At 39.1% G+C, this 143,451-nt stretch overlaps 5 protein-coding genes and 1 long non-coding RNA gene across 9 annotated transcripts in view; 4 read left to right on the top strand and 2 right to left on the bottom strand.

Moving 5' to 3' along the window:
- Nucleotides 1–33,888, top strand: part of LOC118805306 (myosin-9-like) — a 61,313-nt gene extending 27,425 nt beyond the window's left edge. Inside the window, exons 3-41 of one of the 2 annotated variants that reach the window (XM_036566018.1) lie at nt 1–29; nt 4,700–4,727; nt 4,847–4,940; nt 6,758–6,778; nt 11,284–11,376; nt 11,475–11,538; nt 12,242–12,340; nt 12,865–13,008; nt 13,649–13,744; nt 14,153–14,424; nt 14,802–14,975; nt 16,230–16,403; nt 16,850–16,964; nt 19,867–20,054; nt 20,375–20,496; nt 20,737–20,806; nt 21,166–21,326; nt 22,035–22,143; nt 22,414–22,545; nt 22,971–23,177; nt 23,341–23,478; nt 23,593–23,716; nt 24,720–24,891; nt 25,224–25,436; nt 25,553–25,697; nt 25,896–26,102; nt 26,263–26,367; nt 26,564–26,716; nt 26,923–27,171; nt 27,396–27,608; nt 27,832–28,044; nt 28,247–28,408; nt 28,541–28,669; nt 29,297–29,385; nt 29,853–29,976; nt 30,205–30,413; nt 30,811–30,919; nt 31,348–31,520; nt 32,575–33,888. The exon at nt 1–29 is cut by the window's left edge and continues 128 nt beyond it. In XM_036566018.1, coding sequence (XP_036421911.1) covers nt 1–29; nt 4,700–4,727; nt 4,847–4,940; nt 6,758–6,778; nt 11,284–11,376; nt 11,475–11,538; nt 12,242–12,340; nt 12,865–13,008; nt 13,649–13,744; nt 14,153–14,424; nt 14,802–14,975; nt 16,230–16,403; nt 16,850–16,964; nt 19,867–20,054; nt 20,375–20,496; nt 20,737–20,806; nt 21,166–21,326; nt 22,035–22,143; nt 22,414–22,545; nt 22,971–23,177; nt 23,341–23,478; nt 23,593–23,716; nt 24,720–24,891; nt 25,224–25,436; nt 25,553–25,697; nt 25,896–26,102; nt 26,263–26,367; nt 26,564–26,716; nt 26,923–27,171; nt 27,396–27,608; nt 27,832–28,044; nt 28,247–28,408; nt 28,541–28,669; nt 29,297–29,385; nt 29,853–29,976; nt 30,205–30,413; nt 30,811–30,919; nt 31,348–31,520; nt 32,575–32,683 — 5,428 coding nt within the window. In that variant the 3' untranslated portion in view covers nt 32,684–33,888. The remainder of the gene's footprint in view (nt 30–4,699; nt 4,728–4,846; nt 4,941–6,757; nt 6,779–11,283; nt 11,377–11,474; nt 11,539–12,241; nt 12,341–12,864; nt 13,009–13,648; nt 13,745–14,152; nt 14,425–14,801; nt 14,976–16,229; nt 16,404–16,849; nt 16,965–19,866; nt 20,055–20,374; nt 20,497–20,736; nt 20,807–21,165; nt 21,327–22,034; nt 22,144–22,413; nt 22,546–22,970; nt 23,178–23,340; nt 23,479–23,592; nt 23,717–24,719; nt 24,892–25,223; nt 25,437–25,552; nt 25,698–25,895; nt 26,103–26,262; nt 26,368–26,563; nt 26,717–26,922; nt 27,172–27,395; nt 27,609–27,831; nt 28,045–28,246; nt 28,409–28,540; nt 28,670–29,296; nt 29,386–29,852; nt 29,977–30,204; nt 30,414–30,810; nt 30,920–31,347; nt 31,521–32,574) is intronic. The other variant, XM_036566019.1, reaches the window with a different exon arrangement.
- A 2,124-nt stretch (nt 33,889–36,012) lies between these two features.
- slc25a38a (solute carrier family 25 member 38a) lies at nt 36,013–48,930 on the top strand. The gene is made up of 8 exons (XM_036566017.1): nt 36,013–36,600; nt 38,911–39,014; nt 44,131–44,255; nt 44,625–44,709; nt 44,827–45,006; nt 45,650–45,818; nt 46,163–46,329; nt 47,882–48,930. Exons 2-8 carry the CDS (start codon nt 39,000–39,002, stop codon nt 48,002–48,004), a joined length of 864 nt encoding a protein of 287 aa, XP_036421910.1. The 5' UTR covers nt 36,013–36,600; nt 38,911–38,999; the 3' UTR covers nt 48,005–48,930.
- A 9,046-nt stretch (nt 48,931–57,976) lies between these two features.
- rangap1a (RAN GTPase activating protein 1a) lies at nt 57,977–76,437 on the bottom strand. The gene is made up of 16 exons (XM_036566015.1): nt 76,331–76,437; nt 71,853–71,972; nt 71,025–71,152; nt 69,582–69,641; nt 68,436–68,615; nt 68,123–68,257; nt 66,949–67,107; nt 66,360–66,473; nt 65,879–65,978; nt 65,247–65,331; nt 64,878–65,049; nt 63,524–63,640; nt 63,217–63,322; nt 62,329–62,417; nt 61,437–61,558; nt 57,977–60,042 (listed from the first exon to the last, which is right to left on the bottom strand). The coding sequence occupies exons 2-16, from the start codon at nt 71,962–71,964 to the stop codon at nt 59,961–59,963; spliced, it is 1,761 nt and encodes a 586-aa protein (XP_036421908.1). The 5' UTR covers nt 71,965–71,972; nt 76,331–76,437; the 3' UTR covers nt 57,977–59,960.
- Nucleotides 76,438–78,152: 1,715 nt separating this feature from the next.
- zc3h7ba (zinc finger CCCH-type containing 7Ba) lies at nt 78,153–105,511 on the top strand. Of its 2 annotated transcripts, none has more exons than XM_036566014.1 (23): nt 78,153–78,306; nt 79,209–79,305; nt 79,752–79,788; nt 81,160–81,357; nt 82,218–82,376; nt 83,731–83,811; nt 84,960–85,004; nt 85,082–85,118; nt 86,967–87,184; nt 89,534–89,852; nt 91,565–91,635; nt 91,813–91,912; nt 95,153–95,308; nt 96,618–96,823; nt 97,800–97,900; nt 98,090–98,265; nt 98,497–98,552; nt 99,391–99,644; nt 99,817–99,922; nt 100,589–100,697; nt 101,090–101,223; nt 102,555–102,724; nt 104,616–105,511. In XM_036566014.1, exons 2-23 carry the CDS (start codon nt 79,247–79,249, stop codon nt 104,794–104,796), a joined length of 2,973 nt encoding a protein of 990 aa, XP_036421907.1. In that variant the 5' UTR covers nt 78,153–78,306; nt 79,209–79,246; the 3' UTR covers nt 104,797–105,511. The 2 variants fall into 2 exon arrangements, with proteins under 2 accessions (XP_036421907.1, XP_036421906.1); XM_036566013.1 differs by having other exon boundaries at nt 91,810–91,912.
- Nucleotides 105,512–112,910: 7,399 nt separating this feature from the next.
- Nucleotides 112,911–137,067, top strand: tefb (TEF transcription factor, PAR bZIP family member b). Of its 2 annotated transcripts, none has more exons than XM_036566012.1 (4): nt 112,911–113,136; nt 127,798–128,244; nt 131,021–131,241; nt 136,816–137,067. In XM_036566012.1, the coding sequence occupies exons 1-4, from the start codon at nt 113,046–113,048 to the stop codon at nt 137,029–137,031; spliced, it is 975 nt and encodes a 324-aa protein (XP_036421905.1). In that variant the 5' UTR covers nt 112,911–113,045; the 3' UTR covers nt 137,032–137,067. The 2 variants fall into 2 exon arrangements, with proteins under 2 accessions (XP_036421905.1, XP_036421904.1); XM_036566011.1 differs by lacking the exon at nt 112,911–113,136 and adding an exon at nt 123,336–123,647.
- LOC118805302 lies at nt 121,137–121,958 on the bottom strand. The gene is made up of 3 exons (XR_005007045.1): nt 121,874–121,958; nt 121,704–121,761; nt 121,137–121,601 (listed from the first exon to the last, which is right to left on the bottom strand). It is a non-coding gene; the product is annotated as an uncharacterized LOC118805302 (long non-coding RNA).
- Nucleotides 137,068–143,451: the final 6,384 nt, after the last annotated feature.

Raw genomic sequence — 143,451 nt, 5'->3', positions numbered from 1 at the left:
AGATACTGCATACAGAAGCATGATGCAAGGTGAGTGTCCATATAACCATACGTGTAGTTCACACTGGGGATAGAGAGGACTCCCTTATCCACCCTCTACATATAACATATATACACCTCCAGCACCTTGTACACCCCGAAACCACACTCACTTTTGATTAATAATTTAAAATAAGTTATCAAAAAAGCAATCAGGTTCAAAGTCAAGGCAAAATTTTGACTGTTGCCCAGCCCTAGTCATAAATATAGCCCTAGATTTACACACCGATATTTCCAAAAGTTAGAAAACCACCCTTCGTTTATTCAATTTCCATCAAAACAGCTGTTAAGTGCAAATGGTTTATTTTTCAGCATCAAAAGAAAAAACAGAAAACATATATTTAGCAGAAAATTACACAGAAATCTCTGTGTAATCTCTTTTTTTCCCGTATTTGCCTTTATTGCGGCTTTTTTTGTGAGTTTCATATTCGCAGAGAATCTGCAGGGATATTTTTCCACACCTCCAAAGTTCAGTCTTAGAAGTTGGTTGTGTTTTTTACCTCTCACAAATCAAGTGCTTCTAAATGCATTCAGTGATGTTACACCTGTGGATGTTTTAAGATCGGAAACTAGCGCAGAGCTTGATTTATTTATTTTTTTTTTTTCCCTCTCTCTCAAAGATTAAAGCTTTAAGTACTGTATATTTGACAGGCAAAATAACCAATCACAGACTGTTATTTTGACATGACGTGCATCGGCAGATAAAAGTAAGCCTAAAAAATAAACACGTGCGGTAAACAAATGGGTGTGTGCCAGCAATTGTGTGAGAAATACTAAATGCTTCCCAGAAAGCTGAATAACTTTTTCAGACCTGAAAGCAAACATCTTGGCAGCTCACTCCGAAAGGTTTACTGTCAGCATGGTGTATCATGCAGGTAACTACTTGAAACTGTGTTATAAAACCCACTGCGTGGTTTGTGTTCGCACGGACATGCAGATAGCCAATCAGAATGACAGTGACAAAATCCCAGCAGTTGTTTTCAGCTTAGCTTACTGTGGCACGTACACAGGGCATCTGAGGCTGGGACTACACTACAACCATTTCCATGGTTACACTAGTAACATGTTTTGAGAAGTCCTGCACTTTTACTGGCTCCCCACTTCAGAAACAGACTGTGCCCTCATTTTACACATCTGACTGAAAGATCACTTCATTTAACACATCTGCACCCTTTAGCCCTAACGAAGCTTGTCTAAACATACACAGACATCCAAACAAGTTCAAGTGCACATTAAATCCAGATCTGATGTGATCGCAGCAGCTTTAGTCCCTTCACCCAGCCTTCATTTTGGCCATAGCAGAGCAGCAAGAGACAAAGAAGGCAATTTCTCAAAATCCCCTGCAGGCTTTAATAAGGTTCCCTTAGTCCATCTTGAAGATGTTCTAGTAAGCGAGACGCTGACCTCGATTTCCATCTCTCACGTATGCTGGTGACAGAGCCAGGAGGGAATGAGCTCTGTTTAACGCAGTGCATTTCTCTGCCTTTCTGGTTGTGCCTGTCAAACATTTGGTGACACAAAAAGAAAATTCCTGTAAAGATTTTGTTAAATGAATTATAATTTGGGAATATTTTACATCCCTCAAAACCTTTTGACCGAAAGATGGCTAAAACAGCTTAATGCTTTGATTGCTATCACAACAAGGCGGTAACACTTACAGTTTGGCATTATTCCCAAAGTAGCATTTTCACAAATAAGACCGTCAGAATTCTATACTTTTCAGTACCGACTGAATTGCTTTAACACTACTGAAAAATTATCAAAAAAAAAGTAATTGTCCTTCAGTACCAATTTGCAGTATCTAAGTAGTCAATCTTAGCATCTGTGAGCCAACAAACATGCTAGTTCTAAAATCTAGACTGCTCATTGGCTGTCTAAATTGCATTCCATATGCATGATAACATGAGAGCTTCATAAATAGTGTAGTATTTGACTATTTAGTTAAATAGTTTATCCGTTGCGGTCAGTGTATACCCACCTCCAGCACTGCACATACCCCAGAAGCCGCATCCACTTTTGGTTTGTAATTTAAAAGGATGTATAAATAAAGTGTTGTTTAAGAATTAGTATTAAAGTCAATTGTATAGATATTGTGTCAAAAGTGTTGTATAGGTATCTGTATAAAACAATTTTTGAATTATATCCATTCCCATCACAAATATTGCCAAAGATATAGTTAGTTTACACTCAGTTTCTACTTAAAATGGCCATTAAGTACAAATTATATTTTTTTTCAGGTCATAAAAAAGAAGAAAACATATATTCAGCAGAAAAACCTCAACAACTAGATAAATAACCACATTTATTTCAGTATTTAGTGTGTCTACCCTTTGCCTTATTACTACCCTTTTTAGGGAAACTTGCTTTCATTTTTTTCAAAGAAATCTGCAGGGATATTTTTCACACCTCCAAAGTTCAGTCTTAGAAGTTGGTTGCATTTTCTGCTTCTCACGAATCAAGCAATACCAAACAGATTCAGTTATGTTGGACTCTGGGGAAACTCCTGTTCTTTACTGAATTTGTCTGATCTTGGAAATATCTCCTGAAAAATGAATAGCTTTTACGCAATGGACCTTTCAAATAAAATAAAGGTTGGTTTCAGACTGGGCTCTGAATTGTCCCCAACTTTTGATGCACCCTGTTGATTCAGGCGAATGTTTGTAAATGCCTTTTTTGGGCCTCTGATCATCAGAGTAGTGTTCTTCTAGCACATTCTTGAAGAAGTTTGGATTGTTGTTATTTTCTAGAAATAGCATGCCCAAGTGAGTTCAGTTTTCTTGGGTGTGGGTGGGTTTGTGCAGCAGCGTTCACTTCCTCATTTAATAATAGCAGCAAGTTTTACGTATATAGTGCCTTTCACATACGCAAGGTCACTTGTGTGATAAAGATGTCATGGTGTGTTCAGGTCAGTATTTACCGCAGAGATGGAGATGTTCTTGGCTTTTTAGCTGCTGTGGTGAGGGTGGTGTTCTTGCATTGTGGTGCAGAGGTTAAACTGATGGTTGAAAGGCAACTTCTTTTTCCAGTCACAGGAAGCCGGATATCAGTTTCCTGTATGTGGGCCAAGCACGTCCTGTTAGCAAGACAAAACTCTGGGGCTTGTGTGCATTAGATAACGATTGTGTTCAATATAATGGGCTTTATCGAACAACACAAAACTGCACTCAGAATATTTCTTCCCTTTTATGAGTGGCTTCTGTGAAGTCGTTCAGTTACAGCACTCTTTCTAGTGAAGTTAACTGCTAATGCGGCCCACGCATTAAAGTTTACCTTACACACACAGAGTTAAAGTCAACCTGAAATCTAAACCTTGGTTGTTATGGTCAGGTTAAGTGTGATTCATCATATTATATAATTTTAAAAGACAAAATTGGAGCTGTATGAGGAAGCAATATGTCCGCCGTAATGACCATGGACTAACGTCCAGGTCTGTTTGTTTCAGAACGCCTGCTTTTCACAGTCCATTCAAATGCTGATGAATAAAATCATATCACGGTCATAATTTACCTCCCACCTGAATATTAGGGTTGTGCATTCTGAAACATTTTTGACACTCTAGTATCTGTAGAGTTCATGAATAGATATCTAGTTAGCCGCAGGTAAGGAAAAACAACGCCAAGAAAAAGACTTTGGCTAAAAATAATAAATGACTTTCAGGTGGCAGCACTGATGTTGCACAAAATACAGCAGCACGCAGAGGAACATGTTTGTCAGAGAAATGTATTCCCTTTGTTTCTAGACTTAGCTTACATCAGACAGTGTAGGTAGCTTGGTGATACAGCTGTGCTATCCTCCTTCTCAGCCACATACTTAACGCAGCATCCGTAACAACACAGCCACATTCAGCCACTCATGTTTGAGTAGCAAAGTGGCCAGTGAATTTCTAGTCAGGAGGATTGCCACTCAATGTTTTCCAGGTTTGTCAGATGCTAGAGGGCGCTCCTGAGCGAGTCCACAAAGAATGGGCTCCTATGGCGCTTTTGTGCAAATTTGTAGTTTGTAAATGCTTAATCATTTTATACTGAAAAATGCACTCGTTTCTCAACACAGAGTACATAAAGTATTTCAACACTGCTCTCATATTTATAAGTCCTTTTGAACTCCAGTTATAGGACGTTTTAACAGTGCTTCATGTACATTTATGACGTCAGTGAGCGGAAACTGCTTCACTCGGCCAATGAGCAGATCAGCTCGCCAACCAATCAGCCCTCAGTAGTTGTAATGCCAGCCCAAAACCCATTTGCTGTAGAAAAACAGAAAGGTGTTTTTTTTTTGTTTTTTTTTTAATTCATCCTTCACCTTTCCAAAACTAAAGAAGGTTAGTATTAGTTAATATATAGACTACAATAAGTGACTAGGAACTAAGTTAATGTTTTTGTTTTGTTTTGTTTTTAACCATTTAGCTCCTTTCATGGAGAACTCACTTGGAGGCACTTTTTATCATTTTGACTTTAATGGAGATTCACCACTCAAAAGCCTTAATCCATGCTTGACAAACCAGCCCAAGTCAATAAGTACTTGCTTCAGCATGTAAAATCGAAAACGAATTCCTTTTCCTGAACTGGCAAAACAGTCCTTGACCTTCTAACTGACAGTGCCTGAAAGTAGATGTTTTGCTAATGTAGTCAATTTTTTTTTTTATTTTGTTCCTCTCTGAACAGATCGTGAGGATCAGTCCATCCTGTGCACGTGAGTGTTATGACTAAACACATGCAGCGCAGCAACCACAGCTTTGTTATTTTAAAGGAGAAGCTCTGGAGGAATTCAACTCTCTCTCTGTCTCTGTCTCTCTCTTTCTCTGTTTTCAGGGGTGAGTCTGGAGCTGGAAAGACAGAAAACACCAAGAAGGTCATTCAGTATCTGGCCCATGTGGCCTCCTCTCACAAGACCAAGAAAGACCAGGTTAGATATTCTCCCTCACACTCACTCCCTCCCTCACTTTCTCACTCTATCTCTCCCTTGCTCTCTCTCTCTTCCTCTTCATTGCTTTTCTGTCACACATCAACATGCAGTCTCAGCAGTATGGCATAATTGATTGGTGAGAGTCCATTTTACTTTTCTTTTTTTTTCTTTTTAATAAAGACATTGCCTTCCTCTGTTTATCTGATGTGAGACTTTTTCCCATGTCTCTCTGGTCCCTGATGGACTATCAACAGCATAGCTGAGAAGCCTGTGTGTGTTATGCTACTGTAAATGGTTCCAGTATGTTAAAGTACACAAGAGTTAATGACCGGGGAACTCGGTCATTGCTCTCATGGGTTAGTCCTGTATGACCAGAGTAATTCAGAAGCACAACTGGACATTGTGTACATATATATGCGTGCATGTGTGTGTAACTGATCTGAGAACGGTCTGTTCCCTGAATGTCCCAGAGATACTAAAGCACCTGAAAGATTATTGAAAGTTCAGGGGGTTTTTTTCTTCTTTTTTTCTTTAATGATGTAACAGCCCCCTTTCCTCTATTTAAATTTCTTCCTTCTCCTTCTTTTTTGCTTCAGGAATGATTGCCCTACATGTTTCTCTCACACTGAGAGCTAATCACTCCCATATGTGCTCACACCACCTCCTAGACTGGCCTCCTATGGTTTTATTCTGTTGGCCTGTGAGCATGTGGGTGTTACACATACAGTCTGCATTGCATAAGCCATGCAGATCTTTACACATCATATGAAGTAAAAATGTACTTTGTATTGTTTTTTTACATTTATTTTATTACTCCTATTTATGTTTCTACTTAAGTTAATTATTTTTACATATTATTTTTGATCAGGCTGGATTTTGTATTTGGGCCAATCAAAATGCCATGGTTTCTATGGTTGGCATTATTTCCACAGTTTTAGCAAATAGGGCTGGGTATTGAAATTTGATACTTTTGTGGTATGGACTGAAATACTTTTAGCTGTCCAGGCTAAAATTCTCTTTATAGCTTCAGCATGAATGAGCAGGGCTAAAAGGTGATAGTCTGAGTAGGAGAATATATATGAACATGTTGCTTTTCATGGCATCACAAAAACAAGGAATTCAAAGCAGGCCGTTTTTGCAGCTTCGTTTTCGTATGTCAAGGTATTGTATTGGCATCAGTATCAGAAAAAAAATGGAACGACGTCCTGCCCTGGTCACAGATATAGTCACCCATATACATGTGTGATAATGTTCTCCTCAACATATAGCTGGTTATTACTGAAGTTATTGAAAAGTGTTGCCCAACATTTGATGGGTCCAGTAGATTCTGACCAACAGATGTAAACACCTTTTTGGGCCTCTAGTCACAAGAGTGCTCTTCTACCACATTCTTGTAGAGCTCCATACCCCCTACTGACTGCCTCACTGACTGCCTCAATTTCTTACTTTCTTGCTAACTTGCATACTGACTGACTTACATACTGACTGACTGCCTTACTTTCTTACTAACGTACATACTGACTGACTGACTTACTTTCTTACTAACAAACACACTGACTGACTGCCTTACTTTCTTACTAACTTACATATTGACTGACTGACTGATTTTATATACTGTGTATATTCTGTGCTACATTTTGTATCTGTATATCAAAATGCCGTGGTTTCACAGCTAAACCCATCTCAGTTGGAAAGGGGAACGCAGCTGGGGCCCGTTTACTCTCCAAACCAGAGAGGAGAGATTTGAGAGGTTTATTTATTTTTCTTTTTTATTTTATCATTTGAGTTTGAGTTTTGTTTTTTCTTTTCATCAACAGAACAGCTCGGTCCTGTCACATGTGAGTTACACACATTCTCTTCACCTCCCTCTCTCTCTCTCTCACACATACACCCACTCTCTCTTTCTCTCACTCTCACACTCTGTCTCCCTGTCTCTTTCTCTTCGCTAATGTGTGCTGTCTGGCGGGCTAGCTGGTCATATGGATCGTCACATGACCCAGGTCACAATGCAGAAAGCAAAATGCCATTCAGACAGACAAGAATGGGGAATTAATGAAGAAATCATTTTAATTGGTTTTACTTGCACAGCCTGTTCTTTAACCTGATACTGTACAAGTCAAAACGCAGGATGGGCATGCAACAAAAAAACACAAACAATGTACTAAGTTGATTTAAGGGCCTCCGTCCATCAGTAGTTTGTTAATGCTTGATTGTTATTGCAGCCTGCTTTACTAAAGCCTTTGGCACATACAGTACTGTTCAAAGGTTTGGAATCACTTGTGAGATTAATAATAACAAACAATGTTGACTAAAATAGTAAACTAGATATTATTATACTTAATTGTCCGATATTTTGATACTATTTAATTATGTATTTACAATAATTGTCTGCTAGGTAGAATTTTGATTAATTAGAACTTAATTTTTGATATTGTACAGCTTTCTCAATCATTATAGAATCATCTGCGGCTCCTTTCATTCTGGACAGCATATTAGAACCAGTTTGTATGCAACCACATTGGCTTACATGAAAACATTTGACTCCAAACTATGGACAGTGATGGATGTATAAATGCCTTTAGTGCAGCAGGCCTTCACTCTCATCAGTGTCTGTCTGAATGCATCTCTTTCCAGTCTGGTTGTCCATCTGCGGGGTTGGGTTGGGATTGATTGCTGTTGTACCTGATGGTGTGTCCACATGTGCCTGATTTATGCTTTCTCTGTGAGTGTGTCTGTTGTGTGTGCTTGCTCTGTGTGCGTGTGTGTAAGATGGCTGTGTGTGTGCGTTTGTTTCTAAAGCAAAAAAAAAAATTTCTATAAAAGAGTAGTACACTAGTGTATTATATGCAGAAGTATATTGCTGTGTTAGTAAAATTGATTGTATAGTATTTTAAGCAAACATTACAAGGTGTTTCAATCAGGGATCTCAAACTTCTGGTCCACAAAATAGGGGACACTTGGCTCATGGCCCCCAGGTACTTTGAGTTTGAGATCAATATTTGTGCAAAATCAAATTTATACAATGTTCCCCTTACCTGAAATGTAGTCAGTCAGCCAATGCTTGGAGTTCAGTTACTACTGTTTTTAGCTGTGCTAAGATACTTTTGTCCATTTTAGATAGGTAACAGTGTCATACAGTGTCAGAAACCACATAACCAAGACTATTTGAGAGTACTTAGCGGGAATTCCATGTATTTTCAAAATTTCTGCGTAATTAAATCATTATGATGCAAACAGTCATTCAAAGTGGTTTAATGCTTCATTCTAGAGAACGAGTCAGAATTGTTCACACTGGTGGTGATAGGAACCAGACGTCTGAAGCATTTAATGCTTCTAAAAGCTGTCTCAGAGAAAGCTTTTACATGAGGTTATTATATCATTGCCTGATGCCTGAGACAGTGTTTTATGATAACGTTGTAAGGCAATATAGCACCCAAATAGTACCTAGATTTACCACAATATTGTTATTATCAACATTACATATAAAAACTGAGAAGACGTAGCAGGCCCACTGGTTGTTTTTGATAGCAAATAATATGGCAATATTTGTAGACATTGTAACCCTGGCTTCTATCACCACCACTGGGAAGAAATTAGTAAGTAAAAGTTCTTTACAATGAACCATTTTAGATCAAACCACTCTGAATGACTTTGTTTACAGTTCAACAATTGAATTATGCATACATTTTGAAAAATCAGTGGAATTCAATAATGTTTTATGAGGTGAGCATGTGATAATTTAGAAGTCCATTATTTGAGGGGTTAATAGATGGGCTAAAGACTTCTCTTATTTCTTAGCTACATTAGCCTCATAGCTTCAGTACAAACTTTGACAGTGTTTGAGGTAAGGGGAAAACTGTGTAAATGTAATTTTTTGCTGATCTATCGCTTTTAAGAGTCACCATTTAGGGTGGGCATCTAAATTAAACAAAAATTTTAGTGGTTTTTTAGTGAGTTGCATTTTTATCACCAGTACTAACATCTGGTATTATTAATTCCATGATTAGTTCAGTGTTCTGTCTGTTCCACATGCTGTTCATATGAGGGTTTTGTGTTCTACAGCTGGTTTTTGGCAATATTGTAGTGTTTGCTCTCTGAACAGAAACATGATGTGATAGATGGATGTAGCAATGGGGAGAAATCACGGTCTCACTGTGTCGGTATGTGTGACCCCCACTAGGGAGAGTTTTCTGGATTTAACAAGCCTTAAAGCCTAAATGCACAGGCCAGAGGGCTGCTTCATTACACCATTAGCGAGAAATGTAATGATTTACCTTTGGATTTCCTCCAGATGAATCATTTACAGCTTTAGAGAAGTGAGTGCTAATGATTTAAGCTATCTTAAACAATGTCTGTCCCTGTTTGTAAAATGTTGAGCATCATTTGTAAAGAATGACTCACAGGGAGGTTTATGTAACTGAACTGGGTGAGCTCTAACCGCGGGACCATGCTTGTTCAGTTTAACTCGAGCAAATGCTGGTTTTAGTTCTAAGGATGGTGTAGATCCCTGTTTGTGCTGCTATTTGAAAGCATTTCCTTTGTGGTAGAACAGTATCCGCTCTGTCTCTGCAGGCTTAGGGGGTCCAGCTCCAGTCCTAGAGGGCCTCAGTCCACAATAGTTTGTTGATTTTTGTACTCAAACAAACCTGATTCAGCTTAAGCTTGTAGGGCCAGATGTGATCTTGAAACTATGATACACGTCTGTGGACAGCTGGTTAAACTTTTGCTGCTGGACTGTGCCGAAATCCGCAGCTAACAAGGGTACACCCCTTTAAAACCCACCTCCAAAAAAAACTCTTCGGAATGTCTAGAATAACAGAACTGTACGTTCTGATGTAATGTGAACTTACATACCGACTTACTTACATCCATGACAGGCTTGTTGTCCACTGGACAGTTTTGACGAGTCCAAAGTAGGGGAGCTCCCCCCTCTGCCTTCACAAAGCACTAGAATGGTTTTGAAATTTCACACTCAGTTTGTTCCCATTATAATAAGTCTATGTCGTCATCCACATTTAGCTTAAAATGTCTTATTGTTGTACTCAGATGTTCTCGTCACAAGATCACATCTGGCCCCACAAGACTACAACCCAGCAGTTAGTTACCAGGTTTAATAGGTGCTTGCACTACACCAATCAATTCGTCATCAGTTTCTATATGTTTATTATGGAGAAAAGTCAGTGCATCATTTACTTAAAAACAAAATCTCTAATATTCATATGATGAACGTGGGCAGTCGAATAGGTTGCAGTACACTGCAGGAAGTGTAGGGGGTGATATGGCTTCTGCTTCTTTTCACCTTGAAAGAAGAAATCGATTATATCACAGATTGCACTTTTGAAGGAGCAAAGTGAGAGGAAACCACAAAATGTGTAACGGTTTGATTAGTTGATTAATAGAATAGTCGTTTCTAGTCCTAGGATATTAGATTCCCAAGACAGCAGTTATTCTCCTACGCTAATAGATTTCTGAGGCAGTGGTCAGTTCCCAAGGTGCCCTGGTGGTTTCTAAGCGGACTGATTCCCAAGGCAGTACTCAGTTCCTAAGCTGATAGATTCCCAAGACAATGGTCAGTTCTTAAGCTTATAGGTTCCTAAGGCTGCAGTCAATTCCTAAGCTGCTAGATTTCCAAGGATTGATTAATCTGTTATGTTAACATTTTTAAAAATGTAACCTTAATAACTTGGCAGGGAAATCTTCAAACAGCACTTGCCTCTGGCACTTCAGGACCTTAAGAACTGGACACCCCTGTTCAAAACTAATGGTCAAAGAGTGTAGCCTACGGGCAGCTCCCACACCGCTCATGTATGCAGTATTCAGCTGTTTGTCTGTTAGTGGTAGATAGCTGTACAGATCTCTGTCATATCTACACACTATTTATTATGAGCTGCGCAAGCATCCCAGCTGAGGTAATAATCTGTCTCTGGGCAGATTTCACCTTTTACAAATTGAAAAGCTGTTCATCTTAATATGCTGAAATGTATACGTCTGAATAATTAAACTCAGTTCATTTGCATGTAATGTATACTTCAGCGGTTCTGCTGTGCATGAAGTCTTGGATCAGGTTGGGTGCTCTGTAAGGTGATGGGATTCTTGTGTCTGGGTCATTGTTTTATGGTGTCAGGACTTCTAACACTTCACTGGGATTGTGTGGATGAGGGTGTGGGTGTGTGTGAGGATGAATTGCTGCATTGTGCGTTCATGCTAATACTGTGAGACGGTAAGACACGGTAAGGCATTACGGTTCCTGTATCACTCTGTTGGATTTGCCATTTCTGAATACCACTCTGCTTTCCCTTTAGCATGCTTTGTAAGTATATGGCTCTTTGTGTGTCATTATTAGGGAGAGCTGGAGAAACAGCTGCTGCAGGCAAACCCCATCCTCGAGGCCTTCGGTAACGCCAAAACTGTCAAGAACGACAATTCCTCAAGATTTGTAAGAGTGCTATCCATTCACACGGTTGCACAGTTATTTAGCGGGACGCTTTTATTTGGTTATGTGTTTACTTAAAGTTACTCTTTCTTCTCTAACAGGGCAAATTCATCAGAATCAACTTTGATGTTAACGGTTACATTGTTGGAGCCAACATTGAGACCTGTATCCTTTCGTTGCTTTCTACTGTTTCTGTTTTTTGTTTGTTTTTAGATTTCAAAAATAATCGTCCATTCCTAAGCTAATAAATTCCAAAAGTAACAATTCATAAGCTAATACATTCCTAAGGTAATGGTCAGTCTGTAACCTAACAGATTTCTTAGTAATAGATTTGTAAGATAATGTTCAACTCCTAAGCTGATCTATTCCTAAGGAAATAGTGAATTCCTAAAAGATTCCAAAGGCAGTGGATTCCTAAGCTAGTAGATTCACAAAACTGTGGTCAGTTCTTGAGCTAATAGATTCCTAAGGCAGTGGTCAGTTCCTAAGCAAATACATTCTCAAGACAGCAGTCTGTTCCTAAGCTACTTGATTCCCAAGGCAGTAGTCGAATCCTAAACTGCTAGATTTCCAAGGTACCGGTCGGATCTTAAGCTAATTGATTCCCAAGGTAGTGGTCAGTTCCTTAAGTAATAGATTCCCATGGCTATGATTGGTTCCTAAGCTAATTAATTCCCAAGGCAGTGATCAGCCCTCTTAAAGATTTTTTTTCAACTGAACCCTCAACTTAGCCACTAGACTAAGCCATCTTAACCAAGCGAAGACTCTTTTCTTTGCCTAAAACACTGTGATCTACATAGCTGTCTGAAATGTTTTCAGAGATTGTCTCTTGCCCACATCGATTGCTCCTTAACTGCCTGACCCTTAGACCTTCTGGAGAAATCCCGTGCCATCCGCCAGGCCAGAGAAGAGAGAACCTTCCATGTTTTCTACTACATGCTCTCTGGAGCTGGAGACAAAATACGCAGTGAGTTTACTGTTGACTTTGTGTGGGCTAACATAAGACTTTTTGTTTAGATTATTGTTTTTCTTTATAGGCTAATTGATTTTGAAATTCACAAGAGTCTATTTCATGGATTCCTCCCATTAGCCTGCTAATTGAAGCAGGCGACTGGGTGTTCTTGACAGCTTCTCTGATGTGGTTAGTTAGGGCTTTAATCTAAGCAGCCTGACAGAGCAGGTCTGTTCTTAACCATAAACATGTCACTGAAAGAACTGTTTGACCTCAGAGTAGCCAATCTAGGAAGTGTTGTACACACTGACCCATTGTCCTGATGGTAAGGTACAGCTGAATGTAAACGTTTGGGCAAACTGTTTTAACGGTTCGTACAAGGCACATACATTGTAAAATAAAGTAATGACATCAATAATGAAAATAAATGACATCGCTCATGCCATTTGCAATACTTCATCAGGTTCCTGTTATGGTCAGATTTCTTTTTTTAAATCTTTATTTCTGCCTGGTTAACTGCTGTGTGTTGTGTGTTGCAGCTGAACTGTGTCTGGAGGGCTACAGTAAGTATCGCTTCCTGTCCAATGGCAACGTCACCATCCCAGGCCAGCAAGACAAAGATATGTTCACTGACACCATGGAGGCCATGCGCATCATGGGCTTCTCTCAGGAGGAGCAGATTGGTAAGCGTCACTGATCTTTATTAAGCTTTTTGCTATATCTGAGTTATTTGTATACAGTGAGGGGAACAAGTATTAAGATACTTTTGCTCAATTTTGTTCTTTAATATAATCCAGTGCATATATCCACTTAAATTTCACACACTGTAAAATATATGTATGTGTAGATTTTTAAAGTTCTGCATATGTAGCAAAAAATGTAGTAAAATGCAACTGCTGCCACTGCAACAAGTAGCAATCGTGGTGAAGGAGCTTCCTAAAGGGCAACAATTTTAAACAACACTTAGAAACAACAAGTGTAAAAAGCTACAGAGCCCTGGCCAAGACCTTGAATATCCCTGTCAGTACAATTGGTTCAGTAATGTGCATTTGGAAAGTTCATCAAAGTTTATGGTCAGGTGCAAGATTTCTCTCAGACTAATGACAAGGAAGGTAAGAGAGAAGCCAGCAGTCACTTTGTTGCAGGATGACCTGAAAGCAACAGGAGCATCAGTTATGTGGAGAATAAGAAGCAATAACTTTGTGTATTTCTTTGTTTTTCTGAGTGCTTGCGTAGGACATAGGACAATCTAATTTGAACTTAAACTTCAGAAATGGTATTATGCTTGTGCATATTTTTATATGTTCGTGTGTGTCCTTGCAGGTTTGCTGCGGGTGGTGTCCTCAGTACTGCAGCTGGGCAACATGAGCTTTAAGAAGGAGCGTCACTCTGACCAGGCCTCTATGCCTGATGACACGGGTAAGCTATCCCAAAATTCCTTTCACCTCTTCAGCTGTGTACTGCTGTAATAGTAAGCTTCTTTGGCTTCTTGAAAAGCGTCCAGGCTTGTCGGTTCCGGTTTCAGCCAGGAATTTTTGTTTCAGCACATGGCTATTATTAATTAAAGTGCTTTCTTCTTTTATGGTGCAGTGAAATAATAGAAGCCATAGAAGCCTCATGTAGTGTTGACTCTCTGTATTATATAAACATTATAGAGCATTATGGAGACCCCCCTAAATGGTTAACATTGTCAATGACTATTCAACTTTATTGACTAATTATTTCTACATTAAGGTCTGGAGGCTCTTCAGAGTTGACTTTTCTGCTAGGTTTTTTTACAACACTAATCCAGCCCCCCCCCACCCTCCCTTTAATCGTTGTCTCTAGCGGCACAGAAAGTGTGTCACCTGATGGGCATGAACGTGACCGACTTCACTCGGGCCATCCTGTCTCCGCGCATCAAGGTGGGTCGAGACTACGTTCAGAAGGCCCAGACGCAGGAGCAGGCTGAGTTTGCAGTGGAGGCTCTGGCCAAGGCCACCTATGAGAGAATGTTCCGCTGGCTTGTCATGCGCATCAACAAAGCTCTGGACAAGACCAAGCGTCAGGGGGCCTCCTTCATCGGCATCCTGGATATTGCCGGCTTCGAGATCTTTGAGGTGAAGTCAAGTTTTTGAGAGAGAAAAAGTGCTTTAAAAAAAGTATAAATCTGGCAATTGAGTGTTGCTCTGCAGTATAAAGTCATGTGCTTGTTGATTGTAACTTTCTAGTTAATGTATGAAGCTTATTCTATTATAATAACACATGACACATAATGATGTAATATACCATGCGATGCCCAGTGGAATTAATAGGGGCTGTGAGGCTTTTAAAATGAACTTTTATGTGGTTAACAGTCAGTATGATTTATAACTTTGGTGGAAAGTAAATTGTAGTGATTTGTGTTTTTGTTCTTCATTATATTCAAAGCCTTCATTTTACTGGACATTAAAACATATTTTACAACTTTTATGTCGTTTCTTCTTTGTTCCTTCAGCTGAACTCATTCGAGCAGCTGTGCATCAACTACACCAACGAGAAGCTGCAGCAGCTGTTCAACCACACCATGTTCATCCTGGAGCAGGAGGAGTACCAACGCGAAGGCATCGAGTGGAGCTTCATCGACTTCGGCCTGGATCTGCAGCCCTGCATTGACCTCATCGAGAAACCTGTGAGTGTGCATGAGAAATACATACACCTGCTCTGTGTGCAGGCTGAAGAGAGAGGCATATTTCACACAGCAACATTCTTCAGTTAAGCTGGATTACATAGATGATTGGAGAATTGAGCCCAAAGTGAGCATTACCCAAATGATGACCTGACCTCATGATACCTGACAAACTGATAAATCCCTGTTGTTGCTCATTGTTGAACTGTTTTAAAAAGTCTTAAGTCTAAAAATACATTTAAAAATGTTTTAGATATTTTAGAGATGCATTTAGAATATAAAAAATGTTTGTTTTTTTTTGTTTTTTTTTTTTTAGATTATTTTAGATGTACATTTAAAATATAAAACCTTGTAGAAAATACTCTCGCTGCATTTTTCACTTGCACTTGCAACCGACTGAAAATGAAACTATCGCAGAAACATTCTGCTTTAACAGCCACGCTGCATCAAGTTTAAAACCTCTGCTAGCAGAAACAGTGCATTCAAACTGAGAGAAAGGGGCAGCTACTGTGTGCCTTACAGCAATATGAAATCATAGTGAACTCGCATCATAAAATGGTTATTTCACACAAGCACTCCAGAAAAACAGATATCATTTCAGAGTGTACCACTATACGCCTATCAAAGATTTTACTGCATATTACTGGTAGTCACAGCATCAGGGTGGTCAATAATACTACCTCATAAGTAAGTATGTAAGCCAAAAATCTTTGTCACATTATGCACATACTAAAAATAAAGTAATTTTACTATTCATTGGCAGTCTAGTGTATCTTAAGTTGTGCAGCTGTATTATCTAGGGAAACATTTTTCCAGGAGAAAATTGAAATAATGGAGGGATGAATCATGACATCCCTAAATAAATTCTAGGATGGTTCCTAAATTGTATGTATTAAACTAGTTCAGAACGGTCTGCCTACGAAAACTACTCATCTGTCAGCAGTCCTGTGGTCAGAAACTGAGCACGGAGGAGAGCTAGAGGACCACAAAACTGATAGTCAAACACGCCTTGACAGTCATGCAGTAACAAAGCATATATCCATGCTTTTTCAACTAATCGGTTTAAATAAAATAGACGTTTGAGCTTGTTCGCTCTGTTGTGCACTTCAAATGGTATTATTTTTGCTTTGTTGAGATCTTAAAGGTACTAAAAAGCATTGAATTTGCTTTTAAAATTGTGCAGCCACTCTGTTAGTGAGGTCAGGCGGTGTATATGAATGTCGCCTAATGGTCAGTTTTGATGTCTCTCATTTCCAGGCGAGTCCCCCTGGTATCCTGGCTCTGCTGGACGAGGAGTGCTGGTTCCCCAAAGCCACAGACAAGAGCTTTGTGGAGAAGGTCTTGCAGGAGCAGGGCACACATCCCAAATTCTTCAAACCCAAAAAACTGAAGGACGAGGCTGACTTCTGCATCATCCACTACGCTGGCAAAGTAAACACTTAACCGATTCTGCAACTAATATGATTTTAAATCAATATTTACGGTTCAGTCACTACTCTTCACTAGAATATTCTAGTATGATGCTAGTAAATGAGAAATAAGTGATTTTAAGTGTGTCTATTCCTGCAGGTGTGTTAAAAGCAGCACAACATCAAGAATAAAGTTATAGTAAAATTAATATTCAGGATACATAGTCTTCAAAAACTGATGATCAAACCTTGAGATGGAGAACTATAATATTTATACTTATATTTATCATGGGTTATTTATCATTTAATTACTTCTTGTTCCCCCAAAAAACTAAATATTGAGTTAAACGTCTAAAAAACCTTTAGGTGTGGAGTAATATTTAAGCCTAAATTTACAAGCATTTGAATGTGGTATTTGTTCTTCGAAGAAACCTTTATGCTCATTTTGACCAAACCCCCCCCCCCCAGGTGGACTACAAAGCTGATGAATGGCTGATGAAGAACATGGACCCCCTGAACGATAATGTGGCGACACTGCTCAACCAGTCCACTGATAAGTTTGTGTCCGAGCTGTGGAAGGACGGTGAGTAGAGCCAGCAGCTTCACCAGTGTCAGAACACAATGAGGAGAGAAAGAGTTCTGATCAAAGCCCTTTAAAGCGATAGTTCGGTGAAGGTCTTCAGTCAGTCAGCCAAGGCACGTTTGATATCCAACGTCCTTCTGTAGTTTTGCACTGGAGCTATGTAGCTGGGAAGCTGTGGAAGCTTGCACGCCACCAATTAGCAATGTTGCTAAATCATCACACACTTTTTGATGGGGTTGAGTTGTTAAGCAAGTATATTTGAGATTATTTATGTGGTTTCTGAAACTGTATGACACACGTCTCAAAGCCTGATTTTTTTTTTCTATATTTTTTTCTGTTTTATTGGTAAAATTGTGTCAGTACTGCCAGCAGCATATATACAACAAACATGTCGTGGCTGATTGACTATATTTGCGAGGGAAATTCAGTCAATTCAAATTTTTTTTCTGAATTTTTGCTGAACTTTGTCAGACATTGAGGGAAAAGTAGCATGTTGTTCCTTCTATGCTTTAGCAGAAGTTTGGGTTAAGAGTTGAGGAGGAACAAGCTATTTTTAGAGAATATTTGGAGAATCTTTGAGAGGCTCTTATTTATTATGTTTTGTTTACTGTCCTGGGGTTTGGGGAATGTTGGGTATTAGCCAGCGGTCCTTGTTGCAGGAGCAGTGATGACATGGTTTGTTTTCCATGTTGAGTTTTCATGTTTCTCTTTTCGTTTGCTGGACCTCTGTTCTGCCCTTCCTCCGTCTATCCCTTCTTCTCACTCCTTCCGTGGACCTCTGTACCTGCCCTGTGCTCTTGTTTGTCCCCCCACCTTCTCTTCTCTTCTCTTCTCTTCTCTTGTTTCTCTTGTTTCTCTCAATCTCTCGCTTTTCTGTTTTCTTTTTCTTTCTTTCATTTTCTTTTCCGTTGGCTCTCAGAGATGCAGAGTTGTCAGAGAGCTTATTTTTATCAGCGCTTTCCTTTCCTTCATTTTGAGCCAGGTGACATCTTTCTGTTTTCACTCCTTTTTTGTTCTTTCCATCCTACATTTCACTCTCTTCCCTTCGTACCTTGACCCTGCTGCGCTCCTCTGGTTGTGCGGAGTGAGTGGAGTGACGCGTGTGTGCGTAAGTGAGCGTGTGCTTGTTTTCTCTGCTGGTGCTCATCTCTCTTCCTCTCTCCCTCTCTGTGTAATAGTGTGGTTGGGGCCCCCTGCTGTTGGTCTTTGGTACTGCAAAAATGGGTATAAACTGCATGGGTTTGGTTCTGTTATCACTCCAGATGTACACTAGATGCACAAAACACCTTAGCAACTTCACAAAACTGTACATACACACCTTACACACTTACACAACAGTAATTACATATAATTATTAATTAATGCAATTAGATCGTCAGGAGATGGACAGTTCACCTGCAGAATTGGCGTCGCTCTCTCTGGCCCTCCCTCTCCTCCATCGCTCAGCACAGCCAAGGCGGGTGTCTGTTAGCTGACATAACAGAACTGGCAATTAGAGTTCTTCAGCAAGTTGTGAGTCAAGGGACAAGCCAGTCAACATGTGAGTCAGTTTAGGGCGAGGCTAAGTCAAATGGCAAGCCAGTTAAGGGCAAGTCAGAATTGAGTTGCAAGCCAGTTAAGGGTGAGGCTGAGTCAAGTTAAAGGTCAGAGTTAATTTGCGAGTCAGATAAGGAAGAGCCAGACTCAAGACTTAGTTAGGTCTTAGTTAGGGTGAGCCTGAGTCAAGTGGCGAATCTGAGTCACAAGTCAGTTAAGGGCGAATCAGAGTCTAGTTGCAAGTCAGTTAAGGGTGAGTCCATGTCATGTGGCAAGCCATATAAGGTCGAGTCTGAGTAGAGTCAGAGTTCTGTCAGTTTAGGTAAAGTCAGAGTGAAGTTGCAAGCCAGTTAAGAGCGAGTCTGATGTATACGGCAAGTCTGTTAAGGGTGAGTCTGAGTTGAGTAGCGAGTCAGATAAGGGAGAGTCTCAGTCAAGTGGCAAGTCAGATATGGGTGAGTCTGACTGGCCAGGTAAGGGTGAGTCCAAGGCAAGTCCATGTCGAGTCGGTTGAGGCTGAGTTTGAGTTGAATCCAAGTTGCTGACTCAAATCTCCATCTCCGATAAATACACAATGAAATGTTTAAGAAAGCGATATTACATTCTGTAAATTCTGTATTATTAAATAACTGCATCTCATTATGAACATGAAAACACACACACACACGTTTGTCTTGCTATACATATGAGGACCTCCATAGGTTTCTATTGATTTTGTGTTACTGTAGCTAAATAATACTACACCTAAACCTAACCCTAAACCTAATCCAAAAGGCAATTTTTCTGCTCTTTTAGTTTTCAAATAAAAAAAGTCAATGTGGTGGAAAAAACAACACAAAAATTTCATATAATCTTATCATAGTGAGGACATGGGGTCCTCACAAGTATAGCACTACAAGAACACACACACACACTCATAAGTAATCAAGAATAAAGGAGAGCTGTTTTTTGTTTTACATACTATTCTGCCTACACATACGAAACCTGTCTTGCATATTGTGAGATTTGTATTTTTGAGTGTATATACACACACACACACACACACACACACACACACACACACACACACACACACAGTCACTGCATTGAATTGGTTCCGTTTTCTCATGTATGTCCCCTCCCTTACACACTTCACTGGCATCGTGTGACTGTCCTTTTGTTTTCTCAGACCCTCCCCTTCACCTCCGTTCACTGTGTGGTTGTGTGTTTTGTCACCAGTATTGATGAGTCTTTGTTGTTGTTTGTTGTAGCTGTTTCTAATCCCACAGGATTGTGGGTAAAAGTATGCTGCTTGTGAAGTCAGCCTGTGAGAAATCTACATAAACAGTTGTGTTCTTTTAAATGTCTCTATCTCTCTCCCTCTCAGTGGACCGTATCGTTGGGTTGGATAAGGTGGCCGGTATGTCGGAGTTGCCCGGCGCTTTTAAGACTCGTAAGGGAATGTTCAGGACTGTTGGTCAGCTCTATAAGGAGCAGCTGTCCAAACTGATGGCCACTCTCAGGAACACCAACCCCAACTTTGTGCGCTGTATCATCCCCAACCATGAGAAGAAGGTACCATAACCCTCCTTACCAGCACCAGACTTTAACACTTGCTTGCCTTTTTATATTAAATAAAAAAATAAAGGTCAGCCTTACTGCTCAGTAACTAAGAGCCTGTGAAGGTGCATTTTTCATGTTTAGCTGCTGCGGCTTATTATAGAAGCCATTGGGTTTTTTTTCTGAGTTCCATAAACATTTAAAATGTGTGGCTGTCTTATTATAGATGGGCTGATAAAAAATAGGGTTTAAAACACTTGTGCATCATCATGGAATGGACTGTATTACTGTATTACCTATTGCACTGAAATGTGTTTTTTGTCTCTCACTCTCAGGCCGGCAAGTTGGACCCTCACCTGGTTCTGGATCAGCTCAGGTGTAATGGTGTCCTGGAGGGAATCCGTATCTGCAGACAGGGCTTCCCCAACCGCATTGTCTTCCAGGAGTTCAGACAGAGGTATCTACACTAAACCTGCACCACTTCTTGTGGCCTTTTGTGACTTTTTAACGACACTTCATTTCTGGACAGCACTGCACAAATGTGCGTTTTCCCTCTCCAGTAGTTCTTTTGACTGGTGGAGGATAAACAAGGGCTAGATTTAAAACTAATTTGTCTTTGGATGTTCTGAGTTATGCATTACGATTTTTTTAATTGAATCCATGCAGCTGAAGTATCTTTCCTTTTGCTGTTTCTCAGGTACGAGATCCTCACTCCTAATGCCATCCCTAAAGGCTTCATGGATGGCAAACAGGCCTGTGTGTTGATGGTAAGAATCTAATTGTAAACTCAGACTTTTTTCTGCTCTAGGCCTTACATTAGCCATGAACACAGAGAGAGGTAGTCTAGGTTTTTCCACCCTGTTCCTAAACTTGGGATTAGACTGTTGGGTGCTCTGAGTAATTAGTCCAATTTTTAATGTTTAACATTTATTTTCAACATATTAACATTTCTGTGAAAAAAAATATATATTTTAACTGTGTTACTTTAAAAGGGGCACTGTATATCAAACCTCAAACTTGTGCTTATTATTGGCTGACACAATGATGAACCTCATGGGGTTAATAAACATGTACTCTAACAAATTTAAAAACTAATTTTCATATTCACCCACTCTCTTTCCATCAGATCAAAGCTCTGGAGCTGGACCCTAACCTGTACCGGATCGGACAGAGTAAAGTGTTCTTCCGGGCTGGAGTTCTTGCCCACCTGGAGGAGGAGCGAGACATGAAGATTACTGACGTCATCATCAGCTTCCAGGCCTGGTGCCGTGGCTACGTTGCACGCAAGTGAGTGCAATGACTTCATCATTCGTGCCAATGAAAACACAGAATGCGATTCCCAGACAGTTATGATGGTGCTTAAAGCTTTGAGGTCTACAGTTATTACTGTCACTTTGCTGTAGTATTTAATTAATGGTATAGTTATATAACAAATCTTTTGCAGAAGTCTGCACTTCTGATTATTTCCTGTGTGGCTCAGTGACAAAAATGACAAAGCAAAAATGTAACGAATGGCTTTTCTTTTCCAGAAAACAAGATTCTGCTTACAATATGCTTTGTATTTCTAAAATATTTTCATTTCTGTTTGTAAGCACAAATGTGGTATGGATTTAGAACTGATTTCAGCAGAACTTCGCTTATTTTAGTAAGCTAAGAGTGGCATAATTAAACAAAATGCAAGAATGTACATGCCATGGAGTCCTAAAAGGTTAGGTCGCGTTCTTATTCATGTTCATGTGCAATTTTTTTTTCAATTATTTATGTAATAATGAAATTCCTTTGATGTATTTTTTACTTATATTAACATTGTTTTTTTTGTCTACTCGAATTACAAAGTCTAGTTACACAATTTAATCAAAGTAAATGTTCGGCTGTACTACAGTCTGTTTGCGCCTACATTGCGCTTATGTTTTTCAAACATACCTACACACCTCCATTCGCATAGACACACCCTGCTGCACATCTCTGACTCTGTGTGTGATTATGTGCTGTCAGGGCGTTCGCTAAGAGGCAGCAGCAGCTGACGGCCATGAAGGTGATCCAGAGGAACTGCGCCGCTTATCTCAAACTCAGAAATTGGCAGTGGTGGAGACTCTTTACAAAGGTGAAGACACCAATGCACTCACTCACAGCACTCCCTCACTAGCCTAAAGAAGAATAAGCACTGACACATGCAGCCGTATAAACAGTTATTGCTGTTATTTGGCTAATTAATGCAGCTGGTTACAGATTCTTTAGCTTTGAGAAACTCAGCTGAAGTACAGTTTTGTCTCATGTTGGCAACTAAAGTTGTCTCTCTCATATATAAACTATATACATATAAAATATAATGCTTTTGCTTGGCCCCTGATGACTGTGTTTCGTCCACCTGCAGGTGAAGCCTCTGCTCCAGGTGAGCCGGCAGGAGGAGGAGATGCAGGCCAAAGAGGACGAGCTCAACAAAGTCAAAGAGAAGCAGGTGCAGGCTGAGAAACAGCTGGAAGATATGGAGGTCAAACAGCAGCAGGTAAATAGTGTACACGGTATGAGGCAAATTAAAACAGTTCAACAGACGCAACACACACACGGCATGAGAAAAGGAGACATAATCCAAACAATTCAAAGCATAAATCTCAAAGAGGAATTAAAACATGTCACACAAGCTACACAGAATTGCATTCAAAACTTGCAGGTCACCCAATGATGAAAATTATTTGATATTTGAAGCACCTGCAATGCATGTAGCAAGTCAGAGTGCTTTACAGTCAAGACAAAAAACAGAAAAAATAAATAACAGAAATGAACATGAAAAGACAAATATGTAGAACAACGTAGTACTTTAGCATAACCATATATGCACATCTACACTCCATCTTAACTGACCGGCAGCCAAACCCTGACTTCCCCTTAACTGACTCATGACTCACACGTCCACTGGTGCTCTGTGTGCAGCTGATGGCGGAGAAGCTGGCGCTGCAGGAGCAGCTGCAGGCTGAGATGGACTTGTGTGCCGAGGCAGACGAGATGAGGAACCGACTGGTGGCGAAAAAGCAGGAGCTAGAGGAGATCCTGCACGACCTTGAGGCTCGAGTGGAGGAAGAGGAGGAGAGAGCCAATCACCTTCAAACAGAGAAGAAGAAGATGCAGCAGAATATCACGGTACAGCCTGCTGTGCTCTGTACACTACAGAACAGAGAGGGGGTTATTCAGCATATCATTGTACTAGATGTAGTTTAAGTCTCCCAACTGAATAATAATAATAAAACCAGAAACTTTTTTTTTGACCGAACACACCTTTCACCCTTTTCATTTCGTCCAATAGGATCTGGAGCAGCAGCTGGATGAGGAAGAAGCAGCCCGTCAGAAGCTGCAGCTGGAGCGCGTCACTCTGGAGGCCAAACTGAAGAAGGTGGAGGAGGACGTCATGGTGCTGGATGACCAAAACAACAAACTGGCTAAGGTCAGTCATGGTGTGGTCTAACAGAACTGACAGTGTCATGGAGAACTTTAAAATGCATTTGCATAGGCATGCAGAGGCAAATATGTAAAATGGACTTTGTTTTGCGTTTAACAGGAGAAGAAGCTTTTGGAAGAAAGAGTTGCCGAGTTCACAACCAACCTGGCAGAGGAGGAGGAGAAATCCAAGAGTCTACAGAAGCTGAAGAACAAACATGAAGCCATGATCACAGATCTAGAGGGTAGGTCTCTACGGTTAGGGACCAGTACTTATTGACATCCTCATCGTTTAAGAGCTGATCTGGGTCCAGTGTTTGCCTCAGGAGATGGAATGTAATTACATACAGAATTGTTTAGAAGTCTTAGGCACATGTGTTGTTTGCTCAACCAGTATTACTATTAGAATAAAAACAAATAATATATATTGGTTTTATGTATGCAATTGTTTTTGTTTAGCCATTTCCAAACCTCTCCCTGAGAAAGCCCAGTATTGTTTGTAGTAGGTATTATCCAGTACCTAATTTGGCTAAATTAATACTTCATCAAATTAACCTCTTTCTGCAGGCTCCACTTGAGCTTGAAGAATGGCTATCAGCTCAGCTATTTAACATTAATACAATCAAATAAAAAATGTTTCCACTGTAATTCTGTTATCAGATTAACTAGGACACTGTAGTCACTCTGTATGAAATGTTGTGACTCTGAGTTGAGCTGCTAGCAATGAGGGATGACAGAGGAGGTATAAGAACCTCCTGCTGTGAAAACAACTCGCACCCTTCCACAAAGACGGCCATACCAAGATAGAACAGACAGCACCACTGTAGCTTTCTAGATATCAAAAAATTCTGCCACAATAAAATTAGCATCTAAATACAATTTAAACACAACGCTTACTGTTGTCTAAATTTAAATGTTCCATTAATGTTATAGAAGAAAAATTGCCTAGTAACTCTGGCACCTCCTCCAAAGGTGAAAATTACAGTTAATGGCTTCTCTGAAATCAGGAGTGCTGGTGATTTAGGCCAGTCACGATCGTGAAATTTTAGCTGATTAGTTTTATGAATAATTGCAATTAACAATTTTCTTTATGCAGCTACTAAGTTACAAGTCTAGAGCAGCATTTTTAACATATGGTAAAGTAAAAGTACAGATCATTACTACATCATTCACAGTCTGACATTAGATTCTTAGCTAGGTTACTTCTGTGTCTAGTTAAATGAATTGACCTCTGTGTTTGCGCACCAGACCGTCTGCGGCGGGAGGAGAAGCTGCGCCAGGAGTTGGAGAAGAACCGCAGGAAGCTGGAGGGTGACTCCACAGAGCTTCACGATCAGATCGCTGAGCTGCAGGCCCAAATCGCTGAGCTCCGTGCTCAGCTGGCCAAGAAGGAGGAGGAGCTCCAGGAGGCGCTGGCCAGGTCTGGATCACAGTTACCAAAACATCTCCATGTTAAAAGATTAGCTTGTCAGAAATGCTGAAGTAAACGCAGGAACCAATTAGCATCTTCTCAGTGGTTTTTCCTCTTGCACATTCTTTATTAATGAGGAGTATTTTCTATTATTGATCTTTGATGTTTCAATCATTCAATCTGTAATGATTGAAACCTCAGTGAGATTTTTAATGATGTCAAAAATGTTATTCATCATCTGTATTATTATACTAGGTAGATCATTTCTGCTAAGAAAAAATTACAAATGGAAAATGACTCTTTTATACTTTTTGACCTCTTTCTGACATCTATTTGTGCAGGATTGAGGAGGAAGCAGCGCAGAAGAATCTGGCCCAGAAGAAGATCCGTGAGCTGGAGGCTCAGTTGAGTGAGCTGCAGGAGGATTTGGAGCTGGAGCGGGCTGCTCGCACTAAAGCAGAGAAACACAGGCGTGACCTGGGAGAGGAGCTGGAAGCACTGAAGACTGAGCTGGAGGACACACTGGACTCCACCGCCGCCCAGCAAGAACTCAGGTAATTCAGTAGAACTGAAAAGGTGACCTGCTTGCACTGGGTTACAGCTCATTTTATTGTCCTATGTAAAAGTTTGGGCGCCCCTAAAATTAGAGTTGATTGTGTCCGTGTTTCAGGGCAAAGCGTGAGACAGAGGTGGCTCAGCTGAAGAAGACTCTGGATGAGGAAGCTAAAGTGCATGAGCAGGTGGTGCTGGAGATGAGGCAGAAACACAGTCAGGCATTCGATGAGCTCAATGAGCAACTGGAACAGGCTAAGAGGGTAAGACATACATCCATGCCTATTGGTCATTTACTGAAACAGATGAACCTTTTCCATTTATTGTAACTAACACACACATGTCCATTAATATATGCACTATTGTACCTACTTCTCGTTTGTTTGTTTGTCCTTTACTCACTCATGCTTATGCACATGTTCACAGTAGCTCTGACCCAAGTGCACTGTCTGTCCCTACAGAATAAGGTGTCTGTGGACAAGGCCAAGCAAGCTCTGGAGTCAGAGCGCAATGAGTTGCAGATCGAATTGCAGACACTGATGCAGGGGAAAGGCGAGTCTGAGCACCGCAGGAAGAAAGCTGAGGCTCAGGTGCAGGAGCTGCAGGTCAAACATGCCGAGAGTGAGAAGCAGAGAGCTGAACTGGCCGAAAAAGTGACCAAGTTGCAGGTGCGTAACTCCAGCCAACACATGCACATTCTTTTGAAGAGTCTGGTTAGTACAGACATGGATTAAGACGTCATCAGGCATAGAGCCCTGTAACACACAGGTTCATGTCCACAGGTTGTGGATGTGACTTGAACTGATGTTTTGGTTGATTTTGCTGCAGGCAGAGCTGGATAACGTGAACAGCTTGCTCAGCGAAGTAGAGGGGAAGTCCATCAAAGCAACCAAAGACTGCTCTGCCGTGGAATCACAGCTGCAGGACGTCCAGGTAGGGTCACAACAGTAAATCCAGCAGTTTTTTCTCAAATGCTTATGGTGCATGAAAGCTTGTACTGCCTGCTTGCTTTAGTGTTGTAATGGGAGAAAGATTTCAGATCATGTTTTAGTAATAATCATTTTGTCTGGTTTAATTAGTTCCGGTGAGGCTTGTTGCTGTAAGTTTCTCTCTCTGTGGTCCCGTGTAGGAGCTGCTCCAGGAGGAGACCCGTCAGAAGTTGTCTTTGGGCACGCGACTGCGGCAGCTGGAGGACGAGCAGAACAGCCTGAAAGAACAGCTGGAGGAAGAGGAGGAGGCCAAGAGGAACGTAGAGAAACAGCTGCAGGCTGCGCAGGCCCAGGTATATACATGTAACCACACACATTCACACGTGTAGATTGTTTTTATTTTACATAAGACTTCAACTTATATTACCAAAAAGGCAGTTCAGTGGTTTAATTCTGTATTTTAAGTATTTTGATAATAAAAAGAAGTGATAAAATAATAAATAATATACTGTAATTGTCTAACTTGCCTTGAGACCCTAACCTCTCTCTGTCTTTCTAGCTGGGTGAGCTGCGTAAGAAGATGGAGGCAGAGGCAGGCTGTTTGGAGAACGCAGAAGAAGGTAAGAAGCGTCTTCAGCGTGACCTGGAGGCAGTCAGTCAGCGGCTGGAGGAAAGAAACCTGGGCTACGACAAGCTGGACAAGACCAAGACCCGTTTGCAGCAGGAGCTGGACGACCTGCTGGTTGATCAGGACCACCTGCGCCAGATCGTATCCAACCTAGAGAAGAAACAGAAGAAGTTCGACCAGGTTTGTGTGATTCTGTGTGAGAACCCAAATCCTAATCCCAATTTAATTCCCAGTTTGTGCAGAAATTTCCATAAAAATTGTGTCAAAATGTAATTTCCAAAAAAATTGATTAAAGAAAATGTACAGAAATTAAAGAACAGACATGAAGCATTTCCGGGCATATACACTACGGTGGACATAGGAGGGTTAAAGTAGCTTCATGTTTTCTCTCTGTGTGAGTGTAGATGTTGGCGGAGGAGAAGTCTGTCTCAGCTCGTTATGCAGAGGAGCGTGACCGTGCCGAGGCTGAGGCTCGAGAGAAGGAGACACGGGCTCTGGCTCTGGCCCGCGAACTCGAGACCATCTCTGACATGAAGGATGAACTTGACCGAGCAAACAAGCTGCTCCGGGCTGAGATGGAGGACCTGGTCTCCTCCAAGGATGATGTTGGAAAGAGCGTAAGACTATTTTCTATGATGCCAAACATGCCTTGGCTGATTTGACTGCATTTGGGATAAGGGGAAGATGGCATGAATATGACTGTTATCTATCAGTTTGTCACTTTAACTGTTGCTTCAATTCAAAGGGTTTGAAATATCTCTCCTTTTTTTCTTCTCCCGTGTCTTTACTGTGCTCATTCCCTCCTTTATACTCTCGTTATTTTACTGCCCACTCTCTCAGGTGCATGAGCTGGAGAAGTCGAAGCGTGGGATGGAGCAGCAGCTGGAGGAGATGCGCACACAGCTGGAGGAGCTGGAGGACGAGCTACAAGCCACGGAGGACGCCAAGCTGAGGCTGGAAGTCAACATGCAGGCCATGAAGGCACAGTATGAGCGCGACCTGGCAGGAAGGGATGAGATGGGAGAGGAGAAGAAGAGGCAGCTTGTCAAACAGGTACACAGCCGCGGAAAAGCGTAGAAACCTCCAAGTAGGATCAGTGACTTCTCATTTTGGTAAATAAACTTCAAATAGACTAGGTATTTAACACGTTTGAAAGAAGGAGGTTTTGATCAAAGTGCAGCAGATGAATACAGTGTTTTATAGGCTGCTGGAGCTGTGTGCAATGCATTGTGGGTAAAGTAGTCTCTGCTCTCAGGTACGGGAGATGGAGATGGAGCTGGAGGACGAGAGGAAGCAGCGCTCTGTTGCCGTGGCAGCCCGTAAGAAGATGGAGCTGGACCTGAAGGAGCTGGAGGCAGCCATCGACCAGGCCAACAAGAACCGCGACGAGGCCCTCAAACAGCTCAAGAAACTTCAGGTGCTCTTTTAAGACATAATGCTGCACACCTGTCTCAGTTCTCTCAGTCAGAGCAATCCATGTAAATGGCTGGTGTGTGTGTGTGTGTGTGTGTGTGTGTGTGTGTGTGTGTGTGTGTGTTATGGTGTGTAGGCTCAGATGAAGGACCTGCTGCGGGAGCTGGACGAGACACGTCTCTCCAGGGAGGAGATTCTGGCCCAGAGCAAAGAGAACGAGAAGAAGGTCAAGAGCATGGAGGCAGAAATGATCCAAATGCAGGAGGTACTCAATTTCTTTATACGCACAAATACTCACATACTTGCACACTCACATTTTTCTCTCTCTCTCTCTCTCTCTCTCTCTCTCTCTCTTTACCTGTATATCTTATTGTCTCTCTGTTGCTATCTCTTTTCCCTTTGCCTCAATTTATCTTTAGCTTTCTCTTTATCCCAAATTTTCTCTCTTTCTCTCACTCCCTATCCCAAATTTTCTCTTTCTTTCTTTTTCTGTCTCTTTGTCTCTAACTTTGTCTTTCTTCTCTCTACTATTTCTTTCTCTCTCTGCTTCTTTTTACTTTATCTTTGTTTATTTCTCTCTCTAACTTTGTCTTTCTTCTATGCTTCTTTCTCTTTTCTATCCGTCTTCTACCTTCTCTCTCTCTATTTATCTTGATCTTTTCTGTTTGTCTTTCACCCTCTCTCTGTCTCTCTCTCTGCCTCTCTCACATCCTCTCTTTTCTTCTCTTCTCCTCTCTCTCTCTCTCTCTCTCTCTCTCTCTCTCTCTCTCTCTCTCTCTCTCTCTCCCTCCCTCCCTCCCTCCCCACCTCTCACCTCCTCTTTGTTACTCTGTTTCTCTCTCTCTCTCTTACTCATTTTACATAAGTTACACATCACTGTGTGTGCGTGCAGGAACTGGCTGCAGCAGAGCGTATGAAAAGACAGGCTCAGCAGGAAAGAGACGAACTGCAGGACGAGATCAACAACCAGGCCAGCAAGACGTAAGAACACACATATACAACAAATATAGCCCCACTGATAACCCTAACACCCCCTTGCACACACAAAGAAGCATTAGGAAGTAACGGGACAAAAGAGCCCCCCGTTATTTAAAATGCAGAGCCACAAAGGGGGGGGGCACCTGCATGAAAGTGAGTGTTTTCAGCAGCTAACTAGCCAGATAGCATTAGTGATATGACTGACCTTAACATCTGTGATGTATTTACTTTCTCAAAACAGCAAACTTTATGGTCAATTTTAAAGATTTAACCAGCCTCCATGTCTGTATTTTGGTTGATCTAAAGCAAATTCTACTATAATCTCATTCAAAAGCGTATAGCATTTGTGTGAAGTAGAGGTGTTGACTGTGAGAGCATCTATGAGGATATGACTTTGACGCTGAACTTTGGTCAGAAGTTCCAAGTTAGGTTTTTTTTTTAATCACACATCTCTTTTTCTTTCCTTATAGTGCTCTAGCCGTGGAGGAGAAACGTCGACTGGAGGCGAGAATCGCACAGTTGGAGGAGGAGCTGGAGGAGGAGCAGGGCAACACAGAGCTCCTGAACGACCGTCTGAAGAGATCTCTGCTGCAGGTGAGCACATCACTCATCCACACTGCTCTCTCATTCTTATCATCTCCATGATAGTCTTTCTGATGATTGAAGTAGTTACATTTTAAATTGTGGTGAATTTTAAATAGTTGTTTTTTTTTCCTCTCTCTTTGCTTTCCTTTTACCTTAAAATGTGAGGCAGTTGGTTTGTTTCTTGGTTTTGGTATGTTTGCAGATTCATAATTGTCTCTGTACTTCTGTCTCTCTCAGGTGGATCAGGTCAATGTGGAGCTCACTGCAGAGCGCAGCACCTCCCAGCGTTTGGAGGGTGCGCGGTCACAGTTTGAGCGCCAGAACAAGGAGCTGAAACTCAAACTGACAGAGATGGAGGGTACAGTGAAGAGCAAATACAAGGCCACTATCGCCGCTCTGGAGGCCAAAATCGCACAGCTCGAAGAGCAGCTGGATGTTGAGACCAGGTCAGATCGCATGAAAAACACTGAATAACTGAAAGATAGATAACTAACATTGCCCAAACTAATTCTATTTGCTTCCTCTAGTAACATTAGTGATTTTTGGACACATTTTGGATGAAGTTGTTTTGTATATTTGGGTCATCACCATTTAAAAAAATGTTTTGGTGGAAAACAGAAAAGAAAAAAAGTCATTAGCCCATTATAGCCTTTGGCATGATGCAGTTTGCATAAGTCATGAACATGTTCATGATGGAATGAAATAAGACTGGTGGTGCAACAACTCAAGGCTAGTATTTACAGAACCACACAGTAAAAGTAAAAAACAATGAATTAGAGTATAATGCAGATATACACAGAGTGCAACTAGAGGCTCAAGGCCAGATGTGTGTGTTGTGTTTAGAGAGAGGCAGTCGGCCACCAAATTGGTGCGTCGTACGGAGAAGAAGTTAAAGGAGGTCGTTCTGCAGGTGGACGATGAGAGACGCAACTCTGAACAGTACAAAGACCAGGTGAGTGCCTGTACATTACAATATACTACTAATTCAGAATAAAAACCAGGTCAGAGGCAGATTAGAGACAGTACCAATTACCACTCCTGAATTTTGTCATTTTTGATGTAACTGATTGGCCATCTAGTGTCACGCCTGACTCTTTACGAGCTAGATGAGGTGTGTTAGGGTAGGCAAAACTGTGCAGAGCAGTGGGTACCCAGGACTAAAGTTGAGAATCCTGTTTTATCGCATTGTTTAAATTAACTACCAGTGATTACAAAATACAGTACTTTACAGTAAGCTTGAGTGCTGGAGTGCAAAAAGTGCCGCACTTCAGTAAAACCAAACCATAAAAGCCCAAGACCCCAATACATTACTATTACAGTGAGCAGACCAGGTCAGAGCCTGTACATCACTGATTCTGGTGTGCGTGTTTGGCCCTGCAGGCAGAGAAACTGAACAGCCGTATGAAGCAGCTGAAGAGGCAGCTGGAGGAGGCTGAGGAGGAGGCGCAGAGAGCTAATGCTAACCGCAGAAAACTGCAGCGTGAGCTGGAGGACGCCACCGAGTCAGCCGACGCCATGAACCGTGAGGTGTCCTCACTCAAGAGCAAACTCAGGTAATGCAGGCACAAATACACACTTCACTTTTACCTGCTACACCCCGCTCCCTAAAGAGTCAGGTACCAAACACTGCACCCTAAAGCCCCGCACCCTAAAGCCCTGCACCCTAAAGCCCTGCACCCTGCTCAATCAAGAGCAAAACTCGTCTGCTTTACTGCAGCACTTCTAACAAAGGCACCTCAGCTCTGCTACATTGATACTGGTTACTAGTTACCAGAATACTAAACACGATCTCAAATTCCAGACACCTAAATTGACATAGCCACTTTTGTGGAATCAACCCCATCTTTAAACAGAAAGGACGGTTCTGAAAAGACAAGATTCAAACAAAATTTATGCCATTTGCTATAAATTGAACAAATCTGACTTTAATTTCCAGGTAAAACTGATAATCTTGGGACAAACCCTCAGGCGTTTGTGTAGATGGAAATTTCTGCTGACATTCTTCAGAATAGAACTTGATGGGAGCCACTGTCTGGACTTGGCAGATGCCAGGAGAACACTACCTACCAGAAGGCATAACAGCAGGGGGCACTGTTAGTACGCAAGCTGCTTTAGTGTTCGTCATTTAAGGAGAAGCAGCGGCCATTAAACCTCAGCGAGATGTGCACGTACAACGAATACACGTATTTGCAATAACAACAAAGTTTAGTACCAAAAATACAGTTACTCAGTGTTATTTATGATGTCCAGAATTTCATTTGGACAGTTAAAGCTAAAAAGCATGCAAGTTAAAGATAGTATAGAGTGCTGCTGCAGTGGCCTGTGAGTGTTTCACTGTTGATCTGCTGCTGCTCAACCTGTTTGAATGCATTCTGCAGGAGAGTGAAGGGGACAAACAGCGTTATCATCATTCAAATTATTTGTTAAGTGTTAGATTTTAACTCTTTATTGTAGACCTGTTTGGGCCAATATTGTCTTTTTTTGATTGCTGAAATTCAAGTGTGTCCCTAGTAATAGCATATTAGTATTTAGTTTATAATTGAGTTGCATCACTCATGTGATTAGGGCACATCCATCCTAATCCTCTGTGGTTTGTGTTTTCTTCAGGCGTGGCGATTTGCCCTTCACCATGCGCCGCGTTGTCAGCCGCGGAGGTGTGGAGAGTGACGAAGAGAGCGAGGCCAAGAGCGAAACCCCTGAACCCAAACCAGAGTGAACAAACTCTTACAGTGCCACCTGCTGGCTGCAGTGCTGAACTGCAGCTGTGTTTTTCTTACATGCACACATGTACACACACCTTTGGACATCGCTGTCCACTGGAACTCAGAGATACACACATGATTTGTTAGTGCCATAGCAAATTCTCTCTCTCAAAAACACACACACACATACACGTTCCGTTGACAATCAACACTTCCAACACAGTTATTCGTCACTCAGCCAAGGACCAAATTTTGTCTTGTCGTGTTTGTTCTCTGGGATTTAAAAGATAATGAACGATATTTTTGTAAGGAGACATTCCAGTTCTCGTAGGCTCGTTTTCGGATCTATTTTTCTAATTGAAGTAACGGAAGCGCAGAAGTGTGTGAAAGATTGAACCAGTCGTTAAAAGTGAAGAACACAAACTGTTGGAAGGGGACCAAAATGGCGAGGCTCTCTACAGAAGTGTATTTTATTCTGACGTTTTATAAAAGGCACAAGGATGAAAGTATACTACCCAGTTATGATAACTGCTGCATCCTCTGTCTCTCTTTCTCTCTCTCCTTCTCCTTATCTATCTCTCTCGCCTGTGTTGGTAAATTAGAGGCACTTGTACTGTATAAAAGTAGCATCTTCCACTTTTTGCGCTTTTTGGGCTTGATGAAACTGTAACCCGTACTTCATTTAACTCGAACGTGCACCAAAAATATTAGCAGTGTGCACTGTAACATGATTAGGATTACATATGTCTTCACACTGAGCAATACAACAGATCTAATTGGAACGAATGGAAGGAAAAGTCGGGCGATGCACAAGCTCATAGACACAGCACTATGCACTATAGCCTTAAAGTCAGATGCATTCTACTATTATGACTTTTTCCGATCCTCAAATTTTTTTTTATGTAATTTTGGACGTTTCCTACAGTCTCTTTACTGATGTGCAGGGAAAAGCCGGGTGGTGGGGTAGATTTATTCTCTCACAGCACACTGTAATCCGCTTTTCTTGCTCACACTGCTGGGAAGTGAGAGGAGTTTATTCTAATGTTGACGTATGAATAGCTAACGAGTACTCTCCATACATACATAACGACACAAAAAAGAGAATGCAAAATCTTAATTTTGTACTATTGTTTTTTTTCTGCAACTCTAAAATGATATCCAGAGAGAGGAGTTGCAAACTGTTGGTATTATGCAAATAAACATGGCTTTCTAAAACGGCTACAGCAAACTTGGTCTTTTTGTTTTTCAGTCTCCCATTTATTGTGTCCTTTTGGTCATTTCTAGTCTAAATCTTTAACTCATCCAGTTGTTTTCACAGTCTGTAACATTCTGGTTTGTATGAGAAGCTTTAAAAAGCATGTAGTTTGCTTTTGGTATGTAATAGACTGGAGAAAAGAAGAAGAGTTTTATTGAAAGCGGTCACATTTTAACCCTTAAACGTCTACGGTCATTTTGCAATGCAGTTAAAATCTAACTACAGAGCTCATGACAGTTATGTCATGGAATTATATTTGCATTTGATTTACTTGCTGTATCTACAGCTTCAAATCTGAACTTTTGTTTTAATGTCATGAAAGGGCAAATATGTGAAGGAAAAATTTGTATTACACACATTTCTTCAAATCATAATAAAATATCACCTGCAAAATGTACCAACACAAATGTGGAATGGATTGAAAGATCTGCATTTGCACTTTCCACAGAATTTCTCAGCTTGTTTCAAAAAGGTATGAGTAAAAATTTGTAAATATTTTGACAAAATTTTATCACTGGTTTAGTCAAGAGGTGACTAGAAGGGTGGCCAGCCCAGTCAGCCATTATCAATAAAGGATCAATTATGGTGAAAATCTGCCATCAGTATAGTTAGTAGTCATAAGACTTGATCTGTAGCGAAGGCAGCCTGTATTAGTAACTTCTCTGTCCATATGAAATGTTTTTCTTAATGTTACGCACTGAAAAAAGATATTCAATTTACTTGATTCAAATACACCATTTCCTCATGAATGACCAAAATATATTTATAATCAGTTTACTTTCAGCAATAATTGTACTGATGTACTGTTATATTCATGTGGAAATGATGTAGAGATTTAATTAGGTACAGAGTAAAGACCTCGCTTATGTAATTTTAATACAGTGATGCTATTTCATTTAGTTTTTTCCAAGCAGTGTGCCACTCCAATAAGATCTGTGGGTCTTACCTGGCCACCCTATTCTGAAAGTTCTAGCTGCGCCCCTGCCAGTGATAACTACGGAGCCCTGCTGGTGACATACCATATAAATAAAAATACTGTGTGGCCAAGCCTTATTAACACGTGGGAACAAGATCCTATTGCGTGGCCACAACTAAGTGAGGCGTGGGAATGAGATAATTAAGTCGTGGCTACGGCTTAGTATGGCATTGACTCTAATTTCTTTACAGTGGTGGTGATAGGAACCAGGGGTCCCGCTGTGTACATCACAAAAAAGGCATTTTATTTAGTTTCCAAAACCACCAGTGAGCCTATATGTGTCTTAGAAGTTTTTAGATGTCATGTGGAGGAAGGTAAAACAGTGGTACATGTGAAAAAATACGTTTTCATTGGGGACTATTTTGCCTTAGAACACCCTTCTTGTGTCCTTCCACCATGACTAGATTAAAATAAGATGATTAAAATACATTTTAGACCAAAAACCATATCACAAAGCTACTGTAAAACAATTTCTCACACATCAGGCAGTGTATTTATAACCATTTCATGAAATAACTTTCTGTGAGGGAGCTGTTAGAGGCATTAAACCCCTCAGACGTCCGGTTCCTATCACCACCACTGTGAACAGCTCTGACTCAGCAAGTTTCTATAGAACGAAGAAATTCACACCAAACCTCAAAGGTTTTGTTTGCATTTAATTATGCAGAAATTTTGAAATATGGGTGGAGTTCCCTTTAAGTTATCTGGTAAACAGAGAAATCGCAGGTGTGAATGTGCAGCATTTAAATGCATGATGTACACATTATTTCACTAAATGATGTTGCTTATATAAAGTTAGACGTACTACCGGTATTATTACACTGCCCATCATTTGGCACCCAACACAAAAGGACGACAAATTACTGTCACTGTATAAAGACAGAGCTGTGCATGTTTTATCGCTACTGCTACTTTTGCACTGTACTGTGTATCTTTAGCAGTATTATATGTAATTCAGGCAAATACAGCCCAGTTAACTGAACCCTGCCGTAACTCGGTTTCGCCGCCAGATGGCGCATTGTTGGCTCTTAACAGGACTGGATCGGTTCAAACCGGTTCGGAGCGGATCTGCGGGCTGTGCGTGTCTCATCTTCACTACCTGAAATCTCAGCTTGGTGTTAGATGTCATTTTCTGATAGTTAGACGCCACTTTAACCCTCAGACTGATTAAATAAACGCCTAATGCGCTTCACAGCTGTACAGAGTTTGTCAGAGTGCTGTAGTTCGAAAAGCGTCTGACAGGATTGGAGAAACTTCTTTTTTTCTTTATGTATAAAAGTGTGAACCTGAAGACGGATATATTATATTTCATTTTAATGTTTGAGATATAAAAATGCTAACAACTTTTCCTTAAAACCCAGTTCGTTTTCTTTCAGATGCATATTAGTCGCCTGACAGACACAAGAGGCACATTCACGCATCTGCCTTTCACAGAGCCAATCAGATCGCGTGGAAGCCGACCAAGATGAGCGTCAGCCAATCAGAATCCGCCTCGGTCTATCTGAGTCTACGTCCACGCTTTTAAAGCAGGGAGAGCGGAGAGGAGGCTGAAGGTGCTGCTGTCCCGAAACTGGAGATTTGACCGCTTCCTCCTGTGAATCACTTCTACTAGAAGGTCATAGAGAAGCATAAACAGCTCACAGTTCAGAAAAACGGTGCTGGAGCGCCGGCTTTTCTCTTTGATTTTCATCCTCAGAGAGGTGAGTGTCCAGCATCACAGTGCTGCAACACTTTAGATTGGACTAGTTGAAAAATAATGTGCATTGGTCATCCACAGATATAGATATCCTGAGTCAGACTTCATTAAAATGTGTTTTTTAAGATTTAACTGATCAACTTAGCCTGAGCTTAGACTGAAAAGATTCTCAGTGATCAGTCATCATTAGTAATGCAGTTTAGTCCATGTGCAGCTTAATCTGTATACCACAGATCTGGTGAGGGTCAGTCCAGTGTTCCTCAGTCTCACTGCACATTTTATTGTTTTCCTGCTCCAACACACCATCAGCTCATCACCTCATTAACAAGCACTTTATGACTGTGTAGACCAAGGACAGTGTGCACTGCAAGGCTGCTGCAGGAGCACGATTGAGAAACACTGAAATCCATATCAAAGTGGTTAAGCAACTGAAAATGTAACAGCTGCCCAGAGTAGAAACTTTCTCAGTAATCGGTTCACTAGAGGAGTATTTCTCAACTCCAGTGCTGTAGTCCAACCTGCCTTGAGCCTTAATGTGACGTTCTCACAAGCCTGCTTTAAACCATGCCTGTATATATTTGTCATAATCATGCAGATTAGAAATCATATGATATAGTAGATCAGTTGGAGCTCTATGGGACAGAAAATGTTAAAGCTACACTATGTAAGTAGCATTACTGAGTCAAGAGGGAAAAAAACACACTAACATATGGTGAGCGTGCGCTGCTGAGAGTCACCCTGTAAAGCCTGAAATAATCATTTAAAAGTCAGAGGCATCAGATCGGATTTTGCGGGATTTTTTCAAACCATGCATACGGCTTTATGTATTAAAGTCACACGTACAAACTCAAAAGGAAGGTACAGCTCGATGTTTAGATTTCAAATGCGAAATCAGCTGATGAAGATCAGATGTCAGTAGTTAATTCACTTACATTTTTGGAAAACACAACCTTCACCAAGTTTTGACTGAATTCTCTTTAAACAGTCGTTCAGTGATGTCGCAATAATCAGATACCTTCCACTTGGAGAAGGGGACCGAAGAACAACTAACTTTACAAACTGTTTTTCTGCACGTTGTGGGCAATGACACATTTCCACCAGAGAGGGTGCCAAAAACCCCAAACTTACATAGTGTAGCTTTAAAGGATTCTTTTCAGGTTTTTTTGGCACATAGCCCAGTTTTCTTTGCTACAGTTAAATCCACATCTGCTTCTTATTACCAATATGTATACTTTTTTTGCATTTTACATTTTTAAAAAGGAGTTTGTATTACTTTTAACTGTTAAATCTCTTTTTTGGATAAAATTGCAAAATCCTATAGTTTGTGTAACATTTGATTTAGTAATTACAGTTAAAATACTTAGTCTGACACTGTATACAAATTATACAAATTAATTTTACTTTATTTTTAGGTCATGAAATCATTTAGGTTCATGTTTGATTATTCCATCAGGCTCTTGTACTTTTTGAATGGAATAAAGGTGTCAGTTCCTTTATTTTGTTCTTCAGATTTAGTTTTTAAAGGGCCCATATCGTAGAAAACTGAGGTTTCCTAGCTTTTTAAAAAAAAAAAAAAAACTTTGATGTAGTTTGTAAACATTGTCAAAGTTTTGAAACGTGCTGTTTACTGCCCAGTCCATAAATGTAAACAGCCTGTTTGTATTTGTTTTTGTGATGTCACACAAACCAACTCATTTACATATTTCAGCATACAACAGTTAAGCCCTGCCCATTCACACTGAAGTTGTAAGAAGTGTTTCAGCCAAGACTGCTTATTGAATGTGGTACAATACAGGACAGCTAATCAGAACTGAGGCATATATCAGTCTTAAAGACACAGTAACAAAAACAGCCAGTTTAATACTAATGGTCATGAAAAGATTAAATGTTTTTGGTTTTGGTTTCTCACACTTTATACTTTGGCACTTTAGACCAAAATGACCCCAAAAAGTGTCAAATGGACGTTAGTTTCTATCACAATAGAGGCTACATTTACTAAGGCGTAGCTACTTTTACTTCGATCATCTTTATTTCATTGCAGCATTTGCACTAATTAAATGCACACGCATGGTCAGCTGGTCAGCACTCGTGTGCTAAATTGTTATCACACCAGTCAGTTGTATGCTAGTTGTTTATAGTAATTCTGAATGAGCAGAGTCACGTTCACTGATTTGTTAATTGGGAGCAGCGTGTACTGCGCTGTATGTCATTCAGTTGCGAGGAGCACGTGCTGCTCCTGCTCTCAGTAACGTGACCTCACATAGTATTTTAGGCGCATGCATTAATCTGCTGCATCTCTATTTCCTTTGCCTAGGAGCACCAGACTCAATCAGGAGGGGAAAGACTGCACTCTCTGCACACAGAGTTATCAGCCTGCAGCTTCTTCAACCCCACAGCACAGTCATGGAGTTTTCTCTGGTAAGTGCCCAGCTCAGCTCTTTCAGCACAGACCTGTCTAAAGGTTTGTTTAGGCTTCTGCAAGACGGAGTGTTACTGCATTACGGCAGATCTGCTTATATCTCACAGTTGCCCAGATGCTTTATATAACACAATTTCAGAACTCACTGTGAAGTTTCTGTCAGGTTTAGTGGATGATGTAATATGAATAGAGAAGGCTGAACTCCTAGTAACCTTTTCCCCACTCTGTGCTCTAAGCTTCCTTTTCCTTTACATGTTAGATGTGTAAGACTTTGTGATTCAAGTGGTTTGAAAGTATGACCCTCGGACTTGGTATGGTGTGGTCAGGTTGCAACAGCTTGACCTGTATGCAAAAGTTTAGGCGCCCCTGGGCAAATTACAAAATTTCTTGATTTTCTATGTGAAATTGATTTTTAATAACATTAGCACAAATACTCTTTATTTGCTGAATATAACACAAAACATAAAATGAAGCCTGTGCCAAAGTTAGGGCACATTTTATATTTTATGTTTAAATTTTTTTCAATATGTTAACTCAGCAAATAAATAGAAATTGTGCAGAAAATGCCATACTTAAGTTTGTTCTCTGTAGGGGATGTTATTTTCACTTAGAAAATAAACAAAACTTGAAATTCTGGGGTGCCCAAACTTTTGCATACAGCTGAATCTAGAGCAATTACTAAGCTACTAACCAAGCAAAGGTTCATCTGAGCTAGAGATCTGCCACCTGATCTGAGTCTGACAGGGCTTGGCAAAACATCAGGCTCGGGTCAGGCTTGCTTTTTTTCGAATGAGCAGGTTTTGGAATGTTAAAATAAATTATAAGTGATGAATGGTATTTTGTAAAGTATTCATTTTTGGCCAAAGTAAAATTCTCTATTTTCAAACCTACAAATACTAAAATAAAATTGATTTATTGTTTTTATTGTCTATATTCCACTATTTATTCAGTCAAGTTTGTTTATTAATTGTTTTTTTTTAAATCTGAATTGATTATCGTTAAACTAATAGAATTGAACTGAGATTTAAGGATACCTTGAATTGTTTTCTGTAGGATCATAATTGAACTGAAACATTGTAAGGTCACACATTCACACTCATATCACCAAATGCTCTACTACTGCTAAAGGCCGTGCTGTTTCCAGATTAGTATGAAGGCTCTTCTCCTGACTACGTTGACAGTCATTGAGGATTCATTTTTAAGCCCTGATTGAGCTTCTTCTGTGTTCAGGAGACCCATGAGTTAGTAAAGCTTTAGCTAAAGTGACTCAACTCCTCAATGCTCCCATGCATGCAGAGTAGTCCTGTTGCAGTTTCTTTGCAAAGCCTGACTCGAGCAAGTTCCAGAAGATTGTTTTTGTTTTTGGTTTTGATTACTTTCGGTTTTAAGTGTTAACACCAATCAGAGCTGCCGTACGAGAGAATTGGGTCAGTTTCCTTAGTAAATGTGTATGAAATGGGCAAAGCTGTGCCAAGCCTCCAGTTTCCAGGCTCCTCATTGGTTCAGGCATAGCTGGAAGCTCTGAAAGCAAGCGTTGCCACAACAGAGGAGACAAAAAGGCAGGCAGACCAACACAGAAAGACACAGAGACAGGTGGGCATTCGCACGAGTAGAAAGACAGGCAGTCAAAGGCCGAAACCATGTGCAGTTAGAGTGAGTTAAGGCAATGGCCCAAAAATCAAATTTACTCAATTATCTGCTCACCACAAATGTAGTCAATCAGTCAAGACGTTATTTAGTGTCCAATCTTTGCTTCTTGACTATTTTTTTATAGATAACTATGAAAAAGAAGAAAAGATTTTGAATGCACCCCATAAATCATTCAAAATGGTTTGCTGCAAGTGCGTAAAGCAAAAAATCGAAATCAAGATCAACTGAAGAAATGTTGCCCACACACTGCAAAGAGGATGAGACAAAGTCCAGCCAGAAAAGTGCTTTTTTATGAGCATTGATGATAGCAAGAAGATGAAACATCTGCTCAGTCTGTGTCTGGCTTGTTTTTTGCCCTTGGCTTAAAGCTGTACTATGCAAGACTTTTAGTTGAAACTGAAAGAAGTAGCATTAATGAGTCAGGAGGAAAAAAACAGGCTGATATATGGTGTCTGTGTGGTGCTGTGAGTCTCCCTACGGAGCCCTGCTGGTGACACCCTGTATAAATAAAAATAATGTGTAGGATGTCACCAGCAGGGCTCCGTATTTCCCTGTAAATCCTGAAAATAATTTATAAGTCAGAGGTTTTGGTTTGGATTTCACAAGAGTTTTTCAGACCATGTCATACATCTTTGTGTATTAACGTCACATGCACAGGCTCTAAAAGAAGGTCCAGCTTGATGTTTAGATCGTAAATGTTAAATAATCATTATACTGCTAAAGATATGGTAACAATAGTAGATCATCTACTTACATCCTCAGAAGACACGTCATTTAGCTAGTTTTGACTGAATTATCTTGAATACTCCTTTAACGCACTCACAATCATCAGATTCGACCACTGGTGGGGGTCCGTAGTACAACCTACATTACAAAATGTTCTTCTGCATGTTTTGTGCAGTTACACATTTCCACCAGAGAGGTCACCAAACCCCTGAAACTTACCTAGTGTAGCTTTAATGTAATTTAAAAAAGCACTTTTTTGCCAGACTTTGTCTCATCTTTTTTGCAGTGTGCGGGCAACATTTCTTTAGTTAATCTTGCTATAGATTTGTCAAACAGTGTCAGAAACAACAAAAACAAGTCAAGCTAAGATTACTTAACTACACAACACTGTTTCAGGCAGGATGATTTAGGCATGTTGTTTGCACAATCCTGAAGCTTTCATAGCTTTTCAGCCTCATAGCTCCTGCACAAAACCTAACTTCAGACACTAGTTGTTACTTGGCTGATTGATTACATTTTGAAGATTTGAATTTTGGCCAAACTATCACTGTAAACAGGGCTCTTATAACCCACAGTGAACTCTATTAGTATGTGTGTCAGACTGTTTCCCGTTCAAAGGGTGATGTTTAGTTGGTCTTGTGACAGAACCCCCTGCTCCTTATGTGACTGTTTGTTTGTTTATGTGTTAGTACTAATGTGTGTACGCACGCGCAGTGTGTGAGGAAGATGTCGTGGTTGTAGTATGTTTGTTTGAACACGTTGTGCCTGTGCGTCACCCTTTGCTCACACAGGAGAGTAAACCTTGTTCTATTGGGCCAGCTTTCTCAGCCCCCTCCCCTTTATCTCCGAAATCACTGAATGTTTAACCCTGATTACTGACTCGTAACCAGCACACTGCGACTCCTTACCCGAAACCTGACTCACACCTCTCACACACTATACACATCCTAATATTTTGCAGACAATTCTTTTGTAAACACTTGTCCTTGTATAACGTCTCTGTCTAAAGTTAGTAACCAATGGCTGCCCAAAGTGTGGCTGGTTTGATTCGGCCTGCCAGAAAGTAACCCAAACCCCACTCACCCACTAAGAGAGAGAACATATTTTTATACTATAAATAACTTATTCAATTCTTAGTTTCCTTTTAAAATTGTTCTGTGTAATGTTATAAAATACATTTTTAAACATTATTTGTGAATGGTTTTATCTTTTTGGTCCTAAGCCCACCACAAGCACAATACCTTTTCTCAGTGGCCATGAAATGCAATTTTAGCCCATTTTGGAGGTTTCAGCCTTGAATTTTAATATTATTAACTGAATGTTAACCTAATGAAATAATTTAATTTTTAAAATTAAATTATTTCATTTGACTATAATCATTAAACTATCCATTGTGTTAATTTCCATTCGGCCGGCAGAATGGCCACTAGGAGGCATGTAGAAAGGGGTTGAACCAGTTTTTACAGTCCTATACATTATATAATATGAACTATACCTGCACTAGCAGTACTTCTGCTTTATGATTATAGGCTCCGCAGCTCTCCATACTCATTTGACACTCACATGCTACATTGTTTTCACGAGCATGTCACTAGTACACTTATGTTGTTTTTCCACTGACCAATGTGAGTACAGTATGGTTACAAATTTGTGATCACGCATTTTCCACTACCAAGTGAACTGTACCGGACTCATACCCGTGCAGAACTTGACTGCTCTTCTTGCTGGGGTGCAACGCATACAGAACTGGGATGTATAGGTGGAGCTAGAAGTAATACTTACCACTGGTTGGTCACTATTTCCACAAAAAATAGCCAGCAATCCGATAACTGTAGGAGATCAGATTTTCTCAGTAATCCGATCAAGGCGTTTACATGCACTTATAAGGGGAAACTCCGGGTCTACCTGAGTCATGAGTAATTGGATTTCTGTTTTGCACCCGGTCAATAAACTCACAGAAGAAGACGTGACGTAAATGTAATGTAAAACCTCATGCCGCAGCTTTTCTTTAAACATCACGCCACTTTACCTGAAACATCATGCATCATTTAGAAGATGATGAATATTTAAATCCTTCATTTCGTCTAGCGTTTGGTTGGTTTTTGCAACACTCCAAAAGTGTTTTGCTGCCATCTTGCGTCTGTTCGTCTGTTTTTCACACATGCACAGACTGAGAAATCTGAAAGAAATCAGAGTCAGAGTTTACATGCCCTGAGAAATCTGATTACTGAGCTGAAACCCACCTCACTTTATCAGATTTCTTAATTGGATTTCTAGACCTTATTGTACATCTAAGAAATCGGAGTATGCTGTTTACAAGATGAACAGATAACTGCACATATCTGACTATGATTGGATAATTGTGTACATGTAAACTCACTATTTGTGACACATAAAACCAAATTCTGTGTAAAACGTCATTCAAAACGTGAAGCTCCTCCATTGTTGCTTCTGTTGTTTGATAACACTAGATTTGCATTAGAAATCACATCATCACCACATAACCTTTGGATAATCTGGTTCTGTTATGCGAAGAAAGGTGGACCCAGGTACTCAACCAGAGTATGGATAGCTCTGTTTGATAACTGTACCATACCATGCTACTGTACCATACTGTCCAGTGGAAAAGCCTTTACTAGCTTCTTTTTTTTTTAATTATTAATGTATTTATTTTTGTCTCTGTGAAAAATGACTGTATCAAGATGTTCTCTGTTCTGTATGTGTGTGTGATTGATACAGGCTCACCCTGCTATTAAAGCCTTCATGTGTGGCTCTCTGAGTGGAACCTGCTCCACTCTGCTCTTCCAGCCTCTGGACCTGGTCAAGACCCGCCTGCAGACTCTACAGAACAGCATGCACCCTGGGTAAGAACTACACACACACCAGATACACACACACACTACAATATTAAGACCACACATGAGGACTGCAGGATATAGAGAATGCTTGTATTTGTTGCGAAATTAACAACAAATTGGTTTGTAATAAATAATATTACCTATTTAAAGGACAGTCTGCATTATTTTGACCAAAATAAATTATATTTCTTGTCTTACATAAATATTTTGATTCATCTGATTCAACACCCACAGAAACACTCATCCTGAACTATGATTGGCTCTTATAAGACAAACATGCCTCACATACCCCACAGTTTATTGTAAAGGATGATTGACAGGTGTTTAGAGGGACTAAGTCATTTAGATTGTGACTGGTTTATTTCTCTGTGTCAGTTCAGGAAGGGTTGGCATGGTAACAGTGTTCCTCAGTGTTGTGAGGACAGAGAAGCTGCTTGGACTGTGGAAGGGAGTCTCTCCAGTAAGTGTTACACTCACACCCACATGAACACATTTGTGTCATCTTTAAAGGGTTAACAGTCTAATTTTCTTCTTCTTGTCATAACCCCCACCCCCTACACCCCCTCTTCTGCTGCAGTCGTTTGTGCGCTGTATTCCCGGAGTGGGGATCTACTTCAGCACCTACTTCAGCCTGAAGCAGCATTTTTTCAGCGACAGGGCTCCAGGCCCCATGGAGGCCGTGCTGCTGGGGGCCGGAGCCCGCAGCGTGGCAGGAGTGTGTATGCTGCCAGTCACTGTCATCAAGACACGCTTTGAGGTGTGTATGAGTATAGATGTGATAGAATGTGTGTTTGGCCTCTTTTCCACTGTAGAGCCAAATCATTATCAAGGCCAGTGTGTGCCATTCTGCACTGGTGCGGACTCCTGAGACCGGTTACGGTTTCTTGTTTTATGTGCTGTGCTGTTAAATCAAAACCAGGAAATATTGAAGAAAATTATATTTATATTCATGTGTTTGCATGTTAGTATGTAAGACAAACTAAATAAAAAAATCCGCTTTGTTCGATCACAATATTTATACATTAAATAAATGCAACAGCTGCACTGAGAATTTCTGTTGTTATTATTAACACAAGAACAGATTAATTGGCAGAAATAGCCACAGCCTTAAAGGATTAACTGAATATCTGTTTATTTTATTTAAAAATTAGAATTGAATAAAAATCAGCACATTCATTTTTGCTTCAGCACAATTAATAATACATTTTCGACCAGATTCCAAATAAATAATGAGCATGTATCACATGCACAAGCTTGCAGTCCACTGTGCTATAAGTACATTAAGAAACACATGAATACAGAAAAACAGTTTGGCTGCGTTGATGCATATAGTGTACAATATTTTTGCAATTTCTGGTGAACGTAGATCAGTAGTTTTTATTTGTGCATGTGTCTTGCAGAGTGGGCGCTATAACTATGGCAGCGTGGCGGGGGCTTTGCGGAGTGTGTGTCAGACCGAAGGTCCGAGGGGGCTCTTCTCTGGCCTCACAGCCACCCTGCTGCGGGACGCCCCATTCTCCGGCATCTACGTCATGTTCTACAGTCAGGCCAAGAGCACACTGCCCAATGGTCAGTATGCCACTGTGCTTATGTGCACATATGGATTTTCTCAATTGTATGAATTGTACTGCATATTGAATGTTATACTGGCATCAAGTGTGGATGAGCCCAATGTGCAGTATGATTATAGTTCATTTCCTGGGTTGGTGTTATACGTGCATTTGCTGGTCCATAGCACGTTCTGTCAGACAGGCTCTATCCGGTTTAGTTTAGGGCTTAGCTCACATAAAGTTATGGATTACGTAAGGCGTACTTGGCTCGTCTGCAACCTTTGCAATTCTGTTTGCTCACTTTGCAAGTCTGTTGGTTTCCGCCTATGACGTCTAACTTTTTCTTTCTCCATGTCTCTACAGAGATAAGCCAGTCAGCCTATGCACCCTTGGCTAACTTTAGCTGTGGGGTTGTGGCCGGTGTGCTGGCCTCTCTGATCACTCAGCCTGCAGACGTGGTTAAAACTCACGTCCAAGTGAGCCCCCATCTCTTCAAGAGGACCACTGATGCAATCCACTACATCTACATGGTAATTCACTTCAACTACAACATTGGTTTTGCTGCAGAGCTCTTCTCAACCCCACCCTACTGATCTGCCTTATCTCTCTTCAGCACACTGTCAGCTGACAATATGATCACCAAGCACCAGTTTTTTTACATACCTATAGTAGCTGTCACTATTTGATTATATTAGTAATCGAGTAATTGAGGAAAAAAACAACAGTATGTGGTTAAAAATGCATTTAATTTAGTGTAAATCAAGCTGTTTCTTGCTGCAATGCACAGCTGTGGAAAATGTGCATTATTCATCATGGAAATTGCCAGCAAATATTTACCAATACATTGAGAAGGTATATTTTAATCTAGGACTTTTAAATAAGCAAGTGAGTGAACTTTACAGAGCAATCAAGACAGCCCTAACCTGTACATCAGGGATACTCAGCTCCAGTCCTGGAGGGCCAGCACAGTTTAGTGATTTACATCTGTTTTCTCAGGCGACTTCCATCTGCTAATTGTCATGTTTAGTAGGTGCTTTTGAGCAGGGAATCACCAAACTGTGCTGGTCCCTCCAGGACCAAAATGCCCTTGCTATACCTTCCACAACTATACAGTTTAGGCTTCTAAGCTGTCAGTTCAAACAAACCTTAGTTTAAACCACCAGATCATCTTTATCTTTAATGTGGATGGTCAGCTGTATATGCTTTGTAGATGCTGAGTGTATCTTTAAATAACATTTGACTAAATATCTATTAAACGCAACTAAACTTTAAGTTGCATGTTAAAGATTCTATTAAATCTGTCCCTAAACCCTAAACCTAACCCTAACCCTAACCTCAAGACAAAAACTACACCTGCTCTTAAACCTAACCATAACCATAATCTTGTTGATAATCAACTGGGTATCACCAGAAAGTTTGCTAATGATTAAAGTATCTGTAGGTCATCTATAAGGGACCATCAAAATAAAGTGTGACTGATATCTATATACATTAATGTCCAATCAGGGATCACTGCAAGTGAGTTTTCCCCACCCACTAAGAATTAAATATAATGATTCCATGTGGTCTCTGTAAACTGGGCATACCCAGTGAATCAGGATTTGAATCAGGATTTCTCACAATTGAAAGTGCATGTCAACTGCACGTTTTGAACGAGTTTGAACTTGAACTGAGTTTTTTTTTTTTTACATTTGACAACTGTTAGTTTAGTAAACCCAAAAATATAAGTCAAGCCAGGTTACTCAAGTTTTTTCAGATCGTAATTTTTGCAGTGCAGAAGTGCGATTGGTGTGTGTCATCTGTACAGATCTTGTCTCAAGACCATTCTGCTCCTCCTTCAGGGTTACTTTAGCACACCACCAGGCAATGGTTGATGTATTAATGCTCCCTTTGACATTCTGTACTCCTGCATTAGTTTTTCCATCTTCCTCATCACATCTTTCAGTTTGGTTTTAAGGAGAGGATCTCATCAAAGTTCTTGTTCAGCGCTGATGGAAAATGAATGAAACTTAAATGAATACTTAATGAATCGCTGTGTCTCTGTGTTATGTGTTAATTTGTGTGTGTATTTGTGTGTTTCAGGAGCATGGTCTGGTGGGGTTTTTCCGCGGTGCTGTGCCGCGCTCTCTTCGGAGAACGATGATGGCGGCAATGGCCTGGACCGTGTATGAGCAGCTCATGGCTCGGATGGGCCTCAAATCCTGAGAGAGATGAAGAGAGAGAGAGAAGGATTGAAGAACTAACAGATAAAAGGGAAGAAGATGAAGGATGAGACTAGCAAAAAGAGACTGATGGCCTCAGAAAGTGTAAGGAGGGCGGTAAAGAGAGATTTTGCACAGAGACTTTGGGTCTGCTGTTTCAGAGCCAGTGGACTTGTGGATCCGGTCTAGATGCTTCTGCTTCAGAGAGTTCGTGTTTACACTGGAGAAAGAGAATCAGATCAAACAGTCTTATTTGCTTTCAGCACTGGGTTATCCAGTCGTACAGCTGAGCACAAATTCAGATGTTAATTACCACTGGATTCACCCCAGAACTGGGACATTTGATTCAGTTTGAGAATGTTTACACTGCTGACATTTAATTCAGATTGAACGTTATAAGTTGTAATAAACAAGAAATACAAGCATTTTTCATGTAAATGTTAAGCTTTTAAGATTTACTTTCCTGCATGGCCAAACAACACTGATCATGTCTATGACACAAGCTGATCATTCTTGAAGAAAATCAATGATGTATGTGTTTTCTCAGTATGAGCAGAGCCTGCTGTGGGCATTCCTGAAAGAGACTCTAGAAACTTTAAAAGACAATGTTGCACTAAGTGCTATGAGATTCATTGCATTTTTCTATTGAAAAAACATTGTTAATGATGACCGTCTGTGGTGTTTTGTTCCGTAACTAAACTGTGGGTGTTCTAGAAATATGTATGTTTCTAACACCTGATTCACTTGAGTTTTGTACTATTAATGAAGCACAGCTTTTTAACAGTGTTATTATTTCTGTTGTCTATATAATTATGGAAATGGTGTACATAATACTATATGTTCATGTTTTTAATACCTGCAGCCATGACTGACATGCTAACTTGATCTTTTTGAGAAAAAAAATTAAATTAATTTATTGTTTCTGTAAGATCATGTTGTATATGAATTTCCAAAATTGATCCATACTTTTCAAAAGGCCGATAGAATCTACACAGCAGCTGACAAGCAGGCTACAGATACAGATGCAGCAGGCAGCACTTTCTCTGACTGCAGATCTAAAATTACAGGTAGTATATTCTGTATCAGTTAATTCACCAGCAGAAATCAATGTAACAGCTTGGAAAAACTTGCAAACTTGATTACAATAATATGTTAGTAACATTGCTCTGTCACTGAAATAAGACACATGTAATCAGAATTAACGTGTCCAGAAACATCAGATGCCCAAGTAAATCCAAGTAAATGCAAATGGCAGCAGTGCCGAACCGAGGTTAAAGCCTGTAAACGATGGAAAAGCAACGCATCTCACCTTTTTTACCTTCGTCTCGCTCTAATAAGTAGCAGTTGAGAGCTGTTCAGAGCTAATTATCTTTGCAGCAAATGCTTGTTGTTTGTTGTTCATGACGCACTTGACTCATTCACGTGATGTTACTGATTAGGATGTGTGCATGCGGGTCATTTCAGGATGCTGAGTCATTCACACTAATGACAGATTTGAGTCCCTTACCTAAACGAGTGTGAACAATCATGATATTCTGGGATCAGACTACACAAACTCAGTCCGATTTTGCCACAGTGTTGTTGCCAAAATTGTCGGAAATTTCAAGCGGCGGGTCTAGAGATGATCAGGAACAATTAACGGGTGTTGTAGTGTGACATATTCGAAGAACAGCGATAACACCCCGCAGAAAGTTTAGCATGTCAGTGGGCGATATAACGATTAATCCTGTGTACTGGCTAACATTTTTTTTAAGGTATTAGTTTTGTTATTACCATTATACCGGTACGCAAATGAATACAGATAATGCAACATACCAACAGTGCACAACGCGCTGATTCCCTCAGCTTTCGTGTAGTGAATTGCAGCCTGAGGGGTTGGACAAAAGAAAAGCCAGTCTCTTGGGGTTAGAAGTTAGCCATTAGTCTACCATTTGGACTAGTCGGCTACAAGCTGAGAGGATCCACAGCTTCTCGGCTAAGACTGATAGAGTGAACGGCTTGTAATGTTTACTAAATTCCAGCAGGGTCAAAGTTTGACTGTAAGAGACGCACATATGAGGCAAATGACTTGAGACATTCAGCATTGTTTTTCTTAGGCTCAAGTCTGCTTCTTATTTGCCAGCTTTTTTTAATTTCCCCTTGATATTTCACATTAAATGATGCAGTAGTTACATTCTGGTGCATAAAATAACTGCTGCGCCATTTAAAGTGGAACATCAAAATTCCAATAAGAAGCTGATTTCAGCTTCATACCATTTTTGACACACTCAGAGAATTCGACATAATTCAGCTTTTGAGATGGTAAACAAAGTCATTCAGAGAGATTTGGTGCAAAATAGATCATTGTAGAGAAACCAACTCCGACTGTTTTACAGTAGTCGTGATAGGAACCAATGCAATGTCTACAACACAAATATAGCCATTTTACTTACTATCCAAAATCACCTGTGAATCTACACATCTTTTGAGTTGTTATAGGTAAAGTTAATAATGGTAAAATAGTGGTAAACGTAAAGTTTTCTTTGCAGTATTATTTTGCCTTACAACACACTGCATGTAAAAAAAATGTTTTGGGCCAAAACCTTATCTCAAACCAAATTCAGACGTCACAAGCATCAGACAGTGTATTTGTATTTCATGTAACATTGAATGCTAGTTCCTATCACTAGTGCTGTGAACAAATCTGACTCTGTATGTTTATCTAAAATTCACCATTTTACACCAAACCACTCTAAATTACTCTTGTTACTACTTTAATTGTGCAGAAAATTTGAGACACTGGTGGAATTCTCCTTTCATTTTTAAAATGAATGTTCTTATTATACAGAAGTCATAACCTGGAAGCAGTTACTGTTTAGAAGACATTCTAATACAGGATGTATTTCCTGAAGCCAGCATGACCCAAGTTCCTCTGTCTGACACTTGGCACAGAAGGAGGCCGAGTCCTTATCTTGAGTTCAGGGCTTTTATAAATGATGATAAGAGAGGAGTGGGGAGCGCAGTCTCTGATATAACTTGGTATGTGCTAGAAAACCAGTGCCAAGAATTCTACTGACATTATGAACGTCCAAGAATGTCCAGCCTGATGACCGCTGCTCTGCTATATTACCCTCATGTAACAAATTAGTAAGGCTGTACAGCTTCAAAGTTCAATTTGAATGTTCAATTGAAATGATAATGAAATGAAAATGTGACAATGACCCACAGGTAAAATTCACTCCAAAGGGGATTTGATTGAGTCAATTTGAGAACTTTTACACTGTTTACATTGGATTCAGGACAACACTGAAGTAAAAGTAAGAAATATAAGTATTTAGTAAACACTGAGCTTTCAAGATGTACTTTTCAGGCAGTGCTCAGTTACCTGATGTCCTCCTGGCTGACCATCTTTGAGGCAGAAGCTTATCATTCACAATAATTCAAAATGTGGACAAAAATTCAATAAAACATGTTAAAGTGTTTTTTTACTTATGAAGCCCATTCCTGCCAGGAAATGAAGAAAAAACATCCCCTTTGTTATTGTTTTCTTCTCTGTTTCTAGCAGCAATGTATGCCAAATTTTTGACTTAGCATCTCAAAAATGACTTGGTTTCTCAAAGATTTGACCTATAAATTAGTTAATTTCTCTATGTCTTCAATGTTTTACTATCCCAACATAATTTCTTATTGTTTGAAACTTAACTTATTCTTTTGACATTGTATGTCAAAATTAATCATCCTAATAACTCAAAATCTCAAAAAAAAAAACGTTTTGCAGTATTTTGAGACAGTAAGTCATTATTTTAAAATGCTGTCAATATTTTGAGAAGTTATTATGTAGAGATAATAAGTATAGTAATTATAATTATATAATATAATCATAATAATATCATTATTTCAAGAAAACATGTAAAAAAAAAACTAGCTTAGACCAGTACATGCTGTGTCTTGGTTGCTGGTATGCTGGTCATCCAACGCGACCATGCTGGGTGACCAGATAACCCAGCAACGGAGCACCACCAGACCAGCATAAAAAAATTATGTATATATATATATATATATATATATATATATAGCTTGTTTAGATGAGAATCCACTGATCAGTCTGGCAGCTGTAAATATCTGCTCAGTCGGTGTGGACGATCACAGACTGGTGATAAATGTATTTATCAGGGTTTTACCAAAGGCTGCCTGGAACAGCAGTTTATCTAAATGTTGTGTTCAGACCCTGTTTACCTGTTCTGTGTTGTGTCCCCAACACTAGCCTACTTAATCTGACCTGTGACCTTGACCCGTGGACGTGGACTGGCCCCAGCAGTGTCAGTCTGCCCTTATTCCCGCGCTCCGCTCTTTCTCTTCTCCCTCACCAACTTTCCTCATTCAGCTGTGAGCTACTTCACTCTCTCATCTCTGCCTAATTTCTCATGTTTAACATTAAAAAGTCATTTTTGGTGAAAGTGCTCTGTCACTCTGCACATATTAATGACAAACTCACCCAGAACATTCTGTCTGCTCGGCAAACAACAGTTGCGACAGAGTACACAATCTTTTACCCGAGAGTCAACGTCTCCCATTGTCTTAATATGGTCTCTGTCTTAATATGGACACTCCATCCCTTGTCTTAATATGGGCCGCCCGTCCGACAGCCCGCGAGGAGGGCACGAGCTCACACTAACAGCACGCACGCGCCATCTAGTGGGCAAATCCTCTGTGTAATAGCCACAATCAAACAGACCATTCAGATGGACACACAGCCCACTACACACAGATGAAGACGTAAGACCTGTCCAGTCAGGGATGTGCAGACACTCAAGTACTCGATTAACCGATCATGGTGTCAGTATTCGAATACCGAAATCACTGTTTGGGTTTCGTTTATTACCAAAATATGGGGAAAATAAACAGTTCAGCAAAACACTGATTTTATGATTTTATGCTTCAGAAGCTATTTATTCATAATAATTGAAAATGTGAGCAAAAATTCAATAAAAAGTTTTTGCTTCCTTCTCTGTTTCTGGCAGCAATATATACCATTGGTTTTTCAAACCTTTGACCTACACTATATGAACAAAAGTATTAGGACACCTACACATTACACCCGCAGGAGCTTTTATGACATTCCATTCTAAATACATAGGCATTAATATGGAGTTAATATGGAATTGGTCTTCCATTTCCAGCTATAACAGCTTCTACTCTTCTGGGAGGCTTTCTACAAGATTTTGGAGTGTGCCGGTGGGAATTTTAGCCCATTCAAAAGAGCATTTGTGAGGTCAGACACTAATGTTGGACAAGAGGGCCTGGCTTGCGATCTCCATTCTAGTTCATTCCAAAGGTGTTTGATGGTTGAGGTCAGGGCTCTGTGAGGGCCAGTCAAGGTCCTCCACACCAAACTCACCCAGTCATGCCTTTATGGACCTTGTTTTGTGCACTGGGGCTCAGTCATGCTGGAACAGTTTTTTCCCCAAACTGTTCACACAAAGTTGGAAGGGTGCAATTGTCCAAAATGTCTTGGTCTGCTGAAGCATTAAGATTTCCTGTTGCTGGAACTAAGGGTTCTAGGCCAACCCCTGAAAAACAACCGCTTATCGTTATCCCTCCTCCACCAAACTTTACAGTTGGCACAGTGCAGTCAGGCAGGTAACGTTCTCCTAGCATTTGCCAAAGCCAGACTTGTCCATCAGACTGTCAGACAGAGAAGCGTGATTTGTCACTCCACAGGATACGTTTCCACTGCTCCAGAGTCCAGTGGCCGTGTGCTTTAGACCACTTGTGCTTGGTGATGTAAGGCTTGCATGCAGCTGCTCTGTCATGGAAACCCATGCCATGAAGCCACAGTGCACAGTTTTTGTGCTGATGTTAATACCAGAGGATGTTTGAAACTCTGCAGTTATTGAGTCAGCAGAGCGTTGGTGACTTTTATGTTTTGGTAACTTTACGTGATCTGACACTTCATGGCTGAGTTGCTGTGGTTCCTAAACGCTTCCACTTTTCAATAATACCACTCACAGATGATCATGGAATATCTTGGTGGGAAGAAAACTTGTGAACTGACTTGTTGCAACGGTGGCATCCTATTACAGTCCCACGCTCGAATTCACTGAGATCTTTAGAACGACACATTCTTTCACAAATGTTTGTAAAGGCAGACTGCATGGTCAGGTGCTTGATTTTTTACACCTGTGGCAATGAGACTGAATGCAACACCTGAATACAGTGACTAAGAGCTGTGTCTCAATACTTTTGTCCATATAGTGTATAAATTAGTTAATTTCTCTTGAGAATGACTTACTATCACAACATATCTTCTTATTGTCTTAAAATGTATATGTCAGAATTAATATTCTTACTGACTTAAAATGTTAAGAACATAAGTCATTGTTTTGCAGTATTTTGAGAAAATAGGTCATTATTTAGAGATACTGTCAACATTTTGAGAAAATGGGCCATTGTTTAGAGATAGTAAGCCAGAATTTAAAGAAAATATCATTATTTTGAGAAAACATTTCAACAGAAAAAATAGCTTAGACCAGTACATGCTGTGTCTTGGGTGCTGGTCATCCAGCATGACCATGCTGGGTGACCAGATAACCCAGCAACAGAGCAGCACCAGACCAGCATAAACCAGCTTAGACCAGCATAGAATTCATGCTGCTCTAAGCTGTTTTTACAGCATGGATTTTAAAAAGTCATTATTTTGAGAAAATATTCATCAGTTTGAGAGACTGTCAACGTTTTGACACATTGCTGCCAGAAAAAAAAACATGTGATTGTTACACAATTTGGACCAGCAGCACCACATCTACAGCTGCTACTGACCTCATCTAATTTAGATTATTCTAAAGTTTATAGTTGAGATTATTGTCTGTTATATTATAGCTTGATTAGATGAAAATCCACTGTTCAGTCTGGCAGCTGTAAATATCTGCTCAGTCGGTGTGGACGATCACAGACTGGTGATAAATGTATTTATCAGGGTTTTACCAAAGGCTGCCTGGAACAACAGTTTATCTAAACGTTGTGTTCAGACCCTGTTTACCTGTCCCCAGCACTAGCCTACTTAATCTGACCTGTGACCTTGACCCGGGGACGTGGACTGACCCTAGCAGAGTCAGTCTGCTCTTATTCCCGCGCTCCGCTCTTTCTCTTCTCCCTCACCAACTTTCCTCATTCAGCTGTGAGCTACTTCACTCTCTCATCTCTGCCTAATTTCTCATATTTAACATTAAAAAGTCATTTTTGGTGAAAGTGCTCTGTCACTCTGCACATATTAATGACAAACTCACCCAGAACATTCTGTCTGCTCGGCAAACAACAGTTGCGACAGAGTACACAATCTTTTACCCGAGAGTCAACGTCTCCCATTGTCTTAATATGGTCTTTGTCTTAATATGGACACTCCATCCCGTGTCTTAATATGGGCCGCCTGTCCGACAGCCCGCGAGGAGGGCACGAGCTCACACTAACAGCACGCACGCGCCATCTAGTGGGCGAATCCTCTGTGTAAAAGGAACAGCCACAACTAAACAGAACAGAGACCACTCAGATGGACACACAGCCCACCACACACAGATAAAGACGTAAGACCTGTCCAGTCAGGGATGTGTAGATACTCCACTACTCGATTTTCCGATCATGGTGTCAGTATTCGAATACCGAAATCACTGTTTGGGTTTGGTTTCTATCACAGAAATATGGAGAAAATACACAAACAGTTAAGTGAAACGCTGATTTTATGATTTTATACTTTAGTACTATGAAACACAAGCGTCTTGAAGGAGAACGCCACCCATTTTTCAAAAGTTCCACATATTTAAATGGTTAAGATGTAGACAAAATCAGTCAGAGTGGTTTAAAGTGCTCTGTTCTAGATAAACTTACTGACTCTATTACTCACAGTGGTGGTGACAGGAACCAGACAGAAGAGCTCTAAGACCTCTCTCACAGAAAGTTATTACACAAGATGGTTATGAATACACTGCTTGATGCCTGAGACATTGTTTTACGATAGTTTTATGATAAAGTTTTGGCCTAAAACGTCTTGTTAATCCGTTTACTTTATTCCATTTATGGTGGAGGGGTACAGGGCGTTGTAAGGCAAAATAGTCCCTGAAGAAAACAGGCAGTGCTCAGTTACCTGGAATCCTCCTGGCTGACCACGTCTAAGGCAGAAGATTATCATTCACAATAATCAAAATGTGAGCAAAAATTCAATAAGAAGTGTTAAAGTGGTTTTCAGCTACAGTCTTAAAAGGCCTAGTTTTCACCTATGAAGCCCATTCCTGCCAGAAAATGGGAAAAAGAAACATCTGTTTTTGCTTCCTTTTCTGTTTCTGGTGGCAATATATACCAAAATTCTGACTTAGTATCTCAAAAAAATGACTTGGTTAATCAGATTTTTGACTTATAAATGTGTTTATTTCTCCAAACAATGACTTACTATACCAACATAACTTCTAATTCAACATATCTTCTCATTTTTTTGACATAGTATGTCGAAATTTATCATTTAAATAACTCAAAAACTCAATTTTTTAAGAAAATAAGTCATTATTTAGCAATGCCATGTCAATATTTTGAGAAAATAAGTCAGTAGACAGTAAGCCAATATTTAATAGTGTCATTATTACAAGAAAACATGTTAACAGAAAAACCAGCACACGTTGTGTCTTAAGTGTTGATATGCTGGTCATCAAGCACAACCCTGCTGGGTGACCAGATAACCCAGCAACAGAGCAGCACCAGACCAGCATAAACCAGTTTAGACCAGCAAAAACTTAATGCTGGTCTAAGCTGTCCAGGTCATTACTTTGAGAAAGCAGCCATCAGTTTGAGAGACTGTCAAAATTTTGACATTTTGCTGCCAGAAAAAAAGGATCATTACACAATTTGGACCAGCAGCACTACATCTACAACTGCTAATGACCTCATTTAATTTAGCTTGTTTAGATGAGAATCCACTGATCAGTCTGGCAGCTGTAAATATCTGCTCAGTCGATGTGGACGATCACAGAAGGGTGATAAATGTATTTATCAGGGTTTTACCAAAGGCTGCCTGGAACAGCAGTTTATCTAAATGTTGTGTTCAGACCCTGTTTACCTGTTCTGTGTTGTGTCCCCAACACTAGCCTACTTAATCTGACCTGTGACCTTGACCCGTGGACGTGGACTGGCCCCAGCAGTGTCAGTCTGCCCTTATTCCCGCGCTCCGCTCTTTCTCTTCTCCCTCACCGACTTTCCTCATTCAGCTGTGAGCTACTTCACTCTCTCATCTCTGCCTAATTTCTCATGTTTAACATTAAAATGTCATTTTTGGTGAAAGTGCTCTGTCACTCTGCACATATTAATGACAAACTCACCCAGAACATTCTGTCTGCTTGGCAAACAACAGTTGCGACAGAGTACACAATCTTTTACCCGAGAGTCAACGTCTCCCATTGTCTTAATATGGTCTTTGTCTTAATATGGACACTCCATCCCTTGTCTTAATATGGGCCGCCTGTCCGACAGCCCGCGAGGAGGGCACGAGCTCACACGAGCTCATGCATGCGCCATCTAGTGGGCGAAGTTGTCCACTACAATCGGCTGACATCTAAACATCCTGCTCTTCCAGAGTACATTAAATAAGTCATCAATGATCAGTTCATCATATTGCTCAAATCTAATCATCCATCCACACACACACATCTTCTAAGCCACTTATCCTACTGGGTTGTGGGGGGAGCTATCATCTGTCCAATGCTGATCAATTTTTAAAAACGGTTATCTCCCGATACCCATATGATTCTGATATCATGATGCATCCCTACTTGATTACTAATATAATCAATATTAGTGAGTCCTAACAGTATGTTATCCAATAATGTCCATTTCTGAGTCTATCATAAGGATCAGCACTTTTAGAACACTGAACAACTGCTGAGTTTCATGAAGACTGATTTAAACCAAAGAAAGCCTGTAAACAACCAGCGTATAGTAAAAACATAAACTGACTGGATGTCAGCCCATTATGACTTATTTATTCATTTATTTATGACAATCATTTGTTTTATTATGCCATTATAGAATGTCTGCAAAGAAAGCACACAGTGAGCTACGTATAATGCATTGAAATTCACGTCCACATAAAAGTATGAAATAGCCCATACATTAAAGATACAATCACATCTAATTTGAAAATATTGAAAAAAGGTATTTTTGTCTTGGTGTGGATATACAGCGCCCATGCAGGGGGAAAGCTGGGGCACACCTAGCCTTTCAAAATGTATTCAACACAAATTAACATGTTTTCTTTGTCATTTTCCAATTACTTAATATATTACATATTTTAAGTAATTGAAAAGTATAACGACCGGGGTATTGTTCAAAATGTTTTACTACTAGTACCGACAGCTTGACTTCAATACTGTGTCCTGAACCATGCTTGAACCAGAAGTGAGAGAGGTGCTGGAAGTGGGTATATTCAATTGCAGTGCAGCGTAATCAAGAAGCGCTGATGTTAATAACATTGTTTAGACAGCCAATCAGCATCCTGGATTTTGGAATGGGCATTTGAATGGCTTACAAGTGCTTATAAGACTGAGTACTTAGATATAGAGCTCTGAAGTTATGTATAATGCCTATATTAGCAACATTTTTTTTAAATTGCTGCCATTGCATCATGTGATAAACAAAAGTGTTCCAAACCTGATACATTTTGACTCGTGTACATCTCCCTCACTGAATCACAAGGGCCTTTAGCACTCAAAGTAATGCTACGTACATGCCATGACCAAGCTAACACTCTTGAGCACTGAAACGGCGTTAAAACAACATTGTATGAAAGTCTATTATTTAACTATAACACTGTTATAATGCTGTTATAACAGCAACTACTCAAACTGTGGGCCATTACTGCCATTGCACGTAGCTCTGTATTTCGTCTCCTTACTGACCTCGTAATTCAAATGATCCAGTGACATTTGGATGTCGGTACTGTCAGATTTGGAACTCTTTGACGACACGACTACAGAGGTCTATAGAAATGTTATTATATGACATGAAACTTTTTGATTTCAGGTGCTTAAATAACTTTTGGGCCAATATGTGCTTTTAACAGTAGTTTGGAAAAGGAAACTGTCCAATCACTATTTACACAGAACCTGCTCTGCTCGGAGTCATGTAGCAAAATATACCCAAAGTATTAGCAAGTAGCTGTTTGATGTCAACAAAACCTTTGTAGTTTTCATTTCTTACATAAATGAAATAGTGGGAAAATTCAAATTGCAATAAAAGGCGAGGTGTCTCCCAGCTTTTGATGGGCAGTGTATACACTAAAGAACTTGGATCTTATCGCTACAGAAAAGCTAGTGAATGCCCTGAAGACCAAAATGTTCAAGAGACCTGTCTACAACACAAGAGAACTGTCCTCAAACAACAGCAGAGTCAAGCTTTTGATTACAACAGAAAGCTCCAGTTAGGTTCATCTTCAGTGCTGACAGAGGTGTTGCTTGATTAACAGAGAGAAAGAAAAAAAACAAACAAAAACAAAAAAACATCCCCAAGCCAATGACAGGCTGTCATTTAAAGCTAAAGCCCCGAATGGCTTTCAGTGTAATCCAGCAGTTATCAGAGACTGGCATTATTACTAGCCACTGAATGTATTCCTTGTGAGAGTAGTACTAGAGAGTAGAGTAGCTTTTCTTTTTCTTTTACTGAGACTATTTTTATTATGTTTTATTTAATGTTTAAATTATGTTTAATAAAATGAAAGATGGCAGAACGAAATGGTTAATAGTCCACGTGAGGCTCATCTGAAAGTCTTGCAGTACCACAAATGTCCTCCAGTAATGAGTAGCCTGCATCCCTTTTTGTCAAATTATGTCCTCCATAGCTGAGCTCTTCCTAGAGTTTAAGTCCAGTCAAAAGGAGATGAGCAGAAAAACGTCCAAATATCTGTGAGCCGTGTGTGCGTGTAAGCGTGTGAGGGCGTGGACGTCCTTTTAGCTCTCTGGCTGGAGTCTCTGCAGTGTGGATCTCAGGCTGTCCCGAGCGCTGATGCACGTCTCCAACGATTTGTTTGGTCTAGTGAGAATAAATACACACAGACACACAAACACACAGAATAAGAAAATTCCTTGAGGAATTTAACCTTCTTGATGAACTGATAGTGAATAGTTGGCAATTTGCATGATACTAATACATTTTTAAAATTCCCCTTCTGCTCCCTTTTCATTGAAAATAGCCTTCGTAAAACAAATAGTTCTGGTCCTTTTTGCATTACCAGTGCTTTCTTATATCACTGCCGCTGGAACAAAACCTTGTATCTCCAAAATGGTAACTTTACAGGAGAAGAACAAAACCTACTTTACTGTTATTGTAAGTAAGTGTAACCAGGCTTTTTCCAAGTAATTTAGGCCATTTCTTTAATCCATTCATCATGAAATTTACACACAATGTAAAGGGCATCATGTACTATCAAATTATGTCAAAAACTGGAAAATGATGAAAATGGAGGTACAAGGTTTTGTTCCAACAGCAGCGACATGTTGATTATTATATCAACATCTGTCTGAAAAGACGGCAATATACACTGATGGGCGACTGAACATTCTTGCCCTCCTTCAAGTATCCATTGCCACTTGACAACAAAAACATACTCTGTTTCGCATTGTGCCTAATAACATCCCTGTAATAAAATCACTGTAACACACAGCCTCTCATGGCTTACTGCTTTGAATTACATGACCACTTATTTACGTTTTTTTGCCAAATAGTGTTTTTTTTTCTATTCTAGTCTTTTTCTAGTAAAGTATTTCAGAATTTTTAAAATAGGTTCATTTTTATTGTTGAATCTTTCTTAAACTCCACCCAATTAATCTGCAAAATAATCAGTAAATTACTTGATTACTTAAGTAATAGACAGTGACAGCCCTGTCAGTATGTTATCATTATTCATAAAAACAAGTTTTTGGGGTTTCATTAGCACCATCAGTAGAACACTAAACAAAATCACAAAGAAAAACAACTATAGAGTGAGATTATCATAAAGTTCTATTATATTGCACATTAATTTTTTTAACAATCTGTTTGATTTTTCCTCCTGATCTTTCTTAAATGGTGTATTTTTGCAAATACTGACTAAAAAAGTTTTTCAGACTTTTTTTTAATGCAGCACTACTGTTTTGTTGGTGCATTTTGTCTATTTCCATGTATTCACAAACTTCAGAAAAAGTAAATATTGTGATAAATGTTGTGCATCTAAAAATAGGGGGTAAAATTATAGCCAATTGCTGTAATTCATTACAGGAGTAACAAAGTAACTAAACCCCCTGCAATGTTTATTAATTCCTAAAACTATTTTTATTTTTAGCATCAGCTGGTAGACAAAACCCTCTTTCTCAGAACTTGTTCATTTCAAACTAGGAGACTTAACAGGGTAAAGCAGACCAATAGGAGTGTAATGAGTGAGTTTGTACCTGGCCATAAATGCATGCAGTACAGCGATGTGCTCTCGGGGGAAATAGTCCTGCTTCACTGCGTGCTCCAAACACTGCAGATGTCCTGCTACTACTGCCACCGGCTTCACTTTATCCTCACTCTAAACACACACATAGGAGGAGAGCGCGAGAAAGAAATAGAGAGAGAGAAAAGAGAGAGAGATTAGAGAAAAATAAAAGGTGAAATATTAAAAAAAAGTTCATATTATTTATGTTTTTAAAAGAACAATAAAATAGTAAACGAACTAAAAGGTGAACAGAAAGGTGTATACATCTGTGAATTAGGGCTGCAATAAATAGTTATTGACTTTGATGATTATAGAATAAAGTTGTTCACACACAGTTTCCTACAAACCCATTTCTGAAAAAGTTGAGACAGTAGGACAAATATAAATAAAAGCAGACAACAATAATTTGCAAATCCTTTTTTCATCCATATTCAGTATCCTAATCTTCATTGTAAACTATTTTGGCTAATTTCACACATATAGAGCACAGGGGTCTGTGCCTTGCAGCCATCTGACATGTTTGTTTTGATCTGAAGTCACATCTGTTTATGTGAAAGTGTGAGTGACGTCAGATTCTGAGAGACAGGACTGTTCACTGGGCCGCTCTGTGAGCATAATCTGAAAGCGGTGTTTTGTTCTGGTCAAATCATGTAATGTGGGGGGGCTTTGATGACTGAAAAACGGCTAAAGACAAAAACATCAGTGGAATCTATCACTGTGTGTGAGATCTTTCATGTTTTAACAATGGCTAGAATGTAGAACATCCTGCAATCCTGTGTGTGCTAAGCGCCATAGAGATGTTCCTCATGGGAACATCATGTGTGTGTGTGTGTGTGTGTGTGTGTGTGTGTGTGTGTGTTTACCTTTAATAACCCAAGCATCACCAGTAATGAGGAGATAAAGCTGAAGGTCTGGGCTGAGGGCAAGGAGAACATTTTCCTCAAAACAGCATCTGGAAAGAACCAACACAGTTTTCTTTAGCACTACATTTTCAAAAAGTCTCCTCTCAGCACAGGAGCGTTTGATAGCAATGATGGAGGATGAACAGAGAACAGACCTCAGTATAGAACACTGTGTGTCTGTGTATAAAGGGTGCGTGATGTTTTACGGCAAAGGTCTTCGAATCCAGACCTTAAATCCAGTTCTGGTCCCGGATTTTGTAATCATTTGTTGGGATGATATGAGCTGATCAATTATTTACATTACAGTTCAGTAAACTACCAATTATTATAAACTCCAAGACTCAAAACTGGACAGAAAACACTGTTGTTTTAAATACATGAGGTAAAGAGATTTGGCTTTGGAACTCATTTATGTATAGCAGTCTGACGTTTTCAGCAAGGAGGCACCATTAGTGCACAAGTCAGTGCACTGTGTGCATCATTTGAAGAAAAACAACCAAGAACCCACACCAGCAGGAGCTCATTCTCAGAACAAGAGGTGAAATAATTCTACCAATATACAGTTTAATTACTCAGTATTATACATTCAAAATGTGATTTCATTCAAGATTTTCATTAAATCAGTGAAGGATAAAAAGGCATGTAAGCTAAAGACAGCATATAAAGTAGGTAAAAACTGCAGCGGATCATGTGTATGTGTGTTTGCAGGGGCTGATGGAAAGAGATGATATAATGAATGATCTTGAAGAGCACAATACCTGTGCTAATTATTTTTAGACCTATTGTGTAGATGTTTTGAGGTGATTCATCAAGTGTCTGTAAAGACGTGTTAAGAGTGTTGGAGCTTACCAATGCTCTCAAGCACTGCCGTTTTCACCTCAGGATCATCTTCCTTATACACAGACGAAATCTTCAGGAAAGCTTCTACGGTCTTCCCCACATCCGCCACATCCACCTATACATGCACAGACACAAACCTTTGGCTCTTTGGGGAAAAACTGTCTCACTCAATAATTATTTAGATTATTCTACATGCAGTGACACTTCAGTGCAAAGGTTTCTAAAAGGCGCCATGAAAGTAAGTTTGAAAACTTATCTTCAAAGCACTGAGTAAAAATAACACATCAGAAAATCTGCTTCCTCCTTCAGGCCTTACCTGCTGCTGGATGAGTTCAGCTCTCTTGTTGCCAAGACGGAGCAGTTTGTCTGGAGACGGAAAACAGAGGAAGGACGAAACATCCGGAGGCCGAGAGGCTGAAGGAGGAGTTGACATCTGCACACACAGAAGAACACAGGTCTCAGATCAGTCCCCTCTGTTAGTACTGGGCAGGTCTGCTTCAGTGAACTAACTAGGACTACAATGATTAGTCATCATGAAAGTCTATTATGAAAAAAGTAGATCAACACTTCATTTACTTCATTTACTTAACAAAAGTAGTCTAAAGTGTTACAGCTGGAATATCAGAGACTGTAATACATTTCTTAACAAGCGATTGCAGAGGTTTTAGGCATTTCACAGCCTGTGGTGACATAACATCATCAAAAGATTCAGGGAATCTGGAGACATCTGTGCGTGAAGGGCAAGGCCATCTGAACACCCATAAATGCCGGTGATCTTTGATCCTTCAGAAAGAACATCATTAAAAACCAGCACACTTTAACAAAGCATAGTCAACAAACACTGTTTGTCACTGCATCCACAAATGCAGGTTGAGACTGTACTATGCACAGCAGTAGCCATATATCAACAATGTCCAGAAATGTGGCTGACTTCTTTTGGCTAGAACTCATCTGAAATGGACTGATGCACAGTGGGAACACGTATTGTGATCTAAGAAGTCAACTTTTATGGGAAAAAATGGACGTTATGTTCTCAATCCAGGACAATCCAGACTGTTACCAGCTAAAAAAATGTCAGGATCTGTCACAGTTTGAGGGTGTATTAGTGTCCACTGCTTAGGTAACTTGCACATTTGTGAAGGCACCATTAACGCTGAAGAATATACACACATTTTGGAGCAATGTGTTGCCTTCTAGACGGGTTTTACAGGGACGTCCATGCTCATTTCAACATGACAATGCCAAGCAACATTCTGCACTTTACAACAGCATAGCTGTGTAATCGGAAAGTGCCGTTGCTAGCCTGCCTGCAGTCCAGACCTGTCCCTTATTAAAAATGGACAATACAGGCCTGTACATTTGCCCAGTTGTACAGTTTCTTCAAAAGACTTTGAAAAATGGCACAAAAAATAATTTTTCAAGTTGGTATCTTCAGCCTGCAGACAAATATTAAGTGTTATAAAGGAAAGTGTTATAACACAGTGGTAAACATGCTCTTGGTATCAAATTTGGAATGAGTGTATATTTATTAAAACAGGTCAAACAGGATTCACTGATTTACTATTTACTTGTCTGGTAAATGAGCGTACAAGTGACTGGCTTTTAACATGTTTTGGCGTAACCGCTCCTATTCTGATGGTTAGGCAGCATTTAACTATAAGAACACTGACCTGACTGGGTTTGCTGGGCTCATCTTCCCCCTCTTCCTCATTTTCTTCTTCTTCTTCATCATCAATGTCTTCCTCTTCTTCTTCCTCCTCATCTTCCTCCTCCTCCTCTTCTTCATCGTCTTCTTCATCCTCCTCATCATCTTCATCTTCATCTGGCTCTCCTTCATCATCACTGTAAGTGGTATAAGAGAGAGAAGAAAGGGCTGTTAGAATTGGAGTTGCATAGAAAATCATGTTTCAATCATGTAATTCAACTAAAGTAGATTATTTTGAGGGCCAAATTCTATTCATGTCACATTATTGGTTCACCGCACTGCTAATATATTGCAAGGAATGTCACAATTGCAAGTTATAAAGAGTGTTCAGTACCTCAGAGACCCCAGCATGTCTTCCATGTTCATATTCTGCATCAGCTCCCGAAGGTTCTGACACCCCTCCTCACCTAAATAGTTACCTACACACACACACACACACACACACACACACACACACACACACACGATATCTGAATTCTTAAAAATGAATTGCAAAAACTGTAAAAATGTACTGGAAAAAATGTATCAATTCATAAATATTGAAATTTTAGAAGAGATTCTAAAACCATTGAACAAAATATGAAAATAACTGTATCTTTATGACTTTATATCTAAGCTTTTTTTTTTGTATTTCACTACTGTGTACATAGTATATTTTTGTATTCTGTGTATTTTTAATGATTTAAAATCATCCAAAAATAATCAAATTGAATGAAATTGTGTTGAAATATGACATTTATTGATGCACTGAATCATCTACATCCATATTGGTGAATTTATTCTACAAAGTATATTCAGCTTCAAAGTTATATGCTTTGGCAACACTGTACTTGAGACAGTCATGCCAATAAAGCTAGTTTAAGATGAACTGAGAGAGAGAAAGAGAACGAGAGAGAGAGAGAGAGAGAGAGAGAGAGAGAGAGAGAGAGAGAGAGAGAGAGAGAGATGTGTATGTGAATGAAGTACCATTAAGGTCGAGTTTCTCGAGCTGATCTTTGTGTTCAACAGCTTTTGCAACCGCCAGAGCCGCCTCCTCTGCGATCTCTCCAAATGACAGATTCAACTCCTAAGAAAAAGTAAGACACAAAGACAAAACAGCATTTTAATATATTCTCTATCTGGGCTCTCAGGTTATGGTCGGTGACTTCAAAAGCATGTTGTAGTTTTATATTAATTCTCATCTGTAGCTCATTAAAGCAAGTGGAGAAATTCTGTTGGAAGTGCAGGCTCTAAACTTTCAATCCATTCCACATTTGTGTAGAAGAGCAGAAGAGGAGATAATTTATTATGATCCAAATTTGATAAGAAGTTACTGTGGTACAATGTTGTTTTGCAGAAAGAAAACTTGGCCTTATTTTTCCATGTTTATGATTTTTTTTAACTTTAAAACATGTGTGAAGTGCAGACTTGAATCTCAGATCTCAGTCTAAAATTTAGCATTCTGTACCTTGAGAATTGGAAGTCCCTCTGTTAGAGCCTCGGCTATAGCGATGGCTCCCTCAGACCGAACCAGGCAGTCCCCGAAGTTTATGACCTGCACACTGCGTAGGTGCTTCAGAGCCTGAGGGACAGACAGACTACACTGCTTACATCTCGTTTAGTTACAGTGACTCTGTTCCAGTCAGTCTTTCCGTTCCTTAAGTGTTGGGCAATGAATTGTCTGTACTGGTACACTGGTATTGGTTCACACAACAACATTGATTTTTAATTATAGCTGTATTGAAGAAAGAACATCAGTTAAGTGTTATCTGTGCAACTTCATATTGCTGTTTACTTCATATTATTTTGAAAGAAAATAAAACACATAAAAAATATAACTTTCCTTTCCAAAAATATGGTTTGTGTTAATGTTTAAGAGATAAAATAAGAACAAAACACAAAACAGTCAAAACAAAACAAGCTGTCTTCTAACTCAGAAAAATAAATAAATTGTACTTAATGGCTGTTTTTACTGGAAATTAAATAAAAGACAAAGTGGTCTGACATTTGTACAGTACTGTAGGTGAAGCATGTAGCATGTAGCAGAAATAGCATACCTGGGCCATGGCGATAGCTCCCTTCTTAGTGAAGGTGTTGTCGTTGAGGTTGAGCACCCTGAGCTGGAGGTTGTGCTGCACAGCGCTGGCCAAAGCCGTCACTCCGGGATGGTTGATGCCGTTCTGAGGCATGTGGATTTCCTCCAGACTGCCCATTAACTAGAGGAATGAAAGCAGCATAACTCTAGCCGTAGTAGACAATGTTAAAATACTCTCATTTCTTCACAGAAATGGAAGAAATGCTCTTATGTAGCACGATAAACTACATATATACAAATACTTAAATGATATGGACAATGTACGATATATGGACGAATGCGTTAATTAATCTGTCATTTTACACTTTATAAGGTAATGAAAACAAATTCAAGGACGTGAACAACATTTTAAAACAAGCTCTGCTCCAACGGCTTTGTTTTCTGCCATTTTCACTGTGCTGTATTTTTTTTACTTTGCGTTGTTCGCCCGCGAAGAACTGTGGGTAACCAAAGGCCGGGAAGGATACATCTGTTGTGGCCTTGAAATCGCTCAGAACATAGGCTGCATTTCTAGGCTGTATACGAAGGATGCTTCACTTTGGAACGGCCTTCTATGATGTAGCGGCCGAGAAATGCAGCTTACCTCGGCTGCAGCCTAGGCTTTGGAGCACAGCTATTATTTCTGAAATAGTGAAGTGTATATGGGAGGGGTGACTGGGGGCAAATTTTTTTTTTTTTTTTAATGTAGGAAATTAGGCAGACATCTTCTTCAGAGACCCCTCATCAATAATTTATAAACAGAGGCCTTTCAAAAAAAGACTCTGCCTGACATTTGTGTTCTGCCAAAAGGCCTATACTATAGTGCTTGGACCCCAATGATCGCTACTTGTGATGTGATTTGTAGACTAACATTTAGCTAGTTACAACAGTCCACAGAAATCAATGTGTTCAACATCAATTTCAGACAAAAACGTAGCAGCTGTCTTAACTGCAAACGACAAGAATTTACGCATGTTAGTCTTTTTGCAGTCACCGTTCAAAAGCTACAGGAGAAAGAAATAAGGATATGCAGAAATTAAACCAATTTCACTGCTCATGAAACGTTGCACTCTTTATGAATGCAGACTAGGAAAAGGTGATGTTTTAAGACTAAGTGACAGGAGCTCTTAACAGATCAGTGCAGTGTGTATTTTTACCTGAAAGGCCTGTGCCAGTGCTGTGGCGCCATCATTCTCCAGCCTGTTCCTGCCTGCAACGAAGACCTTCAGGCTCAGGGGGGCACCAAGTTCGCTCGACTTCTTATGGCACTCTGTCAGTGCTGCTGCCAAGATCTAAAGTGTACGACATCAAAAAGGAATAATAAGATGCAGACTTCAGCTCACAAAACCAATGAGTCAGTCCCTTTTATATGACAGAGACCTGTAGCACAAATTTTACAGTAATAAAGGTCAGTGGTCCACACTAATCTGTTCAACTAAGCCTGTCTTTAACATCAAACCTTCCTCCTACCTTTCCTCCACCGATGCCCATGCCGCAGTTGTTGAGGCGCAGTTCCTGCAGTGTGTGACAAGCAGTGCTCTTCAGCAGCTTCTCAATGCCCTTCACACCATCAGGACCAAACGCGTTATCACTCAGATCCAGCACCTTCAGCTGAGCTCCAGCAGTTATTAGAGCTGCTCCTAGAGAGTTCTGAGTGAGAGTGAGAGAGAGAGAGAGAGAGAGAGAAAGAGAGAAAGAGAGAAAGAGAGAGAGAGAGAGAGAGAGAGAGAGAGAGAGAGAGAGAGAGAGAGAGAGAGAGAAAAAAGAGAGACAGGGAGAAAGAGAGAAAGAGTGACACGCAGAGAGAAAAGAGACAGGTAGACAGAGCAAGGCAGAGAGAAAAGAGAGACAAGTACAGAGAGAAATAGACAGATACACAGAGAAAAAAGACAAGAAAGACAAAGAGGGACAGAGAGATAGACAGAAAGAAAAGAAAGAGAGAGAGACACACAGAGGGAAGACAAAGAAACAGAGACAAGTATATAGAGAGAGAGATATGCAGAAAAAAGACAGAGAGAGAGACAAGTAGATAGACAGAGAGACATGCAGAGAAAAAAGAGGCACAGAGGGATAAGAAAGAGACAGAGAGCGAGAGAAGGAGACACAGAGAAAAGAGACAGGTAAAAAGAGAAAGAGAGCACAGAGCAAGCACAGAGAGAAAAAGAGACAGAGAAAAAGAGAGAGAGACCAACAGACAGAGAGAGAGAGAGAGAGAGAGAGAGAGAGGGGGAGAGAGAGAGAGAGAGCGAGCGAGCGAGAGAGAGAGAGAGAGAGAGAGAGAAGAGCAAGCATAGATAGAGCGGAGAGAGACAGAGAAAAAGAGAGACAGACAGAGCGACAGAGACAGGAAGAGTGAGAGAGAAAGAGAGAGGGAGAATAAATTAGAGAATTAAGAAAAAATGAGCAAACACTTGGAATGTAATATAGCTTACCATGGTTATACATCCTGTTTACTGTGTTAGTTTTCAGGAACATGTAATGATCACAAACAATGGACTTGCTTTAAAGCAGAGCCTTATTGTACTTCACTTTTTCCCCTTTTCTTTTCTCCCCCCACCCCCACCCCTTTCTTCTCTGCCCTTCCTCTCTCCTCATTTCTGCTGCAGAAGGTCTTACCAGTGCAGGAGGGATCTCAGAACGCAGGCGGCCAGTGAACATGTCACTCCAGTAGCAGCACTGAAATAAAAAGAGAAAAACATCCTCATATAAACACAGACAGCGTAATAAATACTCAACCCACTAGAACACGGGCATCAGTAGGGCTGAAAATCTGAAAACAACAGATGCATTATAAAGTCACCATGATTATATTATGTTGCTACGACGGAGAATTATTAATTTTTTTTTTTTCAACGTCAGTTTTCCTCATTTTGATCACTACAAAATAATGCTAACTTTCACTAGCATGGAATTGGCCGTGTTAGCCTGGCTTTACAAGGTGAAGCCTTCAAGCTACTTTTGTTGCTTAAAACCGACATGAAACTAAACTGCACTTGAGTTGCATAATAAAAAGCGTCTTGAAACTCAGCCGCAACAGTTGCAGGAAGCTCGATTTTGTAAAACAAGCCAATCAAAATGCCAGTAATGCATCATGCGATTATGCACATGATGCATCATGCTTTAAAACGAAAAACTTCACCAGATCACTAGACAAGAAAATAAAACCAAAGATGGTTGACTGGGTGGTTGAAAAGGAGACCCAACCACCCCCCCAGACTCAAGGTTTGTTTGGGATCCAAAGGATGGGAATTATTACAGATGCGGTCCGCAAAGAATGTTCTGTGCTTCTACAAACTTAAAAATGATGGTTCTTAGATGGTTCTTTACCAAGGAAAATGGTTCTATATACAACAATGGACACTCAAAGACCCCTATGCTTGATTAAAGGGTTATTTGCATCGTGAAAAGTTTCTTCAGATTGATGGAGAATATGCTACAGATGGTTCTATATACAACCTTTTTGAAAAGGGTTCTATATAGCACCAAAAATAGTTCTTCTACTCTAACAAGCTTAATATTCTTAGTGTTCTTTTGAGTGTTCATGGTTCTATATAGAACCATATTCTTTACTAAAGAACCATCTATTTTAAGTGTGTAGGACAGAATGACATCTAGCAGGCTATAAACATAACTGCTGCTAAAATATTTATTTACATTTATTTTCAAAAGCTTTATATACAAACAACAGATAAAAAGCACAATATACTATGAGGATATACAGGAACAGGAGGAAAAAATGAATAACAATGAAAGCTGGCAAAAATACATAAAGATAACAAACATTCTGGAAATACATAAATTAAACCTTACAGATGTCTTTACAGTGAGAATGATATGGCGTACCAAAATATACGAGCTGCTATGTAACTTGAATTGTTTTTGAACTGCTTTATGTAATTGTCAAGTTGCACAGAAACTATGTTGCAGGCAACTCACAACATGCAACTTCTCACATGAAAGCTTCACCGCTGTAAAGCCACTCTTATGATGGCACCAAGCTAACAACAGTCCCTGTTCCACTGGGTTTATTCCCACTGTGTTTAATCCCACTGCGTGTACCTGAAAGTCACTCTTGTCTTCCAGAGCTTTAGCAATGGCCTGGGCAGCCTCCACTCCTACAGTGTTCCCCTCCAACCGCAAAGCCTGCAAACCCTTAAACTCCCGGATATCCTTCACAATCTCCTCCACTACAGACAAACGGGAGAGAGAGAGAGAGAGAAAAATGGGTTAAAGGAGCTGACAGATTAGGAAGACTGAATAAACAGCAAGACTACACTTTGCAAAGGGCCACATCACATAACAAGATGTATGACAAGAGAAAACCTATGGTAGTTGCCCACTGACTCTCAGTAAGAACAGATGGTTATTTAGCTGAGCACAAATTACAATATATAGAGAGTAGAAAGGGAAAACCTGACCAAATCATGACCATTACTAACTGTTGGTTCTTGCCTTCAGATTTGAGTTGATAAGTCATTAGTTAAAGCTTTAGGGAAGTGTTTGATTGTAGGGGTGTGAAAAAGCATCATGATGCACCAAACTAATAGAGGCAATTGAGCTGTATAGATTTTGGAATGTTAGAATTATATGATTATAATTGATTATAATATTAGGTCAAAGTACATACAGTCTTTTTTGCCCATGGCACACTGTTGGTTTTTTATTGTCTATTTGCCACTCCTGTGTAAATATATTCTCTAGTTAAATACGTTAAGTATTTTTTTTATTCTAAATCATACCAAAACATACCAAACTGAACCGGAACAGTGACATTTGGCATTTCATGATTCATTGAATCGTGTCCTACAGAATCATAATTTAATTGAATCATTGCGATGTCAGAGATTTATAACACTATTTGATGTTGACTGCATTATAGGTGCTCACCAGACTGGGCGTTATTCAGTTTCAGACCCTGTCCTTTATAGCTGAGTTCACCCTCTCTGACCTGAGTCCTGGCCAGCGAATCAGCCAGCTGAGCAACATCATCCGACGCCATCTTCACACCTATAATGCACACACATACAACAACAAGGCAAATAAACAAGCTGAAGTCGTGTTTCCTGAAGCAGCCATGCCTGATGCTTTGATGTGAGCAGTCTCCATCTCTAAAGTCAGTGTAAAACCTGAAAATCAAACAGGGCTGAATTTCACAAAACCATCATAGCATAAAGATGATTCCTAAGTGGGAGAGCAAGCACCACACTAAACACCCTCTCTACAGGCTAAAGGGGAACTCCACCATAATTAAATGATTAAGATGTAAACAAAGTCATTCAGAGTGGGTTGGTGTGAAATGCTCCATTCTGGAGAAACTGAATTGTTCACAGTAGTGGCGATAGGAAACAGACGTCTGAAGAGTTTAACGCCTCTAAAAGCTCCCTCACAGAAAGTTATTACATGAAGTGGTTAGATATGTGCTGCCTGATGTCAGACACATTGTTTTATGATAGTTTTGTCAAAAAGTTTTGGCTTAAAATGTATTTTAGTATTTTAATCCATTTATTTTAATCCATTCATGGTGGAGAGGTACATGCAGGGTGTTGTAAGGCAAAATGGTCCCCAAAGAAAAATTTTTTACTTTACCATCATCAGCATTACATATAAAACTCAGAAGGTGTGTGTACATTCACTGGTGGTTTTGGATAATAAATCAAACAGCAATATTTGTGTTGTAGACATTGTGACCCCTGGTTCCTATCACCATTGTAAAGAAATTTGAGTTTGTAAGTTTCTCTACAATTAACCAATTCACATTAAACCACCCTGAATGACTGCTTACATCTTTACATTATACAGAAATGTTTAAAAATGGTATAACTCCCCTTTAAGACTTCTGAGCATTCTGAACTTTTATAATCTTTTGTATGTTTTTCTGTCTTTATTTCTGTCTTTCTCTCGTCTGTTTGTTAGGGTCAAACAATTTGGGGTAATATGTAATTACGATTTTTTCCCCGACAGATACTGTAAATGCAATTTAAATGAGATTGTTTTCTATAAATTAAGCACCAGGAGATTTTTTGCCAAGAGCACATGAGGTTTGAACACTGAACTATTGTGCCAGACTGCCAGTTCACAAGCTCTGTGCTATTAGTGAAATTTCCCCACTTAAAACAATACTGAATTATGTCACATATAACTAAAATAGCAGCTCTTGCAATTTAAATTGCACTCTTTCACACTGCAATATCAATATGACAATAAAATGGTTTTTATAATTATTTGTTCAGCTCTACTATCCATCCATCATTAATTGTATGCAAATGTTTGCGTGCCTCTGCTCAAATGATGTTTTGCTGATTTTCTATGTGAAAATAAGTACATCCTCTACAGAGAACACACTTCTGCACATTTTAATAAAAATAACTGTTTATTAGCTGAATTTAGCATATTAGAAAAAAAAAAACATAAAATGGGCACATTTCATATTTCAGATTATTTTTCCCCAGTATGCTAAACTCTGGGAACAAATAGAGAACGCGCACTAAAAATTGCAGAAACATGCCATATTTAAGTGTGTTCTCTGTAGAGGATGTGCTCACTTATCTTCACTTAGAAAATCAACAAAACATGCAACTCTACCAGGGGTGTTGAAACTTTTTTCATTTCGCTGTATCTAACTATCCATTTATCCATCTATCTTTTGGTCCACCCATCCATTTATTCATCCTTCCAGTCAGAGCAAAAGTAAAAATGTTAACATACAAGATTTGAACGCACAATTACTTTTTTATTTACTGAATTTAACATATTTTGTGGAAAGTAAAACATAAAATGTGGGCTGTGCATAAGTAATGGCACATTTTATACTTTATATAGTTTGACATCAGCGTTTAAACTTTTGCATAAGACTGTATCTGTCCATCCATCCATACTTCCATCTACCTATCTATCTATCCAGCCATCCATCCATCCATCATCTACCTACTGTTCCTATCTATTTCAACTTTATGTGGTCTATAGCAGAAACCTGCTGTTTTCTCTGTACATTCTGCTGTACAGAAATCTGTTTGTTTAATATTTTCAAAGACTGAGGGCAGATGGTAGCTCACAGCAATGGAACGCTCCCAACCGTGATGTGATAAGAGCACGGACAGTAATTGGATGCAGCCACCTGGTATCAGCTTAAGAAATATTTTCTCAGGCAGAAAATGTATCTTCTCTGTGGACTCTTATTGTCTAACCTTGAAAGGAGCTTTGTCATTACGTAGGAATGGGGGGCTCTCTTCTTCAACAAAAAAACATCTCAAAAAAGGCAGAGAGTGGGAGTGAGAGAGTCTTGTTTGGTCTCTTCACCTACCAGAGCTACAATATCAGTCCAAAAACACACAGACAGCCCTTCTAATCAGTGAATTCGGCCAATCCAAGGTGCTTCCATCGCTGACCCAGGCGTACAAATGGCTTGTGTTTTAATCTCCACAGAAAAGCATTCCCAATTGAATGGGATGGTCTGGAGTAGCCACACATAAGCCTAAGGTCACCATGTCTAAAGCCAAGCGTCAGCTAGAAGGACACAAAAAAGCCCCCCAGCATTGGGCTGTGGTGCAATGGAACAGTGTTCTCTGGAGTGATGGAGCGCCATCCAACCATCCAACATCAGTACCTGACCTCACTAATGCTTGTGAGCAGAAGAGTAGAGGCTGTTACTGCAGCAAAAGGGGGGGGCAAACAAAAAGCACAGAGCTGAAACACTCCTTAGAACTTCAGTACAAATAGGCAGAGTTACTGTAGTACTGTAGTAGCGGAGTACTGTAGGCTAAATAGAATATATGTAAATGAGTTCATTCTCATGACATCACAGAAACCGAATGGTTGTTTTTGCAGCAAAGTTTCAATATATGGACTATATGAACTGGGTAGTGAATGGTACTTCAACACTGTTACGTTCTACCTATCACGTCAAATTCCTTTATTCCAAACAAAGTGAGGGAAATTTGTTTTTCCATCAATGAGGCCTTTAATATGAAGAGGGATTCCAGACTTTTGACTGGTTGTGCACATTATTTTTCAAAACAATGCAAGCTAATATTTACTCATGTCATATCAAGGGGTCACCAGTATGTTTTAAAAGGATATACTGCAAGACATATAGCAATGATGTGTGTGCATATAATCATAATATAATCACAAATTACACATTCTGCACACTAGACCATACATTAGGCCAGTGGCTGTAAATAAATCTGAATATGCCATTTACATTTACATCAAAGTCAGTCACCTGTTACAGCTGTTTGACACAACAAAAAAGAAAAAAACAGGAGAAAGGTGTATAGTGACCCTAAATAAGAGCTACTGCACTTCCAGAGCTGAGATTATGAACTTGTCTCCTCATTTAACATTACTGTTTTTACTATAGTTGGTTTTGTGTTTAAACTAAGTAAAATATCGAAACAATATGTCAACAGCAAAGATGGGTAGAGAAGCCAAAAGCCACACTGAAGCAAATTATTGGTGCTGTAATAAAATAAGATGAATAGTGGCTACAAGACAAGTTGAGTAAAGACTTGTTAGGTACAAAGCCTCTCCAAATTCTGCGCTCCATGCAGTGGAACTTATTTGTACATCTAACTGAACAGGTTCGTTTGGCTTTATTCTTCTCTTTTGGGATAATTGTGGTCAAAGATTATACAGCAAAACAGTACAGGTGCTGATTCAACAGAACAGATTCAAATGAAACACGATAAAAGAAAACCAGAATTCATTATATACACACTTAAAGATGGTTCTTCAATGGTTCTTTAGTAAAGATAATGGTTCTATTTAGAATCATGAGTTCTATATAGCACCAAAAAGGGTTCTTCTGTTGTGATGGTATCAAGCTTGTAGAAGAACCCTAGAAGAACCCTTTTTAGTGCTATATAGAACCCTTTTCAAAAAGGTTGTATGTAGACCCATATACAACACATTCTCTATTAATCTGAAGAACTATTTCACCATGCAAAGAACCACTTATGCATAAAATGGTTCTATATAGAACCATAGTCTTTACTAAAGAACCCTTGAAGAACTATTTTAGGTGTAAATATAACGTTACCAGAGTACAGGTATAAGTTTATTATTTGAAAATAGTCAAATTAAATCTAAATTAAAATTGTACATGGAGTAATCGGGGCTAGTCACTACCCTCCTCTGGACAACAACATCAATGTATTTAATTACTGTTCGGCTAAAAATAAGTTAAGACAGAACATTATAAAGCGACAATAGTGAAACCACATTGAGATATTTGGCTCGCTGTCTATGGAGACGCAGCGACGCAGCATGCGGGCTTACAGGAGCTCGAATACCGCTCAGTCTGGCTGTTACCGACCAGTCCAGCCTCTCTAGGCACACCAGTTTATAAATATCATGAACATATTTACCTGTTCGACTATTTTCAACTCGATTTTCAAGGTTTGATGTAGGAACTTGTGTAGTGAGTCGCCGGGTTCCTCCCGCTCATCCAAATGACGTCGGTGCAGTTCAAAATCTTCGCGGTGGTTCATGGGATTTGTAGTCCATTTATCGCGGCGCAGCCCCAGCGCTAGTAATGCTAACAAGGCTAATCCAAGATCATTTCTTTGTATTATAAACAGCATACTACAATATCCTGACACTTTTTAAAATTAGAGTTCTTTTTAAATATTAGTTGCAGTTTATATTATACATGTATATATATATGTATATATATATATATATATATATATATATATATATATATATATATATATATATATATATATTATGCTATGTGTCGTTGTCTACTTAGAAGAGCTGAGCTTGGGACTGTGAAGGACTGATACAGTCAAACTCTCCAAACCATCACTTCCCAGGCTTGATATCTGCCCCAGGAGCATGGCAAGATCCACCATATGGGTGACCTGGGTGACTGCACCAAAAGGTTCCTCCAAAAAGCACATTTATATGATTTTAATGGTGTCATTATTTCATGTTTTGGAACATTCAGTTTACTTTAAATCAATAATCTATTCACACCACAACAATCTAATAATCCATCCTTAAAAAAACAGAAAGTATGATCATTGCGTAAGCTTGGTGGACAGTGACCTCTGCATAGGATATTTTATGATTTGGCATCTTTTTCATGACATTAGCGATCTTCAAAAGTAAGCTGATGCCATCTACGGAGCCCTGCTGGTGACATCCTGTATAAGTAAAAATAACGTGTGGCCACGACTTAGTAAGGCGTGGGAATGATATCATTAAATTGTGGCCACATAGGGGGCATTAGGGAATGAGATAATTAAGCCTTGACTACAGCTTAATGAGGCATTAAGCCTTGACCACAGCTTAATGAGGCATGATCTCATTGTCATGCCTTACTAAGTCGTGTCTATGACTTCATTATCTTGTGCCCACGTTAGTGGGAATCTACATTTAAACACACTATATAAAAGTAAACAGGCAAAGTTTTATTGTTACTAATAATAACTCATTTTACACTAATATGAGTTTGGTTAGATGTTGTAATAAAAACAAAAGGTAAAAATGCACAGCAGCTCGACTGACTGGCAAAAGAAAAAGAGAAAAATCTCATAACCTTTAAAATTAGCAATGAGTACTTTGAAAGCCTAAATGAAAACGTAGGGGCTAAATCATATATGTTTTCTCTTGGAATTGAGCAAAAGTACACAAATTCAATTGCAATAATACGTGAGTCTTCCAAAAATGATGCTAAAGGACCCATTTCCTGCATTATTCTTGAATCGTATTGTTTTCTATATTGTGAGGTCTACTTTTAAATTTGTGTGGTTTATGTATACCAAAAAAATCATTTCACTATGACTACTTTATCCCTTACAAATAAACAGGCTGTTTTCGTTACTGTGCATTTAAGACTGACATGTATAAATAAATTCTGTTCTGAATGGCCGTCCTGCCTCATTCAAACAACAGCCCGGACTGAAACACCCCTTATAACTTCAGCATGAATGGGCGGAGAGGCAGATGTATGTAAATATGATGGTTTCCTTGACACAAAAACACTGAATTCAAAGCAGGCTGTTTTTTGCGGTTTATTGTATGGGCTGTGGGAAAGTTCAGTTTTCCATGGGCCCTTTAGGTACGACCCTCAGTTATTTTATTCCCTTGCGATAGATCACAGCATGGGGACTGTTACTTGCCACAAAGCAATGCTGCTTGTTTCTTTCTCGAATCCGGCGGGCTCTAGGACCGAGCAGCCACGGCTCTCTGCGCAGAGGATCCACACATGTTCCGCATAGTTAGCACTCGGAGTGAAGCATAAAAACTCTCACTATTATAGAGAATTCAGTATTAAACATTAAAAGCAGCCGCACTTTAAAGTGCCTAACTTCACTAGAGCGTTTCTTTAGCACGGGTGAGTTCAGAGTCATGTTGTTTAATCCGTTAATCTCAGCTGAACCCCTCATATGCTAGCTTAGCTTGGAAGTTTTATTTTCGTTTCTTTGCCTCCAAACTGGCATTTATTTACTTGTTAAATGTTATTATTATATGTCTTATCCTTGTCTTTACTTGTAGCACACGTTCCATTAGTTGCCATATATTGCTTTATCTAGTTTAAGGATGGCCTCGTTCATTTTGTAGACCTAAACCGAAATGCTACTTTGATGAAGTGTTACTGTTTCTGTGAGCGAGTCTGTGACCCTGCTGCTGTTTTCACTCTTCCGGAGAGGAAATAAATACTTTGTCTCATCATTGGAGCTTGTGGAGCTTTAGCTGCTGTTCTGCTTCTGCAAACTAGTGGCTCTGCGAACTACTAATACTGACAAAAAGTGTTGAGAGTAAAGAGTTTGTACCCCTTTCATCGGGCAGCAGTGATTAGATTGAGATTTTGTTTCAGGTCACATTGTGTTTCAGGTAACGCATCATTACACTTTACATGCCCTGCCAGCTTGGCTAGGATCTGGGGGGTATTCCCCAAAGCTGGACTTCTCAGTTAGCCAGATAAGTTAAGCCCAAAGATGAGGACTGTCCAATAGGAATGTCCCTCAGCGCTTTTTGGACAAGCTTGACTTTGTATTTCAACTATATGGCTACACTGAGAAATCCTGCTTTGTGAAATACCCCAGATTGTGAAGAAGAAGAATATTTAAACATGACTTCCTTTTGTTTACTCTCTGGTCATATGGCCTTTGTATCCTTTCTGTAAGTGGGATTTCTTTCTTTTAATATGATTCATATGGTTTTTTTTTAGTATGGTAGTTTTCTAGTGTGGTGGCTTTTTTCTTTTAATATGTTTCCATTCTTTTGGTCTCTCAGGTTCTAACAGGAACCTGGCTTTTACCCTATGAGCTGCCATGAACATGGAGAGACAGAAGCGCAAGGAGGAGATACAGAGGGCCCTGGCCTTCATTCAGTAAGAGAGCCATCCGTTCTGCAGTTGGAGCGAGGCATAATTTTAAATACTACAGACTTTAATGGCTTTGGTGTGACATTTTGATATCACAATGCAAAAATGTGACCATGTCTGTCATGGAAATGAATGTATTAAGTATGGCATTAAATGCAGTTGCATTATTCGAGCACCAAAGTTCGCAAATAGCCAACACCAAACAACAACACACAACCTAGTAGTAATTGTCCAGCAACATGGATATAGTCATCATTTTTCTTTCTTTGAATTTTGTTCAGAATGTCGTGAGAATACCAAATCGTGGACCCAGTATTGAGAATTGAATCAAATTGTGGGCCGACTGTACTGTTATGCCTCTATGTAATGGCCTATCAGCAGTGTAACTGTTACCTTAGCTTTTGTGTGCACTTGTGTGATGGATAAAATCTCTTGTGTTCTGTTTTTTTCAGATCATCACTGCCTTTCCCTGACCCGGATGGCTATGAGGTAGAACTGCACTCCTGCACACATTGCTCATTCAGTCTCTCGAGCATCATTTATGCTTTTCTTGCAGCTTGTAATGTGACTGTGAGTCTATGACTATAGTAGTCTCACAGGGCCAGATGTTTTCTTGTAATGAGAATACACATCTAGGGACAGCTTGTTAAAACTTTGGCACTGGATTGTGTTAAAATCCATCGCAAGCAAGGGTACGTCCCCTTTTTTAGTACCAGCTTTCTTAGAGTTCAAAGCACAAATGATAATGCAAGTAGACTAGCTTGCAAAGTGCTATTGTTGGCTAACTGAACTGTTTTTCTCTTGCAAGGGGTAATGTTTAATTTTGCTCCACATGCAGTGTAATCTGCATGATTGATTTGAGGTTATTTGTACAGTCTTTACCGCCATGCTAACTTATGTTATGCCCATTGTCTAAGGTTGGGTTTGCTGTCCAATGGACATTGGGCCTCATTGTTCTTTGTCCTTGAGAAAAGTCGTATGAAAAAGTCTGAATTGTTCACATCTTGAATATGTGTAGATTCTGTTCTTACCTAAGAACAGATCCCAAATAAAAAAATATTGGTGAATGTCAGAAGCTTCATAAAAACTGAGTGAGTAGGTTTTAAGAAGAAATTTCTCTGTAAGAACGGTTGGTGAATAAGGCCCAATGTTGGCAAGTACAGCGTCGGCCCCAACTTTGAGCTCCGCCTTCGTTAGTGTGGATTGGTTTAGAAACTTCACTCTGTTCTCATCCTAATAAATGTACATTTCTAACCACGTTTAGCCCAGAATTTGTCATGTTTGTCCTCAGATGATCTTGTAACGAGATCATGTCTGGCCCTGCGAGACTCTGACTGGTAGTAGTAATAGTTATAAGTGACGAATATTTAATTGATTTTCTGAGTGAAAGTTAGCACATCCTCTACAAAGAACACGCTTACATAATTGCTGTTTATTTGCTGAATTTAACATATGGCAGAAAAAAAACATAAAATATAGTCTGTGCCAAAGTTATAGCATATTTTACATTCTTTGTTTTGTTTGATTAAAAATAGAAATTGTGCACTAAAGTTAAAAGTTTGTTCTCTGTAAAGGATTTGTTAACATATTTTCACTTAGAAGATCAACAAATAAACTAGTTACATCAACGAATTGACCTATCAAATTATAAAATTTTGTTGATTTCAGAACTTTGTTGAGTTCAAACTTTTTCTTTTTCATTCAACTGTATATAAAACAACCTATAACATTGTTGAGCATTCACAAATGCTTTCATTCATTTTAACACTGCAGCGATAGACTATCAGTCTCCTTGAATAGAAGGTTGCTCTGTTCCTCCTTTCGTCCATTCCTCACTCTTTTCTTCCTCCCACCTTTCAGGGCTTCTTGATGCAGCTGGTGTGCAACCTATTGGACGAGGGCAACGCAGCGTTTCGTGAGGGGGAGTGGACGCTGGCCCGCGGCCACTTCAGTGAGGGCATTAGCGTAGCACGCTACGCCCAGGCTGAGGGTCTGAAGGTTCCTGTGGCATTACTGGAGAGTCTTTATGTGAACAGAGCCGCAGCACTTCATAACATGGTGAGTAGATGGCTTGGGTGCTCTTGTGGTGGCTGCAAAACTTGAATTCTAAGTGGACTATATGCAAGTGAGTCTCAAGCTTTGGAAATGTTTTTCTATTTTGTCTCTGTTGACACAAGTAAGTAAGAATGTAATTATGAAGTATTGTTTAGGTTTGTAGTATTTAGGTATTTAGGTTAGATTGTCCAAATTCCTAAACAAATAGCTAGAATTATGATGGCTTTTGGTAATGACCAATTTATTCATATCCTTAATAATATAACTGATGTTGCCAGATTCTTACTTTAGCTGTTTATTTGGGTTTTTTTTATCTTTCTAACCTCAGTACACTGTTTCTGGTGTCCATGCTCTGCAGCACTGTAATGCACAAGTATGGACTAGCACCATACTTTGGATAAACATTGAGGCTTCACAATGTTAACATTTTTTTGTTTCGAGAGAATTAGGATTACAGAGTCAAGAAGAAAAAAACTAACATGCTAAAACATGATGAAGACATGATAGCATAGTGGATTATTCACTTAGATTCTCAGAAGACCCATCCTTCACCAAGTTGAGACTCATTTCTTTTTTGAATACTCTTTCATTGCACTCGCAAACATCAGATTCATCCGCTCTTGGAAGGGGTGAAAAGCACAACCAACGTTACAAAATGTTCTTCTGCACGTTGCAAGCAATTACACATTTCCTCCAGAGAAGTCTCCAAATGCTCATAACTTACATAGTATAGCCGTGAACTCTGTTCATGTTTTGGTTTTGAAATTGTTCCTTTTTTTCAGTTTGTTTGACCTGATTGTGTGTGGGTGTATGTGTGTGTGTATGTGTGTGTGTGTGTGTGTGTGTGTGTGTGTGTGTCTCAGGGTGAGTTTGAGTTGGGCGTGAGGGACTGTGACGGTGCGCTGAGTGTGTCTAAGGACAGTGGTAGGGCGTTATACAGAAAAGCAGTCTGTCTGAAGGAGCTGGGCAAATATAAGGAGGCTTACGAGTGCAGCACCACCTGCTTGCTCACTTCACCACAGGTAAACACATTCACAAGATACATATGGTCACAGAAACATTTAATAACATGTGAATAACACAAAACCTGATATCATATTAAAGGAACAGACTTCTGCTCGTTTTGCTAATATCTTTTCAAGATCAGCAGTGGAAAAACGCGAATTGCTTTGTCATAAGAAAACCTTGTATGTCAGAAACAGTGACTTATAGGGGAGGGGAGGAATGTTTTTAACAACTTCTTAAAGAGGAATTCTACGAATGTCTGCATAATTCAGTCATTCAGAGTGGTTTGATGTGAAATGGTTCATTGTAGAGAAACTCACCAATTCAGATTTCTTTACAGTGATGATGATAGGAACCACTACGATGATGTCAGCAATGCAAATTTTAAATAAAATAAGATGCTATTGTATTTACTATCCAAATGACTTTAGATCACTTTGCATGTACCACTCCACCATAAATGGATTTAGACAAAAGCCATATCAAAATTATAGTAAAACAATGTCTTGCAGAGTGTTTATAAGTATTTTGAGTAGTAAATGTCTGTCAAGTCAAGTCAAGAGGCTTTTATTGTCATTCCATCTATGTACAAGTACACAGTGGAGTGAAATTATGTTCCTCCAGGAACAACACGGTGCAACAAGGAACAAAAGTACAAAATTACAAAGTGCGAACGTGCAGACAGTGTGCAAACAAAAAATAAGCTAGAAACAATACAATAAATACGATAAATTAAACAGACATTAGACACAGTAAACAGACAGGACAGTGCAGCACCGACACAGCACAGATTTCTGGACATGAGGTAGTGGAATAAGGTGCAGACATATTAAACATGCTGTGATCTGTAAGTTATGTAGTCAGATAACATACATATACACAGCAGTTACTGAGGTAGTAAAACAGTGTAAACGCAGTTTTAGATAGTTGATAGAGCTTTTAGAGACATTAACCTCTAGACAGGTGGTTCCAATCACACTCCTCTGTGAGCAATCCTGACTTGGAAAGTTTCTTTAAAATGGAGCATTTTACATCAAACCACTTTAAATGACTTTGCTTACATCTTAATAATTTAATTATGCAAAAACGTAGAAAAATTGAATGGAAAAAATTGAAAATTGAATTGAGTGGAATTCGCCTTGAACGTTTGTTCATTTAAAAAGGCTTACAAGTACTCTTGGGCCATTTGTTAGCCATGCAATACTCATGCGATGAGCAGCTGCCAATGTGGGGTGGGGTAGCATACGAAAAAGTCAGTAGATTTTAGCATAGTTTATTCTAATGTTCTTACATTTCCAAACAGTTCATTGCTATATAATTCTGATGAATGTAACTGAAACTGTGTTCTTTCTGACCATGTGTGTTCATCAGGATAAGAAAGTGAGTGAACTTGCTCAGGAGCTGGCCAACAAACTGGACTTGAAAACCCGCAAAGCCTACGTCGGCCTGCAGGTCAGTGACGTTATTGTAACTGTAACGCACTGCACAAAACTTAAACAGGAGGCAGTGATATCCACTGCCAAGCCTGTTTTTGTTATAAGGGAGTTTGTTGCTTTTACTATAAGATAACAAGTTTGCTCTTCATATTAAATCGAATCATATTTGTATATTTAAAGAAGCTACAGGTAAACAAGTGCGGTCCATTTGAAGAGACCATATTCCGTTTACCAAGGCCCGATTCACACATACTGCGTCTGCGTGGCGTGAGCCACACGGAAAGTCTTGCTTTTCAATTCGGTGCCCATGTTAACTGGTCAGCGCTTTCACACCAGCTGCACGTGTGAAGCAGCAGAGCGTCCCGGACGTTGCACTGAAGTGGCGCAGTATTAAGAGAATAGACCCGGTGCTGATTTTTTTTCTGTGCTGCATCATGCAGCAAAATACACTGAAATAAGCCATGCAAATCAAGGAAATTCAACAGAGGACCGTATAAAAAAACGCTATTTTTATTATTTGATTTAATTCATGATGAAATACTAGTTAAAACATTCCGTGCTGAGACAGATTTCCCGTTCACATATTCAACAGTAGTGGTGATGGGAACCAAACGTCTGAATTTTTGTTTTACAATAATTTTAAGAAACATTTTTTTTATTAATTGATGGCAGAAACTGTGTAGGGTGTTGTAAAGCAAAATAGACCCCAAAGAAAAGTTCTATTTTGCCATTATTGTTTCCTATAAAAAAAAGATTCCCTGGTTGTTTTTGATAATAAATAAAATGGCTGTATTTGTTGCTTCAGTGCTTGAAATGTGTTGAGATGATTATAAAGTCAGTCAGAACTTTTAAATAAAAAATAAGCTGTTTTTTTTTTGGAGTGCCTCCCCAACAAGTAATTCCAGCAGCCACCCCAATAAGGGAGGGCAGGGCTTCTCTGAAGAATCTAAGGTGGAAGATATGTTCACTTAATTTAGTGACTGTAAAATTACATATAATATTTAATATAGTTTTAGTACCTTCACTGTTACTCTAAAATGTGGAAAACCGTTATGAGTAGGCTTGTTCAGAGGTTTGACTGGGGCCTTGGATGCCTCTCTGTATGTAATTTAGTGTAGTGTAGGATGTGCAGTCTGACCACTTCTTTCCTGTTGTGCTGCGCAGCCTGTTGCTGATGGCAGTGGGGACAGTCTACCTCCTCTAGAGCAGGTGAGGCTTTTTTTTTGTTTTTTTTTGTATGTATGTACATTTTCTTTTTACTTTTTACTTTTTTCCCTCTCTCACAGATGCCTAATGGGCTGGACAGCTTGTGTGATGTCGCAGGTGTGTAATTGTTTTTAGAAGTTTCGTTTCTTATTTAAAACATGGATAATTAGGACTATTGGAGATACAAATTAGCCCAGTTATGTAGTTTATTTGTTATTCATTCATTTTGTTTATTTGTTTCATGTTATGTTCTGTCCATTTGTTTTCTTGCCCTTTGTTTTTATGTCCTTTTGTAATTGTGAACTTGTGATTTTCTTTAGGATGTTGCCTCAATTCGCATTAACCCCAACTAGACTTGGTGGTAAAATATAGCTTATACTCTGACTGGGGATGCACCAATCATAATTCTTTTTATGGCCAATTCTGATTTCAGTTTCTTTACAGCCAAATTGGCCTATGGCTGATTCCTTCGTTCCTTCCTTCGTTCGTTCGTTCGTTCCTTCCTTCGTTCATTCCTTCATTCGTTCTTTCCTTCCTTCCTTCCTTCCTTCCAAAGGGGTAAATGTACACATGAAACACACTAGCTCATTTCTAGAACTTTTTACTAACCAAACTATTATATATTATATATTTATGTTCTATAAATATACACATTATTTGCTATATAATAACCCAGTCTGGCATTGAAATCTTTCAATTTTAAAGCAATTGCCGATTTAAATAACATGAATCAAAGTAAGTTCTACATTGAAAGTGGCTATTTAGTACAAAATGTCATGTATAATTATGCTGCAACAATTTGGTATAGGTGTAGCAGCAGCATTCAGTTACAGCACGAGTGTATTTGCCTGCCTCGGATTATTAGCATCATAAAATTACAGCACAGATTGGCCAAAATAAAAGGAAAGGTTTGAGGAAAAAATCTGCCAATTCTGATCTCAGCTGATTTATATTGTGTGTCACAAACTCTGACACAGATCTCACACTGTATTCTAATAGCAGCTGACAGAGTAACAGGCAGACAGTCATTTCCTATGGAAGTAGGTGGCTACAACTGAGCAACAAGCAACAAATCAATCTGAAGTATGAAATGGTGAACATTTTAAATGGTTTAGTACAGTACATTCCTCAAAGACACTGGTCGTTTGAGGTCCCTAGTGTCTACTATCTGTTTATTCCTACCACCATTTTGTTCCCTTTCCCTATTCATGCAAAACTTGAAACAGGTACTTTTAACCATATAATTTTGTCAACTGTTTGTATGGATGTTACAACATATCGTATCAAATTATATCACAATGTATTGTATTGTTGTGACAAGCATGTTAGCATGTGGCTAGAGAGCTTTTGTTTCAAATAATGTCTTCTCTCGGTGTGGAAAGCTGTAAAAAAACTGAAACCAAGCATTAACATGTTAACCTAAGACCACATTTTCAGCCTGTTCTTAAAGCCCTGTCACACATGCATTTGCTACCAATGGCATTAACTTCATTTCAGTGCAACAAGCGATTTCACGTTGCAGGCTTCCGGAGTTAATAAATGTAATAAATGTTGACTGTGAAACTTTGGTGACATTTGACAAATTTGCATCTTTGACCAATAGTACTACTGCTTTGCCAGTGTTGACATCTGGAAGAGGCAGCCTAGAACAGAGGAAATAATCACTGTCAAAGCACAAGCCTTTCACCGTCCCAAAACAGTGCTGAATATATGGTAACCTTTCTTGTCGGAAGCTGTACAGCCTACACACCCACATGCAGTAACATGAGTGGCCTCAAACAGAAGAGAAAACTTGGCTCCTGATGTGAGAGCAACCCCGTCTGTCATTTCTCACTTGCTGTGATTCCAGTGAGCTGGAGGTAGTTTTGTAAAATGATCCAAGACCTGCTTTTTGCTTACCAGCAGCCCCTCACTAATCATCGGATTAAAACATTTAACAGTGTTTTTTAAAACTGTCTCTCTTAGTTGGCCTGCCTGAGTGTGTATCCCCTGTCCTACCTGCTCCGGTTCCTGTGAGTGATGCCTCTGAGGATCCCCTGGTGTCCAGGGCAGCTGTGCTGGACCCCCTGGATGTGTCTCTTTCAGTTCCTGTTTCAGAACCACTAGGAGACTGTGAGCTGATGGGAGATGAGCTGGATACTCTGCTGGACTCATGCGTTTCCAAGCAGGAGGAGCTTCCACAGGTGAGTGAGTTTTGAAGTTTGTACACTTGCTCACCCAGCTTGGCTTGTGAATTTAGGAGGTTGAATTCAGAATCTGAATGTGGGATTGCTTTTGTTGTGGAAAATAACTAAATAAACCAGAAAACAGTGAAGTCTCAGAGTCACAGTTAATGCTCCAAAGTAATATATTTATTAAAACTCATAGCTGGGAAAAGCTCCTGGAAAGTACCAGAGATCTCCAAAGAAAGACCAAAGTTACAAAGGTTATATATCCCCCAAGTAAGGTGCTACTTGTCATTGGTTAACAGAGAACAAAGAAGATACAATCCATTGGTTACAACTAATTGCGATATGCATGAACATGAGTGTTAACATATATGCATAATAAATGAAAAGGAAGGAAGCTCTTATATGGTCAGAAAAGTCTTTAGCCACCTGGTCTCTTCTAGAAACTTTTGTGTCTGCACCCTCAAGGCCACTAAACAATAAATCACAGTAGCCCCTTGTCAGCTAGCTAGGCCTCAGGACAGATAACAGAAGCATAGAGCCTGGGAAACTGTAAGGAGTTGACCCCTTATCTAACTCTTGCAAAGAACGTCCACGCAAATGTTTAGGGTAACATAAACTCCTTCTACAGCTGAGAAAACTATAAAATAAATTCCTATATACCTCCTGTAAGCATACATAAATCATGGTTATGTAAGTCAAGCAACAGGCTGTACTGAAATCCGCTTAAATGGGTTTCACGCACACACATCTCTCAAAGATGAAACTTTGGTCATCAAAATGAAAACCCCACTTTATTTCACCATGTCTGTTAGGCTACGTTTATACAGCAGGTAAAAGTGGCCCAAATCCGATTTTTTTCTTCATATGTGACACAGATATGTATCTGTGTGTCAGTGTAAACAGCAAAAACGCATTGAATCTTACATTTTCAATTCCGATTTGAGACGCTTTCGTATGTGGTACTGAAATCCGATCCGTATCCGATCTGCGGTATTGTGACTCAGTCTGAACAGTCAGATCGAAATTTAGGCGGTTTTTACATCAATCCAACTCGACATTCGTCACAATTTCGCGCTACTGAGACCTCATGAACATTTGGGGTGATATTTCTGTACAAAAATTAGAAGAGACTCATCGCAACCACTGCAGGCTGCAGCGTCAAAGACCAGTTAAAGTCTGAAAGTTTAAAGAATCCGAGGACACAAACCAAAGAAGTGACCGCGCCCTTTTTACGGCGAGCTTGAACGCATTCTTGGTGATGAGCCCAGCTGTAAGTCAGTGAAGCTTCATAATCGCTCCTGTTATGCTGGCGAAGATGAAACTGAAAGCTCCGGGAGCGACTGGCGTTTGCTCATTTTTTACCTCTGGATGAGCCACGTGAAGCAACATGAAGCATTGTTCTTTTGCGCATATGGGTCAGTTCAGGAGCATGATCTGTTCAGACTGATGTTGCATACATGTCACATTTAAAAGATAATATGAACAGCCAAACAAAAAAAAATTGGATTTGGTAAGAAGATCAGATTTGGGCCACTTTTACCTGCTGTGTGAACATAACCTTACACATACAAGGAATTTGAATTGGTAAGTGCACACAGGTTTTACATGCTCAATGCTGTACAAAAAGCCACCTGTATGGTACAGTGCACATTTTATGACATACTCTGACTACAGTGCCAGGTTATAGACATCAGACAAAACAGCTTCAGGTTTGCGGAAAAACACCTCTGTAAAATAATGTCTCGGCTTTCATGCGTCAGGCAAAATGAGCCATTTCAAACAGCTTCAGAGAAGAAGACATCAGGCTAAGCCTGAATGGTAAACAGTCGCAACATTTGCAGTTCTGTTATTAATTACAAGATTAATTATAGTTTTGTGGCCAAATTAAAAATGATATTCTATAATCACAAGTTTCCCTAAAATGCACTTTTATTATGCTCTTTTATTTCACAAACATTAAGCTTCAGCTCACACACTATGGCTGTATGTCCTCTTGTGTCCGCTTTAGTATAGATTGTCTCAAAATGAACAAATGTAAAAGTGATGTTGTTGTTGTTGTTGTTGTTATTACTATTATACTTCTTTCTACTTTTTTGTTTCTATTGTTAGCGCTATTATTATTGCTAGACATGCATCTTAACCTTTTGTGGAGAAAAAAAGTAGAGGAAAAGGTTAAACAAAAACCCATAACTAAAGTCCATGTCAGTCCAACCTCTCCAACCCCCACAGACACACTGTGGTTGCAGTGCCATGTACTGTCTACAATTTTTTTTCTTCAAGGTTTACAGATTACTGATAATGCCGTTTTCACTCTCACTCTCTTTCTCTCTTTTTCTCTTTCTATCTCTTTCTCTCTGTCAGACTTCCTCTAAAGGCAGCGTAGTTCCCACTCACGTTCCTGCAGGTGGTGTGATGGGTTTGGGTCCGTCCTTCCCTCCTCTCCTCCCTGCGCCCTCTCCCCATCTTCCTCCTGCATTTTTTCCGTCTGCTGTAAATCAGCTGAACACTCTCGACACTTTCTCTGAGCCAAACCGTGACCCTGCCCCTCCCAGCAGGCCACTTGATGCACTGGACTCGTTTTCCCCATTGGAGGCCCCCCAGCAGGGCTCTGTGGCTCAGCGGTCCCCTCTAGTGGTGGGAGGAGAGGGGCTGGACTCGCTCTCTGAATTCACCCTGCCAGGTGAGTGTTTAGAACTGTTCAGTGTTTCTGGGGGTTTTTCATGAACAAGGAATTCCAGGTTAACCAGCTAAAAGTCAAGTCTGTCCAATAATAAGATCTATAGTAGTGCCACAGTAGTTGCAACCGTGAGAGTTTCCTCTTAAAAGTGTAAAAACCCACTTCTGTTATATCTTGAAGGCAGGAGAAACTTGCGTTTTGGGGTATTGTAGTACTTAAATACTGGGAAATTGTATGGTAAAAAATACAACTGTTTTAGCTAGCTTCAGTGATAGAACACTGACTGCAGTTGGTTGTTAAACTTACTTCTTTGTTAAAGGAATAATTCAGAAGCAAGAAAGAATTAAAAATAAAAAAATAAATCAAACAGCCTGGCCCCAAGTATCAACACCAAAGCAGTTCACAATTTACTTTTATCTTCAGGAGGCATTAGAATGGTGTTTTTTTTCCAAGAGCTTTTTAACCAGAAGGTCTTGCTTTTGAGATGAGGTGGCATGTTTACAGTGGATGTAACTTTTTTTGTTTATTTTGGCTGGAGTGGCCATTTAAATTATCGTGCTTTGTGACACAACCTCCTGGTCTTGGAGAATTACATAACTGCATAGAGTGTACTGGCAGTCGGTTGTCAAAACAGTGCTATTGTTAAAAGTTTTGTTTGTCCAAAGTCTGTGTAGACTAGAGCCAGTGTGGAACCCAGTATGGAAACCCCACATTCCTGCTTGCAGAAATCAGCATTATCATTGCAGGTGTTTTTTGGTGAAGAGGGGCTGTTAATAAAGTAAAGGTTTTTCCACATTAAGCACTTTATACAATGACTGATGTGGCACGTACATAATGATTATATGATACAGCATATTATGTTATCATGGTTTTTCATGTTGGTACAGTACAGGTATTAGTAGCATGTTCCATACTGTATTTTATGCTGGAGCAGTTTCACAGCTCTTGGTAAAGGTCAGTGCTCCATGGCAGGGTTCTCAACTCTAGCATCATTATGTATACAACTTTTTACTTTAGTTTTAATTATTTTTTATTGTATATACTACACACACATCCTGCTATTTAAAAAAAAAAAGATATTTAGAACATTTCTTTATGACATTCGTAACATTTATTTATTTTTTAATACAACATTGTACACATTTGCCTGCACTCAAATTATGTATTAAAGCACCATAGTTTCTCCATTTTGTAAGAGCTGTAAGCCACTCAAGGTTGTTACAGGAATTTCACCCTGCTTCGCGTTGTCAAAACCACGTTAACGCAGAGATTCTAGACGCATTGCTGCAAGTTGTGGATAATGTCTGTTCAGAGCTCAAAAATGTATAGGCCCATATATAAGTACTTGAATTATATCAGACTTAACATGGTAGATACCGATCCCTTAAAATATGCCTTGATCGGCTCTGATCTCTCATTTGACTGATTGCCATCTTTACGTTTCGGTTCAGCACACTTGGTACCGGTACAGGTACTCAAGAACAGTACGACTTGGCTATTGAAGTGATGACAAAATGCGTGATAATATTTTTTTTTAACCGTATCATACCATACTGCACTGCACTGCCTGCTGGCTATGCCCCAGAATGCTTTGCCCAACACCCCCACCCCTCCATTACATATGGACCTGGATGTTAGTAGTGTCATTTGTAGTACGTAATCAAACTTTCTTCTCTTTTCTTTCTCTCTTTCGTCCTTTTCTCTCCGCTGCTCAGGTGGTAAAGTCTCTCACAGTTTTTTTCCTCCAGTAAAGATTAAAAGCTCAACAGATTGCATCAACTCTACAGTGAGTCCTGTTCTTTCCTCTTTTAAGTCAAATGATGCTGTGCTGTGTGTATTATTGTGTAACTTCACTGTTGTGCTCTTCAGATAAGAATCGATTTTATTTATATATTTATTTCCTTTTTTTCTCCATCTGAACATGTGCACATGTTTGTTTTTGTGCCTGTGTTTGTTTCAGCAGAATGGCCGGGTGGCATCCACTCTGTCTCAGCTGTCCAAAAATCCTCTTGAACACACACATGACTTTGCCCAAGCTTGTTCTGCCTGTTTTACACGAATAGGTAAACTACACACACTCCCGTGCACGCCCCATTGTTTTATTCTTTGTGATATGTTTAGGGTTGTAACAAATATATTCCATAAAATAATTAAAATATTATAAAATGGAAAAGCAGTTCGAATAACCAGGCCTTTCACACATTTTTTGAAAGCACATGCATCCCCATATATATATATATATATATATGTGTGTATATACAACCCCATTTTCAAAAAAGTTGGGACGCTGTGCAAAATGTAAATAGAAACAAAATGCAATGATGTGCAAATCATTTAAACCCTATATTTCACTGAAAATATTACAAAGACAACTCATCAAATGTTGAAACTGAGAAGTTTTATTGTTTTTGAAAAATATTTGCCCATTTTGAGTTTGATGCCAACAACACATTCCAAAAAAGTTGGAGGCCGGGCAACAAAAGACTGGTCAAGTTGTGTAATGCTAAAAGAAACACCTGGTGGTTAATTGGCAACAGGTCAGTAACATGATTGGGTATAAAAAGAACATCTGAGAGAGGTTGAGTCTTTTAGAAGTAAAGATGGGGAGGGGTTCACCACTCTGTGAAAGGCTACACAGGCAAATATTCAAGAATTTAAGAATAACGTTTCTCAATGTAAAATAGCAAAGAACTTGAGGATTTCATCATCTACGGTACATAATATCATTAAAGGTTTAGAAAATCCAGAGAAATCTCTGTATGCAAGGGAAAAGGCCGAAAGCCAATACTGGCTGGCCATGATCTTTGGGCCCTCAGGCAGCACTGAATTAAAAACAGACACGATTCTGTAGTGGAAATCACTGCATGGGCTCAGGAACACTTCTGAAAAACACTGTCTGTGAAAACAGTTCATTGCTGCATCCACAAATGCAAGTTAAGCCTCTAAAACTCAAAGAAGAAACCATATATAAACAGGATCTAGAAATGCTGCCACGTTCTCTGGGCCTGAGCTCATTTAAAATGGACTGCGGTGAAGTGGAAAAGTGTCCTGTGGTCTGACAAAGCAACGTTTAAAATTCTTTTTGGAAATCATGGACGCTGTGTCCTCCGGGCTAAAAACCACTCAGCTTGTTATCAGTGCACAGTTCAAAAGCCAGTATTCATGATGGTGTAGGGGTGCATTAGTGCACATGGCATGGGTGACATGCACATCTGTGAAGGCACCATTAATGCTAAACAATAGATACAGGTTTTGGCAACATATGCTGCCATCCGGATGACGTCTTTTTCAGAGAAGGCCTTGATTATTTCGATGCAAGACAATGCCAAACCACATTCTGCATGTATTACATCAGCATGGCTCTGTATTAAAAGCCTCCAGTTGCTAATCTGGCCTGCCTGCAGTCCAGACTGGTCACCACTGATAACATTTGGAGCATTCTGAAATGAAAAATACAACAAAGGAGACCCTGAAATGTTGAGCAGCTGAAATCCCATATCAAGCAAGAATGGAAAAACATTTCACTTTCAAAACGACAGCAGTGTCTCCTCAGTTCCTAAACGCTTACAAAGTGTTGTTAAAAGAAGAGGTGATGAAACACCGTGGTAAACACACCCCCATCCCAACTTTTTTGCAACGTGTTGTTGGCATCAAATTCAAAATAGGCATATATTTTTCAAAAAAACAATAAAATTTCACAGTTTCAACATTTGATATGTTGTCTTTGTAGTATTTTCCTTTAAAAATATGGTTTACATGATTTGCATATCACTGCATCTTATTTTTACTTACATTCTGCACAGGGTCACAACTTTTTTGAAAATAGGGTTGTATATAAATATGTTTTCGTGTAAGTCACACGAAAACAGCAGTTTATGGTTAGCCTTTTTTTGTAAGTCAGTCAAATGGTCCTTTCCTTTCAAAGTTACAATAATATCTTTGGCGGTAGTTCATTCCTAAATGCCTGACATATCGGTTATAGTCGGTTTTAGGGGATGGATACAGTCCAAATGCTTTGTATTACTGCTCTAGATAGCATGTTGTCCGCTGTATTTATCTCAGAGAGTAAATAAGGGAGTGCTGATTGGCAAGCTGTTCATCTGGAACAAAAGAGACAGACTGCACCTCCGTTGAGCTGAAAAAAAAAAGCTGTTCTCAGTTTTTAAGAGTTTGGTTAGAAAGACATGGTTTGCTCTGCTCACCTGCACTGCTTATCACTGACACATTCACAGAGTCTCAGCAACCTGGTCAAGGTTGCCAGATTAGGCAAGACTCCACAGAGTAGCGTTTTATGTTACTTGCTAGGACAGTAATTGATCAGACTGTGATTGAGAGCTCAGCGGTAGCACTGCTTCACCACTAACCAGTCTAGCTACTCTAGCTGATGTTTGCTAGAATAGAGGTAGGCAATACAGCTTAACAGTTCAAGACATTTTCACAGTACACAGTATGCATCACAATATTAAGTTTTTCTGACGCTTCGTAAATTGGAACAAGCAAAAAACAGCATATTGCACTGCACTAAATACCATTATGCAGGGCTGATTATTAGTGGTTCCAAATCATTCAAAACTTTTGAGCAAAATGAATCAGTTGCTCCAATTTGATTTGACTTTTCAAATCCCAGATTTCACATGTGATCAGATGTCATGTAAGCCAATCGATCAGGAATATTTATATATTCAGTGTGAACTGACAGCTCAGTTGAAAGCAAAATGCGCTCAGTTTGATTCGTGAACACTACATACATACATATGTGCATAGTATAAAGTCCTTCATAAGATTGTTGTGTGGATTCATGCTGGAGTAAAAATAATCTACTGAGCATGGTCTGTTTATTCATGTCAATTAGCTGCTGCTGAGAATTCATCCAAAAAACAAAACAACAGTGGAGTTAAGGCCTAAAAAGGCTCATATTGCAAAAAACTCTAACAAGCAATGGCAAACCTAGAGCCTATGTGAATTTCAATTGAATTCCATTGTTTGTTTTGTTTTGTTTTGTTTTGTTTTTTCTTCCTCATTCTTTGTGGTTAACCAACAAGCCATTTCATCACTCCTCTTACAGATATTTACATAAACTCAGAATGCACTTCCTGGCTTTTAATTCTACCTCATTGCATTCCGCATTACAATATTGAGCTTGTTTGAACTCTTAACTCATTGTGATCTTCATGTTGTAATGGTTTGGGGCAACATGCCCAAATCTATCTGTAAGAAGTGAAAATTAGCCGTTTGGCAAATCTGGTGCATTTGCATCATAAAACCATGAAATTATCTCATTTCATATTGTCTCTTCCACTCAGGTCCAGGAGTCCTGGATTGCGAGTACAAGGTTGATTTGGGTCATTGCTGTAAGAAAGACATTCTGCTGTGCAGAAGAAAAGGAGCGAATCCCTGGAGACGGGTTCGACCACGCCCAACTCGAAATAACTTCTTGGGTTCCTATGTGCTGTGCAAAGGTAAACTTTCAGCTCTGTCACAGCAGTGAAGTGGTTAAGTGACTTACTTTCAAATTAAATCTCAAACCAAGAGCTTTAGAATTCAAATCAAGCCCAAAGACCTGTTGAAAGTGGGTTAGTTTGGGGGAATACTGTAACTAAAAAGGCTTTTAATCCAATGTGAAAGTGCATTGTGTGTGTGTGTGTGTGTGTGTGTGTGTGTGTGTGTGTAGTTTTCAGTCTGACTAATAATTGTGGAGGGGTTCTAATCCAGTATTAATCTGCAGTGTGTGCGCGTGTGCACATGTGTGCCTGTGCGTGTGGTTTTACAGTTTTACCGTGATAATTGTGGAGTGACTTCTAATCCAGTGTGAATCCTCATTGTGTAGTTTTCACAGTCTGAAATTAATAATTATGGTAATCTGATGGTAATTATTGAGCAGTGATTTTAATCCTGTATGAATCCTCAGCATGGGTAGTTTTTACAGTCTGACTAATAATTGTGGAGTGATTTTAATCCAGTATGAATATACAATATGTGTAGTTTTTACACGTAGACAGTGATAATTGTGGAGTGATTTTAATCAAATATGAATCTGCAGTGTATGTTGGTTTTTGTAGTTATTGTGGAGTCATTTTAATCCAGTTTGAACTCTCAGCATGTAGTTTTTACAGTCTGCAAGTAAAAATGGTGGAGTGATTTTAATTCAGTATGAATCTGCAGTGTGTTGAGTGTGTCCTGTGGTCTTAACACTGACATGAACATCCGTGCCTTTGCCTTTCAATCTGGGTTATCTCTGAGATGTTAAGTCATTTGAAGTAATTGGTTAGTTGAATTAGGGATGGGTGATATGGCAAAAATGTAATATCACGATTTTTTTTTCAATATTTCACATACTGGACTGCACTAAATCCAGTTAAACAGGACTAATTATGATCTCTCTGACCTTGTTCAGGCTGCCAGCCCTAATCTGATTTTTGGCAAATTCCAGATTGTATCCAGATTATTTTTTGATAATCTGGACAGCAAAAAAACACATGAAATGTAATTTTTGCAAAACGCATCCCAACCACATTTGGATAACGATACTCTTTGACATATTGCCCAGCCCTAAGCCAGATCTAACTGATTGACTCAGCCAATGGTCAAATCTTACAAATCACAGTACAGCTCCTCTTGGTAAAACTAAATAAGATCAAATAATGCTTAAGTGCAAAAACCTAATCTAGTTCTTATAGCTTTAACCAAAGCGATCATTGAGTTTTGTGTAGTTCATATGTATCTCATGTTGTAGATTATGATGTTCTGACTCTGTTTTGGTGTTTGTAGAGGTTCTAGAACGCCAGGACTGTAAATATGGTGAAGCCTGCACATTCGCCTACTGTCAGGAAGAGATTGATGTGTGGACACAGGAGAGACGGGGCTTACTGACCAGAGAGCTGCTCTTTAACCCACTCTCCACCAATCAGAGGCAGGCACTTAGTGTCCTCAGACTGCTCAATTCACACAAGGGCATGTTCATGTTCCTCTGTGAGGTATGTGTGATTACACACATGCACGCATACATCTTTATTCCTTATGCATTGCCTCTAAACTACTATACACTGACTTCCACTCTCCTTTCTCTCTCTCACTCACTTATGCATCTTTGCTCCTTATAGATGGTAGTAAAATACAAACTCTAATTCCAAAAAAGTTGGCACAGTGAAATGCACATAAACACAGTAAACAGTGACTTGTAAATCCACTTTGACCTGCATTTAAACAGAAACAGTCCAAAGAAAAGATGTAGATTTAGATTTTATGTTTTACCCTAAAACACCATTGTTTTTTTTTTTGTAAGTGTAAGCTCATTCTGAAATTGATATATATGATCATATTCCAAAAAAGATCGGACATGAGCAGTTTAAGACTAAGAACATTTATTTATCCAGGGAAGAGTGTTTTTGAGCAAAGATGGGTTGAGACTCACCAAGGTGAATAATCCAGCAGTTTAAAAACAAGATTCCTCAATGAGTGATTGCAAGAATTTTTGGTATTTCACCCTCTCCGGTGCATATAATCTTCAGAAGATTCAGGGAAACCGGAGAAATCTTTGTGCATGTAAGGCAATGCCAGAAACCACAACTGAATGCTTGTGAACTTTAATCCCTCAGAAGGCGCTGCATTAAAAACGGATGACTTCTGTGATAGAGATCACCATATGGACTAAGAAACACAAACTGACAAGCTATTTGTCTCTGCACTCACAAATGCAAGTTTAGGCTATGACTTGCTATGAACTACGGAAGATATATGCCAACAAGCAGAAACGCTGCTGACTTCTCTGGGCTAAGATCATCCGAAACTGACCAATGCACAGTGGAACTGTGTACTGTGGTCTTACAAGTCAATCTTTCAGATTGTTTCTGAAAACAATGTTCTTTACTTGAATTTAACTAACGCCATGTGTTCTCTGCCCTTGTGTGTGTGTTTGTGTGTGTGGGTGTGGGTGTGGGTGTGGGTGTGAAGGAGTGTTTTGACTGTAAGCCGAAGATCATCAGTAAGCGCTATAAGGAGAGTCCGACCTTATGCTCCAATGTGGTCTCGCACCATCAGTTTGACAAAAACAAGTTGGTCTCTTTTTTTTTTTCTTTTTTGTCAGTGCAGTTAAAACTTTTTCATGCTCGCAGTATTTTCCTATTTCATATTTTGTATACCGACTCATGAAGCACATGTGCCTAAACTACAACAAAGTTACAACAGCTTTATTTAATTATTACTTGATCTTTGTTTTCTTTCTTGTTCTTCTCTCTCCTCAGGTGTCTGGTTCATGTGGTGAAGAGCAGCAGTAACTGTTACAATAAGATCAGGCCACTGAACTATCATTGTCAGTTTGATGTTTGTCCTCAGCGTCACTCCTGCCCACTTGAGAACAGCTGCTCTTTGGCGCACTCCATCATTGAGTTGGAGTGCTGGATACTGCAGAAAGACAGAGGTACACACATACGTGTTCACTCTCTCAAACTGTCTCACACATGCATTACCATTTAAAACAACGATTTAATTAAATTAAATGTTAAATTACATATTTCATTTATTTGTAGATATTTCATTTTTATGTAGTTTGGGAACAACAATATGTTATTATCCAATAAGCCTACATGATAAACAAGCCATTCGGGTGCAATATATTTCCAACAGTCTTTGTGTGTTTGTGTGTGTGCAGGCACCACTCATGAGGAAATCGTGCAGGAGTCTAAGAAGTATTGGCACAAACAGAGAGTGAGTTTCTCCTTTGACGGATCACCATCTGCTCCACAGGCTCAGTCACATTGCTACAGAGCCTTCAGTACTGTTGCTTGAAGATGTGGATATGGATTATGTGCATGCCCATATAGCATTTATATAACATATATAACAATTATATCATGATAATCACCGAACCTTAAGCATGGTTTTCAATATTATCACAATGTTGTATTAAATAAATAAAACTGAGCCTTAGCTTTAGGGCAGAGCTGTCCAGTCTTACCCACACAGGGCTGGCAGGGCTGCAGGTGTTTGTTCCAAACAAGCTGGAGCACATCTGATTCCACTTGTTTAATCAGTTGATCGAAGCCTTTTACGCAAAATCCTGCTAGTGATGGTCCATGTGTGGGTTTAATCTCTTTTAGAGAAGCGCTATAAAATGCAAAATGCTGCTTGAGTGCTAATAGCACCTCCTTGTGGGGATTGTGAATTATTATAGAGAAAATTAATTTTGTATATTTCACAAAATGAACATTAAAATTTAAAATACTTCTTCCAACAAATGTACTGGTACATGATATACTCAGATAAGTGTAGTGTGACATTATGTATCATGATACTGATAACATATTTTCATATATCCTGCCCTTATTCTATTAATGTAATATTGATACACTTACACTGCACTTCAGCAACTGACTGTAGCGTTTATATTGCTTATATTGATGATTAGCAAAGACATCACTAACATGATATTTTTTTAAGCTAGTAGAATTAGCATTTTCTTTAATGTCCTGCAATATTTAATATAAAGCACAAAATAAATAAAATGCTGTTTCTCTCTCTTTCTCTCTCCCCATCTCTCCCTCAGCCAGGGAACCTGCTCTCTTCTCAAACCGATGGCGCTGTAGCCAAAGGCGAGGGAGCGGGTAAAGGGGCGGAGATGAACGGAAAACTGGGAGGTGTTCAGTCCAGCGGAACCGTTGCCGCTGGAGCAGGAAACGTGTTAGCGGTAAAGGACCTGCGGCTAATGATGAAGTTTGTCTGTGGTCAGTGCTGGAAGGATGGGCTAATGAGCGAACCGGACAAAACACAGAAATACTGCAGTGCTAAAGCAAGACACAGGTACGTGTACAGTGTACCTACAATTGCTTGTAGCCTTGATGCATATTAAAGAGTAAGTATTTGATGTGTGGCCAAAGCAATGGGAATATTGTGGTTTGTTTTTTGTTCTCTCTTATCACAAACATATTCATTCTCTCTCTCTCTCTCTCTCTCTCTCTCTCTCTCTCTCTAGCTGGACTAAAGAACGGAAGGTGCTTTTGGTGAAGTCACAGGACAGGGAAAAGTGGGTGGCCATACGACCTTTGCCCTTTGCAAAGACCTACCCCCAGCAGTACGATGTGAGTATCATAACAGCCCATTATTTACGCACTTTAGCACTTTAAGAAATGTAAAACTAGGGCTGTAGTGCTTATTCAGCTACAGTCACAATGTCAAAAAATAGGGCTGCATGACTAATTATATTATGGATATGGATGGATTTCTGTTCAGTTACACAGAAAAGGAGTATTTGTATTTGCTGCACACTCAGAATCAATGATGCACTATTTCTGTACTATAATATATATAGTTCTCATGTTGTCTTTACAACATTCAACATTGCATTTTATGTCCATATTGTGCAGCAATACTTAGTAATGCTGTGTTAGGTTTGTATGATACACGCTGTCATTCTGATGGATTGCATTACATTGCAGGAAGCATAGGGGGCGATATGGTATCTGTTGTTTATTTGCACCATAAAAGTTGTTTGCAATTGAGATGGAACTTTGAATGATGCTGGCAGCAAATGGAGACAAACTGAAGAGGGCGTAATATTTAAATTAGTCAGATAGTCAATATAATAATAAGTTAATTGATTATATTTAGTAGTTGTAGCGCTATATAAATCACATTCTCCCTATAACTAGCCCTCTGAACTGTTAGAGCCTGTGAGTACATATTTTTAATAATGTTTTTTTTTAATGTTCTGGTAACTCTAAGGATGAAATGTTTGTGTCCTGCAGATTTGTGTGCATGTGTTGAAGCAGAAAAGGTGCCACTACATTGGGAACTGTTCTTTTGCACACAGCCATGAAGAGAGGGAGCTGTGGACCTACATGAAGAATACAGGCTGTGAGATTTAACATATATTTACACATGTATTTTCTACTTATGTAATGTGTTTATCACTTGCATTAACTTGTAAAGTCTATCTGTACCACTAGAATTTTAGTAGCATTAAACATCATCTGTAATATATTTTATTACTGTAGGGTGCCTATTAAATAAAAACAGAAGCTGGTCATAAACATGACTAATGTTTTAGCTGTGTATTTCAAGTCAGTAAGACATTGTCATTAGAGAGCTGATATACAGTACATTGCAATATTTCTTATATTAAGAATTATATATATAAAATTCTTATGGCTAGATTGACCACAGCACAGTCAAGGGAGGCATTTCTGAGGTTATAAATATTGCTGCCTAAAAAATAACTTGAAAAATGGGAATGATCTGTTTTGTAGTGCGGGACTTGCAGCAGGTCTATGACGTTTGGCTGTCAACAGCCAATCCGAACAAGCGAATTGAGGGTGCTCCACTGTCTCAGTCAGTAGAGGAGAAACAGATCACCATGCCTACAGACTTCGCTGAACCTATAGTGAGTATTGTTACATTTTTGAAAATATCCTGAATTGTTGTAACACCATGAAAACTATCCTGACAAACTGTCCTGACAGTGTAAAGTGCCTTTACAAAAGCTGAAATGACAAGAACAGGTGTGGGTTAGGCTTAAAAAGTCTTGGTACATGTAGGACATTATTAATGTATAATTCATATGGCCAAAAAGTAGGTGTGTGCTGCCCCCCCCCCCAATTATTGACTTAAAGTGTTTGTGTAACTGAATTGATTTCAATGCAAGTGCTTAGCCATGCAATCTCTATAGACAAACATTGGCACTAGAATTTCATAGAATAACATGAAACTGCCACTTTTGCTGTGAGTGAGTTCTGTTATTACCATGCTAGATCTACCCCAATCAACTGTAAGTTCCACAGAGTTGCTATAGAGCAACTACAGGTCAGCCACAAAGCTGTAGACCATGCTCACAGAGCGGGGCTGCCAAGTGCTAAAGCACATAGCATGTAAAGAAAACTGTCTTCTGTTGCATTAGAGCTGGGCCTTGATTTTGGGCCATAGATGTCAAAACTCAGTCAGAGGAAAAATCCACATCAGCAATTATGCTAATTTCTGCTAGCACTTCTATTGGATTTTGTGTAGTATGTTAGCATTAAGCTAGCACCTGTGCATTTTGTGTAAAATTGTTCTGGCTGTTCCGGATAAAAACAGACCTTTGCAGTTTTTAAAAGACATTCCATGTTTTATTAGAAGTTTGTAACAAACATATTGACATTAAGATATTTTACTTCATATGTTGCAGTTTTACAGTGACTCGTTTGGTAAAGAGCCCTGGCTACTGTTTTTAATTTCTGACTGAATGCTTTGACAGAAGGCGTAGAGTGACTTTTTTTCTAACAATGTTGGTCCCACCAATTGTAAATTAAACCATGATTGGTTGATTCTACTGACGGATCCTAATTGTGTTATTGGGTTAATTTAATGTGCAAGTGTCTCAGTTCAGCTCTGAAAGGCTTAACCAATGAGAGATCCTGCTTTTCTGTATCTAACTAGACACCACAGAGAACACAATTCTGTTTGGATAATTTTCCGTTGGACAGTTCAATCAAAACAATGTAAGGGTATTGCTACAAACTTGCAAAGCTTGTGAGACATAAACTTGTTAGAATACATATTCCACCCTTGTTTTTGAATTATGTCATTATGCTTGTGCCCAGCCACAGTATCTGAGTACCTTCTGGGCTCAACTTTTGTTCTATTGCAGCATCCAGCACACACAACTCAGGGTTGGATACCACTCATCTGACCTACTTTATCTGTACATATGCCTCACATTTGCATTCTGTCTTGAAGGATGTGTTCCACTGCCGGCTCTGTGGTAAACACAGTAACAGCGAGCGCCAGTGGCAGCAGCACATCTCCTCCGAGCGTCACAAAGACCGCGTGTTGAGTGGAGCAGGGGAGGAGGAGAGCCTCACCTGGATACACCGCTTCCCCGGCCACTGCTTCGCTCTCTGTCCCAGGTACACACACCCTGCTCTCCTTTCACTAAACTAAACCTTCTTTTAAAGCAGATGTTTGGTGAAAGACAAACATGTGACCAGTGTTCCTCCTTAACCTGATTGTAGTCAGTCAGCCAAGACATGTTTGGTGTCTGAAGTTTGCTTCTTTGGTTTTGCATTAGAGCTACGAGGCTAAGAAATCTATCACCCAAAACAGTTTTTGGAAAAAATAGGCCACATTTCATTACCTTTTAACATGCCCTCGCCAAGATCCACTGACCACAAGTGTCACACCTACATACGAGTGGCCATTCACAGGCCACTTGTATGCCCTCACCAACTTCCACTGACCACTCACAAGTGTCACACCTACATATAAGTGCCCACTCATAGTACAAAAGGAGGGAGGAGACAGCGGGGAGCAGAGTGGACTTGCCCTCTATGCTGACCTCAGTGAGTTATATCAGCCAAATCAGAATGTCTGTAGTTATTACAGTATTAATTACTTAAGACTTTGGATTTTTGCTGTTTATTTGCATGTCTGTCAGAAAAGCACTGTCTAACTAAAATTCCTGGTGTCTATTTAGATTTTAACTGTGTTTAGTTATATCAGCCAATGTTGTTAAATTATATTTATATTTATTTTTAGCTCCTTAAAATTGTATTGCTGACAGTTATCCTGTCATTCAGGCTGTACAGTATAAATTACTGTAAGATATACTAAGGATTATATAGAGTCAAAAGCTTTCTGTATATTTGCCATGGCTAGAAAAACTCTGCTGAGACGGGAATTAATTAGTTTTGCAGCGCCTTTTGTTTTCAGTGAGCTGCCAGCCTCATTAATGTATTATGTAAACAGTACAAGCCCAAGTGCAGCTAATAACACTAGTACTCGCTCTTAATGTCCCCTGGGCTTTTAGAAATTCTGAGATCCAAAACAAAGCTCCAGACACCTGGAGGTTTTATGATAACTAGATTAACAAGCCTTAACAAGCCAGTAAAGTGTTTGTTTTGGAGATTTGGAGGTTCTCAGGACAGCAAGTAGATGCTTTATTAGAGTTTTAGATGGTGTGTTTGTTTTTTTTTAACAGGATATTTCTCTTTCTGTCACAGCAACCTGCCAATCAGTTGTAGTGTTGTAGTATGTGTCGTATATACATTAGCTTGCCAGTCAACCCCTGCGTGAGAATAATAAATTTAAGTTATTCTCACAGTACTCAAAACATGTACTTTTCCTGTTGTCATTCGTCTGTTCAGTGTGTGCCAGAGGAGGATGGGTCCACTTCTTGAATCTTGGTTCCTCTCAGTGTTATTTCTTCATGCTCAAGGAGTTTTTCCTTCTGAGTCTTGGTTCCTTTCAGTGGTTCTTCCTAATGCTCAGAGTTTCTCCTTTCGACTCTTGGTTCATCACAGTGGCTGTTCCTTGTGCTCTTGGAGTTTATTCTTTTTGAGTCTTGATTCCTCTGAATGGTTGTTCCAAATGCTCATTTATTTTTACTTCTGAGTCTTGGTTTGTTGCAGTGGTTCTACCTAATGCTCAGGGAGTTTCTCTTTTTAAGGTTTTGGTTCTTCTCTGTGTTTTTTAAATGCTCTTCAGGAGTTTTTCTTTCTGAGTCTTTGTTCCCCTCAGTGGTTTGTCTTTATGCTCTGAGAGTTTTTCTTTTTGAGGTCTTCGTTCATCTCAGTGTTTCTTCCACATTCTCAGGGATTTTTTACATGAACCACACATTTCTTAATATCTTTTTTCTAATAACTGCATTAATATGAGTTTACTAATGAATTTAATTAAAATGTATGCATATAACGAGTATTTTACATTTTACCAAGAGTTTCAACTGTAGCTCAGCCAGTCAAATTTTAGAAGCATAACATTTACCTTTTCCTTTTCTTTTTGGGTTTGGCTGATTGACAGGTTGCAGACCGGCTGTGATGAAGGTGTGAGCTGTGACTTTGCCCACAGTGAAGAGGAGCTTCAAGAGTGGCGGGACAGGCGGGACTTCCTGCGAAGGAGGTTGGACAAAGCTCGAGCCGACATGCTGATCACTCCGAGTGACAATGACTTCGGGAAGTACAACTTCCTCCTGCAAGATTGAACAAATGCATTCACATGCAATCACACACACATGCAATTTCTTTTGAACCACACACTGACCCTTCCCTTGCTTCGAATTGCCGTGCATGTATTATCACACGCATTTATTCACTATTTGACACATGCTTATGATTGTTTAATTTTTTGTTCTTTTAGATATATACTTATATTTTTGCACATTTTTCCTTCCAGCATAGTCATAGCGAGTTCCCATAGCAGTCCAGTGCGTCAAACGTTAGCCCTATGTCTGCACTTTTTTGAGAGTTTTTGTTGCTGCTCATTCTTGAGCACCTAAACACACTTGTAAGAGAACTCTACACACTGTACTTTTGTGCGTTTGCAGACAACTGGAGTGACACATAGTGTCAGGAGTGACGTCTACGTGTGTGATCAAAGGCTTCCAGTTGTTAACTAATTCGAACCTGAGTCTTGGTGGCACTTAGGGATCTGTGTGGGTACTTGAGTACTCAGTTAACCATTTGAGATGCCGTTATTTTCAAATACTGAAATCACTATTCAGATACAGAACTGTAAAACATTAGTTTTGCTCAAATTTGCCGTTATGTTATACTTTGCTACTTAGAAATGTGAGCCTTAATATGGCTGTGTTTCTAAGGACGTGTTGTTAAGAATGTGACCAAGAAGGCAGAGCTCTTGTTGCTCTTATTGCTAAACAGGCTAGGCTGACAAATGTTTAAAATATACTTCTCTGAAAAGCACATTATCCACTGAAAAGAAAAAAACACCTGTAGAAGATATTTAAGTCTCCGTTATGCTATTCATCCAACACGAAAACCTACCGATCTCTCTCATCTATTTTTGAGCAATTTCTCTGCATGACGCTAATCTTTCGTGCAACACCAGCGCTGTCCCCTAAAAAGTAAGCCACAACTCTACATTAATTTGAACTAAAATCTGTTTTTTTTTTCGTTGTTTCTCTGCGTTTAACCAAATATCCTTTTACAAACTCATGCAGACACTCAAAAATCAAAATTAGTCAGAATGCACATACTCAAAACTGCCAACTATACCAACTGTACCTAAAATTACATAAATTCTGATTAAGTTTCCAGACAGAGGTGGAATTTCAGGCATGACAAAATCAGGCTAAAACACCCTGGTGCTGGGCCACACTAGTATTTTAACTGCCTTAATGAGAACTGGATGAGATTCAATACTGCCGTTGTACACATAATGCACTGTCCACATCATACTTACTTTACTAAAGAGAGTTGGATTCAACCAAGGTCAGATTTGAGCAATGCCACAGCCAGCCGAGAAGCAAGAAGGGAATTTATTTTAGGCCATGGAAGACAGTAGGCTGTCATTGTTAAATTGCAGTGTTTTTTGTTGGTTGGATTTGTGTACTTCAACAAACTGGCTTGTGGTCATTAGGTGAAAAGTATAGTCCAGTTGAGAACTAAAGTGAATAGATCAACTTCTGAGAAAAGATTTAAATCCTACCCATTTGAGCAAGTTTCATGTTATGCACTTTATGATTAAATTTAAGTTTTTCCTTGAGGAGGTGAGGTAATGTAATTTTACTACATCTGTAATGTGTATGACTGATTTGCACAAGATATGTAATGGGTGGTGTAAATGGTATTAATTATGGGGAAGGGAGTGGCTACTCAATTTATGCACTGCCACCACACCACATAGTACTTAGTACATAGTACACACAATACTTCTCTCAAGAAGGGGCCGTCCAGAAATTTACTTTAAGGAAAAGTTAGCTTAATCTAACCCCAGCTATCTTAAAAAGGAAGTCCACTGATTTTTTTATTTTTTATTTTTGCACAATTCAGTCATTTAAATACAGTCATTCAGAGTGGTTTGAGGTGAAATGGTTTGTTGTAAAGAAACATGCGGCTTTGGTTTCTTTACCAAGGAACCAGGGGTCGCAATGAGTATAACACCAACGTAGCCAATTTATTTACTCTCCAAAATGACCAGTGAATCTACATGTGTCTTCTGAGTTTTATATGCAGTGTTGATGATGGTACAATATTGGTGAATCTAGAGAAATACATTTACTTTATGGACTATTTTGCTTCACCTCTCCATCAAAAGCTAAGCTAATAAAATATGTAAAAATCATAAATCTATTATAAAACAGTGTTTTGGACATTAGGCAGCATATCCAGAACCACTTCTGTAAGAACTTTCTGCAAAGTAGCTTTTTAGAGACATTGAAACGCTTCAGATGCGTGGTTCCTATCACCACTACTGTGAACAATTCTGACGTAGTGTGTTTCTCTAGAATGGACCATTTCACTTCAAACCATTCTGAATGACTTTGTTTACATCTTAAGTGTTTAATTATGCACACATTTTAAAAATCTTTGAAATTCCCCTTTATGTGAATGCATCAGCTTGAGAAATTACAACCAGCAGTCAACATTGCCACGTAAATCGTTTTTTTTCTGTCAATTTACTATTATAATGTGCTGAGTAGCACACTTAAGGTAGGACAATACATAACAGCATGATTTGGGCCACAGAGAATACAAGAAAATGTTTCTTTGAGTGCCTTCAAACATCAGGAAAAGATGTGATTGACTGTTCACCAACAATGCACAGCATTAATATAAAGGGAATTTCTCCAATTCTATCTTTTTTTGTTTGTTTGTTTAATTAATGTTTAATTAAGCGCAGTTTGTAATAAATACTGACATGGTGGATTTGGACAGGACTAAAATCGCAGTGAAACACAGGTAATAATCACATTACCCCACCTCCGCGTAAAACTAATCCTCTCTGAGGAGTTCTTTAGGGACATGTTAACAGCGCTGTATGCCAGACTGTACAGGAGTTTTAGACGAACACAGGAGAGCGTTAGAAGCAGGTCTTCCATCAGGTAACATCATTTACATGTTAAACTCTCTTCATTTGTGCCAAAACAGTCAACAGCACACTTTTACCTTCAGATAGGTCGGTAATAGGCTGTTCCTGCTCCTCTACAGTTAGGACCAAATGCAGAAGCCTCTTTAAAGTAAGTGCCTCAGTTATATAGTAGTGTATATGTAATGCTCTCCTGAAATAATCTTTAAAAGTAGAAATGTGAGTGCATTTCCCAAGTTATGATGAAGACATTTCTGTAAATGGCTGATCAGATGATGCTGGTGATGTACAGTGTACAGGTTGAAAGTTTTGGTTAAGTTGTGCTTACACTAGGGATGCACTATGATATCGGAATCATATCAGTCTCGGCAGATAATTGCTTAGAAATGATCAGCAGACCAAGATTTAGATTTCACCATTATTGCAAACTATTTGATATATATATATTGTACTCTGGAGGAGCAGAAAGTTTAGGTGATGCTGGGTTTGCATTGCGTAAATGTCTGCATTTTATTTCTTGTACTGCATTTTTAACCCTCTACAAATAAATGCCATTTATTCTGTAATGTAGATATACACCCAGCTTCTACCATTTATAAGTGCTTGTGTGTCAACTTTGGCCCAGAATTCCCATATTAGTGCATCCCTAGCTTGCAGAAACCTACAGAAGGACAGTGTTCAGTTGTATGCAAACGTTTGGGTGCCCCTGGTCAAATTACATGTTTGGTTGGTTTTCTAAGTGAAAAAAAGTTAACACAAACTTTATTCAAATTGTATTCAAATGTTTGCATATGACTGTGCAGTTTTGAGTTACAGGGAGGCAAGAACTTTGCAGTGAAAATGATTCACCTCTTACATAGGAGTCAGAGGAAGAGGGAGTACCAAAAAACATCAAAAAGCACAATTTTTTTCCCCCTTCAGGGCTCCCTACAGTCCATAGTGTGCCTTTAGTGATGATCAGTGTGCCTTTGAAATCAGTATTAGATTTGTTCTCTAGTGCCTGTGCCATGCCTGACATTCGGAGATTTGTCAGACATTATTATCCAATATCTCCCAATGTTTACTGATAACCCAGCGATTCTTCAATCAAGATGTACTTCTGAAGTACCTTATGTACTTTTTCAAAATGTTCGGTTCAGATGTATGTGTTTTATGACATTGACGCTAAACTTGAAACCTCCCTGCTATATTGTTGTGTTTTTTTGTTTGTTTGTTTTTTTTGTGAAATAGAAACAAATTCTGATTGATTATCCGTAGAGTAAGACTCAAAATAGTATCAAAACTCTATGTTACTACGCGATATGGACAGCATACTAGTATTGCAATTATAGTGCTACATGTCACAATTGTGATTTACCTTGAAATATTATAATTCAGGAGTAATAATTTACTTTTGTTGGATTACATGAATAACTTGACTCATTGAAACACCCACAGCAAGGCTCATCTGAAGCTGTTTAGGATGTTCATGCAGTAAAAAAACATTGTCACTGGAGGGCTTTTTTCCATATTGCAGCTTTTTGTGATATCAATATTGCAAAGGCCAGTATCGCCATAACAAGTAACAATGATACAGTCGTATGCCAAAGTTTAGGCAGCCCTGGTCAGATGACATGTTTTGTTGTTTTAAGTGAAAATAAGTTACCTACAGAGAACATACTTCTGCACAACACCGTTTTAATGCACAATTAATGTTAATTTGCTGACTTAACATTGGGGGAAGAAATTAACATTTGCAGAAAAACACCATATCTAAGTTTGTTCCCTGTAGAGGAAGTCGACAAAACATTTCATTTGAACATGGTTATTCGAACAATATGACTGTAAGTAGTGCAGACCTATTTTGTATGCTCTGCTTTGTCAGCCATAGCAGATACAGTGGCCAACAATGATTTGATTTCTCGTCTTTGGTTTTTTTGGTCAGTTACCAAATGACTCTTAGTTAAAATGCTCAGAAAACTTTGACAATCTTCATGTTGTACCTTCCCTTTCCTTTCCCTTTAAAGATTACCATTTTGGAGATACAGTGACGAGAATGTACCTGCGTTTCTGAAGGTATCATTTGCCTAGATATCTTTAGTCGTCCCCTATGTGGTGGATAAATGAACATGCTCTGTGGGTCTTCAGGCTGTCAGCCCACAACACAGCCAGCAGACCAAAACACCACCAGAGCAGACAGATAGTGGTCAGGTTACGGTCTAATTCAGTTCAAACTGCCTCTGACCCAAATAAACATCTCCTCTCGGGGCCAAAACGTACTCAGTATTTGGGCCAGAGAGACAGTTCGAGAGACAAATCGAGAGAATTCTGATGTTCTACAAGTTTGATCAGAATTAGCAGAATTGTGGTGTTTTATGTGATTATGGAGATGGATCTCTGGGTATAGAGCAATAGTGTGGCCTTGTGCTGTAATTCTGAACTTGTGTTGGCAGGGACTCAGCCTATAAAAACATTCATAGACTGAGGAAGCCAGTGGAGAGTTGGTGAAAGAATTTGTTTTATTAAAGAAGGAAGAATTATTGGAATTATTATGGATAATGAAGAACTCAGAGTAGCTGAATTTTCTGGTCCACTGTTTTGATCACTCATTTTGTCACGTTTCTGTTTTTGTCACTAAATATATGTCACAAGATAATGTGGAAATGAGGCTTTGCCAGTTGAAAATGTGTACATCTCATAGTTTTTGTGACGAAGGAAGAAGTTTCCTTTCTTCATATGAAGAGAAAGTGACTCAGTTTGCCATATTCGATTCATGTTGAGATTTATTCTAACAGTTTTTGGTTTGAAACCACTACCTTACTGATGCCAATCTCAATGTGTATACAAAGTGCTGATATTTGAATGATGAAACACCTGACTATGACTTGAGTGTGGGAGAGAAAAGGGAGGAGAGTGATTTTGTGTTAGTTTTGCCCTCAGTATAATTCTGTATTATATGAGCACCATGAGCGATGGACCAAATAATGCCAATAAATATTTTTCTAAAAGGATTAACTGTCTCTGCTGTTCTTTTTGTTTAAAGGGATGTCAGCTCAATTTCCTGTGTAGTCTTTGCAAGACGTATTTGGCAAAGGTGATCCAATGCCAGCATGGAAAAAGTTATTTATACCTGTAGATGGAGGTTCGTCACCTGACCTGAGGCTATACAGAGTGATTCAGTGGTGCCAGATGTCTGACTGATAAACTGTTGCCTGTAAATCAGTGCTGTGACCCTTAGAGCTTGCAGGACACTCCTGCTTTACTTTCTGCTGTCCTGTGCGCCATGTATGGTAAGGAACGGCATTAAAGGTTGTTCTTACAAACATAAGTACAGCGACCCAATAAGAAAAAAAAATGGTTTGGGTTTTTAGATATATGTAGTGCTGTGAAAAAGTATTTGCCCCTCACCCGATTTCTTCTATTTTTGCTGATTTGTCACATTTAAATATTTCAGATCATCCAACTAATTTTAATATAAGATAAAGACAAAATGAGTAAACACAAAAGGCAGCTTTTACATGAATATTCCATTTATTAAAAATAAAGATTTATTCAAAATCACCCATGTGAAAAAGTAATTGCCCCCTAAACCTAATAACTGATTGTGCCACCCTTGGCAGTAACAACTGCAGACAGATGTTCATGATAACTTGTGATGAGTCTTTCACACCGCTGTGGAGGAATTGTTTTAATTCCGCTACACTGGAGGGTTTTTGAGCATGAACTGCCTGTTTAAGGTCATACCACAGCATCTCAATGGGTTTCAAGTCAGGACTTTGACTCTACTGCTCCAAAACCTTAATTTTGTTTCTTTAGAGCCATTCAGAGGTTGACTTGCCTATGTGGTTCAGATCATTGTCCTGCAGAGGCAAAACAGCCCCAGACCATCACACTACCACCACCTGTTTGACTGTTGGTATGATGTTCTGATGATGGTGGAATTCGGTGTTTTATACAAGATGTAATGGGACCCATGTCTTCCAAAAAATTCCACCATTGACTCATCAGTCCACAGAATATAATCCCAAAGATTTTGGGGGTCGTCTAGATGTTTTTGGTAAATGGGAGATGAGCCTTTATGTTCTATTTGTTCAGCAGTGGTTTGCACCTTGCAGCTCTCCCATGGATGCCATTTTTGCCCAGTGTCTTTCTTATTGTGGAATTGTGTACACTGACCTTAACTGAGGCAAGTGAGGCCTGCTGTTCTTTGTGTTCTTCTGGGTTCTTTTGTGACCTCCTGGATGAGTCGTTAACACGCTCTTGGTGAAATTTTGGTAGGCTGGCCACTCCTGGGAAGATTCACCACTGTTCCAAGTTTTCTCCATCGGTGGATAATAGCTCTCACTGTGGTTCGCTGGAGTCCCAGAACCTAAGCAATGGCTTTGTAAGCCTTTCCAGTCTGGTAGATTTCAATGACTTTGCATCTGTATTTGAATCTCTTTAGAACATGGCATCATGTGCTGCTTTTTGAGAACTTCTTTCTTGCTGGACAGGTTCTATTTAATACTGAATTTGGTTAACTGGTTGATTTAGTAGCTAAGGAGGCAATTATTTTTTTTCACATAGGGCCTGGTAGGTATGAATAGCATTTTTCCTTCAATAAATGAAATGATCATTTAAAAAACAGCATTTTGTGTTTGCTTGGTTTACCTTTGTCTAATATTAAAAGTAGTTTGATTTGAAACAGTCGAGTTTGACAAATGTGCAAAAAACAGATGAAATTAGGAAGGGGCAAATACTTTTTTCACAGCACTGTGAACACAATGATGTCTGGTTAAATAATTAAAAATAAACAATGATTTAATTGTTTTTTCCATTAATTTTTTTGTTATATTTTCCTATTTATAAGACGCAGTTCTCATTATCACAACACAGAAAGGTGTGTATATATATATATATATATATATATATATATATATATATATAAATCTTAATAGATACTCTCCTTGGACTTAAGTTAAAATCAGAGGTAAAAAACATATCTCTGTCCGTAGCCAGTAATGATGTTGAGCTGTCGTGTCTTATTTGTTGTAGAAGTTACAGCATTAATTATGATCTTAATGCCAATGAAAAATAAAATCACAGTTACAAGTTATTTGTGTTACCAGAATCTAAAAGCAGGTATAAAACATGCCTTCTTCTTATTGTGCTGTTTTGTAGCTCCAGTAGGCAGACCACACCCTTTATCACCCAGTATTTAAATATTCAACGAGGCAATAAGTCGATTGGTCTGTCACCAGCGTTTCTTTGAATATTCATGAGTAGGTGGGCGTTCCCACTCGTTGAATAATGTAGCAGACGGCGCTGCCGCGTGATTTTTGTTTGCTGCGTTGCAACTTAAGTTGGTGAAGTGACGGGGCACTTACATCTCGACTGTTTTTCTGAATCCTTGTCTTAAACCAGTGGACACTTGGATTTGATATTAAAATGTTTTCTCTCAGCGGGCTCAGCGACATCCAACAGGTCTACAAGACTTTCCTGGACTATCCAGCTTCACTCCTTTACTTCGATGACGGCGGTAAGAAAGCTTCTCCTGTGAAACTTCACAGTCCGGCCCTCATAGTTTGCAAATGTTGCATTTTTATCGACGTTTGTGCCCTCAGAGGCTATGCTGCCTGTGCTGAAACGTTCAGGAGAAAGGTCTACGTTCATTTATCCCAGCTATTTTTACTGAAAACTAAATGAAAGTACAGGCAGATGTGAGTCGCTAGCTGCTTAGCTCCATTTATGCACCTTCTTGTACTGAAACACAGTCTCTGTGGGTCTGCTTTTCAGCTATAGCTTAACATATTTTAGCCTTAACTGTGTCAAATTTTATTCCCTGCTGTTGGTCCATCTCCTGCACTACCTCAATGTTTTCTCACACCTCCCACTTTGGAGCTTTGGCATTTTCTTTTGGACCAAATGATCCCAAAACGAGAAGAAAAGCACTTAACAGACTTCAATTCCTGTGCTGATAGATGCAGGATGTGCTTAGAAGTTGTACTGTAGTTCTAGAGCTACAGAGACCCCCAGTTATTGGCTCTTGGAAAAGACGTGCAATAAGAATATAAGGTTACTGACAGGCCAAACACCCTCAGTCCATCAGCTTGGGGAAGATTGGAGAACACACAGGAATAAAACAAAAGGTCATTAGCCTCCATAAACTGTGCTGTGACCATAAAAATAGCTACACACCTTAAAATTACTGGGTTGCATCTTTTCACGAGGTTTTCAAAACCTACACTGTAAAACGTAATTGCACTTACTTGTTTGGTTTACTTTACTTATTTGTTAACATTTCTAATATAAATCTAGTAACATGCACTGTTTCTTGTATAATGTCTAGTTACTGAGGTGAATCTAGTTAAGATCAGTTCATTTGGAAGTTCTATAGCCAGAAGAGTCTTTTACCCAAAAAGCTTCCCAGCATTCATAGCGCTTTTGTTGGTTTCTGTTAATTAACTCTTATTTTTCTAATTCTGCAGAGAAAATGTATAAATGTTATTTTTATGTCGTAGGTACTCCCATGTTAAATGTGAAGTGTGGCTGCATTTTATCTTTTATATGTTTTGCTCACCATGATGGTGTTGTGTGTTCAGGTTTATCAGTTCACCCCATCGCCATATAATCCAACAGAATGGGAGTTATGTGTTAAACTATTTAAATCTGCAGAAAAGGGTGACTGTAGTCTTGCATAAGTCATTTTCAGTACTGCTCAAACTGTGTTGTTAAAATAATGGAGGTTAATTGACGCAAATACATTACACAAGGAAGAATACGTGATCAAAGTTAACTGAACCAATTTAAGAGCAGGAGTTGAAAAAGTAGAGCACTGCCAGCTCAGTTGAAAATATTAAAGAGTTATTAAGCTGTTTAAGTTAACCTTAATTGCTTTGGAAGTGTGGATCACTGAAAATTATAAATTAAGTATAACTCATATAGACTTAGTTAAGCTTGTACTTGTTGAGTAACTTTACTTTTTTCTTTTTTTTAATTTAAGTTTACAGTGTACAATGAGACACCAGCTGTGTGTAAGAGGAATCCTTGTCAAAATATTTTTTATTATTAAGATTTTTTTTTTTCTTTTTTCCTTTTTGTTATCTTCATTATGGTGCCAGTAATTCTGAAGGCCACCATAGAGCCATACTTACACAGCCTTTCGCCTTTATACTATACATTTACTGCTACTTGAGTCATTCTTTCACTGAAGGGCAACGGACACAAACATGTTTTTGTGCAAGATTTCAGGTCTTTCTCATGTCAGGCCTTTCTGAACTTTACCAGATAGCAAGCACATATCGGCCCACTGATAAAGTCGGCACCCTGCTGACACCATGGCGCTGCTGGTCCACCTTTGGACCACCCAGAGATTATTGTCATGCATAATGAGTCTAACTATTTTTTAATCTCCCTAGATTTTAAATGCGCATAGCCTTATATTTAGGAAAATTAACTAAAGCCCTATTTCAGCTGGATTAGCATTAACCAGGGATGTGCTGTAATTTCCTGATTACAGACAAGATCTGTGGTTTTAATGAAGTACGAATCTGCCATGTCTGTAGTTTTTATTAGTCTGTTAGGTAATAATACCAAAATGAATTACCTTCTATAATTCGCCAAACTCAGAGCTCCTCAGTAAAGGTAGTCCTGTTCAAATCGACATCTTAGTAATGTAATAACAATACCGGGTATTAGAAAATGGATGAGGCAGATTACAATTCACCAGCCTTTTGTTTGAATGTTCCTGTTCCACCTTAAATTGTGCAGCAGTTACATTCAGGCACCTCAATTAAAAAAAAAAAAGCTGACTTCAGCTTTGTAGAAAACGGTGCCTCCTTTTATTTTCTTTTTCTGACCTGAAGACAAGGCTATCAGCTAAAATAGAGCTTGATTTGACCCAATTCCTTAATCCTCAAATTTATGACAAGAATACTGAAATCCCCAATGTTTTTGGTGATGGCTGAATTACAAAGAAAAGGAGAATTAACTCTGAAGTTTCTCTCACAAGGCAGTGCGTTTTCTGTCTTGTTGGGTGGCCTAATGTTAGCCTATTTGCAGTGTGGCTAAACATCTGCGTGATGATGTTGTGATCCGTGTTAATTGGGGTAATTTGGGGAAATTAGAGATCCTTTATCCTGTACAAATGGGCCAGTCAAATCGCTACACTTACTACATTACCGGATAGGGTTTAAGATAAATATCACAAACTACTGAGAGGAAAAAGGATGACTAAGCCTAATAGAACATTAGTTGTTAGTAGGTGATTTAGTTGAAAATGTGGTTGCTGACAGTGTGCTAGATTGGTTACAGCGGTATAACCAGCTTTATTTATGATATTTCTGTTAAAATTATTTATTAAACTAAGTTACTAAATTATTTACTAAAGCATAACTTAAGGAATAAATGAAGGGAAAAAAGTCAATTGTCTGTCAGTGGAAAATAAGTGATGGAAAAGTGTCATTTTGTCTGACACTTTGCATAACCACCACTGGGCTGCCTGGAAAACACTGAGCAAAAAGCCAGTGGGCCACCAGCTTTGCCATGAGTGGGTCAACAGTGGCCCACTATCCTCTTGCTGTCTGGGTTTGAAATGTCTTTTTTTTTGTATTCTGTTTCCCTACTGCAGTTTCTAAATTATGCTAGTAGTGTGGTATGTAATGATCATCTAAAAAAGTATGGTAGACTCTCAGCGTTGATATCTGTCAACATCAGTGCTGATCTACTAACATTTTTGTATTTAAAAACCTCAAAATGGATGGAGCTATGCTGAGAAGCCAAGTACTGGTTGAAGCCCCTGGAGGGGAGGCGTGAAAGAAACAGTTACTGCAAGACTTGTTTCAGACCAGCATGAAAACTAATAATAGGAATGGGGGAAAAAATGAATACTCAGATGTGCTGAAGTCAGCGCATCTGAAGGTTTCTGTGACTGAAGCTTTGCTGTATTAAAATAATCTTTAATGTCTGAGCGAGTTAAAATGGACCTTAATGATGGGGACCTCATGGTCCACAAATCTATATGGACCTTAACCCTCAGAAACTATAGCACTGATCTTGTTGTTGGACTTTGTTCTCCTGGGTAAACAACTTTTCATAATCATCACATGGTGGAGTAGCAGTTCCCAGCATTGTTGTGTTTTCCATGTTACAACCAGAGATATTATCAGAAAAAAGAGACCGGTGGTTGAAATAAGAATGGAATAGCTCGAATTACAAGAAGTCCTGTCTTTCAGTACAAAGAGCCAGTCGTGTTTTTATAAAGGCGTAACCAGGAAAAAGCCAAGCCCAGCAGGCGCAGATTTAGGGGCTGCTGTCTTTGCAATAGTCCTGATTGGTTTTTCACTAAACACCAAATAAACATTTGCGTGCAAAATGTTCAAATGACTTGTTTTGCTGATCTTTTAAGTGAAAATATGTGAACACATCCTGTACAGATAACACACTTCTGCACATTTTAATGCACAATGACAATGTTTGTTACTTAACATATTTAACAATATTTAACATAATAGGTTTATATAAAACTTAAAACATGGCCTGTACAAACTGCACATTTTTATATTTTATATGTTAAACTTAAAATAAATAGAAATTGTGCACCAGAATTTGCAGAGAAATACCATATTTATGTTTATTTCCTATAGAGAATGTGTTCACTGTACTTGGTCTTTATACCTCATATATTATCAGAAGATAATGTGCATATATCTTTTGTATTTTTTTTTCAGCTAAAGAGTGCACATTATTCATGTCATTGTTGTCAGATAGTACCAACAGGTCACTCTCCATTTAAACAAGCATGACTCCTCAGGGGCATTGCTAAGGTGCTACTGAGCGGAGTCCCTGTGCTGTTCTGCCAGTGTATTGTTGAGAATAAAGTGGAATTCCACCCATTTTTTTGGAATTTGATATTTTAAATTCCATCGCTCAGATGTAAACAAAGCCATTTAGAGTGTTTTGTTGTGAAATAGTTTTCAGAGGTGGTAGGATTTACAGTGGTAATAGAAAGCAGGGGTCACAATGTCTACAACACAAATATAGGCATTTTATTTACTATCCAAAACCACCAGTGAACCTACACATCATCTAAGGTTTTAAATGTAATGTTGATGATGATGATGATGATGATGATGATAAAATAGAGGTAAATCTGAAAAAAATTTTTTTTACTATTTTGCTTTCCAACACCCTGCATGTACCTCTCTATGGATGGATTTTTTTAAAAATACGTTCCAGGCCAAAACCTGATCTCAGAATTTAGGCAGCTGACAGCATGTACATAAATATTTCATGTAATAACTTTTTGTGAGTAAGCCCACACTACCACTGTAAAATATTCAGACTCTGGAAAGTCCTCTAGAGTGGAGCATTTCACATCGAAACACTTTAAATGACTGTTTACATCTCAATGAATGAATTATGAACATTTTTGAAAAACTGGTGGATTTCCACTTTGTCAATTTGAGAGAAACAGGCTAAAATAAATCTCAGAATCTCTGACCTTTTAATACAGTGATGCATTTTTACTCCTCTTTGTAAAGAAAGTTGTGTAGTTGTGGTTTCATTTGAAAAGCACTGCCTACATGTGGCAGACTAGCATTCTATTCTACTATTTATATAGTAAAGGGGCGTATTAGCTGTAGTAAATCTGTGCCTGCTCGGAATTACTACTGTTAGGCCCACATGTACACTCCTTACAAGAAAAGAGGTTATTTTTAGATTTTTAAAGACGTTTTGAGATCTTGTATTGGGCCTTGTTGCTGATTCTTCACCCATATTGATTAGCACTTTGTGCATGCCTGTTCAGAATGCACTACTGAAAAAGCCTGAGTCAGTATTCTAGAGAAAAAGTGTGATGAGGTTGGTTTTGGCTGGCAGCCTGCTGGAGTTTGATAAGGCAGTGAGATGGGAGTGATGGACTTCACTGAGAGTGGCCAAGCAAAAAAGGGGCTTTCTCGCTTCTTACCTTGTGTTACAGCCATTGTTGGGTTTTATTATAAAGGCCAGAAACTGATTATTAATTCATTAACATTCAGTGTAATAACTGCTAAACTGCTACATCATGCCTGAACCTTCTAGCCACTCACCTGAAGGTAGTAAAACTGTTGCAAAGCTGTTTTTTTGTTCTGTTGTGACTAAAAAGCCAAAATTACATGGTCACACGCAGCTATTTGCAGGCTGTTGGTTGCATGAAGCATAATTTGCATGCAACACATTAGATTTGAACACTGTATCAAATTAGTAGGTTGTATTTTCTTATTCAGTAAATATGATCATATTCTTATTGATGTTCATATTCATGATAATCATCATATTCTCATGCAAAGGTTTAAACACCCCTGGTCAAATGACTTCTGGGTTTACATATTGTAAAAAATTAAAATAAATAAATAAAAATGTGCCATAACTGTTGCACAGGATACAGTTGATGTTTTATTGTTTTCAAATATGTTAAATTAAGCAAATAAACAGTAACTCTGCAATAAAACGTGCAGGTGTGTGATCTCTGTGGAGGAGGTGTACTTACTTTCACCTTCACAGAAAATCAAAAAAGTGTGTCATTTAACAAGCAATGCCCAAACTTTTGCATATGACTGTATATGTACATAGACTCACTGGTCATTTTATTAGGTACGCTTGCTTGGTATCTGCACTCATTGTCCATTGACCTCATTAGACATATAGGTGCACTTCGTAATCTATAATTAAACATATGTTTCTCTGCATACTTTGTTAGCCCACACAGGACCCCCACAGAGCCGGTATTATTTGGGTGGTAGAGTATTGTCAGCACTGCAGTGACAACAACATGGTAGCGGTTAACAATATATATATATATGACTAAGAATATATATATATTCTTTCCACATTGTTGAAACTAATAACTGTATGGGATTTCCCATAATCGGGTTATTTTTTAGGTTCATTTTTTAATCACGTTCAACAGGAAAGGAAAGGAAACCCAGACCACGTTACTGAGTGGCTGTTCTCCTCCCTAGTAGCTATAACTGGGTGATCCTCTTCCTTGCTGACCTTAGAATACATTAATGCTCCCTTTTTTAGTTTATTCCAGCATTCAGCTTTATAAAAGTACAATATTTTATAACAATACAGTGTTCAAATCTATTGCTCTAGTCACAGGCTAATAAGTTACCACACAAGCCAGAAGGTAATATGCATGATACCGTGATATACAATACATCACACTGTATTGTTATATCTGGATTATTTTCATGAAAGTTTAATGTAACAACAGTTGAGTGAATGTTTTGGCGTATAGAGCCAAATTTCTCTACTGTGGTTAATGTATGGGCTGTAATAGTTACTGTAATGCAGGAGCTGAGGCTGAGCTGTAGGTCTTGTCCTGCGGCTGTATATAAAGCTGCTAGTCGTTGGTGGTGTATGTGTAAAAGGGAATGCTCAAGCTGGGAGTGTTTACTGCTTCACTGTAACCAGTGATTACATGTTACAGAGCACAAAGTAGTCCAGGGAGAATTCAGCATAGAACATGATGTTCCTACTGTCACAGTGGTTAAAAAATAGTATATGCATAAGTGTGTGTGTACAGACCTAGGGACACACGCATACACACACATGCACAACATTCTATGTATGCATGGTGCATCTCTAATATGTGCATGCACACTCAGTGACTACATGCTTGACAGCACATGCATGCATATAGAGTATTGTGCAAGCAGACCACCATTTAATTTATTTATTTTGCAGTCAAAATAACCATTAAGTACAAGTAAATAATTTTTCAGCATCAGAAACAAAAGCAGAAAACACATGTTTAACAAAGTTATACAGAAGCTTTAACAACTAGACTTGCTTTCAGTTTTTCAAGGAAATCTGCAGGGTTATGTTTGCACAATTCCAGAGTTGGTTGCATTTTCTGCCTCTCATGATCCAAGTAATCCCATTCAGTGATGTTGAGGTCTGGACGCTAGGGTGGTCAGTCCATTGCTCTGAGAACACCAGCAGCTTCTTTGTCTGATTTGCAGATTCTCTTCTTTTTGGTCTATTTCCTTTTCTCAGTAAGAGCTTCTTGACAGCTACACATCCTTTCAGTCTCATAGTGCTGAGTTGTCTTCTCACCGTGGAAGGATGAACAGAGATCAGAAGTGAGAGTGGAGCTTGATCATCTACTCTCACTCAAAGATGAAAGCTTTAAGTTCTGTTTGTCTGATGAGGACAATTTTGGTGGTCTACCAGGTCTTGCACTGTTGTTAGGTGTCCCATTTTTATGTATCTTTTAATTTTTTTCAACTCACGTTTTGGAAAGTCTTGTACTTATTTGCATTTGACTTTCCCCCCTTTCTTAAATAAGTGGATTATCTTAAATATAAAACCTTTAGAAATATCTCCTGAAAATGAATAACTTGCTTTTTGACTGGAAATTAAATAAATGAAGAGTGGTTTCTCTGCACACACACACACACATGGCACACATATACATGGTTTTGAATATCACAAACAATACAGTATGTACACAAACTTGTATTTACGTATTAATGTAAGTGTGTGTGTGTGTGTGTGTGTGTGTGTGTGTGTGTGTGTGTGCTTCTATGCACGTATATGTGCGTGAGAAGTGTGTGTATGGCTGTTCACCCACACCCCTTCCGCTTTAATGTGGTGCAGAAGTCATTCTGGGTAAAACGCAGCTCACACGCTCATGGTCGCGTGCTATCGCTCCAGTGCGTGTTTCTGGCGGGTTTTCTTGTCACGTTGTTCGTGATTTTTTTTTGGTGCACGATTATAAACTGAGACATTCGGCCTCTATAATCTTGTTGCATGGTTGTTTCCTAAAAAAAGAACCATTTGTATAATTTTTGTTTCTGCACCTGCGGTTAAAAGGCGCGAGAACAAACTGTACTGAACCGTAGTGATATGCGATTCGGGAATGAATCGGTTCTTTTCATTCACCGGTCGAGCCGATTCGCAAGTCCAACTGGATCTTACTAACATGTTGTTTACGTCCGTGTTACATGTTGAACACCTCTAGGAAACAAAAACAAATACATCACAGTGTATGCTCATAGAATCACAACATCAAATATCACATTGTAAGATATCTTCGCTCAGTAAAATGTGTCCGGTTACATTTTTCTGTTGTGTGTTTGTGCTCTGAGCATTCTGAATCTGACGAATCTCATTGTATCTGGAGGAAATGAGAGTAAAGCTGACTTGTTTGAGAGAATGTGCCAGTACAATCAAACTATAAAGATGAACTGATAATAAATGTATTATAATTTAATGCCACAATGTTTTACGTTTATACTGCCAGTTTAGTCGCTTAAACCTTCTACTTCGAGACAGTTCAGTGGTCCTAATGTCTGGAAACCCTCACAACCCGACCGAAAAAAAGAGTGTTTACTCGTGAATTAGTGAATCATTGAATCGTACATTTAGAATGAATCGGTTCGTGAAACGCCTCGCTAGTACAGACTGCGGTGCGTAGTGAAATGGAGCACGTGGGCGTGGCGTGACGTCAGCGCGTTCTGTCCCACCGCCTCACGTGCAGTCGATTCTGAACACTCTGGGTGAGCGTGACGGGCACGTGGGAAAACACGAGCGGAGAAACGGTGGAAAAGTACAGACAGAATCCAGACTGTACCAGCACATTCAACTCTACATAAGGAGTCCAGTAATTATTTAGGGCACATATAGAAATAAAATAATTGTAAAAAATATATATATATAAATAGTATAATCGGTAATATGTAATATAATGAATAGATGATGATACTATGTTGTTACCTAAAACTAATTATACTATAATTTATTTAAAATATATATACCAGCCATAACATTAAGACCACCTCCTTGTTTCTGCACTCATTGTCCATTTTATCAGCTCCACTTACCATGTAGGTGCACTTTGTAGTTCTAACGTTACAGTTACAGACTGGGGTCCATCTATTTCTCTGCATACCTTAACTCCCTTTTCCCCCGAGCTTCAGTGGTCAGGACCCCCACAGGACCACCACAGAGCAGGTATTATTCAGGTAGTGGATCGTCCCCAGTACTGTAGTGGTTGTTGTGTGTTTGAGTGTGTTGCGCTGGTACGAGTGGATCAGACACAGCAGTGCTGCTGGAGTTTTTAAACACTGTGTCCACTCACTGTCCACTCTATTAGACACTCCTACCTTGTCAGTCCGCCTTGTAGTTGTAAAGTCAGAGACGATAGCTCATCTGCTGTTGCACAGTTTGTGTTGGTCATCCTCTCGTCCTTCATCAGTGGTCACAGGACTCTTCCCATAGGACGCTGATGGTTGGATATTTTTGGTTGGTGGACTATTCTCAGTCCAGCAGTGACACTAAGGTGTTTAAAAACTCTAGCAGCTGTGAAGTTATAGTTGGTTGATTTATATATTATCAATGTATGTATTAATAAATACGTGATCAATATTATTATGAGAAGAACTAAATTTTTTTTTTTGAAGCGTCGTACGACCGGACTGACTTAGTATATTAGGTGCTTACTGTCTTTTGTCTCCGGTTAGCGATTGTAAAAAAAAAAGGATTGAGTGCGTTTGTATCCCCTTTTCTCTCCACTTTCCGCACGTTTCAAGGATTCACGATAGCTGACCAGTGGGACATCGAGTAGAGTATTTGCCCCGCCCTCACTGGAGATCATTGGCTCGAATGAACGCTGCCTGCTTAATATTCATGAGTTAAGTCACCGATGGCCAGTGGACGCTTTAGTTTTGTCTTAGGGCGGCGTTCGTCTCATGAATATGTAACGAATTGGAGCCTAACACGGTGAAGTGGGGAGCAACGGTGTTGTTTAAGCTAAGGCTAGAAAAATAAGGCAGATTTAGCCGCAACGGAAGATAAGACTGCGTCGAAACGGTTTAGTTGTACTCTCGTTATTTACTTCTTCACGGTAGGACCACTGCAGTGTGAGAGCTATGCCTGGACAAACGACGGTTAACGTTTCTGTGGCTGTTGCTCCCAGCAATGATCCGCAAAAATCGTTCCCCTTTGTTTTGAAGAAAATCATGGATATTCCTCCACCTAATATACTCGACGACGGGGACGATGGTAAGTTTTCTGGGCACATTATGGTGATTTTGGCCTGGCAGTAAAACCCTCAGGCCTTGCATATGTGCGTTTTCGTGTGGTCTGTTAATGTAATACGAGTGTGTCCGTGTTGAGTAGCAGGCTAAGCTAGCCGAACGCCTTAACCGTCACCGTCCAAAGTTCATTCTGTCGTGAAGTTCATTTTGGATGCAGAGCTCTGTTTGTTGGGTTTTTCTGTGCCGTGCGCACTAATCTCCTTTGTGTACATGCTTTGTGTTCTTTAGTCAGCTGTCGAAACCCTAGAATGAAGAGAAACTGTGAGAAACAGAGAGAGAGTTCAGCCTTTTAATGCAGTATCTGCACTTCCTCCTTCTGGCGTAACAGTGACATTAGCTGTTCCAGAAAGAACATGAAGTCCTGTCCTCAGTTTTTCTTCTGCTAGGTTCCTCTTAGTGGTCCAAAAGCCTCGTCTATAACCTGTAACACGTTAAGAAAATGGGTATCCCTGGTGCTAGACTGATAGCAGTTTGCTCTGAGTCAGTGTTGTTCTTTAGTTAACCTACAGTAGCTGATACTCTGCTAAGAGTCTGTTGCCCTTGGCCCAAGTTTGCACAGCCTGCGCTCTTTCTGCGATTTAGCAGGTCATCCTTCACTTTTACACATTACTTTTGGATCTTCTGCCAATAATTATACCCTTCCACCGTCATTCACTGTCAAGATTATGATCACTCACTGCATTAGGAAACCTGTTCAGTATCTCCTCAGTAGTTTTTAATTGGAATAACAAATTTCTCCATAATCAAATCGTTAAGATGTAAACAGTCATTCATGGTGGTCTAATATGAAATGCTCTGTTCTAGAGAAGCGTAGAGAGTAATTGTTCACAGCAGTGGTGATAGGAACCAAACTTGCAGAGCATGCAGAGTCTCTAAATGCTGTATCACAGTTTAATCTTATAGTTGTCCTCAAATTTACTAACATCCTTGACCTAAGCAGTTTTAAATTTCTCAGAAATGAAGTTTGGTAGGAAGTATGTTTTCGCCAACTCCCATGTTTTGTGAGCTATTGGATATTATAAAATTTCATGTTGTAGTGACCACTATTGGTCGAAACAAATGTATGTTGTATGTTGACATTTCTGATGTTTTATACAGCTAAAACAGGCTGGGGTTAGACTGACCTCAGCGTACACTGAGGCATATAAAGTGTGTACAGACCATTGAAAACATATCATGTTAATTTTGTGTTCACCCTTTTGTCCCCATTAAATTAGGAAAAGTCATTAAATATGAAGCAAAAATATGTCCATCCTTTATTTAGTGATGTTAAACATTGAATAGGGTCAAAGATAATAAGAGGGTTAAATGAAATGGTAACAAATAAACTGCCTGATGTCTGTTTTATGAAAGTTTTAAGAGAAGGTTTTGACCTAAAACATTTTCTAAAATCTTCTTCGAGTTTCTCTGTAATGAACCATTTCACCTTAAACTGCTCTGAATGACCTTGTTTACATGTCACTGATTAAATTATGAAGAAATGTAGAAACATTCAGTGGAATTGAATTTTAACAGTGCTCAATTTGTCTGTTGATGTTATTGGTGGTGTATTGGAAGTAGATCTGTATCTTGTGGTGGTCCATTCCATATCCATTAAATATCTTTCTAGTGGTGTTGTATTTTACTGCTTGCATTGTAATGCTGAATATCTGATGCATTATTGGTGCTTGCAGAACTGTCACTAGTATGCCATGATGTTCCCTTGCAAATGGCCTAGAACATGATCAGGGACTACCGTGAGAAGTCTTTTGCTTTAGTAATCTTAACTAGTGATGCATTAATAGAAATTTTTTCAGACTGAATAGTTACTTACCAATAAGGTTCTAAGTAGCTGTTAGTGTAATTGAGTCCTCTAAAGTCAGACATACACTGTACAAGTTTAGAAATCTTGTTCTTTGGTGACTCACACTGTACGTTTGAATAGAACATTGTGCGTCGGGCAAAGCCAACTATGTATGTATTCACATTGTATGAAAATGCTTGGTCTGATTGAAATGCTACATGAAACACACAGTGTAGGTCAGGTGGGAAACTCCGTAGGTAAAATGTTTGAAATGTCCATCGACTTGGCGTCTGATTGTCACTGTATCGGCATCTCTTGTACGAGAAGACCTTCGGTCAGTGCCAGCTTGAGTCATTTGTTCGTAAGGGAGGCATACGTCAAATGGTACTGGGTGGTATCAGATGTTGGTATCATTTTAATGAGTGCGAGTAAATGAGCACCGTATCAGGCTGATATCCAACACCTGTATCGGTACTGATGCATTCCTAATCTTCACAACCTTTTGTTCTCTCACATTGAAAGCACTCTGCATTGTATGTACTTTTAGTTAGAAATAAAAGCACTAAGCTTTGTCATCAAGCTGTGTCCCCTGTATTTGTTTTCAAAGATTTTGATGAACTTGGGTAGTTCTTTGTTTATGCTTCAGGCTTGTGTATAGTATTGCAGGATCCACAAGACCACAAAGGATACTTGGACCAGCTCAAACATTTGTACATGAAACATTTAGCCTGCATTTTCACAAACAGCAGTGAACTCGGTGACCATGGAAGAAAAAGAAAAGACCAATTACTGGTTTATTTATACACAGGGATCTTTCAGTGAACTGTGGTATTTCATAATGGAGTAAATTTCCAACCTCAGCTGATTTGATTTGATTATAATTCATTGCACCATGAAATCCGTACACCACAATTTGATTAAATTTGATAAGTTTGGTACGAGAATAATTTAAAGGGCCTGTATTCTACATTTTTATTAAGGGCCCCTTATGAAGTTTGTGTGGTTTTATTTTTAATCCATTTCTAAATGACTCTTTTCCAACCTCTGTTTAGCTCTTAGAAATAAACTGCCTGTTTTTGTTACTGTGCCTTACATATGACTGATATTCAAAAAGGAGCTCAGACTGAAACACTCTTCATTAACTTCAGCATGAATGGGTGGGGCTAAACTGCTATAGATTGAATAAGTGAATAAATATAAATGTGTTGGTTTTCATGACATCATAACACTGAATTCCAAATGGACTGTTTTCTGCATCGCAGTTTCCATATATGGACTGGGGAATGAACAAGTTTTGAAAATGTATTGTTTATATACAACGTCAAACTCTTTGATTTACAGAAGTAAGAGGTTTGATTTTCCATGAAATTGGCCCTTTAAAAAATCACTGAATGCTCAAAGAAGACAGTGAAAATGTGAGCAATATACCAAACCTTTTGTTTTGGTTGGTTGTTTGTAAAACTGGCTTAATCTTTTAGTTGGCCAAAAAGTGAGCCCACACTATATTGGATATCATTTTAATTGGTTTAAGGGTGTAACAGTTTAAGTACATATAAAAAACACTGAATTTACTGAACTGTCGGTGATCAAAAGTAAGTGCAGCCTGTCAGAGTAAAGAGCAGTGGGAGGGGGTTGTTGGCACACACTTATGCTCAAATTATCAGGGTTTTTATAAATCAAGTATAATTTGCAACGGTTGTTTTGGGGTTTTTGTTAGATGGTTTCACGTCAGCTGCTGAAAAGTTCTGAACTTTCAGAACTTTTATTAGTCTGAGCCAAACAAGTCAGTAGAGTTTATAGAGTATAGACACATTTAACACCTGATATATAAAAGGTTGAATAAATGTTGATCTCAGAACTGAAAATTCTACTGAAACAATGCATACTGAAAATGTATGCATTGATGCGTACAGTTCACATGCACAAATGCTGTGAGAAGAACTGAAAAACAGATAAATATGACAATTTTCAGAAATTTTAGGAAAAATAAAACAAAAAATGTAATACCTAAACTTTTGCACCGGCCACATTTTATGTTGGTTTAGGCAAATAAAAAATAATTGTATTGTGTTGCATTATAATGTACAAAACTGTTTTCTGTAAAGAATGTTAACTTATTTTTACCTAGAAAATCAAAACATGTTTGTCCAGAGCAACTAAAATTTTGTTTGTAAATGTATATCTTAACACCACAGTATCAGTTCGAGTAGAATTATGTGTGTCTTTATATTACATACAAAAAAACTGAAGGCGTCATTGCTTGATACATTTTTACACCTCTAGTTTTTGACTTGCGCTAACTCACTCCCTCTTTTTTGATCTTTGGTCACAGAAATCGAGAAGGAGAAGTTGAGCTCCAATGGAGATGGGCAGTCTCGTGGAGATGGAGGTGGAGGTGGAAGTGGAGGGTCAGGGGGTGCAGGCAGTGTTTCAGCCTCCCTAACTCCAGCCATCTGGGACAAAACCATCCCGTATGACGGGGAGAACTTCCATCTGGAGTACATGGACCTAGATGAGTTCCTGCTGGAGAACGGCATCCCCGTGGCTTTGGAGGAGGAGCTGCAGAAGAGTCTGGAGCAGGAGCGTCATGGCAGTGAAGCTCCAGCATCTTCCACAGCAACCCCAGAGACCTCAGAGGCCTCAGCGGCCCCGGAGGTGGCCCCTAAAGTGCCTGAGGAAAAAGAGAAAGAAGCAGACAAGGAAAAGGAGGAAGAGAAGGAGAAAGAGGAGGAGTGTGAGAGTGATGCGGCTGAGCTGCAAGTGATGGAGAATGCCACAGGTGAGGTGGATTTCGAAACGTTCGAGTCCGTGTTTACAATAAACTAATAAAATGTTTTGGTGACTATTTTATCCTGTTTAAATCTGCAGACTATTATTGTGTGTTTAATACAGCAAATATTAAAATAAGTGATTCCAAACATTTGAACAATAGGATGTACTCCTGTCAGTATGTAACACTTTTTTGGTTACTTTCTTTTTTTCATGTTTAGTTTAAGGCCCCCTTTGTGGAAAAAAATAAAATTAAAACTCATTAAGTAGAGATAAAACTTTTGAGATTTTTCTGCAGCCCCCTTCACACACTCCTGCAGCCCCCCAGGGAGTCACATTCCCCAGTTTGATTACTGCTATTGTAAACATGTGAATGTGATTTTCTGTTTCTTTGATATAGGGATGTAAATGATTAACTCATTAACAGTTAACTTATAAATGAACAGTTGTTTTGGCCAATGCTATCAGTTAAAAAAGTCTAATTACATTTTTAGGTGGTCTCACCATTTAAGTTAAAGAATGATATGTATGAAGACACAGTAGGCAGTTGACTCTGTTGGATAGGGCTACTAAAAATGTAGTGTGCAGCTACGAATGTTGGCATTCAAACCACTTTTCGAGAGGATGATAGCACATTTTAATATCAAAAGCAAGCATCTGCAAGTGATGAGTAAGATAAGTAATGAGTGGTGAATACAACCAGTGGTAAAAACAACAAAGATACTTTACAATATAGAACTTTCAGTAGTCCATCAATATATATTTCAGACATTCAGTACTACCTTCCACAGTCCATACACATTTTATTTTAATGGTGCATTAATACAGAATGCACTTGATGTTTGTGCTCATAAGTGTGCTGAGAACGTAGCTCTGCCTTTCAGCTTTTAGACTTGGAAGTTTCTGTTTTATAATTTATCCTTTGATGGGTTGCATACTTGTTAGGCTTGTTTTTAATGATTAATCTCCAACTAATAACTGTCGCTTAACAGTCAAAAGAATTTGCTAAAAATTTGCCAAAATTTGCATCCCTGATTTGACACCAACTGGTTCAATCATTTGTTTCATTAATTGGTTCTAAATATTGTATTAACTATAGCTGTTCATAGTGGGCTCATCTAAATGTTTTCTGTTGTTCAGTCTAGTCCAGATGTTTTTGAGAAATATTTACTGAATATCCAACTTCAGAAGCTTCCTCTTCGGTGGTTTCCTTCATGGTGGAAACATCCCTGGAAGTAGACTCTTAAATGTTTTTCTTGTGGTAGATCTAAAACCACAGATTTCAAGTGCAGATACTTGGCTGTTACTTCAGAAACTAAGGTACACTTGCCTTTACACTAGGGGTGGGCAAAATGACAATATTTACAGGAAAAACTAAATATTGTGATGTATTTTGAAAATGTCTTGAAGTATCATATGTTTTTTTTCCACATTGCTCAGCCCTGCTTTGCACTGACCTTTTTTGGTTAGAGTGTAAATCCACAAAGGCAGTGTTTGTAAATCCTTTTGGTTCTTGTCATATCATATTTCAGTCATATGATCCAAAAAATTATTTGAATCTCTTTTAGGCAAAACCATTGATTTACATTCCTAAATTGCTTGTTTTGAGCTTACTCTAATAACCCTCTTTTCATCAGTGTGATTTTTCCGTCAGTATCCTTAATTGCTTAAAACAATTTGTTTAGTAAATTCTTTGCAGTATAAGATGTTTTGTCCACTGTTTTGTTAAATAAGACAGCCATTTTATTATTATGACTAAAATTGTAGTAGTCATTCATTCAGAAATCTAGATTATTCTATAGGTTTACCAACTTTTTCGCAACAGCACTAATAAAACTTTAATCTGTACATCAAGGGAAACATTTAGCACCTTCACAAACCTGTTTACAAAGTCAGTGTCACGTTTTTCTGTACACATGCGACAACCCTTTAGCACCCATAAAAATATCATATTCTGTGCTTCTGCCTCATCACATGCATTTATGGTATTTTCCTTTTCAGAATGATAGTGAACTGATAATTATGTGCGCTGTTTAATGTCTGAGAAAAACTTGTCTTATTTTTGGCTTTAACACGGCTGCCATTGTTGTTGCTCAGAGACACTTTTGTCAGCAAAATGGATGCCTGTTTCTGCCAGATGGAAAAAAAAAACTTTGGTGTTTATTTTTTTTCCTGTTTCTGGAACAGTATGTCTCAAATTTAGAGTTTATGTTTGACATCTTCAAATTTTTTATTATTATAAACTTATTTTCATAATTTTGACTTATAAGCTTACTTTCTAGAAGAGTAATAACTCTGTCTTCATAAATCATTATTTCTACTTACAAAATCAAAATTTCAAGAAAACAAGACATTATTTTGAAGTCAAGCTTTTGACATACGAAGTCAAATATAAACATATTTACACTGCCAGAAACAATAAAAACAACTAGTGATGTTTTATCCTGTCTGGCTGAAAAAGGTTTCCAACACAGAAAGAATGTGGGGGTGGGGGGGATTATATCGTGCTGGTCATATGGTAACTAAAAAGTCATGCCTCTCTCTCTCTCTCTCTCTCTCTCTCTCTCTCTCTATATATATATATATATATATATATATATATATATATATATATATATATATATATATATGGAAGGTCATAATAGATAGCCCACGAAATTGGCCAACCCCAGCAGCACAGATTAGCGCCTATTTTAGTAAATCTGCCCCGAGACTGTTCTGATATCAGGGACAGTGATGTTGGATTTACTAAAATAAAAAATGATTTGCATGTATTCTTCTTCTAGAGCCCAGAAAGGATTCGGACCGAGTGACTCCATCTCCAGTTAACCCAGAGGACATCGAGGTGAATGTGAACTTCCAGCCAGACCCAACAGACCTGCTTCTATCCAGTGTTCCTGGAGGCGAGATTTTCAATCCACGGAAACACCGCTTCAGTGAGGAGGAGCTCAAACCACAACCCATGATCAAAAAGGCTAAGAAAGTCTTTGTTCCTGAGGATGCCAAGGTGAGACTCGCATTTTTTGTTATCAGTAACTGTTGTTAGAGGTGCACTGTATGGCCAAATGTTTGTGGGCACCCAAACATTACCTCCTGCTCTATATGTGATAGTTGAATGCCAAATCATTTTTATTCCTTCTCCACCGAACAGCTGGCATTATGCGTATTCTCCTTCAAATCAATATTGGTTGAGAGACTTGGCTGATACAGTGTAGTGGGTATAGTTGTTTGGTGTAGTGTAGTGGGTAACACCTCTGCCTTCTACGCTGTAGGCTGGGGTTCTGTCCCTGGCCTCGGCAGGCACCTACACTATACCAATAAGAGTCCTTGGGCAAGGCTCCTAACACTACCTTTGCCTATCTGTTTAAAAAGTGATGAATTTGTAAGTCGCTCTGTATAAGAACGTCTGCCAAATGCCGTAAATGTAAATGTAGACTGCCAGATGGTGGAGCGAGACTCATCACTCCAGAGAAGATGTTTCCACTGCTCCAAAGTCCAATGGTGGTGTACTTTGCACCACACTAGCAGACATTTGGCATTGTGTGTGGTGATTCTAGGCTTGAATGGCTGCTCAGCCATGAATGTTGCTTCCAGAAGCAGTTTGGAACTTGGTCACAATAACAGCACTTACAGTTGACCAGGGTAGCTCTAGTCAGGCAAAAATCTGACAGCAAACTTGTTGGAAAGGTAGCATCCTATGACCATACCACATTGTAATCACTCACCTCTTCAGTACGACTTATTCTACTGTCAGTGATTCATTTGCGGCATGACTGCTTGATTTTTATGCACTTATTAGTCTGGCATAGTTGAACCCAGTAATTAGAATGGGTATCTACATACATTTGGCCAAGTAGTGTATTTACAGTAAAATGATTCATCATTCTGTTCCTCAGACCACTATTGGCAGAAAAGACTTGAACTTTGAACAGCTGCTACTTTGGTACACTAAGTGGCGATATAGGCCTTTTTACTCTTTAGACAAGAGAGGAGAAGTCTAGCCATTCGCTTATAACAGCATAAACCAGTGAGACAGTGAGCAGACCTAGGTAGATAAGTATTTTTGTGATAATTATGGAGACTAAAAAAAAACAAAGTTTTAGAAAAAATATTTCATATCACAGAGAGACTGTGATGAAAAGGCTGCACGTCCACTACAATATGGAATCGGTTTAGTTTTCTTAAATCAGAAATAATCAGAATAAAATGCTATTCAGACCTTAAATTGAACATTGACAAATGCATATAACAACTAGTGCTAATTGACGACATTGAATTATATGGAAAAATATATAGCAATGAGATTATTGGCCATATGTTCCAACCCTGGTCTGCGGACATGGGTTGCAGCAGGTTTAGCTAGACTGTAGTGTATACAGAGGGCCACGGCCTTTGTGAAAGAAATGGAACAGAAATCTCAGCAGTCAAATTTGAATTTCTTTCGATTATTCGAATAAATCCAAAACTCATAAGCATGAGCTCAACTTGCTAAATTTGTTCTGAACAGTTTCGTGCCTGCATGTAAACACACTTGCCAACTAGCTCTAGAACTGGACTTTTGCAGAAGGTCATTAGGAAGTGAGCTGCATTTTCTGGTCAGACAATGGCATCTATGTTCTACAGGCAAGGACGTCTCATTCTTAATCTGAAGTCTCATGAACAGATTCCATGTGATATTGATTTTTTTTAAGCACCTTTATACTTAAGACAACATTCACAGGCAAGCAGCTTTTTAACCCATTCATGTCCAACAACAAAACTTAGTATGACGAGGAAAAATGCTACAGAATTTGTTCTGATTGGTCTAAAGCAGGGATCTCAAATCTTAACAACCTGCAGCCACACCTGGCATTTTAATTCAGTCAGACAGCAGCACATCTTGTGAAGTGGTAAGGCGAGGCTTACCCCATCACCAGTGAATACCATCCCTTGCACTATAAAATATGTGTGTGTATAGATGTACTTACCTGTGTCTGCCTGTGAAAGGAGAATTAGCGAAAGGGGGACAGCAGGGAGACCTACGTACCTTATCCTTATCGGGAGGATCCACCGATGGGGAGAAAGTGGGGGGGGTCTATTCCTCATCTAATATCCCGTGGGAGGAAAAAGAAAATAATTAAGTTGTTATAAGCTAATGGGCCCAGACAATGTATATACCGGTAACGAATTGTTTAACCTAGGTTGTTTGTATATAGCGCTGTCATTTGTTTCATGTGTAAACCACACTGTTGTAACCTCATGGTGGGGGATGGGATCTCCGAAGGTGGGGCTTTGGACTTAAAACCCGAGGGTTCCTAAGAGAGAAGGCTGCTTCTCCCCATGACTCTGTTTGACCAAAAAACACTAGCAGCTTGTAGTGGCTTAAGTAATGGTGTGGGGGAAGTTATAAAGGGAGTTGGGACCCAGCCTCGCGGCTGCTTCCCATGCCACGACTAAGCCTGACGCTTAGTATATATTGTAAATACTTTCCGTTTGTTTTTCGTTTTGTACAGTTTTTTTTTCCTGTTTTCACATCGTGTAAATAAACTGCTTGTTCGTGCACTCTACTTTTAGTCTTGCTCATCCTATTGGTTGGCTCACCCTCGCAGACCTTACCAGTAAGCCACACGTAAAACCCAAAATCCTCTTCACAGGGTTTAACATCTTCACACATCTGATTCCACTTGTTTGATCAGTTGGTTTCGAACAGCTGATTAGTTGTGAGATGATCATCTGCTTGGTTGGAATGATAACCTGCAGCTAGTTTGAATAAACGTCGGTAGGCACTCCAGCCCTTTACAGATAATGATACCTCTGAAATCATTTTTGATTTTTTTATAATTATTTTTTTTTATTATTATTTTTGACACCTTTTAAATTTAATTTATCTAACTAGGTTTTAGATTTTTTTTTAATTGGTTTGTTAAATAGTAGCCCCGTATGGCCAAAACATTGATTGAAAGTGATAAATGAAGCGCTAAAATCTCACTTTTTACCAAATTATTTAATCAGTTCAGCAGTACCTTTTAGATTTTGGTTTAGGCAAGCAAAAATGAAGGAAGTTTAAAGACTTTCACATAAGATGGTTGTCTAAAAGCACCATCTTCTAACTGCTCAAACTATATGTACTACCCATGCTACCCTAATTAAGCCTGTTGCAATTGTTACATAATTACCTGATCACAATTATTTGAGCTGATCGCAAACTAATCGCAATTATGTTTACATCGCCAAGAACAGAATGTGATTTGGAGTTGTTTTCATCAGCTGGGTTGAGGAAAACACAGGTAAATACAAGAAAGCAGAAAGTACATTTATTAAGACGTTATGAGTCATACAAAAACAACAAATATTTCTTCTTCTGACTGTTACTTTAAAACCTGTAGGAGGAAGTGGTGAGTAATGTTTGTTTGTTTGAGCTCAGGTTGTGTCCGTCTTCATTTGGGAGTGTTGGCAGCTGGAAAGCAAGATGGCTAAACAGCAAATTTGGCCACTTTAAGCTTGTATTTTTTGCATATAATGAACAAAAAAGAATAATTAATTGCAATCATTTATATGGTAATTAGTCATCAGCTAAAATTTAATCATCATGACAGGTCTAACCTTAATGAAAAATCACAGCAACTCTTTACAAAAAAACACCACTAGCAGTGTAAATCTGTTAACTTATACAGGTCATAGTAACCTAACAGTACTGGGAACCGTCTATTCCGAGACTCTCCCTGATACTGTGTTTCGCCTGGACATATGTCACTGTGTGAAAAGGACGTTAAGTCCTCGAAGCATCGGCCTGCTAACTGGTCAGTGAGCTGGCATCATTCAATATGTGTACAGTAGACTCTTATTCCCACACCAGAACTCAATGTCTCTATAATTTGTGAATGCAAGTCTTTGTTCCATTCAAACTCTCAAGCTGTGTGACTGCTAGCAAATCAAAGTACTGGATTAGCAACAGCAAATCAGAAAAGCCAAGAGCCCCTGCAGAGAAAGGGTCTATAAAGAGAGAGAGCCCTGAGGGAAATAGTTTGTGTATAGGTTACAGAGAAAGACTTTGTGGTTGGTTTACAGAGTTGGGTTACGGTCAGTGTGGAATGCAGCATTTTAGTGTAGGATATATAAACGAACCATACAGTCCTTTAATTCATGATCCTTGTTAAAAAAAATTATTTATATATATATATATATATATATATATATATATATATATATATATAAAATATAGTAGGAGGAAAGACAATTGCATGGAAAACTTATGGAAGTTCAGATGCTCTAATGATTAAATCTAGTGTCTTTTTAGTCTCACTTTTAAGGTACAACTTCATGAACTTGTGTATTTTAATTATTCCATTAGAGATTTTATTTTGTTTATCTAAATTGTTTTTATTTTATTTTTTTTACATAATTTGGAAGTCTTATCTGCTTTACATCAAAATTAAATAAAAATGATCCTATCTAGTTCCAATCACAATCTGCTACACCTGCTCCTGATAATTACCCTGTTTAGATGTCCAAGGTTGACTGGATCAGATATGTTAGTGTTAGGTGAGAGGGCCCAGCATGGTAGACACAGACTGGAACTAAACTTTGCAGGAAAGTAGATTTTCAGGAGGAGCGTTGTTGACTGCTGGTATAGAACCCTGCAGAACCCTTATGTGGAGGTTCTTTAACCTTTAGAAAGGCTCTTCACACTCACGTCTCATTTACAAAAAATAGTTATATAACAGTCATCTATTGAAAGGTTATTTAAGGAACCCAAAAATGGTTTGTCTATCATTTTTGCTCCAAAGAACCCTTTTTGGCACCTTCAAAATTGACCTTTTTTTAGACTTTATATTTAAAGGTCAATGTTCTTATTTTCCCATAATATTCTATCAAAATGTAATGACCTTTGCCTGACTCTAAATTGTCTTCTGATTCTGACTGGGGGGGAAATAGTAGAAATGCTCTTTACTAGTTTGGTAATTCGCTCTTCCACACATTAACTGAGATCTTACACAATTTCCTCTGTTGTCTTCTGTTTGAGAAATGAGTAACAATTCACTCTTTCCACTAAACTCTTGGTAAAACTGGGCAAGTTTTCGGATTCACAAATATGCTGTGGCTTGTACAGTTTTTCAGAGGTATTCCTGTGCTTGGTTACAGTTGCTAGGCTATGAAGGTCCAACTAGGTGAATCAGTTTCCTGTAGCACCACCCTGAGGCAAACCATTGCTGCATCTCTAGTTAGTGAAGAGTACCAAAGACAGAACGTCACAGACTGTGGATGAAGTGGGTGAACAGTGACAGCATGAAATCATAAGTTTATTTGCAGGGACCCCCTAGAATTTTGATACTGCTACTACTTAGCTGTATATAGATAGCATAACCCAGAATGTCTTTCATAAATATTTGTCTTAAATATCCTTATAAATTAATCAGATCTTTTTGAAAATTTGGTGGAGTTCCCCTTTACCCTGAATGATCCGAATTGGCTGTCTGTCAACAACTTGTTGTAGGCTGGCTGGATTTTACCATTTACCTCTCCCTCTCTCTCTGTGTCTCTCTCTCTCTCTCTCTCTCTCTGTCTCTCTCTCTCTCTCTCTCTCTCTCTCTCTCTCTCTCAGGATGAGAAGTACTGGGTGAGGAGGAAGAAGAATAATGTGGCGGCGAAGCGCTCCCGTGACGCACGGCGGCTGAAGGAGAATCAAATCGCAGTGCGGGCGAGTTTTCTGGAGCGGGAGAACGCTGCGCTGCGGCAGGAAGTGGCTGATCTCCGGAAGGACTGCAGCCGCTGCAAGAAGATGATGGCCCTGTACGAGGCCAAGTTTGGCCCACTGTAAGGGACAAACGTCAGCCAGACGAACACTGAGATTAGGGAAAAAAAAAAACACCACCAACCGAACTCCCAACTATTTACACTGTTCCAGATATGATAGACGGGGATTGTGGGTAAATATAGGTGCAGGGTGACACGGTAATGTGAAGAGCGGCTTGCTCGGACACACTCGTGCAGTTCAGATGATTTTTACAAAAGCAGCGTTAAGTCATAAAAAAATGCAATTTAAAAACAGCTTACTTACGCAGATGAAATGTAGACCAGAACATAGACCCGTCAGTGGAGTTTCAGAGACTGCTGTGGAGTCTCTCAGACATAAAATACGTGCAGAAAAAGAGAAACTCACTACAGAACATTGTAACAAACAGACGGACTGACACATGTCCAAACACCGGACCAAAGCATGAATGAATCCAAAACCTAACTCTCATGACCTTTTGACCCCTGTCCCGGGCAGCTGACTGTCTTTCTCTCCTCACGTGAAGCTCACGCTCCGACGTGGCCAGAAACGGCACATGAAGGGCAGATTTATTGATTTATTCACAACGAGCGAGAAAGGGACACTCTCCATACGAGCTGAAGGAGGGAGTGAAGAAGAAGTCCTAACAGAGGACAGGAAAACGGAGTGTGTGTGTGTGTGTGTGTGTGTGTGTGTGTGTGTGTGTGTGTGTGTGGTGTTCATGACGACCATGACCTCCAAATTCTTATCTTTTAGCTCTTTTGTTCACCATACTGGAATGTACTCAGAGATTGTGTGTGAGTGTGTAGTGTGTTTGTTTTTCTTTTTTTTCCTTTTTCTGAGTTTGTGCTCAGTTCAGTGTGTTTGAGTATGTGTGTACTGTATGATGATACATTGGATTTTTTTTTCCCACAGTAACATGTGGGCAGTTAGTTCTTAGCACAGACAGAAGCATGACGCCAGTACAGCTTCTACACTTGGTGATGGAGTCTTGGATGCTGGGATCGTAGCAGAGTCGGGCAGGGACTGTTATTTTCATGGAGGTTTCGAGGGCCGGAGGTTTACTCCAGTGCATGCAGTTACTAAACGTCAGGGACAGCTGTGTTTCATGTATGGCTTTGGCTGTTTAAAGGAGAAAGATGAATTTGAGAGAATTTGCCATGGAGTCCTTCTAGGGCTGCACGATACAGACAGATTAACGTATAGCATTGTATTAAGAGATGCACTGCTGTGGGACTTCTAAGCCAATACATACAGTACCTTGCAAAAGTCGGAGGCTGCGCTTCATTTATTTGGAGGTACAAGTAAATATTTCGGGACTTATTTCTGATTAGATATAAGAGAATCTGCTTGCATAAGGAAAAGGAAAGCCAAAGGAAGATCATCACCACTTGATAAACAGTACTTAAAGAAAAACCTACTTAAAGAAAAAAAGGAAACGGATGAAAAAATGCAACCAACTTCTAAGACTGAACTTTGGAGTGAACTGCGGGTTTCTTTGAAAAATGGAAAGCAAGTCTGCTGAAAAGAATGGAAGCTGTAATAAAGACAGTGCACACAGTAAATGCTGAAAATTTTGAAATTATATTTTATTCACCCAAACATTCTGTTCTTGTAGAGTATGATAAAGTCGTCAAATATTAGTTTGAAATACTGTTCAAATCTAACTATGTCCCATTCTGATAAGTGTTTTTTTTTAATAATTATCTGCCGATACCAATACGATTGCGTTGTCATCATGAATGACAAGTTATTTTCGTTTGTTGGACCACTTCAATGCCATGGTTCATCTTGATGCCCATAGAAACCTGTCTATAACTGTGATTGGTGAGGCTGTTCACAGCACAAGATAGCTCATTTGCATATTGCAGTCTTCTCCGATTAATATCACAAAAAGGGTAGTATTGTGATAACGTTTAATAGATGATATATTGTGCAGCCCTAGTTGTAACTCTAGTTAGTGGCCCTCAGCTCAGGTGTTGGCAGACTGGTGCCGTTGGCCCAAAAACAAGGGAGCTGAGAAAGGCCTTTAGCTCCGGCATAATGTACATAAATGCCTGTTTCTGTCTTTTGTCTCATTTTTGTTCCTTGAAATCCTCTTCTTCCTCCAGAGTGGCTTCAGTGAATAGGCCACCATTTCTCTTGTTGTTTCTAACTATGTGTTCTTCTCAGTGATTCTGTCCTACTATACTGCATCTTGGTAGTGATGTGTGCACCAATATTTCTAATAATATTGATATATATAAAAGAATAAACAAACATAGGCCTATATATATATATATATATATATATATATATATATATATATATATATATATATATATATAATATTATGTTTGTTTAAAGAAAGCGTACAAACTGAGTTATCATGCAGGGATTTCTAAGCATAAACTGTGGCTTTCCAGGCAGTTGGCGACCAGCGGACTGGAATTTTTCACAAAGCTTTTGTGTTTGTTTGTTTCTGAACTTCTTAAACCAGGGCAATACAGCGTCGTTCATGTTTACCTCCTTTCTTGACTCAAAAAAAGTATTCTGCTGTTTTTTGTTTTTTTTTTAATCGGGGAAGGGGGGGATCACAGAGCTCTCCTACAGAGGGAGCTGTGCGGACACATTGACAGCTCAGCTCAGTTTTACAGCTGAAAGACAGGAGTGAGAGCAATAACAGTAGTCTTTTAATCACAGAATATAAAGGACATTAACATTTCTTCACAGAAGAGACTCCAAACAGTGGTCAGATTTTGATGTCCATTACAGGTGGAATTTTCCTTTTTTTTGTTTTTTTTTTTTTTTTTTTGCACAGAGAGAAATTTAAAACATTATATAAAGGAATGATGGGCTTCCAGTTTTTAATGATGAATACAGGCTCACCGGTTTGGTTTCTTTTCGACTGGTGCAAAATTTAAAATTTCAACGTCTTTGGAAATGTTGAAAAAAACCACAAAGTGTACTTAAAGTAGTCTCGTAGCTACAAAAAGTGAATGACGAAATCAGTTAAACTGCAGAGAAAGCCCTTTTTAAAAGTTGGTTTGTGGAAATTGTTGGCTGCTTTGACTTTGCCAAACTGAAATCATGATTGTGTTGTAGATAGTGTTGTAAAAAAAAAATACACACACACGCACACATAAAAGAAACATGATCCAGTGCTTCTTGTTGCTCTGACGTCTACCAGTGGCATGCTAACAGTGACTGTAGTAGGCTAGTCAGTCCCTTCATCAGAGCGCATTACCTCTCAACTTGCAGCTGCAGATTCTTCTGTAAAGCTTGTTGTTTTTGACTTGTTAGTCTGTCAGTCTGTCAAAGGTTTGGGGACAAAGAGCTTTTCATTTTAACGTTAGTGCTTTCTGTGCAGTAACATTTTAAATAGAAAACTCTTTAGATCTTGCCATTTCTTTTTTGCAGAAACTGCAAAAAACTAAAGGTGGCAAATCAAATTTGATGTAACTAATCAGCCAAGACATGTTTGGTGTCCAGGTTTTGCTTCTTTAGTTTAACACTGGAGCTACAAGGCTAATGTTGCTAACAAGCACTAGAAGTCAGTAGTCACCCAAATCTTACTGTAAATTTCTAGATTACATCAAACTGTATCCTGGTCTTTAATAAGCCGCACAGACTTCTTGATGGTTCAATGTTCGCCTCGATGCTCCAGGGCTAAACCAAGGAAGCAAAATTTGGTTGGCAAACATGTCTTGGCTGATTCACTACATTTGGATTGAGTTTCTTACTTACTTGAGTAACAAGTAACAGTGGAAAACAAATGTGTAAATTATTTTTTTAAAAGTCAAAGAGTGTCTCCAGACTGTTAACAGGCAGTGTATATGGAGTACAGCAAGATTCTTCATTTCTTTTAACTGCTGGAAGCAAAAGCTTTGTTTTTGTTTGCTTGTTTGTTTTATTGTTTATTTTACAGCACATAGCAGCGAGTCTCAAATCAACCCATCAGCTCTCCTCTATCCCTGTGTCTGAAGTATGAAAATATCAAAAAATGTTTTCTTTCACTTATGAAGGTCATTTGACCAATAATATCTATGTGGATATAACGATGTAGAAGTGCATATTTGAAGGAGTTTTTTGGTTGTTGCTTTTGATTTTTGTAATCTGTTGTTTAATATATCAGGCCTTTTTGTTTCTAGTTTTTGAGTTGTGATGATAATCATAATGCAGGCGATGAAGCTGTGTGTAATAAGAAGACTTCCTTATACGTAACCATGAATATGTAGCACTCAGAGGTTTTCTTTCTACATTGTTTTAGCCAAAAAAAAAGTAAAATTGTAATAATCCTCTGTTCTAAATAACTAAGTCCTATTTTTAAAAAAGTGACTCTCTCTATCTGTGTTTTGGTGCATTTTTAATGTTTCTTTTTGTATTTGGTAAGGTTTTGGTTTTATATAGCTGTTAAGTTTGTTTATTTTAGGGGTATGGTGTAATGCAACATGTCCTAAACGTGTCCTGTAGAATAAAGTGGAATTTAAACTAAATGACCTTGTTGTGATCATTTGTTGATCTGCTTTGTGATTGGCTCTCACAGTCGCAGCACATCTGGATAATTTTCATGAAACTGCTTCAAACCAAGTACATAAATATGAGTGTCATCATCATCACGCAGATAAACAGCAGAAATAAAGCTTTGTAGATATACCTCTGTTAAATCATTCAAACCTTTTGGCACTGAGCGTGTTTACATGCACTCGATAATTCAATATAATCGGATTTCTGCAGTTATCTGATTGTTCAAATGGTCATGTGAACACCATACTTTGATTAACAAATCCGATAAAGAGAGCTGGATTTTAGCTCAGTAATCCGATTTCTCAGTGCATGTGAACTCTTACTCGGATTTCTTTCGGATTTCTCAGTCTGAGATTGTGATTGTGCGAAAACAGACTGCAAACAGATGAAACGAGCAAGCAGCGTTGCCGCGAGATGGCAACAAAACATTTTTGGAGCGCGCTGAAACCAACTACAGGCTTGATGAAATGAAGGATTTGAATATTCTTCATCTTCTAGATGATGTATGTTGATATTTCCAGGTCAAGTGGTGCGATGTTTTTTTTTAAGCCGCAGCATTAAGTTTGAATTTTACATTACGTTTTACGTCACGTCTTCTTCTGTAAGTTTATTGGCTGGTTGCAAAGCAGAAATCTGATTATAATCTGCCTGACTCATGCACACCCGGAGTTTCCCATTATCTGATTACTCAAGTGCATATAAACGCGTTGATCCGATTACTGACAAAGTCTGATTTTCTGCAGGTGTCGGATTATTAAGCGCATGTAAACGCATTCATTGTTACCCCAATTTTCGTTACCTCAGTGTGTCCACGTGTTTTTCTTTACGATATTTGTCATTTTTGTTGCTGTTTTTAAGTCGAAAACCAGAGTTTGTGTTCATTTCAACTGTTGAGTCCCTAAATTACAGTGCTTTCCAAAAAGTTCTATGGCGCAGGTAAAAAGAATAACCTCAGTGACTGTCAATGTTGCAGTAATAACAAAAATTGTTATATACTATGTACAAAAATGCTTTATAGAAAATTAAATAGAATATATATATTTTATTTAATTTCCAATGAAAATGTTTGTTATTCATTTTTCAGCATCAGAAAGCCTCCAACACTGAGTATAATATCAAATCTATCAGTATTTAATTGTCACTTTAAAGGGAACTCCACTGATTTAAAAAAAAAATACATTGTTTACATCTCAACCATTAAATACAGTCATTCAGAGTGGTTTGGTGTGAAATGCTCCATTCTAGAGAAACTTGCAGAGTCAGAACTGTTCACAGTGGTGGTGATAGGAACCGGACGTCTGAGGAGTTTAATGCCTCTAAAAGCTCCCTCACAGAAAGTTATTACAGGAAATGGCTATGAATACACTGCCCGATGCCTGAGAGATTGTTTTATGAATATTTTGTGGGATAGTTTTGGCATTAAATGTATTTTAATCCATTCCAGTATTAAAACTACGTATGCTACATCAGTTTTGGGGATTTGGAGACCTCTCTGGTGCAAATGTGTAATTACACACAATGTGCAGAAGAACATTTAGTAAGGTTTGTTGTGCTTCGGTCCCCTTCCCCGAGCAGGTAAATCTGAAGATTAAGAGTGTGTTGAAAGAGTATTCAAAGAGAACTCAGTCAAACCTGGTGAAGAACATGAATTATTTGCTGTTGTTGTCACATCTTCATCAGTATGTTGATTTTGCACCTGCACTTTAATAAAGGTGTTAAAAACAACACATTTTGTCTCTAGCTGGACACATCAGGGTGTTCAGATAGAGATGACACATTTTGCTACTTTGAACACAAAATGTGTTGAAATATTTCTTTGCCCGTTACGGATTTATTTGTAACAAAAAATTTGGTAAACCAAAAAACAATGACACAAAAAGTGTTAATATAGGGAACACAAGTTAGCGTGCTGTTATTTAACACACCACTTTTTGGGAGTGTGAACATCGAGCCGGATCT

The sequence above is a fragment of the Colossoma macropomum genome, unplaced genomic scaffold (assembly GCF_904425465.1).
Source record: "Colossoma macropomum unplaced genomic scaffold, Colossoma_macropomum, whole genome shotgun sequence".
Classification (NCBI taxonomy): domain Eukaryota; kingdom Metazoa; phylum Chordata; class Actinopteri; order Characiformes; family Serrasalmidae; genus Colossoma; species Colossoma macropomum.
Note: the sequence above shows the minus strand (reverse complement) of the source record. Positions and strands in the feature narration are given on the sequence as shown.

What these genes read in the sequence shown, in the direction of transcription:
- slc25a38a (XM_036566017.1), top strand. An exon ending in CAGAACAGCATGCACCCTGG is followed by an intron (nt 44,256 to 44,624) that starts GTAAGAACTACA and finishes TCTCTGTGTCAG; the next exon opens with TTCAGGAAGGGTTGGCATGG. An exon ending in CAATCCACTACATCTACATG is followed by an intron (nt 46,330 to 47,881) that starts GTAATTCACTTC and finishes TGTGTGTTTCAG; the next exon opens with GAGCATGGTCTGGTGGGGTT.
- rangap1a (XM_036566015.1), bottom strand. Translation starts at nt 71,964, where the DNA reads ATGGCGTCGGATGATGTTGCTCAGCTGGCTGATTCGCTGGCCAGGACT. An exon ending in ACTGAATAACGCCCAGTCTG is followed by an intron (nt 71,153 to 71,852) that starts GTGAGCACCTAT and finishes GTTTGTCTGTAG; the next exon opens with TGGAGGAGATTGTGAAGGAT. An exon ending in TGGGCATCGGTGGAGGAAAG is followed by an intron (nt 68,258 to 68,435) that starts GTAGGAGGAAGG and finishes CGTACACTTTAG; the next exon opens with ATCTTGGCAGCAGCACTGAC.
- zc3h7ba (XM_036566013.1), top strand. Translation starts at nt 79,247, where the DNA reads ATGAACATGGAGAGACAGAAGCGCAAGGAGGAGATACAGAGGGCCCTG. An exon ending in CAGCTTGTGTGATGTCGCAG is followed by an intron (nt 85,119 to 86,966) that starts GTGTGTAATTGT and finishes TGTCTCTCTTAG; the next exon opens with TTGGCCTGCCTGAGTGTGTA. An exon ending in AGTGCTAAAGCAAGACACAG is followed by an intron (nt 99,645 to 99,816) that starts GTACGTGTACAG and finishes CTCTCTCTCTAG; the next exon opens with CTGGACTAAAGAACGGAAGG.
- tefb (XM_036566011.1), top strand. Translation starts at nt 123,515, where the DNA reads ATGCCTGGACAAACGACGGTTAACGTTTCTGTGGCTGTTGCTCCCAGC. An exon ending in AGTGATGGAGAATGCCACAG is followed by an intron (nt 128,245 to 131,020) that starts GTGAGGTGGATT and finishes TTCTTCTTCTAG; the next exon opens with AGCCCAGAAAGGATTCGGAC. An exon ending in TTGTTCCTGAGGATGCCAAG is followed by an intron (nt 131,242 to 136,815) that starts GTGAGACTCGCA and finishes TCTCTCTCTCAG; the next exon opens with GATGAGAAGTACTGGGTGAG.